At 45.0% G+C, this 144,179-nt stretch overlaps 2 protein-coding genes across 2 annotated transcripts in view; one reads left to right on the top strand and one right to left on the bottom strand.

Annotated features, from left to right (window-relative positions):
* Positions 1–45,242: 45,242 nt before the first annotated feature.
* ARHGAP20 (Rho GTPase activating protein 20) lies at positions 45,243–106,897 on the top strand (the record flags this gene model as incomplete). Its single annotated transcript, XM_084273291.1, has 15 exons — positions 45,243–45,341; positions 55,439–55,524; positions 74,868–75,038; positions 80,005–80,154; positions 82,052–82,093; positions 83,049–83,133; positions 86,010–86,087; positions 89,948–90,014; positions 91,974–92,156; positions 97,322–97,500; positions 100,868–101,029; positions 102,322–102,431; positions 103,416–103,605; positions 104,241–104,352; positions 105,792–106,897. 15 exons carry the CDS (start codon positions 45,243–45,245, stop codon positions 106,850–106,852), a joined length of 2,775 nt encoding a protein of 924 aa, XP_084129417.1. The 3' UTR covers positions 106,853–106,897.
* A 27,028-nt stretch (positions 106,898–133,925) lies between these two features.
* The window catches only part of FDX1 (ferredoxin 1), a 16,053-nt gene continuing 5,799 nt past the window's right edge, over positions 133,926–144,179 (bottom strand). Inside the window, exons 2-4 of the mRNA XM_084272186.1 lie at positions 143,462–143,586; positions 140,608–140,737; positions 133,926–136,412 (exon numbers count right to left, since the gene is read on the bottom strand). Coding sequence (XP_084128312.1) covers positions 136,298–136,412; positions 140,608–140,737; positions 143,462–143,586 — 370 coding nt within the window. The 3' untranslated portion in view covers positions 133,926–136,297. The remainder of the gene's footprint in view (positions 136,413–140,607; positions 140,738–143,461; positions 143,587–144,179) is intronic.

The following is a 144,179-nucleotide window of genomic DNA, read 5'->3' as shown; positions in this document are numbered from 1 at the left end:
GACATGCAGGCGAGCTTTCCAAGGAGCCCACTGCGTGAGTCTAAGAGTTTCTCATCCCCAATGTCCTGGAGATTTGGGGATTGGCTGATTTACAGCCACTGACTCCAGTTAATTCTCTTTCATGGGCTTTATTTCAGTAACACGGGTAGCACTGCATGCACTCCAGTCATAAATCCTCTGCTGGTAATTCAGTTATAAGTGAGGATGCTTTGTCAGCACCGTCTGCGCACCCTCTCCGGTGGGGCTGGTGGGGTCCCCACGCACACCTGCACCTCCAGCCCTCTCCACCGTTGTTCTTACACAAAAATGAGGGTCCTGGGCAGGCACCATGGCTCGTCAGAACAGGGGGGGACACTGCTGGACCCATGATTTAGCTATGTTTTCATGGAGAAATATTTAATTACAGTATCATTCTCACTTAGTGTGAGAAACAAATAAGGTTTTTTAAAGTTCTTTAGGTGGGAGCGATGCCTTGAGCACAGCCCTGCAGCTGCTCCCACTGGAGAGGGAGACAGCAATATTATTCCAAGGGGTCTGCCTGTGGTACACATTGGAGAAGGACGTTAAGTGAATTAAAAACTGTTCTGCCTTTAGGGAAAAGCTGTGTCACCTTGCTTATCATACAAACACCACTCATCTACACCCAGGTGCTCTTCTTACAGTGCCCTGTCAGAACAATCACTGTCTAAAGTAATGTCAAAGGAAATGACCATGGCCAAAAAAGGGATCCCAGGCAGAGAGCATATCCTGGAGATATGTCAAGGACTCCATGAGGTCTGCCCACCTTTCACGTTTAATTTCACATGAAAGATGCTCAGTTGTGACTGTGTTGGAGGGCAGCAGGATGCAGGGAAGCAGTGATGGATTCACTAGGTAACAGCGATGTAAAAAATGTCTAAGTAAGTCTAAGCAATGGGCACTCCTTCAGATGCCCAGTCTTTGACAAAGGTGTCTCATTAGCCAAGGGCTCAAAGGGTTGGGGTAGCGGTAGAGCATGGGATTCTTGAATTCACCTGGAGTGCAGCGTCCATCTTTGGAGCCCTCAACACAAGAAGATCATGGACCTGTTGGAGTGTGTCCAGAGGAGGGCCACAAAAATCAATTGAAGGGCTCGAGCACATCTTCTATGAAGACAGGCTGAGAGACTTGGGCTTGTTCAGCCTGGAGAAGAGAAGGCTTATAGCAGCCTTCCAGTACCTGAAAAAGTGCCTATGAGAAAGCTGGGGAAGAGCTGTTCATGAGGGTATGTAGCAATAGGATGAGGGGTAATGGTTTTAAACTAGAAAAGGGGAAATTTAGGTTGGATATCAGGAAAAAAGTCTTCAGTATGAGGGTGGTAGATCACTGGAACAGGTTACCCAGAGACACAGTGGAGGCCCCATCCCTGGAGATATTCAAGGTCAGGCTTGATGGGGCTTTGGGCAACCTGATCCAGAGAAGATGTCCACGCTTACTGCTGGGGTGTTGGACTAGATGACCTTTAAAGGTCCCTTCCAACCTTACACATTCTATGTTTCTATGAATGTATTTAACTCTGGCCATCCAAAATGTGCATTTCATGCTCTGCTGTGGTTGATGTGGTGCTGCAGGATCCCACACGTCCCACCTGCCTGAGGCAGAGAGCAGTTGGTTGCCCTCAAGAGGTGTTTTGTTCCCCCTGGCACTAGATGGTCATCCTGGAAATTTATCTTTAAATTAATCTTTTACCATTAATTAATTAAAGTTACCTTTACTTAAGAGGCAGGCAACCTTTGTACAGTTCACACTGGATGGGACAAATCTCTCCCTTGCTGTGTTTAGCTCAGGTAGGGACACTGCAAGCCTTAAAGAGTCACTACTTACAGTGACAAGACAACAACCACTGCAGAAGTTTTAAGCACAGTCACACAAAGGAATGAGCCATAAATAGAATGGCAGCTTTCCCATTTGTGGTTGGGGATAATCTTTCTTTTTGTCTTAAAAAAAACCCCAACAACCCAGGAAAGACCAACACACAACAAATTTCTTCTCTTTGATGAGATGTGAGATTACATTCCTTTTAACTTCAAACTTTATGATATGCTGTCACTGCAGAGGGGTGATGAATCTTCTGTGTACAAACTATTCCCAGCTGTCGATAAAACCGTGATCACTGCCGGCCCGCCCTGGCTAATGCTACACACAGGCTCTGCAGCCAGATGTAGAGGAAAGGAGCTGCTGCTTTTGTCCAACTCAGGAGGCCTGTTTTACTGATGGGATTTGTTGGGACACACGGAGAACAAACTGAATTTAACCTAATCTACCAGTTTTCTGGAACTGGGTTGAGGTTCACCTAATTTTTAAGCCTTAATGGTTCACACTTAATAGTAGCCCTGCTGAGAAGGACTTGGGGATTGTGGTGGATGAGAAGCTTGACATGAGCCAGCAGTGTGCTCTTGCAGCTCATAAGGCCAATGGGATCCTGGGCTCCATCAGAAGAGGGGTGGCCAGCAGGGACAGGGAGGTGATTGTCCCTCTCTACTCTGCCCTCGTGAGGCCCCATCTGGAGTCCTGAGTCCAGATCTGGGGCCCCCAATACAAGAAGGATGTGGAACTGTTGGAGAGGGTTCAGAGGAGGGCCACAAGGATGATTAGAGGGCTGGAGCACCTGCCCTACAAAGAGAGGCTGAGGGAACTGGGCTTGTTCAGCCTGGAGAAGAGAAGGCTGTGGGGGGACCTCATTGCAGCCTTCCAGTCCCTGAAGGGAGCTTATAAGCAGGAGGGGATTCAACATTTTAAAAGAGCAGATAATGGCAGGACAAGGGGGAATGGACTAAAGCTAAAGGAGGGAAGGTTTAGATTAGATATTAGGGGGAAGTTTTTTACAGAGAGAGTGGTGAGGTGCTGGAACAGGCTGCTCAGAGAAGTAGTAGATTCCCTGTCCCTGGAAGAGTTCAAGGCCAGGTTGGATGGGGCCCTGGGCAGCCTTGTGTAGATCCAGGCCTGGAGGTTGGTGTCCCTGCCTGTGGCAGGGGGGGTGGAGCTCTATGATCCTTGGGGTCCCTTCCAACCCAGACCATTCTATGATTCTATGATTCTATGATTCACATATTGCTTTGAACACCCTTCCTTCACTTTTTTCTTTGCATGAGTACAACCAAAATTGGAGTCCTCTTGCTCCTGGAGGGTGCTGTTCCCTGGGGTCACACAGGAGATGGGTTTTTGTAGTCCCTTGTTTGATGCAGCTTATGGAGAAGGAGGAGCTGGATGACCTTTTTCATGGAACTCTTCTATTACAGTGGCTTGTTGAAGGAGCTGTGATGGGTGAGACAGAGCAGTGACACCATGGAGGACAACAGGCAGTGCTGGATGGCTGGTTTTCCAGAGTTCAGTGTGGACAGAAACAGCTTAGACTGCCAATTCTCAGACAGAGAAGATACCATGATTGCTTTGGGTGGAAGAAGCTGAAAGGGCATCCACAGGGGACATGACAGTAAGTGCTGCTGCCTTGAAAGGCATTGGGGGCAGTTTGCACTAGATGGATGGGATAAGTTTCTAATGGCACAGGCAGAGAGCAGTGGAGGAGGCTGCCTGGAGACCCAACAGCATGTCCATTGCTGGAAAACTTTAATTAAACAGGCCATGGGAATATATTTGGAGCAGTGGTTGCTCTCCTAGGGCAGACAGACTAGCAGGGAGCAGAGACCATAGAAGCCCAGAAAAAAGACCATAGAAGCCCAGAAAAGTATATCTCTTTAAAACACAACATGTGGTCCAGAAAATGAAAATGTTTTTAGGGTAACTAATGCATCTTTCTTCTCCACTGAGGCCATTGGTGCTGTGGGCAGTAAGTATGTCTACCTAAATAAATATGTTTGATTTTATTAAGAACTGCAGAACTGGAAGGACAATGAGAGACCCAGGGAGCTCTAGTGTCTTCAGTTTAACTCTTCCCTTAAGTTGCACCAGAACATATTTATGCTGTTAGCAGGAAAAAAAAAAACCCCAAACAAAAAACCCAAACCAACAAAAAGCCAAATTGTTTGTTGCTCTTAGAGGTCCTCTGTGAACAGTGCCTCCAGGTTTCTTTTCCACACTTTTGTTGTGACAGCCTCCTCACTTTTAGTTCTGAAACTCTACTGGTCGCAGTGATTTTTCCAGGATGTCCAGGCTTTTCACAAATGCCTATATGCAGGTCACATGCATCTCGAAGACCTGAGGTTTGCCTCCCGAGGAGTAAGTGCTGGAGACATTTATTGTAAAGTAATAGAAGGCTGATATTCTGCAAAACAAATTAGGAGCTCAAGAAAGACTGATGCATAGTACTGCCATGAACTGATTCCTCCTCTCCATGGGAAACCAAAGCAGGCTGTCTCTTGACATTTCCACACTCATTTTTTAATAGTTTTGAACAGCAAGCATATTTGCAAAACACCTTTTGCTTGCAGTTCATAAACAGAAACAAAGGATGTGTGTGCTGTGAGTTCATTGTGTGTCCTGACCACCCTGTAGCAGACCTGACATCTCCATCGTCGGGTGCTGGAGATCTTTCACTTCTGAGTTTTGATAAATACTTTCTGACAGGGGAAATCTGAAGTTGGTGAGTGAGAAATGTGTCCCCTGGGTCTCTCCTGAGCAGCAGTGGCAGAATGGGGAGTCCAAAATGTATCTAGGAGCTTGCTGCCTGCTGAAATGTATTCAGAGCAATCCAGTATGAAAAAGATCTAAGACATGTCATGAGAAGGAGCTGTTCAGTTCTCACCGAGCTTTTGGCCAGGTCACTAATAACACAACAACCCTGTCATACTGTATATAACCTTATTGAGTCAGCCTGCCAAGGCATGTGTGCCACTCTTATCACCCCAGTCTTAAAGCGCTTTGGCTAAGAAGCTAATTGTGGTGGTGTCATCAGGAGAGCCTCTGAAGATGGTATTGGCTTTCTCAGTGGGGAAAGCCACTTCAGGGCAGAGAGCAAGCCAGGGTACAGAGTAGAATGGGAAATTAAAAACACAATATACAGCATTCAGTGGCTTGACCTGGTACACTGCGATTTTGTCACCGGCCTCAACTTGCAGAGCTGTTGACCTAGCAGATAGCAGCAGGCAGCAGTTTACCATCTGCCAGAGTCTGACCTCACTGGGGGGGGTAAATTTGGGGTTTACTGAAGCACACAGTGCAGGCTGAACTGGGTCTCTCTGTGCTTTTTGGCCCATGCTGCAGACGTGGCTCCAGAGTGTGCATGGGTCTGGGGCAAACCCTGCCATGGACCTGCATGTCCCGGGTAGGGGAGGACAGCCCTGCGTGGGCTCTGGGATGTGCTGGCTGACTGGTACCTTCCTGGAGGGGCAGTAAGGACACAGATGTCTCATCCCGCATGTCCCCAAAGGAACTGGCTCCTGTCTGCAGGCAGCACAGGCAGCTGAGTGTCTCCATGACTCATCCTGTCAAGCACCCAGATCTGAGGGAGCTCTCAGTGGGATTAATAGATGGGTTTATTTCAGGCTGTGCAGGTAACTCCTCTAAGAATTCCTCTTCTCTTCTTGTCACTTCTCAGAATGTTTATTTTTTCTCTCTCAGCAGTTCCCCAGACTTTATCTGCATGGTTTCTCTTGCTGACTCAGAGATGGATACGAAGACGAGCTACGAGACCGGCAGGAACTTTCATTTTGGTGCAGCTGAATTCATGTGAACGCTCTAACGAAGCTCTGCAGCGCTGGGCAGTGCAGTCACACTGCCCACAAGGTGGATACCACCTAACCCTTCAGCCACAGCTAGGCTCTGCCAGCACAGCCCTATCAGAAAGCCTTACTCCAGACTGACCGGGCTGAGACAGCAATGACAAGTCACACACACCCTGTGCAGGCACGGAGGCACTTTCACAAAGATAGATTATTTTTCCTTGGCAGAACAGGTAGCAAAGACAGGAGAGAGCATGGATCCACCTGTTGTAGGTCCAACAAGCACACTGCTAGCAGTGTGCTACCAGGGTGATTGTTACACTTGCCTGGCCAGAAAGTCATCCCCTTCTGAATGGATTTACTTACAGCACTACAAAATCACAGCTCTTCTACATGTACCATCCTGAGCTCACACAGCCCATGTGCAATGACAGAGTAAGGCCTGTGGGACTGTGATGGTACCCATTGCCTGGGGAGCAGCACCCAGCCCAGAGTGTTTTGGAAGATCTAGCATGGCACAGACACCCCTGTGAGAAGCAGAAGTTACTGGGAGGACCCTGTTCTCTGTGTAAAGGCACATGAAATGCCACACATGTGTGTATCTGATGGCAATACCATTGTTTACTGCAGTGAATATTGCATGCCTCACTGGCTCCTGTTACTGTTCCCTTAGAGGTTTAAGTTCCATTCATCAGTGTTTTAGGCCAGAAAAATGTTTGGTTTTCTATTGCTTTATCCAGTTTGTCTCTTTCTGTAAGCATCTGTTTCCCAAATGCACCCCTCTTGTTCTGCACTGGAACTGGCTCAAAACTAGGTAGGATGTTTGATAGATAGATTACATCCAGGACTCTAATTTCAGGAAAAAAAGTTGAATAGAAGTTTGGAGGCGTGGGCTGCCTCTAATAGAAACAGTGTTTAGAGGAGATAAGGCCAAATTCTGTCAGTGCCTGGATCTGGGATGGCTCTCTCTGGTGAAGCTGTGGGAGCTGTGCAAGGTGGGTTCACTTCCCCCTTGCACATGGATTTTGTAACTATAGCAGGATGATTTGCCTCAGTTTCCCCATCTTTACATCAGACGTTGCTGCATGGGTCTTAACCTCAGACAGTCATTGCCCATAGACTTTGTCCATCATTGCTGGCAAAGTTCTTGGAGTAGAAAGTGCTCTGGTCATGCATAGATGTATCCTGACAGAGACGATGTTTTAGGTGGAGCATAAACTGTACCACTCTTGGTACAACCCCTAGTGTACATTAAGTCCTCTTGCTTCCCCTTCCAGGCCTGCCAAGATTCAGTGCAATTCTTTATGGACTGCCAAAGAAACAAATTATTATGCACTACAAAATGAAACTGGCATTTTAAATCTAAAACACATGACATCAGCATTACGTGTGGAACCAGATACCATCAAATCACATGCCACCTCATAAATATTCAAGCTGGTGGGGCAAAAGAAATGAGAGGTGGTTTGCTGGCCAACAATGCTCCCTGGGGTCCACTGCTTTGTAAAAGACTTTTAAGAAGTATGAGGAGTGTATACAGTCCATGATGAATAACCCACGAGGAGCTGACCCTACAGGGCTTGCAGGTTTGCTTGGGTGGCTGTGAGAGGGAACTTTTTGGCATCAGAGCACTACTGTCCACCACAAGGACCACAGAAGGGGACAAAGGCCAAGAAGCCAGTAGCAGGAAGAAGAGTAATACAAAGTGCAAAGCCATTTGACTTGGAGTCCCCGAGGAGCGCACAGCACTCCTAACCTCCTGGTATAGGTGGAAGTGTTTGAAAGCACCTGTTTGCTACCCATTCCCTACAGCACCCTTCAAAGCATGGAGGGGCTGCTTGGCTTCTCCCAAAAAGGTACACCTGTGCTACCTGCTGGAGGAGGACGGGGCTTCACAATGGCCCCACCAAGGGCCCAGGAAGCTCATGCACAAGTTGAAAGTTGTAGTTTTGTTTCCTGGAATCAGTCTCCCCAGCAAAGAAACATCCAGATATATGAAAATGAACCTGAATAAATTTAACATTCGATTAAAATTAAGTTTACTGATTTTTTTATTTTTCTTTTTTGGTGGCATTAGAAAAAAAATTAATTTTCAGAGGAAGAACTCACCCAGACTCTAAAATCATATTAGAAATGTGATTCTCCCATTATGTCTCTGCACAACCTCTGTGAGAATCTCTATTTAAATCCCATTTGCATAATTCTAAGAATAGACTGTTCTGCTCTTAGTATCCATCCATCCTTAATTTCTTACGGGTTCACCAAATGTTTGCCCTTTCTTTATGAATGTAAAAAAGGATATGAATCCAGACAAGTCTTAGGGCGTAGCTTGGTGCAAGCTTATGGAAGATTTGGAAAGCGTATTTATAATAAGGGGCTTAAAAACTGGTGCAGGGTCCCTTCCAGCATTTCTGTAATAGCTCCCATGCTGGAAGCAATATGCTGCAGGAATAACTGTTTCCTGATTTTTTTTTGCTTTATTTATGAAGGACTGTGCCCCAGACTCAGAGAAGACAAATAGGAATAGCGTTCAGGAGACAAAGGATGAGCAAGGGTTTCCTTTACACCCTCAAGATCTCTATCAATACCCTGCCACAAGCTGTGGAAGGGAGTGACTCTCCTCCAGCCCTCCTAATCACCAAGGTGTAGACAGCATGTGTGTGCCTGCTAGAAGATGGAGAGCAAAACAGGGACCTCCCTGCAGTCACCTGGCAGAGCTGTGTCACAGCCACGGCACTCCTGCACCAGTTTTGGCTCTGAAGGGGAAGGCAGGAAAGCTTTGTGGGAGCTTTCCAATGAACAAAGCTCGGTAGCCTCTGCAGCCCAGCATCCTTGCAGCGGGTTGATGCTGTGTGTCTGACAGCTTGGATGTGGCAAAGGAAGTGGAGCTGGGCAAAAGCGTGGTTGGAGCTAAAATTTAATGCCAAAAAAAAGCTTGATTTCACCTTGAATGACCTGGCTGGGATTTTGCAGATCACTGTCTCTGTGTGGCTAGAGGACAAGGAGTGGTGGTACCTGATTCTGTAGGGGTGGGTGAGAGATCCCTGCATGAAGCCAGGCTCTGCTTGGGTAGGACATTTATGTGGGTTTGAGGAACATGCTCATCTGTAGAGTTAAACAAACAGCATACATAGCTGCATAATTTGGGGTCTTGAGTGGCCTGGTCTAGTGAGAGGTGTCCTTGCCCATGGCAGGGGGGTTGGAACTTGATGACCTTTAAGGTCCCCTCCAGCCCTAACTATTCTGTGATTCTGTGATCACTCGGCTGTAGGGGAAGCCAAGGTGGAGACAATCCTCCTGGTCTTGCCCACAAGGCAAGTTCCCTGGGGGCTAACCACTTCAAAGGGGTGTAGCACAAGGCAGAAGATGCCTCTGCTTGAAACACACAACAGGTGGCTGTGGTGGCCCAGAGGGGATGCTGCTGGCCCTGGGCTGGACTGTGCTGTGCATTTGCCATCTCCTGCACAGTCGCAGCCCAGAGAAAGGGAAGGGTTTTCATTTCACTTCTTATAAACAGCAAATTTCCAACTGTAACGATTATCTGGAAAACGTGACCCGTGAATGGTCAGCCACCAGAAGGTGGGAAACAAGAGCCCATTATTCATAACTTTTATGACAGTGAGAGCCAGCCCATGGCTGGGCGGCAGACCTGCGGTGTTTGGACAGCTGGGGCTGGGAGCGGGGCGCGGGGCATTTCACACCCCCAGGGCACCCAGCCACCCCTGGCCCCCGGGAGACTCCTGCCCCGCTGCAATAGCCACCTCTCCCTTTCTACAAGAGCACACTCATTCATAATTAATAAAAATAAGGTGATTAAGGTGCAGAGTAGAAAATGACGGAAAAGCAAGCTATGAACTCACTACTAGAAATCACAGCAAGGCAAGAAATTAAGCTCCTTTCATTTACATTTTCCCTTTCAATCTGCATTCAGCTGGCTTACGAGTGCAGGAACAGTCTCTGTCTTCTTCCCACCTCCTGATACCATTTTTTTTTTTAAATGAAAATGTTTTTCCCTCTGCTGCAACCGTACAACAAACCTCTGAAGAGGGAGAGTGATTGTAAATACAAAGAGGCAATAGATGGCTGCCAAGAGATAGAGGGCTGTGTGAATGCACAAACAGGAAGGCAGTTGGGGGGGGGCACAGAAAAAGCAAAAGCAAAGAATAACAGAGACTTCTGCCTTGTTTTCATTTAATACTGAGCTATGGTTTTATTTGTAGCAAGGGACAGTAAGTAATTTCCAGGCAGAGATACTGTAATTTTCAAATTGACAGTGCCCTTGCGAATACTCGGTCGTATTTCTAATAAATACATTTAGAACAAATAAAGAGAATGGAGGTGACTCTTTTACAAATACTGTTCCCACAGACCTCTCGCTTTTACCCTTTCCCCACCTAGAAAAGGACAGAGTTTGTGTCCTATTTTCTCCTCTCTGTTGGTGGAACAGACAGAAATTGGAAATTAAATTTTATCTAAAGAAAAATACTAAACGGAATAATGTGTAGTAAATTGCCATCACCTTTCACAAGCACAGAGAGGATTACAGAGGTTAATAAGGACATATTTTAGAATGCCTGCTTATCCTGAGCTCTACTTGCAGTCAGTTAGCCAGAGCAAATGTTGATTAATTTGAATGGGAAGAGCGTGGTCTGTTATGACCTCATAGGAGAAAAGTAAAACAACAATATACAAAACAATATTCTGTGCCACAATGGCTCTGCTTACCCTACTTCTTTATTATTCCCTCTCGCCAGCACTTTCCAGCAGTTATTTCTTAGGCCACATCTATAAACAAGCTTGCTTAACCACAGCTTAGACCAAGGCTTTGTCCTTTTTACTGCCCGTTCAGTTCACGTAGGCCATGACCATACAATTTATGGGGGATTTCCAAATCATCGCCTACTTGCTTGGGTACCAAAGCTAACGAGATTCAGATTTGCAGCCCTGGCTGTGCCACTGCTAGGTTGCTCTAGGTAAACATTAGGCACAGCTCAGCCCATCTGCCCAGGGGCAAGGAGGATGTTTAGTGAGAGGACCCAGCTCCAGAAGTGCTGTTCCTACTGGGGCAGCTTTGGGTGAAGGCTCCTGCAACATCTATAACGTTGCACAAATGTTGCTGGGGAAGAGAAAAACATGCATGAGTGATATCCACCCGTACCACCATGCCAACAAACCTGCTGGCAGCTCAAGCCAGTACCTGGCTAACCCAACCCTCAGCCAACCAAAAGGTGGGGTGAAGGACAGGGATGATGGCCTGGAAAACATTCCCATTCACAACAAGGGCAGTGAAGCTCATGCAGGACTCGGGAAACATCTCTGCATTACTGATGGTGCTAAGTGAGCACACAGCTGAAGGCTGGTGCCTGCACACTATCACTGGGGAAGCCGGTAATTCGTTACTCTGAGTATAAACATCATTATAAGGTAAAGGGACATCATCAGTCTGCCCTTCTATACACAGGGACATATGCACATGGTCTTTGTTCAGCAAAGCTGTTTATTTCCAGTGAGTTCTGAAACGGAGAGTGTCTCCCGAAATTCGAGCGCGGGGTGAGGCTGGGGCTTCACGCTATGGCTAATGATGAAAGGGACAGCCTGGTCCCTTGTCCCCATCCAGCCTGTTCCTTGCAGTGGGAGAGTGGAATGAGAAGGAGCGGAGGAGGAGGAAGAACTGTTAGGCTCATAACAACTGCCAGATTTTCTATTTAAGCATATCCACAGCTTGGTAACGCAGCATGGTGGGTGCTGGTAGAAATCAAGTCCACCTCTGTCTACAGCAAAATTTACTGCAATACTTGTAATATTTCCATTTGGCAGTGGTGACATCATACACACATAGTATGGAAAATGTGCTTTTTTTCCCCAGATCATTCCATTGCACATTGGTCCATGGAGTGCCTGACCAATTAATGCTGCTGGGAAAAGCCCACAAGTTTCTCTCAGTCCCTCCTACTTTTTTAAGCTGCTAGAAGGTTCTTAATTAAGAAACCACACAAATCTCTAGAAGCACAAATGTTGTTGAATTTTCACTGCTCCAAGGAACCCACCTACCTCCACTGAAGACTTAAATTGTTCAGATAACCTTTGAAATCTGTTTTTATTCATAAAATCATAGAATGGTCTCGGTTGTAAAGGACCTTTAAAGGTCATCAAGTCCAACTTCCTGGCAATGAGCAGGAACATCTTCAACTAGGTCAGGTTGGTCAGAGCCTTGCCCAGCATGACCTTGAATGTTTCCAGGGATGGAGCATCCTCAGCCTCTCTGGTCTGTTTTTCACACAAGGTTTTCTTGCAGAGGATGACACAAACACAGGGTGATCCCTTCCCTGCACATCCCTACCTGAAGTATGGGGGACATTTTGTTGTCAGATAGAACAATTTAAAAGCATCTTAGTTTGAGGTAAGGGATTCTAATTGGCTCTTGATCTTGGGGATGGGTCATGCTGGTTAGCCAGTTCCAGGAACTTGCCTCTGTTGTTCCTGGAGATTAATATACTAACAGGCACAATTCTTCTAAATTAAAGAATGTTTATTAGCTGGTTTTGCCTGTTTTCTTTTAATAAAAAGGGGTTTTAAAGTATAAGATATTGGTCTAGTGGTGCTTTGCTGCTGACTCTAGTGGGGAAAAAAAAGAGTACCTGGGGTTTGACAGCTTCAACAGGTGTTTTCCAGGTGTAAAGGCTTCTCAGGAGTTACAGTGGCAATCGCCTGACTTACAAGGTTTTTTCTCTTTCTTCAAATGACGAGGCTGCTTGTCATCTCCACACCTCAGTGTACCAGACACTGTCTGGATGGAAGTTTCACATTGGGATGGGTACAAGATAAACCTCAAAATGAACTTTAGCAATGTCTGATTCATCCCAAAACATCTCATCAGTGAAATGAATGATGAGGAACTTCTGGTACAAAAGAGCTCTCTGAGCAGTGGCACGTTGCCTAGAAAGAGCACAATTTCCAAAACAGTCATGGATCTTAAAACTCCAGAGTGCTGATGTTCCTCAGAGATGCTAAGCTAATTACAAATACGATAGTCCTTGCTTCTTCTCTTGATTTAGCTTCAACACTGACCTTCCCTTAAGAATAGGAGACCGTGTGTACTAAGGGTGAACATTTAATTCCACGTGCTCTGCTCAGGCAAGAGCCGTGATTTTGAAATCCTGTCATTTGGTTAACATTGCATTAAATGATGAGCTAATGTCTTTTGTTAAAGAGCAATTAATCACCAAGAAAAATTAACCAAAATGAATTAAAACTTTTATGCTAATTTTCAAATCCCAGTTGGGCTGTGCTATTAAAATATCAGCATGTTGCTTCAGAGCTGGACAAAGACACTTTGGGAATGGCATGAGATTTTTGGAGCTGGCTGCTTCATTTTAAAACTTCCAGATTCAATTTTCTGTAATTTTGGTAGCCAGAAAGCAGTCACACTTCAAATTGTGATCATTTGCTGAATCTGAAAGCACAACAAGCATCCCAGATACAAGCAATTCCCCAAAATTGACACTTTCCTTTTTTCTCAGAAAAGCCAGCAAAAATCAGCAAACCTTTTATTGAGTCACAGTCCTTAGCTCCAGAAATGAGTTCAAAGCATCATTATTTAGCTCTGTTTTGATAATAAATATCCAAATTTTGGCAATGGATCATTGTACCTTGTCAGCCCCATCATCCTGAGACCCGTGGTAGCTGAGCAAGTGGCAGTCCCTGACAGATGGTTTTCCCTCCTTGCAGCTGCCAAACTTGTGTCTACTAGTTGTTTCTGCAAAATTCATCCCCTCAAATTTCTAACCCATGTCTCATCCCAGCCTGCCAGAGGATTCCTCAGTTTTTATGGCTTTTGTTTTCTTCAGTAGCTTCCCAATACCTACATCAAGGTTCATGATGTGACTCTTCAGCCTTGCAGAAGAGACCTCCAAAAATATTCTGTGACTAATTATCTATGAAAAATAGGCCTTGGGCCTGAGACCCTATGGGGACAATTAAACACTTGGTTCCTAGGATTATTTAAACAAATCAATCCACAATCTTTAATTTAGGACTACCAAAGTGTCAGAGTATCTACTTTATACATTTGCTGATATGCAAAGCCATAACTTCCTTAGTGGACCAGACCACTTACACATCCCCCATTGGGCATGAACCTGTCAAACAGACTTTGGACCTAAAATATTTTGAGGGAGATGGGTATATTTGGTCAACTGCCAGAGATATGGAAGAGCAAACAATACAAAGGACTAGTCAAGATCAGATGGTAAACTCAGTAAATGCATAGCCATTTTCCCCACAATTGCATTCAGCGACTGCTTTTGGGTAAGTGGCACCTCCATGCTCAGCTGCCCAGCACATTGGCTGGATTGGGAAGGAGGGAATGTCCATGAGACCAGATGGGGCCATTGGAAAGAGACCAGTGTCTCTGTCTTGCCCAGTTTTGGCTGTTTGAAGAGGCTGCCTTTGCCTTGGGTCAGTACGGTGCTTAGGGAAGCACATACAGCCATATCAACATAGATGTGGATTTTATCTTGGTTTTATACTGGTTTGGGCTGCTGGGTGTTTGGGACTGCTGTAGAAGACAAGTGTAACAATCCATTTTTGTCCAAAGTGGCTCCCAGTCTCTTTACTTAGCTTGGCTGGCACACTGCACAAATCAGAGCTGAGTGGTCTCTGCTCAGGCTACCCGTGGACAGAGGTTAACTAAGTAGGATCATTTTCCTCATGTCCTATAACATTTATGACATTCCTATGACATCTGTGTGTCCTGTGTCATTTATGACACTTTCTTATGTCCCGTGACTCATTCCTTTTGCTCCTACATGAGGCTGCTTAGCCCTTGTGGTCTGCACTTCCCTCTGAATTACCAGTGTACATGCAAGCAGGGGGCTATCAGAAAAGACAGGTCACTGCAAAGCCGATGAATACGAGACGTGAGTCAGACCAACTGCTTTGATTTAGCCTGATTTATCATGGTGGCTGCCACTTTGGGGCTGACTTTAGATGTGACTGACATTGTACCTGCAAAAACTCTGCCTTAAAAATATTTTGCTAGGGTATCTCAGGTAATTGTCAGCATTTCTGTTACTGTTGTGTCCTGCAAGTGCCAGCTAGCCTGTGCAAACACAGTTCAGAGCAGGTAAGTAGGAAAAAGATAATTTGGGCTACTTTTGCCAAAGCTGAAATACATTATATCAGCTAACACAAAGCTATTGCTCTGCCTGGCCAGCTCCACATTGTGCTTCTCCTTACGAGGACACCTTGTGCTACAGAAACACAATCTTTCATGAGATGGGCATTTTGGCAGTTGACAAATCACTGATTAACATGAGCTACCTACACAATTGATCATAAGCCTCAAATGAGATGACTCAGGAAGTGATTCAGGTCAGAAGCTCTGGAGCTAAATGAAAGTTATCAGGGTTATGGGTGCTGATCTGCAGTGGAAGCTCTTCAGCACAGGAGTCTGGAGATGTGCTTGGTGTGTGAGATTCAAGCAGCACTTCTCAAATCAAAACATTTTCTAGGCAAACAAAACTGAAATTTCAAAGTGTGACAATGGTGGGGATCTGAAAGCGGTTATCACTGGTGTCCATGAACTGAGCTGCTGCTCTGATTTTCCTGGAGCAATGCTGATTGGTGTTGCATCAAGATCTGTCGCCCTGACCTTCGGTAATCTTCATCATCCTATTTTACAATCTCGGTTGGCATTTTTCAGCTCCATCAGCCCAATGAAACAACTGTAATCTGTGAATGGCTGATTGCAGGCGGCACACCCGAGGGGCACCGTGCCACGTGCTGCTGGTCTGCTCACACTCCTTCTGGGCAGGTCCTTCCTTTGCAAGTGTCCAAATTTAATAAGGGAACGCGGGAGAGTAGAATATTGGGTCTGATACATGGTAAACTGTCAGCCATCAAAAGCCATGGGGAGCTGAAAGCAGTTCAATAAGCAGATCTTACAACACATTGTGTCTGCATGGCTGGAAAGCGATTGTTATTTTCCATAACCACTTCCCTCCTGTGTTCCCAGCCTTCCAATATCTCGGTTGTTTAGGAATCATAACATGTGAGTTGCTTGGGTAACCAAAATCTGCCTGACCCCCTATATCCAGCTGCCTGGGAGACTCTGTGTTCCAGGATATGGATCAGTTTTGGAAAGAAACCTTGGCCAGAGGTGGCATGGCTTCCCAATCTCCGGCAAGGTGCTCCCAGTAATCTGCAGCTGCCCATGTCACTACATGAGGAGGAGACTCACACTGAGGTCTCTGGGCTGCAGCATTTAACATCTGCAGTCCTGCACACCCCAAAAAAGCATGCTGTTTGTTTCCAGATGGTCACAAGCCTACAGCAGGAACGTCTCATTCTCCTGGGTAGAACTGTCACCCATCAGCTGTGCATCCCATCAGCTCCATCCACTGTAATTTCCCCAGGGTGCCAGCTTTGGTCACAGTTTCTATTTACTCACAGTTTTTAATCCATTCCAGTTTTTTGAATGCACAAATGTGATTCTCACTCCGGACTCTGGATGCTGTGCTAAGGAGGCATGCTCAAGGTTGTGCTGAGATATTCCAGCACTCATTGATTGAAGGGATTGATACTCTTGACTGTATTTGGTATCATTTCACTGTTTACAATTACAGAAATCTCTGCTACAGGTACTGAGGGATGTGTCCTTGGAGACACTGAAGACTAAACCAGGTACTCCAACAAACTCTGTGCATTCACTCTCCGGAGGGGTGCAGGAGACAACCTGGTAGATTTCCTCCCACAAAGTCACTGTGCCCCCTCCCTGGAAGCATCACTACAGCTCAGAAGAACCTGCCTGAAAGGACCCGCACCGTGCCACTGCCTGGCCCTTCTGCTTGTGGTGGTTTCAGTGGATGTGGGGTTTTACCTGTCCTTTTTGAGAGCTCTTATGGACTCAGCCTGGACCTCCAGTTCTTCACCCTTCTCCATCGTGGGTCCTGACCTCCATGCTGACTTCCACATACTTACTGTTTTGTGTCAGCATAATTTGAGAGATGGAAACACAGACCCTGTGTCATTTGCACAAGATGCTGAAAAATCTCTCATGGGGTTAGGAACTGAGTGAAGAAAAATCCTCAAGTATGACCTAAAATATTGGACCCTTCTCCTCTCAGCTGCTGGTCAGTGCTCAGAAATGAGACTTCTGCAAACTCGGTAGGAAAAGACATTAACCACTGGCTTCACCGAAGATTCTACAAGCTTTAAGATTTGACTGGTACCACAGGCTTATCCAGCAAGACCAGTAATGACCAGCACTTCTGCACAGAACGGATCCTAAAGCACAGTTAGATGTATCACCTACACTCATTGCACAACCTTCTTAACTTATGCTGGATTTCTGAAGCGCAGCCGGAGTTGCAAAGAGAAAACCCGAGGCAGTCCCTGCCTAGGACAGTGACCCAGCAGCACCTCCACGTAACCCGGCTAACCCTGTATCCCCAGACACACCACACACCATGACAGACCCCTGTCAGATTATTCTGCCTCAAAACTATTGCTGCTTCATTACCAGCGGGTTGGATGCTCAAAGGAATTTGGCAGGCAGCAAGTAACTTTTTTCCCTGACAGATGCCGAACTAGTTGCACATGTCCTCTCCTCACAAAGCGTGGGCTGTCTTACAAATAGAAATGCAGGATAGATTAATTTTATCTCAGGAACTTTATTTATTTTTTAAAATCTCTGTAATCTTTCCTGCCATGAACTGCAAAACTATAAGGTACAACAAATGGAAAGCTTCATTTTGGGAGCAGAAGGCGTGAGCTGCTCCCCTGATGCTGAACTGGACCCCCATGGTTTTTAGGACCCTCTTCCCAATTGTTCTTTCAGGCGGGTTTTGAGACATAAGTTCTGACTTGCTGATTGCATGATGGAAAGTTTCAGCCTGTCCCCTGAAGATCCTGCACCATAAATCTTCTCCTCTCTCTGATTTTCAGAACTGATGTCATCCCAGTACCTCTTAATTAATCTGATCGCTCCTGCTGTGCCACTGCTTTCGCAGTTAGGCCTATAACTGCTATTAGGAGTGCGATGAATCATTTGTCTTTTCCTGGAAATGTACTTGAATCTTCTGCAGAACTGTTTCCAGTCCATCTTCTCCTTTCCTGTCCAAAAAACCTGCACATATCTCTGCTGTGCTGTGTGGCTGGAAAGTGTTAGAGTTCAGGACTGAGCTGCTCTGAGCATAAATTCTCAGAGTTGTTATAACAAGATGTTCTTTTGAAAAATAATAATTTCTTCCACTTCCTCCAAAAAGACATGCAGTGATAACAGGGAAAACGTGAGCTCCTCGCTCTGGGTGTTCTTCCTCAGCGAAGCAGGCTGAGGGCAGTAGGTATCGTGTGAGCGTGGCGCAGATGGTCCTGATCCAAAGCACTTGCAAGCCAACTGCCACGTCTCTCTGCTCACTAGCACACGGGCACATTTCCCAATGCAGGGCTGTACATACGCCTGGCCAGATGATCCAGCTGACCACACTGGTACTTCTCTGCTCTGCTTGCTCATCGCAACCACTAACTGCGCTGGCCTCGCCAACCTCCGGGGCCGTGTTCACAGCTCCTCCATCGCCCCAGCATTGCCTCCTGCTCAGGGATCTGTGAAACCACTGCCCAGCTCCTCACTGTTCCTGACTTCTGCCATGATCACAGAATCACAGAATCACAAGGTTGGAAAAGGCCTTTAAGATTATCGAGTCCAACCATTCCCATCCTATACTAAACCATATCCCTACGTACCTCATCTACCCTTTTTTTAAATGCATCCAGGGAAGGTGACTCAACCCACTCCCTGAGCAGCCTGTTCCAGGCCCTGACAAGTCTTTCAGTGAAGAATGTTTTCCTAACATCTAATCTGAACCTGCCTGCCCTGGGGCAGCTTTGTGCCATTTCCCCTTGTCCTATCTCCTGTCACCTGGCTGAAGAGACCATCGCCCACCTCTCTACAACCTCCCTTCAGGTAGTTGTAGGTGGTGATAAGGTCTCCCCTCAGCCTCCTCTTCTCCAGGCTAAACAGCCCCAGCTCCCACAACTGCTCCTCATAGGATTTGTCCTCCAGCCCCTTCACCAGCCTGGTTGCCCTTCTCTGGACTTACTTGAGGACCCCAGTGTCCTTCTCATGGTGAGGAGCCCAGAACTGCACACAGCACTCAAGGTGTGGCCTCACCAATGCCCAGTACAGGGGCACAATCACCTCCCTAGACCTACTGGCCACACTGTTTTTGATACAAGCCAAGATGCCATTGGTCTTCTTGGCCATCTGGGCACACTGCTGGCTCATATTCAGCTTGCAGTCAGCCAACACCCCCAGGTCATTCTCTTCCTGACAGCTCTCCAGCCAGTCTCCCCCAAGCCTGTAGCGCTGCAGGGGGTTGTTATGTCCCATGTGCAGCACTCTACACTTGGCCTTGTTAAACTTCATCCCATTGGTCTCAGACCATCAGTTCAGTCTGTTCAGATCCCTCTAAAGAGCCTCCCTACCCTCAAGCAGATAAACACTTCCTCATCAAATGAGTCCTTCTGGGACCAGGAAGGCTGGTGGTCATGGGGATGGTCCCTGCTGCGCCTGTTATCAACAGCAAGAGATATGTGATAACTCACCTAATTGTGTGCAGACTAGCCAGGGAAATACTCTCTCTTCTCACTACCCCTAAAAACACACACGTTGCTGGAAGCAGATAATAAATGAGCGTGTGTTTACCTAAAAGGGCCAGCTCTATGCCCTTATGAGATAGAGAACATGTTTCCAAGATTCAGTTTCCCTCCTTTCGTGGCTTCCTCCTGCTACGGGGCTGCCCTGTTTATCTCTTGTTCTTCTATCCTTTTAATTTACCTCCTCAGAAAAGTATCTGCAAGTAGTTAAACAGTGCTAATATATATCCATCATGGGATGCTATAAAGTTTTTAAATGGTGATTGGGTGTTTGGCAGGCAGAAGGCAAATTGCTCTGTCTTTCCATGATCTCACACATCACATAAGGGTGAACAAGGGATTTCCTAAACTGCAAAGTCCCAGTGCTGCTGTCGTTTGGCAAATGGAGCCATACGTCGAACAGCTCCTATTTTTATTGGAAATACTTCACTACAGTAAAAGGGGCTGAAAACCAGAACACCATCCAGTTTCTCAGCCCCAGAGGTGGTATTCTCCAGGTCAGGGTTGAGTGGCTCTGGAGGATGCTACGGTTGGGGAAGTTTGCACTGCTGTGCAAAATACAGGATTTAGTTAGGGTGTGATTAGCACCGAAATCTTACTCTTCCATTCTATTGACCTGCGTTCCACCCTGCAGGGACAGATGCCATCACTCTTAAGTGCCTTCATTCTGCTACTTTAAGAATAAAAACCACATTAATAATAGATAGAAATAAATAACCTCTCTGCATAGACCTGACAGACACCATCACACAGAGTCCTTGCTGTCATCTGTGCTACTGAGTATCACATGCACTGAAGCATCCCCAGGGCCAGTAAACAGGGAAATGTGATACTTGGTGATCTTTCACACGCTTTCTGGTTTCAGCTGCCTCCATGTAGAGCGATTTCTGTTCCTTTTTAACCTGCAGTGAAATACACTCGAGGCAGAGTGGCTGCATTTCAGCGGTTGGGGCTGGAAGAGCTTTATGTTGATGCAGAGTGCGTGTTTACATTAATAATAATGACACATAAGACTTGTTCCTACAGAGACTCACACCCAAATCAGTCCAAAGGGAATTGCCTCATCACACATGGCATTAAAACACGCATGTATCTGTGCAGGAGCAGGACCTTGGTTGGTAGCTGCATTGTCAGGATGCGCTGCAGTGTCAGGATGCGCTGCAGTCACAGCATGTGTTGCCGTCGCAGGCTTGATGGTGACGCCAAAACAGCACATCCCACCCCTCTGCCTGCCCTGTCAGAGTTCCTCCAATGTGGCTTTTCTGCACAGAGAGAAACCTGCTCCAAGAGCCTTGACATGGTTTTGTATCCAGCATTGTGTGAGTGACAGCCCGGCTGATCTCCCACAGGAGAGGTCTGCATCCCAGGGAACGTGGCTCCGCACTGACAACACCAAGTGAAAGCTTTCTACTCCTTCCCAAAAGCCTGGTTTCAGGACCACACAGTAGTCAATTTGCTCCAGCTTTATTATCCTCAGAGAGTTACACCTGCTTCATGAAATTCTGAGCTGGAGCTGTACAGAGTAGCAGCCCGGGCTGAGGAAGCTTCCTGAGAAACCTTTGCTTGCTGCAGCAGGGACAGGTTTAGAAGGGGGAATGTCAGATCAGATTCCTGAGGTTTGCCTAAAACTACTTTCTCAGAAAGAGAGGAAAAAAGAACTTGCTTTGTCTCTTTCTCTTTTTTTTTTGGTGTGCATGTAATCTGGTACATAATGTTCCAAGTTACCGGTGTCTCATGTTCAGTGTTGCTTCATTCACTCTAAATATCATCTCTTTCTTCAGTCTGGCTTGACATATTCCTCTCAGATTATCTCATTTTGATGTGCACAAACACATCTGTGGCTTTGCACAAAATTACAAAGGAAATATCATGAAAATGGGTTATTTGAGCCAAAGCAACCAGAAACTAAAGTTTTCTCTGTGGTGCCTAAAGACAGATTTTCCCACAAGTACCTCTGGCACTAGAAATCCAGTTTATTCAAGGTAAATATTAAAACGTGGGTCGTGATTCATCAAAAGACATTCTCAGCTTTCGATGCACAGCTGTTCCTGTATAGTGAAACACATCAGGATGTGCCAAAAACCTACTGGAAACATCCACAGTCTGGGGCCTGCAGCTTTTCTGCCCTTGCTACTTAGTCTGAAATTACAGAAACACCACTCACAGCTTTTAGCTGTGAAAATCGGTCTCTGCGTGGGTACCTTTAGCAGGTCTTGAAAGACTGGATGCACAGTTGCAGTGGACAGCAGCTATAGTAGGTAGCCCCACTCTATACAATCTGTAGTATCACCGGCACATACTGCCAAACCCCACGCTGCAGTGTTTCCAAGGAGATATTACATCACGTTAGTGTCTCGTAGGAGTTTGAAACCTGCTCCATCTGACATGTTATTTAACACTTCCATTAATAGAGCTTTGTGAAGCTACCGATTCCTGGTCAAACTTGTCTCAGGTCAGAGATCAAGTAACTGCCCTTGCATGTGGATGGGAGTTTTGGTGTTTAAATATTAAAGGATGTCAAAAAACATGGGAGAAATTGGAGAAAAGAGGTTCAGGATGCTCAGAGGTTAGAAAGGCAGCTTGAAGTGAGAGTCTTGAGCAAACTCCTTGGTTTGAGAGGGTGGTGTGAATGAGCGCAAGAGATGGTCAGAAAAATCAAGGAAACAAATTTGTTCTCCAAGAATTTGTGTCCATCAAAAATAGAAAAATTTTTGTGAATGCAGCACTTTGGTCATCATCTGTTTTGGAAGGAAAGTGGATAAAAAGTTGTCTTTTTATGTATGAAATTCATGGGGTTTTTTTCTTTCTCAACTGCAGCATCACATTGAATAGTGATGAGCCCAGAGACATGAGGGATGTGCCCAGGCCACGTTAGAGAAGCAGACTGCTCTCCTGAGCCCAGGGGAGAGAGAGCTGAGTGGAACAGCTGTGCCCACCTTCACACTGAGATGCTCGTTCATCCCCCTGCCTGTTATCCTTCAAAAAATGTGACTGTGTCAGTACCAGTTTCACTAGTAAGGCAGTAATGAAATCCTTACTCTGGCCTGGATCTTGACTCCAAGCCCCTGTAAAATACCTGTGAGCACTCAGAGCTCCTCTTATCTGATGATACATTACCTCCTCAGGGACCAGTCTGGCACAAGAAGAGGAAACCAGCTAAATCTGCATCCAGAGGCATTTAATTGTCTAAAACTTTCTAATTATAAGGATAATTAAAGATTTTGAAAATCTTTAATTAAAGGGCAGAGAAACACCCAGCAGGGACAGCCTGGATGCCTTACAGCCTGCTTTCACGCCTTCTGGTTCAGTCGGACGGCTGCAGCCGGCTCAGGCCTGGATACAGCACCCTGCCCCAGCAGCTGTGCTCTGTGAGGCTTTTTCTGACCAGGAACATGGGAGGTTCTCCAGGTGAAAGAACTTTAAACCAAATATATTCTTGCACTGTAAATGACGGAGCTGAATCTCTTCTCATCCGTGCCAGCACCACTCACCTGTCACCCCACTGACTTCAATTTTACTCTCACTTCACGCCAGAGAACAGGATTGGGTCATGGATGACAACTGCAGAATTTGGGCGCCTTTAGTGAAGCCTTTGGGCTGCATGCTTGTGTCTTCAGCTTTGTGAGAAGCTCCTATATGTGAATTACTACCACTCTTCAACAAGCAATGTAGGTCATACCTGATGAATTTGCTTACTGGATTAATGCACGAGGGGGAAAGAGCAGGCACGGCTCATCCAGCTGTCAGGGGCGCATTTAATACCACACTGTGCGGCAGATTGATTTGCAAGGTCAGAAAGCATGGCATAGAATAGGCAGAAAAATGCTGAAAGGGATTAAATAATGCCTTAAGGGCAGATAAAAGGCAATGTCATTAATGGGGAAAATTTTAAGCGAATTATCTTTATTGTTGGACCCCCTCCTTTTTTTGCTGCTAGTCCCTTTGAGGGAGGTACTGGGAAAATAGTGAAGGAGAATGGTCCAGCCTGGAAGGATGGCAAGGGGTGCAAATGCCAAACTGAGGTGCCTTCCAGCATATTCCTCTCTGTCCTAAGGAACTGGGCACCAGTTTACCTCAGAGGCTGATTTGACACAGAATGCCGACAAAGCTCATGAGTAGAGGTGTCTGCCTCTGCGGGACCCGGGGTCCTGCTTGCACATGGGGAGCCACAGAAGGACTGAGGTTTTTCCCTTCACTCTCACATCTTCTCCCTGGGCTCCCCTGCTGTTTGAAAAAGATATTAAAGCCCTCAGTTCCAACTGACCCAATAAATAATTCTTCCTTCTGATGATGCACAAAGGCCAGTCTTTGTCGCCTGTGTGGCCAGGCTGGGCAGGACTGAAGCGCAGAACAGTTTGGGAAGACCCTACAGAATGACCTGACACAGCTCCAACTCCCCTTCTTCGAAAGAGTCTGAAAAACTGGTTATCATCTGTCACCTCGCATGAAAAATTGGTTGTTGTCTGTCACCTCGAGCGTACCAGGGCTGTAGCCCTCTCTGAGTTCTGAGACCTTGCTGGCTTGAGAAAAACACATGGGCAAAGATGTGAAAATGCAGGTTTCCTGCAGTGTGGCCTTGTCTCCTCATTACCTGTCCTGACACTGCTTTCAGATCAACTTCTACATGAAAGAGGTCCAATGTGGCTGAGACAGCACTGCATTTGGAAACTTAGGGCCTTTTCTTTTTTTCACTGCTTCTTCCTGGCTTTTAGATTTAACACATTTTCTCTTTCCAGCTACATGCTAAGTACCATTGCACTGTAAGGAGAGAGAATAATTTAAAAAATAACTTAAACCAGCCAAGAGTTATAAAAATAACAAATCCTGTGGGTAGCATCCAAAAGAATTTCGATCATGCTGACTGATTAGAAGACTTGTTTAATTGTCTCTATGCAAATTTCGTGTCACCCTGACATTCAGAAAACTTGAGATTTTAAAATTAACAGGTTCACATCACTTTTATTTGTCTTCTGGCTGATTTTAGGGCCCCTACTCTGCAGGCTGCAATGTTTCAATGTAAGGAAATTCTTTTTCTGAAAAGCTGAGAAAAAGCAGCTTTTTTAACTCTTAAAAGCAAGCTGAGATTCGCTCCTGTTCACTGGCTTTCAAGAACTGTGGCACTAAAATACTGTGTCAGGCATGCCAGAAAGGCCATGGGGAACTGTAGGAGTATTTTGCTTTCAAAATAAAGAAAATACACAGATTCAAAAACTTCCTCCTTCAGCGTTAACGCATTTCCACCAGGAATTGGATTGGCTGGCTGCTGTTGGGCTCTCACTTGGCCAGTGGTACAAAGTGGTCAGAGGCTGCGTGGAAAAACAGGCCACACAACAGGAATTTTTAAGGTCAGCATCCTGCAGGATTTAAAATCCTGATTTCAGTCTCCTAAAATGACTGAAAGGGATCTCTTTGCCATTCCCTGATTCAGGCATGCCCATCGCCGCTTGTCACACACACTGGGAAAGTTCCCTGTTTCTTTACAATGGACTTTAGGTACTCAAAGGTTGCCACCTCCATCCTTGTCTATGTCTCCTGTGAACACGGAGACATGCTGATTCCTGGGGCAGGGACTGAAGCTCTGCATGGCTGTTGCCTTCAGGGAAAGGGATTTCAGGAACACTGATGCTGCAGCATACATTTCTGGAGATCAGATGTGCCCAGGGTCCGGCTAATTGCGACCAATACCCCAGGTATTAAGCAGCCGACCACTTTACCTCCCATTTTTTCCCCTGTAGCCAAAGAGATGTGAAGAGTGGTCTAGAGAAGCGGTGCCAGTACCAATTAAGTTGTCCTCAGCCAAACTTCCTTTAAAAGTTTATCATCCCCATTTCAGAGGGTTTACTCAAGGTAGGGTCCTGCTTGACGGAACAGGCAGTGCTTGGAAGGTCCAGAGCTGTGTAAAAGGGATGTAAGAGAGTGAGAGCTGCCCTGATATCAAACACAGCCATAACTGAGTTTTGCATATATCGGCATTGTTTAAAAACTGTGCTCAAGCCAGGTTTCCCTTGATTAAGAGCAGCCAGGTGGACACTGTAAATCAGTTGGAGAACCCTGGGCCAAACTCCATTCTTGGACTGATTCAAACAGCTCCGATGAATGTCACAAGTGGGACCCATGGAAACAGAGCCCACAGCAGAATTTGGCCTTTCATGTTTCTTTAGATTAAGAAATATGGACAGTAAAAGACCACTTCCCTTGTATCCTGGCTAGCAGGCTGTGTATCACAGCACTTGGATAGTGGGAAGCCCAGACAGATGGTTACATGAATCACAGTGAGGCAGGTCCGATTATCTCGATAATTTCCACACAATAAAGTGGAGGGACGGGGTGCCATATGGTGGAATATGGCTGAGGGACCCTCGGCAGCTGGGTGGGATGTGAGTGCTTTCCAAGACAAGTGGCAGAACACAACATCCGCTCTGGTGATGAGGGGGATGGAGAAGGAAGGGGAGGCTTTCTGGGACAGCCAGAGATGCTGAGTCGCTGCAGCAGCAGCATCCTGATGGGAGGAGAGAGAATAAAACCAGACAGCTTGGTCAGGTCTCCCAGTGCAAAAGTACCTCAGGCTGCAGGGAAACAGGGAGGGGGAAGGTAAATGTGTGAGGGTGAAGAAGGAAGGAGGAAAAAGGTTTTCCATGAAGGAGGAGGGAAGCGAGACACTTGTGTGGGGGTGTGTCTACAGAAAGTGCAAAGGGAACAGGAGAGCAGTGCTGCCGATGGAGAACAAGTCTGCTCTCTGTTTTGAAAAGGCTGCTGTTGTTTTGCTGGACCTCACAGTTATTTCTAACCCGGAATAGGAACAGCCTATGGTTTGCTGTTCTCCAGCAGACAGTGCCCAGGGCCAGTGACACACTAGGACAGCTGCTGCTGATCGCGTGGAGAGCATAAAAAAGATGCCACAGTGCTGCAGGACCCACCAGAAAGAGTTCTGCTTTCACATCAGACATGAATCCAGAGCACAGCCCTGATAAAAACATTACAGCAGTTACAAAATATTTTTAGCAGCAACTCCTTGGTTAGCCAAGGGAACAAGAGGCTGATCTCTAGGACTTGGGCACCCAAGAAGAGTGGCAGGGGTAGGCAATGTAGAGAGATGTGCAGTGTGCACCGCAGCCTGACCAGCATTTTCCAGAGAGGATGGTTTGGGGGGTTTTTTTGCAGGGGCTGGCAGGAAAATCTCACATGTTTAAAATGGGGAAGTGTTGTAGATGTTGCTTGGGTCTGGTCACAGAAATGAGGAACGAGTTTTCTTTTGTTTGGGTTCTGTGGTTTGCTTGCTGAAGTCTATGGCTGGCTATATATTTAGTAGACGTCAAGAATAAGGTTAGGTACATCAGCAAGTGAGTGGAAAAGTACTAGGAGAAAGCTTGTGAGAGCTGTCTGGGACCATCCTACGCAAGCCGGCTGGACCGCAGAGCGGGCACAAGGAAGCTCGTGCCCTGTGGCGCTGATCTGGCCGGGGACACGAACCCCGTGGGACACAGTGTGAGATTCTGGGTGACACTGCATTGGTGGCCCTGACGGTGACTGCTGGGACCCAACCCAGCCCGACAGGGCAAACTGGAAAGGCAGCACTGGAAACCACTTTAAGGCCAAGGCATCAGTAACTGGAGTTATAAAGAAATATCAGAGCAGGTAACTCTAGCTGGGATTGACCGGGATGAACAGTTTCAAACCAGGTGCCTAGTTTTAGACACTCGGGTGTAATCTACCAAGCAGGCAGCTGCTCTGATTTATGTTCATTAACTGATGTCCAGCAGCACAATTCCAGACTGAAACCATAATTTCCAGCTTTTTTATAACTGTAAATCTATAAAAGCTGCAGAGCAACACATTGCAGTTTCATTCTAAGAATAGGAGAGGACTGTACCTGATTGCTATAGTCATTACCCCATAAAAGAGCTGTTCGCCTTCTGCGTGCTGAGGGAATGGCAAATGTCTCTTTCTGCCATCAGAAGATCAGATGGATGGATTGCACAACAGAGGAACTGGGATCTTTGCATGGAGAAGTAACTGCATGCAGTAAGTGATGGCCTTTCAAATCAGCAGATGGCTTCATCAAGAAATATTGGGTACATTTGCAGGGACATAAAAGTGCCAGTGATTGTTTAACCTCTTACCAGAGGCAGTTAATAAGAGAAGCCCAAGGGAATGGAGGTGGTGAGCAGCAACCTCGTTATGACCCTGAGGTGTGGCTCATGTCACAGCACACAGCGTGAAAGGTAGGAATGATTAACCATGGTTGTCAAAAAAGCAGGATTTAGAGCGAGAAAAGTGAATTGGTATCAGATTTAGTGTCCGTGGCACTTCATGGAATGACTCTGGCAATTTGTTAGACAGATCAACATATGATTTCTTACTTAGAGAGAAAATTTTCATCTCTGCCTAATACGCCAACATGGGAATGGATTTTAGTGGAGCCAAGAAAAAGCACTGGGTTTGCCTCATCTGGCCTCCTTTGCAAATGTCTTCACTTTTGGTAGTTAATAGCTTCCACCTTCTCCATATAATTCAGAAACATACCCAGATAAACCCCAAATTCACAGGCTAAGCCACAAAATTCCATCCAAGCAGTGAGCCAGCATGTGGCAGAGCCAGGAACCAGTGGCCAGTCCTCTGCTGCTGACATCGCCATCAAGGACGCAGTGAGAGGTGGAGGTCTCCTCCCAGATCTCCTCTGAGCTTAGGCACAGGCATTTGAGGGATTCTGACACATTCCCAGTTGACGTGGTTTTCATGTAAACCAGCTGCCTGGACAGGCTGTGCAGAGCTGAGCTCTGGGCAGCAGAACCTACAGGATTCCTTGGAAAGCGATGCAGGCTTGCTGCTTCACTGGAGTTACTGCAACTGCACTACAACAGCATGCGTGCTGTGAGCAAACAGCAAGTACCCAGCTTCGAACCAGAGGTCACTGTCATTACTGCCACAGGTCCTCTCTGGCATGAATGATGCTGTAAATAACAACGCCCATTCAGCCTGCGAGTCCAGCTTGCAAAGCACAGCTTCTGGGGTTTGATTTTTAAGACACTCACCCTCACCCAGGGACTGTAGCAGCCAATTCCCAGGAGAACTCCTCTCCTGACTTGTGTGCTGGACTCATCTCAAACCTGTGGAGCATTGCAGACCCGTGTGGGTTGGTACAGATGACACCATTTGGATTTTAGGACTGCAGACACCTCCCCTCTCTGTGGGCTGTAGGAGGGCTGGGTGCACGCTCTCTTCCCATCTGGAAGCGCAGACCACCTGTTTGGCTCCTGCCTGTGGTGCAGTTGTGCTGGAGGAACATGCAAGGGCTTGCCAGGAGCGCGGGGTGGGAGCCTGCACACACAGACCGTGCTGCCCTCCTGCATGGCCAGAGCAGGCAGTGGGCAGGAAAGCAACTTAGCTGCTTGGGTGGGTGTCTGTGCACACGGATGGGTGTACATGCGAGGGACCGAGGAAGGTGCAGGGTCAGGAATGCATACAAGGAAACCCTCCAGGACATGTAGAAGAGTTTACAGCCCCTTGGATTTACCCTAAGGGAGACTGTTCTTTTATGTCACTGGCATGTATATGTTATATCTATCTTTTACAAAGACAGGCTGAGAGTTGGGCTTGTTCAGAGTGGGGAAGGCTCTGTGGAGATCTTACAGAGACCTTCAGTACCTGAAGGGGCCTACAGGAAAGCTGGGGAGGGACTGTTTGCATGTGTGACAGGACAAGGGGCCGTGGTTTTAAACTAGAGCAGGGTAGGTTTAGATTAGACATTAGGAAGAAGTTCTTTACTGTGAGGGTGGTAGATCACTGCGACAGGTTGCCCAGAGAGGTGATGGAGGCCCCACCCCTGGAAACATTCAGGCTGGATGAAGCGCTGAGCAATCTGGTCTAGTTAAAGGTGTCTCTGCTTACTGCAGGGGGTTGGACTAGATGACCTTTAAAGGTCCTTTCCAACCTAACGCATTCCATGACTGTATGAAAAGAAACATGTTGTTGCTGTTTTATGGCGATCATGGTAAAAAAAAAACGTTGATCAGCCACTGCAGTGATCCAGAAAGCCTGAGCTGGTACAGTGTCATACTGAGTTTTGACAGATGAAGAGAGGCAAGATGGGAAATGCATGAATGAACACACCGTGCGAAGGAGCACTCGCACCTAGAAAGGACATGGGAAGTGACCCCCTTTCCTCCACAGCACACACGTCGTTTGCAATCAGCTTGCCTGTGGATGACAACAACCACAAGCAACTGGAAAATATTTCTTCAGTTTTGCACACAAATATTGCCTATTTTCTTTCCTTCATTTAAATATTCCCAGGTCCTTTCATTCACAATTTTAACACATAGGAAATAAACCTTCCCCCAAAATTAGGCTCCACTGCCAAAGTCAGAATTATTTGCTTTTACATCAGAAGCCAAACAGTCAACAACAATCACCTTCTCCAAAAACAGTTTAAGCAGCGGAAAGCTCATGAAAAGGGGTTGGATTTACTTTTTCACTTGAGACACAGTCTCAAAAGCAAGTCTAGAACATCGGTTTTAAGGAAGTAAGTTTTAGTTGTTACTTTATGAGATTATTTCCCCCAACAGCCATCCCTGAGATGGGAAGGGGCTGACCCATGGCATCCTATGCCCAGGTTGTCCCTTCAGGTCTCACAGAATTTCTGGGAAAGGTGCAAAGTAGCAACTGAGACTCCCATCTATTGTAACACTTGTGAGATACTTTATCAGAACACCTGATGTCTCTTTTTTTCCTGAAGATTAGCCAAGGCAAGAAATCAGATTTTCACAACTTCTACTTGTGTAGCTGAATTTTATGAATTATTATTATGTATTTTAGAAAGTTTCTTACCTAAAGTGATCTTCAGAATCCAAAACATTTTAAACCTTGGCCTGCCTGGGCTACTATTATATAGTAATGGGCTTCATGAGTTAGATTTCCCTCGGATGTGATCCTGATTGTCCCCAGTTACTTCCCCTTCCCCTGGACATCACTCCATTTCCCCATGATACAGCTTCTGATTGTACCACCGTGAACTGAACTCATTTACCTGAATGTTACGGTTTCAGAACAGAAAACATGTTTGAGATAATTTAGTGGCTCAGCAGTTTTCCCCAGAGAAATGAATTAACTTAGGGACAGGATCTGAATTCCCCATCTCTGAGGTATTGAAAAGTCACAGCCCTCTCACAGGTGACTCGCTTCATGTCTCTGCAAAGCCCCAGGGCTCCCCAGCCCAGAATGTGGGATGGTGGCCGGTGTGAAACTCAGTCTCTCTGCCACTGCAACAAACTCAGTTGAAAACATTTCTGGGCCGAATTGGGAAAGGGGCTGAACTGCAGACAGCTGCTGTCCTCGCTGGCAGGATGACTGACGTAAAATACTGGGTTAGCATGGACTTGTCTCTAGTGAAGATCCCGCAGCGAGGAAAATAAACAAACTGTTCCTGCCCCACGTTTGGTGTGATTATTGCTGCGGTGCGGCTCTTGCCTCTCCTTGTCAAGCGGATGCCGCAAACTCTAAATCAAGTAACATTATCTCTGACATCTTGGCTATTATTATCCCAGATCAAAAGATTTATACGTTGCTCAACGTAAAGTAGTTACGGCTTCTCTCTGCTGAGGAAAGAGTCACAAATGGAACTTGATGTCATTAAAAAAATTTCTTTCTCCTTAAATCAAATGCTGTTCATTATGGTGATTTAATTCAACCTATCTCCTGTCCTTACCACCAGCTGCTCAGAGATGCCTACTCAGCTTTCAGCTAGTAAAATAAATCTCTCTGGCAAGTCCCACCGGTGTTTTCGTGTTATCAAGGCAAAAATAGAGACTCTATTTGAAGAAATTCAACTTCAGACAGATCAGAAATACGAGCCACCCCCTTCCAAACAACCGGTTCATTTTTGCATTGCGTACTGAGTACATCTTTCATCTCCACAATGAAACACGCTTGTAAGATTTCTAAGAATGAAATGTGTGTACATATTACACCACTCCAAGCTCTTAGATATAGTAAACTACAACGTATTTACTTGTCCCTGTCAGTTCTCTATTATGTATATGTGTTTATTTCCAAGTCTGCTCTCCTAACAGAGGTAAACTATGCAGAAGTAGCTGACTACTCTGAAAATTACAAAAAAATCCACAGAGGGAAAATTATTGAGTGGAGATAATATATTTAACCCCCAGAAACCTCCAAGAGTATGGGCTCTGCATTCTCAGAAATGCATATATATGCCTAAAAAAAGTCCACAGAGGTCTAAAGATTAATGCTGAAAAGAAAATCGACAAATTTGGAAGAGTCTTTTCTAATTTGTGAAGATCCAAATGTTTCCTGATTATCACCCTTTTCCTCCTTGTTGGGAATCTGTGATAATAATTTGTAAAAATAGCAGAGTTGAAAGAAAGCAATGAAGCAAATCTCTCCCAGATTTTCCTCCCCCCCCAGCCCCCAAGCACTGTGTTTTCAATTTGGCCCAGATTTGATTTACTGATTAAAAGGTACATCTCTCTGCTAAATTGTGGTAAGCCGTGGCATGGTGCTAAACCACATCTCTGTGTATAGAAAGCTCTTGAAACCATTACTGTGCTGGCATCGCTTCTGCATTTTACAAGTATTAGATCTGCAATGCAAGTTATGAGAGAAATCCTTTCTGGTTTGTGAAAGCAACAAACATCTGGGGGAAAAGACGACCTTCTTGCTGAGAATTGATGATAAAATAAACAAACAGCCTAAACTGCATGGAAAACATAACACAGCTCCCTTGCATATGTGCTCTGCATTATAGGACATGTGTGCATGCATAAAGAAATGATTGGTCAGGTATGAAACAAATGTGTGTCTGTCCCTTCCCTCCACATTAATATAACATTAAGAATGAAAATATAATCATGGAACATCAAGAGGGCAGCGGAATTATGTGCAATAAGTCACATGTGTTTCTAAATAAAAGATCTTGCCAGACAGTCTTGATTACATTTTATGATGGAGTTTCACCATTATTGGACAAAGGGAGTGACGTAAAGGATATTCTGGGATTTCAGTAAAGCAAATGATAGGGTATCTCACACCAAAGAATAATAATCAAAACTGGCCTGGAAATGAACATTGCCGTGTGGATTGAAAAGTGGCTGGGGAGCTGCAAACAAAGAGCCATGAAGGATAACAAAAAATCTAGTAGAGAAGCCCCATGAAGGACCAGAGAGACTGGCCTTTGGTTCATTCTTACAGAAAAGCTGGGTCTAACCGCCAAGCCCAGGGGTAGTCAACCTGCAGACTGGGGCAATGTATTGCTCAGAATGAAGTCTCTGTCCTCGAGCCTGCTTTCTGCTGCCAGCTATCCTCAAAGTCCCCCAGGCACAGGCAAGACGTGAGCACCACTGAGAACAAATGACTAATGCTAGCAGCTATTCAGAAACAGCAACAAGCATTAAATTGGGGTGAAACAAGGGAAAATACTTTTTTTTTTATGCTTGGGACAACATTCCTTGCTGTAGGTAGCTGTAGAAAGCAAAGAAGAAGAAAGGATTATGCGGAAAGAAAACTTGAGCTTTCAAATCAAGCAGAAGCAAAGTTCTCAGAGGTTTTTGGATACTGCTACCCCGTCATACCTCATGGAGGACAGTTAAGACACCAGTGACTTTATATCAGACTCAATCGTTCTACTGAGCAGCCCTTCAGTATTGTGAGATACAGGAGCTTTTACTCCAGTAACTCTTTGGTACTGCTCAGAAATGAACATTGCAACTTTACTGGTCAATATGAAACACGTGCATCGTGGCTGATATAATGTCTGGGACCTGTAAATTTGCAGTGCTTTATGCAGGGAGCTGAGTGGTGTTTGAGCCAAGAAAGCTGCTGGTTGGGATCATCACCACTTGACTACAGCAACAACTAGTAGACAAAATGATACCCACTCCACAACAATCAGTATATAGGCCAGAAAGAAAGTCAGATTTATAATGGAAATCCTTCCACATTGTCATTTAGGTATTAATTTAGCAGCAGGGTACTATTATTCCCTAATGCAGTATTTATTTTACTGCCATACTTTAAAGTATTCAGAGCCCTGAGTAAAAGAAGGAGGTTCCAGTAATCAGCTCACTCTGATTGCTGGCCTTTTGGTGCGACTCTCTGGAAGAGTAAGTCATTGCTATCCCCATTGCCATGCACATAATTCATCAGCTAATGCTCATATGCCAATTAAACATCAATCTATATACAGCAATTAAGCAATAAAGCAATGAAAGCCACAGGCTGCTAAGTCAAACTCACCTTTGTTCCCACAGTCTCTAAGCCACTGAGGTCAAAGAAACACCTTTTTGGGTTGGTTTAAGAAGAAGATGAAGACAGAGCTGGAAACACTTGTCCCCCTCTCTGAGTGCAGTTTGGTCTGTAATGAGCAGCAACTGCTCTGAAATGATGTGGCCACCCCAAATCAGAGGGGATGGACACAAAGGGAGACAGGGATTGGGTGTGCCAGTATGGGGGGCTGGGAGAGGCTGAGGGTGACACTCTCTTTTCATAGGGTTTAAAAGGTGAGGGGGAAAGGCCAGAGCTGCAATATTTCAGCATGTTTTGGTTATGCAGCAGATTAATGAGTCTGCAAGTGACCTTGAGCTGTTGGATGCTGCAAGGAGCTGGGCTTTCTGAGATGGGCTTTTAAGTTACAACTTAAAGAGTTGACATTAATCCTTCAGGTCAAGACTTAGGAGGCACAGGAGCAGCTCCTATGCCCTGCAAACTGCCATATCACCTAGCAAAGCACCCATCAAACTTCCCCACAAAGCCCTGCAAAGCTCAGCACAGCTTCACATCTGCGCTCTGGCCTCCTCCCGCTCACCCAGTGCTGGAAAGGGATCTAAAATGAAAGGCATCTTTCATGTGAGGTGAGCAGCCTTTCATGCTGCTGGAGTGGAGTGAGGGACCTGGCAGCAGATGGGAAGGAGCACGGCTGCTGTGTTTTGGGACCCACGCGGTGCAGCAGCCAGGGCTCTGGAATTTGCAGTGTAAACTATTCACAAGATGCAATGGGGGATTTTTATTATCCTGCCAATAGAAACTTTTGAACTAAAGAGAAGGGAAAGCTCTTGCACTGATGTAAATCAGAAGGTTTCCACTGATAACACTGGAGGAATGCAACCATACATCAAGCTCCGGTCTGGCGCCGGTTCCTTCCCAAAAACAGCGTTACTCTAGAGTCTTCATTAATATCAGATTATAAACCCCTGTAAAAAAACCTACAATTTATGAGCATCTTACATGTGAATACAGAGATGGAGGTTTCCTGGACCATTTCCAATGGGTTTGCATTCAGGTGGAGGAGAAAGAAAGGTAAGCTAGGAGAGGCTTGGGCTGCTGACGACTTTGTGTGTGAAATAACCTTCTTCTGGCAGCTCTTCACTTTTCCTCATCGATCCAGTGAGGTAACTGTAAAATTATGGCATCCAAATAACATTACAAATCATTAAAGAAAGCACAAGGCCAGGATGTATTGTAGAATAAATGGATAATGTGACATCAGTGTCAGCTCAACCTTTTGAAACCAGCAGAATTGTTCTGAGGACATAAAAATATGTGCCATTACATCATACTGCAAAGCATTAAAAATCCTGCAAAACCTCGACCGTGCATTCATACGCATTTTAATTTCAGCTCTTTGAAATGGATTTTTTGCTGCCTTGGTTACTGAAATTGGCCTGGTAAGCACATGACTTGGCCAAAACCTGTAATTCTCTCATTTTTGACAGGCATCTCAGGATCAACAGTTTCCACTGACCTGTAAGTCTCTAAGCCAACAGAAAACCTCTTCAGTGCAGAATTAAGCTGTGAACCTTGAACGGCAGCAGAATCAACATGATAGTCCTGTGATTGCTATTTCAAGTTTATTTTTAAAAAATGTAGTGCTCTTTCTAACACTACTTTTAGCCTGATTTTTTAATTTTATTTTTGTGATGAAGCACGCATCCCATTTTGACAACTGCAAAATGACATGAAGCTGGTAGGCTTGCATGTTGTCCTGAGAAGATGGTTTCAGGGCATCTGATAGTGATTATCTATGCCATGTGTTTTACTTCTCCTCAGGCCTGCCATTAGGTTATGCATTAGGTTATTTCCCCATCTACTCTGCCCTGGTCATGCCCCACCTGGAGTATTGTGTCCAGTTCTGGGCTCCCTGGTATAAAAAAGACAGGGATCTCCTGGAGAGAGTCCAGAGAAGGGCTACGGAGATGATTAAGGGCCTGGAGCATCTCCCCTATGAGGAAAGGCTGAGTGAGATGGGACTGTTCAGCCTGGAGAAGAGAAGACTGAGGGGGGACCTAATTAATGTTTATAAATATCATAAGTATGGGATGCAGGGGGAAATGGCCAGCCCCTTTTCAGTGGTCTGTGGGGACAGGACAAGGGGCAATGGATGCAAGTTGGAGCACAGGAAGTTCCGCACCAACACGCAGAAGAACTTTTTCCCAGTGAGGGTGACAGAGCCCTGGGACAGGCTGCCCAGGGAGGTGGTGGAGTCTCCATCTCTGGAGATATTCAAGACCCGTCTGGATGCCCGTCTGTGCAATATGAGCTGGGGAGCTGCTTTGGCAGGGGGGTTGGACCTGATGATCTCTCGAGGTCCCTTCCAACCCCTAAAATTCTGTGATTCTGTGACTAGCTTATATCCCAATTACATTCAAATAGTTGTTAGGCGTTCTTGTAGTCAGGTTGTGTGCAAAGTATTGCAATGTATGGTAATGCTACATTGCAGATGCTACGCTCAGCCACCTTTCCTTCACGGTAACCAGCCACCTGACCCCAGGCTGAGGATCCTCCAGAGAGAAAGCCTCCTCCTGTGAAACTAGATCGTCTTAAGTGCAACATTAAAAAGCATCTGGGAAAAAGAAGTCACGTTCCTTGAAGAAAAAAGCGTGGCTTTTGAACATGCTTCACATTAATTAGGGTTTTTTTTTCCACACTCTACCCTTGTAACAGTTATAATTAATGCGTACACAATATTTATATTGCTATTTTTAGGTTGAAGGAAGATCCAGTCATTCCTTTGCCAAGGTGATGCTGCTCCCTGCTTGCCAGGGGCTGAGGCAAAGCAGTCTGGAGGCATCCCGTCCCCGGTCACCAGCCCGCTCTGTGCCCATAGCGACCTCCATGACAGCAACCCAGCAAAGCCAGTGTTGCTGATAGCAGACACTCGGAGCTGTGCCCGAAATGCCTCCACCACCTCCTTGTCCCCTCTTACTGCATACAGCATTTCTTGACTCTGCAGCTCCAGGGCTGCCAGCTCCGTGCCTCCATGGACCCCCCATCTCCCTCCCACCCCTTCAGGCCCTCTCTTACTGCTCCTCTGCTCAAAATGAAGAGCATCCATGGCAAAGAACTTTTTCATTCTTTCAGGGTGCTTAAGGGATTTTTTTTTTCCAAAACAGGATAACCAATTTTATATTTTTCCCCTCCTTTGTGATCTAAAAATATAAATTTTAAGAAAGTTTAAAAAAATGGTTTCTGTTTGAAGGGTCTGGGAGTTATTACAGTTATGACCCCTCTCTGTTTTCCAAGCTTGAATCCTAAAATAATTAAAGTCCAAAATTACCCTGCTGCTTAGGTTTCCATCCAAACGATGCACTTCAGTAGTGATCACCTTTCTGTTAATTTAAAAGCAATCACCATTTAGCTTTGCTTGATAACCAGGGCCCATATCCTGCTGATTTAGGAGAAATGCTGGGTCATAGCTTTCATATTGAGAATTAAGTGTGATAAGAGTATCTGCTGGAATCTCATCTAAACTTACACTATCCAAATATTTTAATCACATTATGTATATTCTCTTGCTTCAACAAATATAATGACACTTAAGAAATGTGAGAGTAGTACTTTCATTCTCACTAAATGGCCTCTGCATCATGGAGAATAACAAATGTTTTTGTAAAATATTAAGGATGGACTCTCAGTCTCCCTGTATCCCTCCCCATGGCTACACCTTTCCTCAGTCAATAATAACGTCAAGAAACGTTTGTTTTGGAAGTGAGGTGTGAAAGGAAGAGAAACATGTGTGCATTGTCCTTACAAACAAAATGTATCCCCCTTTGGAAACAATGATTAAGAAAGGAAATGTACCAAATGGAAAGAATTCAGAGAACGAGATTGAGCAGAGGACCAGGAATCATCAACTACAAGGAAAAGCTGAAGGATTTGGAATTGTTTAGTCTAGAAAAGAGGATTGTGGGGACACAGTGTCCAAATATGTAAAAGGTATCTGTAAGGAGAAAAGAATAAACTCTTTTCTTATCCCATGGGCTTAGGATGAGTTGTCATAGGCTTAACTGGGGAAGAGGTGGTTTCAGTCAGGCATCAGGGAAAACATGCCCCAGTGTGGGGACAATGCAGAGACAGGCTCACAAGGGAGGCTGCACATCCCCAACACTGCTCCTTTCTAAGAACAAGCTGTCCATGAGGCCTTTAGGAAGGACCCTGGTAGAGCTGCCCAATGACGAGGTTAGGTGGTCTTCTGAGGTCCTTCCTAAATCTGCTTCTAATGGTTACCATGTTGGAGTCAGGAACAGCTTGGATACACTCCAAAAGCATCGCTGAGAACTTTATGATGCTGGAAGTAGTGCCGGAGAGGAGGATGGGCAGCAGTGGGAGCCTGGCAGGGGCCACGGGTACTCCTCTGCCCCACTCTGGCTGGCCACCCTTTTCCAGCAATTAAACCTTCTTGCAAAAAGCCAAATTCTATTTGGACATCAACAGCCCTCACTGTCCACATCAGCCAGAAGATCCATGAATTTCAGCCCTCATATAACAAACCATTTAATCTGTAAACCACTAGCGTTTGTGGTTAGGTTGAGACAGGCAGGAGAGCCAAGCTCGATGGAGTGCGGTGAAGTTTGGCCTCCCACCTTGGCTTACAGAAGCTGAAGATATGTACATCAGGTTATATTGAGTAATTCAACACTGTGTACAAGAAAAATAGAGACATTTCCTCTCGGAGGCCCAGTCAGCAGGAGGATGTCTAGCTCATTTTTTATTCATCTGAGTCAGTTTGAAAGCATCCCACTCTTGCAGTGAACAATTTTGCAGCGTGTTATGAAAGGACAACCAAAAATCTTGCCCATAATTTTTTAATGTCTGTCATTCACAGCTTGACAGTCCCACAGGTTGTAAGGAAAAAAAAGAGTTCTCTATGGTGAATGGAAAATAGTAAATCCAGGGAGGGATCAGAAGTGCAATACAATCCATCAGTGTGTTAAAAACACAAACTGACAAAAAAATATGGCCCTTCGGGTTCTTAAACACACTCGCAGTAAAAACTGTCTAGGTTGTGAATTACAGAGAGAGAAAGCGATGCCTGAAATGAATCCAGAGCAAGGATGATAACGTGATAACTTTTATGGATGAGTACACGTTACACTCGAAAGGGTCTCCTGTTCATGGGAGCTTCCTTCGTGTTTCCTAAAGAGCCAATGTCAACAGTCCGCTTTCTGCTTGCAATAAATTTAAGTCCCATCAGCCATAAAACAAAGATTCTCTATTCTTAATGCAACTCCAGTACCTTCCCATTCTCCTTACCATAAACGTTCCTCTTAGGAATGCATAATTCTCACTATGCACATATATGCCAACCTGACTCATGTTACCTAATTTATCATCCTGTGCCTCAACCCACTGAAATGGGAGTTCAGCTGTCTGCATGGCCAGTGCTTTGTGGAGCTCCAGGGAGTCTGTCAGCAACACCTGGCCACGACACAAAAACCAGTACAGGTTATTTATGATCTGTAGCTGATAACCATGCTTTTCAACCCTAAGTTTGGGACAAGCTTCTGAAAACACCCCCTCATCAAATTTTAGGTGACAGGATGTCTTTTCTGAAGAAAATGTTGATGAATAGAAACCAACCTTGGTGCTGAGCATGACTGGGAGTGCTGTGGACTATGGGTTTTCCAGGACTTAAGTAGTGTGATGTGTACAGTGAGATCCAAGAAAGCTCAGGCTTGTACTGAGGAGAGATGTGTCTTGCACATACCTGAACCCTTAAAAGGTGTTTCCTGAAGTCAGCCTCCCTTCTTTTAATGGCACCTTCATTTTGTAACCAGGATTATGCTGCAGATTCAGTTCTTTCTGCTTCCACCGCTACCCACCTAGCTGAGAGCAAAGTTAAACAGCTCCAGGAGCACGTGCTCAGATTTAGTTCAGAAACGTTGCTCACAAAGGGGAGATTAGGCCTTATCTTAAATGAAACGTTATCCTTTCATGTCTAATACTTAGCTCCTATGCAAGGTCTCTCATGGATGAATATCCAGCTGCTGACTTTTAACTTTGCCTTGTAATTTGCAATTGAAAGGCTGAACTCTGGACAGTGACCATAAAAAAAAGAAATCCTAAAAATCTTACAAGTGTACTAATACAAACAAAGGAAATAATGCATAAAAATCAGAAGTAAGATGCAGGAAGACCAGGGAAAATGTGAATGGAAGGAAAATCCACATATCAGTTGCTTATGGGCAGCATATGCGCATGGAGGTGCTTAAACCAGCCGTGTTTGCTCACAAGCATTGTGCTGGTGTAACTATACTGATTATAAAATCAAGCATAATTAAATCAGCAACGATTGCAGGCAGGAAGCATGCAGCCCTTCAAAGGCAGACTTCCCTTTGATGCGCTGGACTGAATTTCACACAGCATACATAATAAGGCTGAGGGGGATATTAAGAATTGCTCGGATCATTGGCAGGTTCCGCTGTAGGACTGGATCATGACAGTCTTTCCTCATACCTGGGCAGCAGGTGTGGCCATGGGAGCACAGCTCTAGCCAGCCATAGTGGTGATACCATGTGGAGAACCCGACGCTCAGACCCTCACAGTACTTGTGCTGTCCCCGTTTCTGCACTCCACGTTCACATGTGGCCACTCTGTACCTCTGGGATAGACAGAGTGGGTAGATCTTTGTTTAGCTGACAAGCTTTGGCCGAACAATCCGAGTGAGGCGTTTCTCAGCACTTACAGAGTCTCTGAGGCAGAGCGTCTGGCACAAAAGGCCCCACAAACTTCAGTGCATGGGAAGGGACAGAGTGGGGTATTCCTCTTAATGTGAACCTGTCACCACAAAGCATTAATGACTGCTGAATCCCAGCACATTCATGAATCCCACTTAGCAATTACTCACATATTGCTTAACAATTTTATTAGCAAGATGCTATCAAAGCAGTCCAAGGTTTGGCACCTGGGGTCTCTTCTGCCCAGAGCCTCTAGGACCACAGAGCCTAGAGAATGCTCTCAGCTTATCAAATCTTTTTGGCAAGGATCAGCGGCAAATGCTGTTGCCAATGAACAAAGAAGGGTTCACACTGTTAGGCTATGGCTGGACTCGATGACCTAAAGTGTATCTTCCTACCCAGGCAATTCTATGATTCTGTAGGGTGGATACCTGCTTCTAGACCTCCTGTGCCGAGTTTCAGCATCCATTCCATCTTGTTCTCCTCCAACCTTGCCTTTAAACTCAGGTTTCTCCATCTGAGTAGATCCCATCCGTCCAGGATACGGCCCTATGTTCAGCTGCTCACAATGCATGAGCAGCACGAGACTCTAGGTAGTAGGATATTAAAACAGAAAGTTGTTCCCTCTCCCTGAAAAACAATTACCTCCAGAGTTTCCAGGCTGGATCTACTGTGAGGTTGCAATTGCACGAGGGACTTGCAAGGTTCATAAAACTAGTGCTCAGGCTAATGTACCCTTTTGGGGCAAATTTAGTAAAATCACGTTTATTCGGTGCAAGTTGAGTACAACTCACTCATTTCTAGCCTCACATAGTTCCTTGGACATCATGATTTTCTTGGAAGGGAATGTCTGCTAGTGCTAATGTGTTCAGAAAGCTCATAAAACCTGGAGGTAGCTGCAGCCCGCATATCCAGCATTTGCTAACAGTTCACTGTGGGTTTCCCTAACGTGGCAGATTTACAGGGGTCATATTTCCATCTGGATGGGTTTGCCCATGAATAATTCTCCTCTGTCTTGTGCACAAATGTGATTTTCCTACAGCATCCATATATTTCTCTGTCCCAATCTCCCCTATGTCGCCCCAGTATTTTTCTTCACACAACACTGTGGTCAAGGCAACAGAAAGAAAATCTTCCTATGAACATGCATGTTATTTTCTGAGTCCTGTATGTCTTTTTCTTAGGGCAGGGCTCAAGCAGGGTTTCAGCTGGTGGTGATGATAGCGAGCACAGGTTAAGGATGGTTTGGTGCAATTACACACCTCAGCTTTTCATTGTTCGGCCCAACACAGGTCAGAAATACCCAGACTGATGTCAAAACCCAGGTAGCATTGGTGTAGGCAGAGGAAGCGAAGAGCCCCTCAGCAGGTGCCCATGGCTGATGCTGGAGCATGTGCTGTGGGGTGGCAGGGACTGGGGTGGTCTGGGCAGCAGCAGCCCCATTCCCACGTCCGACTCCGCACCAGCCAGGAGTTTCTATATCCATTGATTTTCCCATAGGGAATCTATTTACCAGGGCCTGCAGTGACAGGACAAGGGCTAATGGCTTTAAACTGAAGGAGGGGAGATTTAGATCAGATATTAGGAAGAAATTCTTCCCTGTGAGGGCAGTGAGGCCCTGGCACAGGTTGCCCAGGGAAGTTGTGGCTGCCCCCTCCTGGCAGTGTTCAAGGACAGGTTGGATGGGGCTTTGGGCAACCTGGTCTAGTGGAGGGTGTCCCTGCCCACGGCAGGGGGTGGAACTAAATGGGCTTTGGGGTCCCTTCCAAACCAAACCAGTCTGGTATTGTGATCCTCATCCCTGCAGAGATGGTAACAGTCAGGCAGAGGCAACACAGGCTGCAGGTACATCCTGTCCCCAGCCTTCATCACACCACCAATTTTCAAGGGTTTCTTAAAATCCTAAGTAAAATCAATAAACAAATTCCTAATCTGCCAGAAAGAAAATGTTGGTTAAGCTGTGAACAGTCCTTTGGGAAAACCTATTTTTCCTGTTTCCCATTTTTGGCAGTTCTTAGCAAGTTTGTTTATTTACTCTTACCCTTTTGAGATTAATCACCATATTGTGTGGGACCTGCTCACTGCCAGCTCCACCCCAGAGGTCTTCCCACAAGCAGGGCATTTCAGGCTGCCTGCACGTACGTTACTGTTCTACTCTGTGTGCTCCCCCCATGCCTCGTCGTTCACACCACGGAGAGGGGGAGTGAGGCTTGTAAAGCCCTGTTCCCTCTGAGTCACTTCTGCCAGCTCAGGTCTCCAGCACTCAACCCCCCATCAGCTTTTTCTACCCTGATGAAAAGTATGGGAAAGTCAGTGCCAGGCAAGTACTGCAACTAACAAAAAGCTGGTGGCTCTGTGTTCACATGTGCACACAAAAATATTTGTGCTGCAGGGAAGAAAGCTGCTTCTCCCATCTTGCTCACCAAACAACAGGATTTTAATACAGGTACCTCAGTGTGGACGTGAAAGACTCAATATTCAATGAAGACTGTAGGACATGTGCTCATGGTAGTAGATAAAAGAAAACCTTTCAGCATGTGCGAGCGTTTCAGAAAGCTTATGCAACATTTCCTTTGCAAAATAAACATACACTTCCAGCTCCATTTCCAAAATGGCACCAAGAATATCATCACTTTGCAAATGTTTCTGGGGTGGAGGTTGCCAAACTGCTAAATATACTCCGGGCTTTGAATAGACCACTTCCTTTCTACCCTCACAAATCTTTTCTTAGCCCTCTCACAGAAGCTCAGAGACCTTCCTGGGCATGGCATCCCACTGGGTTGGGTGCCGTGCTGTAGTCACTGGAGACTCACCTCCTAATTTTATAGATGTGGGTGCTGTGCCAGGGGAAGCTTAGGGCTCAGCTTTTTCTCCACTCGCTGCTAACACCTGCCTGCCCCCTCACTGGATCTGTGCGGCGGTGGAAGGAGGAGAAACAGTGACATGACCAAGGGGACAGGAGCAGAGGGACAGAGAACCTGTGAGAGCACCGATGGCTGCCTGCCGTCTGGCCTGAAACGTGGCTTGTGCCAAGGCCCCTGGGGGTAAAAAAGTTAGCTGACATCATGGCTTTTGGAGAGTCACACTTTAAAAATTCAGGGGTTTTTATCTGCTGGTTTGCTTTAGTGAATTAGTGTCTGTAAATTAGTGCAGATACCAAGATTGCATCATTTTTTACACTTCAACTGAAAGACCCTACAAATTCAGTGAAGAGGAAATGGTGCAACCTATGACACCTTAACATACATTATGCATATGAACCTCTGCCCTACCCACCCATTTCTCACTCAAGACTACTAGCAACAGCCTGGGGGCTTTCTGAGATTTCACACACAGGCGCAGTGTTATCCAACAGCTATCTCCTGGTGGCCTAACAGTCACGGTTGAAAAGTTAAAGAGGCAAACTTAAACAACTGCACTCAGGAAAACCCAGTGCTTCTGCATGAGGAGGCAGAAGCACTCATACTGTATCCCAGGCCTTAATATTTTATCTTTCCTTTACTTACACTTCCCTGATTGCACTGACTTGCAGAAATGAGGGGGCAAGGAGAGGGCAGATGCCTACATCAATTTCAACCAAGAGGCCACTGAAGCACTAGCACATGGACACATTGGGCCTGAATAACCTATCAAGGTAACCATATAGGTAACAAGGTTAACCTATCCATTTCAAGCCCCATAAGCATGAAACCAAGTATCATCATTTATTGCTTTTTCAGTCCCACGTGGCAAGAGCAGCTGCCACCAAGTTACGGAAACAGCACATACACTTCTGCATCCAGGAGCAGAAACAGCCTGGGTTCTCCAGATAAAGTGTAACCTTATAAAAGCTGGATCACTTCCCAATCCAGTTGATCACAGGGACAAAGAAACTCTTCTTCTGGCAGAAGCAAAGCGGTGGATATGAAAAACTGCACAGGAGATGGCAGGATCTCTTTTTCTGCCTTTTTTTGTTATCAACATGGGAGAAAACGCATGCAGAGCCTGTGAGAGCTGGAAAGGCTGGAGGTAAAAACACCCCTTGCGAAGTGCGGAGAGACCGCATTAGAAGGAACCTCCTGGGTGACAGGAGCAGCCCCTCTCTGTTGAAGGCACCGTATTTAACGAGGGCAGAGGATAACGTACAAACACAACAGCTGTATCGAACCACCCCGGGAGCTACGCCTTCTGCTCCCAGCTGGCAGGGCTCCTCCGCAACCCCCTCTTCTTGCGATCCGTACGATCAGTACGATCAGCACGCTCTCTTCCAGGCAATGTTTATTTATAGCTTATTTATACCCATTTGTTCTTGAGCCAACGCCATCCATTAGCCTAACGAGCGGTTCCTCCTCCTCCTCACCCCTCCCGGCTTTTCTGGAGCACAGCGGCATCCTCTCCGCGTTCCCGGGGCTGCCCCAGCGGGCTCGGAGCCGGCGCTGCCGTGGGCGCCCCTCATGCCAGGGACCCCGCTCCTGTAACTGCGCCCCGCGCCCAGCCCGCTGCCCGCCCCTCTGACGGGCACCGTGCCTCAGGAGGGCTCCGGAAGGGACCGCTCTGCTCTGCCCGGCTTTCTGCAGGGTGGAGGGCAATGCCGGGACAGCGCAACGCCCCACCGCAGCCCCGGACCCACGCACCGGCCCCCGGACCCCACCAGCTCCCGCGCCCACTCCCCACCCCGGAGCCCCTGTCCCTGTGGCGTGCGCAGGCGCAAGTTAAACGCTCGCGCCCCGACCCCCGCGCGACCGCAGACCCCCCCTAACACCCCCCCCGCCCCGACTCCCAGCGGCTGCGCATGCGCGTCACATTCCTCTCCCCTCCCGGCTGCAACAGAGCGGGGCGCGAACCTGTTTGTGGGCGCGGCATGTGATGGGCGCGTCCCGATGGGGCGTGGCCGCCTGGTGGGGGCGTGGTCGGGGGCGGGGCGCCGCGCGGGGCGCCCTGTCCATGGTGCGGGCGGCGGCGGCGCGGGTGTCCCCGCGGCGGGAGGGCGGAGGTGCGGGGCTGCATGGACGTGATGTCCCCGCAACAGGAGCACCTCGGCCCGAGCCGCTCGTCCTCGGTGAGCGGCGAGAGCAGGGTCTTCGCCGCCGCAGACAGCAAGAAGGTGAGGCCGCCCCCGGGAGACCCCGCGGGAAAGCTTGTCGTGTCCGTGTCGTTGTCCTTCCTCCCCCCCCCCCACCCCGGGTCCCCCGCCCCGGTCCCGGAGGCCTCTGTGGGTCCCCGCGGGTCAGCGCGGCCCCATCGAGCACTACGCGGGCCCATCGCCCCCGGTCCTGAGCCGCCGCCGCCAGGGCAGCGGGCTGGGCGGCACTCCGCCATCGGGAGCGAGCCCGGGGAGAGCCGTCGGGGAGCTGGGGATGTCCGCGGGAAGGGCTTGCTGCGCGGGCATCTCGAGCTGCGGCGGTGCCGGTGCGGCTCTGGGGGCTCTGCCGGGTGGGTAACCCCGGGGACCAAAGGGCGTTCCTCTACGGATGTCCCGGGGGCAAAGGCAGGCTCGGCTCGGATGTCCGGGGTAGGTAAGGAGCGCTGCCGCAGAGGTGTCCTGCGGGGCTGGGGAAGGGTCGGCTGGCGGGTGTTCGGTGGAGCCAAGGGGCTTTGCTGCAGGGATCTCCTGCTGAGCTGGCGGGGGGATTGCTGCATGGATGTGCTGTGCTGGGGAGACCTAAGGGGACGCTTTGCTGGCTGGGTATCTGGCGGTTTTGCTGGGTGGTACCAGAGAGAGCTGCGGGGAGCTTCGCAGAATGGTTATCCAGGGGAGCTCAGAGGGTTCTGCTGCATGTGTGCCTGAGGGAAGGGCTCGCTAGAGCCGAGGGGGTTTGCTGGCTGCTCTCACACGTGCTTTGTACAAGAGAAAGGTAGGAGCGGCTTCCCGAATAAAGTGCCTTACGCTCTCCGAGTGTATCACAATTGATAGCAGAAAAGCATCATTCCATCTTCAAAACTGGCTGTAAAACCTGCTTCATGTCTCGAGTTGCTTTTCAGCATCTGACATGATCAAGTGCAAAACGCTCACTTCTGCGTACAGCCAAGTACTTGTTTCAGCCTTCGATGCTGCCGTAACGAGCGAGCTGTAATAACCACATTCTTCCCACTGTGTAAAACAGGAACTCTTTTCTTTCTCCTTGCATTAGCAAGTGCTGTAGTGTTTTTCTTCCCAAAGTAGGCTGGGACCTTCCTGCCTTACCAATTTTGCCTCACAGTGACATTTAAATGTCTGCACTGCCTTGGCTTCAGAGGTGCACGATGTGACTGACAGCCGAATAGGCTGGCAGGATCAGAATGACTGGCCAGGCTGCAGCATCCTTTACTATATCTGTCCACCTGGTGACATGAATTTAAGATGCGCAGTAGTAGAGGCTGACCTTGCATCCAGTCCTGCTGCTGAGCAGTGGTTGGGGCTTTGCTGGCCACAGCACAGGGGTGTGGAGAGGAGTCCTGGTCCATGTCCTCCTGCCGAAGCGTCTCTTCAGGCTGGGGAGAAATGCTTTTCATTTCCATGGGATGTGTCCATGTCCTACCAAGGCACGCAGCACTCCAGCCTGTCCGCAGACCTGAGGGCTTCCTTTCATGGCAGTTGCTGCCAGTGGTGAAATGTTTTCCTGGAGAGTGTTGGCCAAGATTTCAACCACACATTGCTGCAGTTACTACCTGATTGGTTTCTGAAGAGAGACTGTGATACACCTACACAAAGCGGTGGAGTACCTTCTGCTGCCTAGCTGGGCAAAGTTGTGGAGTAGATACCCTCTCCAAGTACTGCCATCTAATTGGAGGTGGCTGAATGTGCAGCTTTCCTTTTTCTTCTATCTTTTATTTTATTTTTGATGGCAAGAGAGTGCCACGTACTTTCCTGGCAGAGCCCTGATGCCAGGCACCTGACTGAAATGAGAAGGGATGCTCGAGTGCTGTGAAGATGAGTGTTTTTTTCCTTCAAATTCTACTTCATGGTTCAGCATTCTGAGGACAAATATTAATGGCAGCGTTTGTGTTTCCTGTTCCTGCTCCAAAGAACCCGAAGAGTCGAAGGAAAGCAGACCTTGTTTTTGCCAGCGCTGACAAGGGAGCGGGGATATTACTTTTTACGGATCTTGGCAGCCCTTTTGGAATTCCTCAGCGTGGAGGCACATGCAGCAGGGGTACAAATGGAAATCCTCCTGCAGGGAAGCAGCTTGAGACCCCGGCTGGGCCATGCAGCATATGGCAGCTTTGCACGCCACGCACAGCCAACACAGGCAGCCACCAACATCCAGCCAATGCTCAGCTGCTTGGCCACAGTCGTGGTGCTCCCTGGAGGCTACCAGCACCCCATCCCTTTGTGCCTGTCTGGGGAAGAAGATTCCTTCTTCTATGCAAGTGCAGCAGTGGGCTAGTCCTAATTTTGCCTGAAGATGAATATCAGTGACACTTTGAATGTTGGGGTTTTTTTCCAATTGGGTCCTACAGACTCTACTTGTACCTCTGTTTTGTTTTCCACTTAGTGCCAAAGCATATTTATTTATTTATTACAATACAGAAAGTCTTTCTTACTACCAGGGAGATGACATTGCTTGTATTGGTTGCTACAGTTAAATGGAAAATGTGTTGGCAAGAAATCAGTTTTAATGCTGGTGACACAGCATGTCAAGTTAAACAGTGTTTTGCAAATATTTATTTAGCATCAATTATTTTACTTTTTGGCACAAATAATCCCTGAATATATGGGATGCTAAGTGACCACTGAACCTTTCTTCCTTTTTGTTACAGTGCCTATACCTTTCTCTAATTAAATTTATTTAGCTGAGATTTGCTACTCTGTTCTGTGGTTGTCTGAACTCTTACTACACCTTCCACTGGGCTGAAGGATCACATGCTTGATCACAACATAAGACAAAAGGGATGGAAATTGTTTAGGAGTTTCTTTCATGCATTTTGTGTGACCATTTAAACTATTTTTCTGGAAACCTTTCCTTTCATTTTCTTGATGTGCCAGGTGGCTTGAACTGCTAATGTACCTCACAGGCACTGAGAGGTTCTCTCTGTTAAATGCTTACAAGGAATTCGGGACACCCTCCTAAAAGGTGACATCAAAGTGCAGTGTTCTAGTTAATGCCTTTGGAAAATTCTGGACCAGATTCCCTCCTTTGCTGGACTTACTGGAGTCACTGGACTACATGTGGTTGACCTACAGAGAGGTTTTGTACCGACTGTTTAGTTTAGTAACCAATACCAGTAGATTGATGCAACTCTGAAGTGGATTGAAGTAACATGAGAAAGAGTGATTATACTGATAGAGCTTATTTCTACAAATTTATCAAAACAAACTATGCAGCAGAGACATCTTTTATGCCAGTGTAACTGTGTCAGCAGTAGCAGCTGTGGTCATTTAACCATATTTATAAGTTCCCGGAGTTTCACTTCTCTCTTCTCAGAGGGGTTAGATTCCAACCAACCCTGAATATTTTACACAAGACAATATTTGGAAACACAAGGAGCCACTCGTAGGATTTTTTTGCTGCCTCCTTGAAGATTTCAAGTAACTACTTGTAATGTTTTGGAAGCTCAGCAATTTCTGATATTTACTCATACAATCTGTGCAAAAGATTAACCACTCTGCACACTAAGCAAAATAACATTTATGGCTTGAGACTTGAAATATGGTATCCCATCACCATAAAAATGTGTTTCTTTGTGATTCTGGTCACAAATACACCAACAGTTTACTGTCAGGGAAAGGAGAACTGTAGTGTACCCCAGCAGTGTAATAAATTGATAAAATGGCAAAAGGTATTGCAAGAGTAAAGTGGTCGTATATAATTTCATCCTTTTACTTGTCTTGCTCTGCAAAGATGAGTCACGTATGTATTTGCCATTATATTTCAGGATACCTTGATCTCATGCTCTTTTATATATATATATATCTTTTTTAATGTAAAACTGCTTTAGCAGAGATTTCTTTTTCCTGCAAGTCTGTGTCCCATTTACTATCATCCTGGCTGCAGGATGGTTTGCTTCCCAAATCACACCTGATAATGCCGGGAATCTCGGCTGTCGGGTGGGCACTTCCTGTCATCCTGCAGACATACCCTGTAGTGATCTTATCTCTGATGAGGGCCAAAAAGGCCCCTATTTTAATGAAGTTATCCATGTAGTTGATCCTTAGGTTGACATCATCGTGGTAGGTCATGCTGGTTTATGATAACCTACAGTTGGGATGTGCCTCCTGGTGTTGCTTTAATTAGCATTAGCAATACTTCCTCTATCTGCCCATGAAAGAAATTTAAAATTATGCATATACTAATGTGTTCTAGACTTGGTAGTGGGTTTTTTTCTGGCCCTCATGATGGCAGAGGGAAGGAAAGGGACTTGGCAGGTCATGTGGGATCTAATACCCAAGAACCGTGCACACCAAATTATTGCCTGTTTACTTAATGCTGCTTGAAGTACCCATGCGGGGTGGGGGAAATCTCCTCCCTCTGTCATCTGTAACCTTCTCCTGAGAAAGCCTCCCGGGATCATGTCCATGTATTACCCTTCCTGCTTTGTGTCAGGCTTGAAAGGAAACCTCAGGCTTCATCAAAACCACCGCGACCAGAGTCACTGGTCTGAGCACTGGGCGCAGCACAGCAGACAGTATGACCGATAGCATTTTTAGTAATCTTTAGACTTTTGATAGATGGGTAAGATCTGAACACATCCATATCAGTGCTTCCAAAGATTCATACCCTTTGGGAGGAAGTGGTAGAACATCTTTTGCTTCTAGTTTCTTTCGTCTGCTTTTCTTTCTGTGCGAGACAGCCTTTAGTCTCCGCCTTCGCTCTGCTCTCCAGCAGCTGCTGCTCCAGAACGATGTGCTTTTGTTTCCGCTGCGCTGACAGCTCTTTCCTCTTGTGCCCCTGCAATTGCTTTCTCCCTGGCTACCCATCCAAAAATGACTTGCTTTTTAGGAAAGTCCTTGTAAGTAAAAGTATTCTGCCAGCATAAACAAAAGCACATAGTTTTGTCACCTGCTCTGCCTTGATGGTAAACGGGCTCTCCATGGGACCTAGGCATCTCTGCCGCCTGAGCCTGCAGTTCACATGCAGTCATCTTCTCACCCTGTTTATAAGGGCTCAGGAATGTTATAGGTCAGCAAAGGGCCATTTTTTGCTTCACCGAAGTACAAGAGATTCTTGTTATTTCTGGTATTTTTAGGCAGCCATACACCCTAAGTCTAACCTAAGGGTTATAGCATGTAGGAAAAAATTATTTATTGCCTCTCCTAAGTAGCTCAGTTGATACAGGGGAAAGAGTGATGCCCAATGGTTCTGGAAAATTAACTGCTCGGTGCTGAGGATTATTTTGGTGTTTTGATCGTTAGTTGAACTTTGCCTTAAAGATTTTGGTAAAGGTTTGTGTTCTGTGCTTAGGTCCATGTCTGGCTAAATGAGACATGTGCCACAGATAGGTTTTGTTGTACAGAGAAGAAGAGAGTTTGCATGGGTGAAATGCCGCATGGTTATTAACTTAGATACCTTTAAAAAGTAGGCTTTGTTAAAATCCAACTTCCTTTTATGAGAAAAATTAAGCAGTGAAAGGGAGACCTTAGCCACTTGAGTGCAATTCTCAGCTCAAGGTATTGGCACATTGGAGTGTTGTCCCTGTCACCCAGTTAAATGACCCAGGCAGATGTCCCAGCCTTGACCCACTTCTGGAGCCAGCCTGTAAATCAGGAGCCTGAAATCCTTTCATCTCTAGGGAGGCTTTTACAAGGGTGTCTGCATATTGCTGAAGAGGCATTTCTGCTGCGTTCACCTGTCAGTCAGGGCCTGAATACATTTCTCCCCTATTTCATATATGAATCTCTTAAATAGACATTGGGTAACATCATTTTCTCATTCTCGGCTCAATCCACTCTCTGAGAAGGCAGCTGCTCCCAATGTTACTGAACTCACAGATTTGCCTGTTCCCTATCCTTTGCTCAGATAGCAAGGAGAGGATTGAGCTGATTAACTCAATTTTCTTGGTCAACTTAATTTTCTTTTACAGTCACTGGAGGAAAACAGCATTTCTAGGCCAAGATGAACTGTACTCTAAATATGTCCTTTTTCTCTCTGTTGACTATAAAAGGAGCACAGAGGGAATAGCTCAGGTGTGCAGGTCTGGGGTTGGGTGAGAGGAAACCTCCGGCACATCTCCGACCATTGTGTTGGTGAGGCACAGTAACCTGGGCAGTGTGCTCGTGGGCAGTCACGGCACGCAGCCCTGGGTAGGCCTGGCTGCTCCCACCCGCTACACCTCTGCAGTAGATGCAGGGGCTGGGGGGGATATCTGCTTATTGCACAGAGTTTTACTCTCTGGACATGTGTAAAATACTATAAACACTGCCTATCTCTTACTTAAGTAATTTGTCATAGCAAAAGAAACAGTAAGTACCACAATTATTCTCAGGCGATCTTTATTCATTGTCTTTCTAAGCTTGATCTAGTTGTGATATACACAAAGTACAAGAGGGTGCTTCCTCTTCAGTTCCCATTATTTTGAGGACACCATGCAGATGCTGCTATATGTTGCCTTCTTCACAGACTGGGGATTAATACCCTAACTGGGCAATATATTAATTTACATAATATTAAATTTACATAATATTAGTATCTACTTTGACTGTGAGGTAAAATTAGTTGAATACTGGGAGTCGGGAGTAGACTTTTCCTCCAGCCAATGACTTGTGAGACACTTATGAAAGTTTTACTGTAATCCTGTAGTACATAGGGGTTCTGAAGCCTGAAGAGAGATGGCAGATTTTCAGGGATGGTTTGCAAGGTTAGTGTCTTCAGCACGGTGGGCTGAGGCCCTCGCAAACCACCTACCATCACAGTTTACAAAACAGCGTTTCAGACTGTAGGTCTGATTGTTATCCAGAGTAAATTCATTCTTTTGAAAGCTGTAGCCCTACCTCTGTTAATACCGGGTGAGAAACTCACCAAGTACCAAATCATATCACCAGTCCAGCCACAGAAGCAGCAAAACTTCATTTGTTTCTGTCAAAGAAGCAATCACGGCAACCTCCACCAGAAATGCAGAAAGTATGAAGTTAAACCTGAATTGGAGGGGGGGTGGGGGGGTGGGAACTCAATCTTTTGAATGCAAGGAAGGTAAAAATAACTCTAGCTGGTCCTGACTGTTACAAGATTATCATCTTTGCATCTGGCACCCTGTAAACATTCATTAGGGATACTGATTTTATGATACATTTCACATGGGTGTGACTCAGGCAGCAAGTATGAGGATTTCTCTCTGTGTTGACCTTTCTAATATTTACATGAAAATATGGGACACATGTTGAGAAACCCTCCTCTGTGTCCCACGCTTAGATAATTGGTCGTCACATCTCCTTTTGCTCCCAAACATCTGTTCTCACTACAGCTGTCCAGGATGTATCTCCTCTTCTCCACATTGCACATGTAAATGCAGTGAAACTCAGGAGTGGAGACGTCTGGGTCCAACTTAGCCAAAAACTAATTTGCTCTTGTCCTTCCCAAAGTAAATCGATTCAAGTTACCGTGATGGTCACTTATTTTCTCTTCCCAGGCTCTGTACATAGTGAAATAAAACCAGACCCCCCCCTTTCTGTTTGTAGTCAATGTCTCAGTGTAATGTTTTTATTTGTATACAGCTGACCCGACCCACTTCACTTTTGCTGTGAAAAATTTCCTTTTCCAAGTCTTGTTAGGGATCTTTTTATGCTTTAATGCTGGGTTTTGGGTGGGGTTTTTTGGTAAGATTTGCTGAATAGCTTAGGTCTGTATTAAGAGGCTGTCTGGAGAGGCTGTGCAGTCTCATCCTCAGAGATGACACAGACCTGGACCCGGGGTGGCCCGGAGCCACCTGCTCAAACAGGTCCTGCTCTCAGCAGGTCCAGAGACCTCCTGGTATCTTCTCCAACCTCGCTTATTCTGTGACTCTCTGCCAGTCATTTGAGCTCTTTTTAAACTTGCTGTAGTCCTAATCTTTACCTAGGTCCTCAGATAGTTAAGACTGGAATCTTCACTGCCACTTCACTAAACCAAGCACGAAAAATATTGCCATAATTGAGAAAGATTCTTCATTTTTTCAGTGGTTTCAATTTCAGACCGAGAAGCTTGAGGATTTAACATCTCTTTGAAACCATAACCAAACCTGCACTTGGTTAGCAGGAGCCGAGATGCTCTTGTTTTAACCACCCCCTGAAAGCCACCTGCCCAATAACCAGACTTGCAGTAAATTTCCAGTTGGGAGTTGTTGCTTTATATAAACTCCTACAAAAAATATAGGTTGGGGGAAATCTGTGGTTTGTCTCCTGTAGAATGTTAGACTTCATTGTTCCACAGATCTCTTTTTGCCTTCGTATTTGTAGATATGCTACTTTTTGAAATGCTAACATCTTATCAGATTTCCTAGCAGTAAGACAAACTAATTTCATTTTATCATCAACACAAATTTAGCGAAGTATTTTCTTTCTTATTTTGCTCAAAACTAGCAAAAAAGGGCATCTATGTTGTTAGTAGTCTATTAAGCTGTTATCCAGTTATTTTTTGATCAGATAGAAGACAGCTAAATGTTCCCAGGAGTAATTTATCAGTCTTGAGAAGGCTGGTTTTTGATGAAAGAAATAGGGAGGAGGGGATAATTTTTAAAGGTGACTTGAAATTACACAGCTGAATTTATAACAATTGCACAATAGCCGTAACTGAGTATCTGACAAAACAAACAAGCGTGCTCTACATAAATAAAGGGAGAATGACAAAAAAAAATGACGTGGTTACAAAAAAAAAAACCCCACTGCAATGAGGAAAAGAAACACGCTTGTCAAAAGCAAGCAAAGCCCCTCATGGTAGTGCTGTAGATTTTCCTTTCTCCCAGGGGAGCGTGCTGTGCACCTGCCCAAACAAAACGCGTGCCGCATCCAGCACTTCCACTGGCAGAAGAATCAGTTGTTCCCTAACATATCCATTCCTGGGAGTCAGGGGGTATTTTTAGTATAAAGGAAGAAAGTCGTGCTTTGCGATTAGCTGAGAACAGAGGCTCCACGCCTGTCAAAGATTCACCCCTTTGTGGGCTCTCAGCAGTCACCAGGCCTGGTGTAAGGGACCTCCCTGGCACTGGCCACTGTTCGCTTGGGGTCTCAGGAGTAGTCCAAGCCTGGCCCTTTTGTTCACCAGTGTATTCCGAGGCATCATTCTGAAAGAAAATACTTGAGCCAAACAAGGTAACAACCACCCTTCTGGTGGAGGGTCAGGGAGAGGAGAGGTCATGCACCTTGGCAGCAGGCTGCAGAACCGGTTCTAGCTCCAAAATTAGGGCTGGGACCCTTAGTCCTGTTTGGGGCTGCGGGAGAGGATATAGTGGGGAATATGTTAGTGTTCAGGGAAACGTGTGGTTTTGTCTCCTGTGGGTGCTTCAGGAAATGTCTGCCTCTGGGGAAAACAGCGCTGTTTATTTGTAGTATTCAAGTTCACTGAATCGATGCTCCCTGCATAGCCACTGACATTTTCAGCCCTTCCTTATGCTTTGTCTTTTCTTTTTTTCCCTCCCCACTGCTGCATTCTCTGTCTTTGGGTGTCTCCTTCTTCCCATTCTCTTCCTAGTTCTGTGTTAAGAACTGCCCTGCCTCTTGCTTTCCTATTGTGTCCCACACATCATCAGGAATGAAAAAAATGTCATTATTGTCTACTGAGAGACAAGATGTCTCCAGCTAGATGAGTAGGGCAGGAACATGACCTCCTCTCTAAAGAGTTGGGTAAGAAAAAATAAAATAAAGATAGCCCAGTGTGGCATGTACAGCTAGGTAGGTAGAATCCAAACCTCAGCATATGCTGAATGTCAGACCTGACAGAGAAATGCGTGAAGCATTTGATATTTGAACCACCATCTGGATATTTTGTAAATTAAAAGTACAATAGATTATCAAGGTACAAGAAGGGCTTGAGACCAAGCTCTAGGTGTTCATTTCATGCGTGCAGTGTACCTCAGGTATCTGTGTATAGTCACTAATTATCAGCTTTTCTCTGTCACTGGCTTTCTGGTCATGCTCCCGTTATTCTCCATATGTGATATTTTACAACCATTTTCTTCCTCCACGGTTGCTGATGGCAGTAACTCAGCCGTTTTCCCATGGTCTGAAATTGGAGTCCATAAAAAGTCTGGCTGCATGCAAGTTATTGTTCTGAACCTCACCTATGTTTTCATTTTGTTTCTCTTTCCAATCAGAAAATGAAGAGTTTGGCCCAAAGACGCCAGTCTGCACCGTCTCTGATCTTCGTCAAAGCACTTAATAGATCTCGGTCCGTCTCAAGGTGAGTCAGTGAGCTTTGCTGGCTGTGCTGTTTTGCAGTTTCTCAGCCCAGACCTTGAAATCCTTTCAAGTTATTGTCCACACCAGGTTGTCAAACACAATTCAAGCCGCTCCGTAGCTGCACAACTATAAAGCCTCCTGAAAGATGTGATAGACCCAGCCCAGACGCCGGCTGATCTCCTGGAGGGGGTTTCCCCGGTGCTGCCACACTAAGCTGTTTATGCCCAATTGGGCAAGCAGAGCTGCTCCACAATTTCCAACCGGGCATGCAACATTTGGGCTGTTCGGTTCTAATTAATTTGTGGCTGGCTATGATTGCCTGCTGGGGACACGGCATGAGCAGAAGACAAATGTTTCCTACTTTTTGCCTTCTATGCTTCCACAGCACCAGGCATGACTCCGGAGTCACTATTGTGGGATTGTACAGTTTAACTGAAGCTAAGTTTCTGTCATGGACTGCTGCGTGGTATGAGCTCTCCAGGGCTCTGGAAGCACCTGCAGGTTTAGGACAATGCTGTGAGCCAGCATCTGGTGGTCACAGCCTTCTCCTACCCAGCATTAGCACTTGTGGGTATGTGTGGGTGTGTTCAGCATTTTTTGTCTTCGTCTTCTGCCAGGATCGGCTGTTCTCCTCCCTCCCTAGCCCACCACAAAGCTAACACAGAAGTGGGTAGCTTCTGTGGAGCTAGTCCCCCGTCCAGGCCCAGCCCTGCCATGCCATTTGAACCACTCGCTCTGCATACATAACTTTTGTCTTCCTGCACTACAGTTCATTAGACTTTAAACTCGCAAAACATAAGTGTTTATCGAGAAGTGAACCATCTGGTAGGCTGTTAATGCTTCCAGCTGTGTAGAGCTCTTTACGAAGAAACATTATTGAGGGAAATTAAAGAATGGCTTTGTAAGGAATATTTTTCCCTACTCTGTGGTGTGTTAAGTAATCAGTATGTGAGCTTTGGAAAGGTTTTTGTGTTTGATCTAACTAATACCTGGTTTCATATTTGTCATCATGCAGAATTCCACAGTACTTTAGAAACCTGTGAAAGTATTCTGTGAAAACATCAGAGTTGCAAAATAGGAAAGGAAAATGAGTTGAAACTGCTTGCAGGTCTTTTTGCTGGCTATGACATAAAAGAGGAAACTAAGAAATGAATTCCTACAGGCGTTTGCACCTTTTTGTGTAGTCTAGTGGCCTGAGCCTAGGACTGAGAGCCAGCAACATGTGTTCTGGTTCTGTCTGTAAAATTTCTCCTGTGGCCTCTCTCTGACTTTGTTTCCAAGTCTTTAAAATAAGATGAATGCATATTTTATAATACCTTCATGAGAATACTGCAGTTGTTTAGATTATCTGTACTGATGTATTTAGTCTTCGTTTACTATGATTTCTTTGTTGTATTTGTTCATATGTGTGATATCACCTTTTGGGCAGAGATGACGTGTTCAAAACTCAGGTTGTGAAATTAGGGATGAACTATTACTGTGGGAAATAGCAATAACTGAAGTGTGCAGGGGACAAGAGGTGGGATCTCAGCCCCTGGACTTATGGGTTTCCTGCAGTTCATACACCTATGTCTCCATATTGTCTTCCCTTCAAGCTCTGTTAAGACTCACTCCTCGATACTAAGAGAATGATCTATATTTGATATTCCTATATATCTATATTCCACTCTTCTGTCATTTGCATGCTGGGGTTCAGACATGAACATTTTTCTTCAGTTGTGCTTGTTTCATTTGTTTGTTTATGGGCTGCTCTGTAAGCATCAGAAATCAGACATAGCTGGACTGCCACTGAGTGGGACACACTTTCACCTAAGAATTTCACTCTTTCTTGAATCTTGCTTGTGTAGCCCAGATCAGAATTATTTACAGATCTGGTGTGTGGAAGGATGGTTTTGTAAGGCTGATTGGCAGAAACTTTGTGGTGGAGATGAATGAAGAGAGGAAATGTTGCTTTGTTCTGCAGCAAGGGCGATGCTTTGCCTGCCCAACAGATCCTGCTGCTTTCACCGCTGACGGATGCTGCCCCAGTCACATCTGTCCTCTGCCTGCAGCATGTGGGAATTTAACTGTTCCTATTGCTTTGAGCTGAAGTCTGTGGCCATAGTGAGAGGTATTGGGCGAAGTCTGAGCTCCCCGTAGCTGGAGCAGGTGTTTTTGTAACTTCATTGTCAGTCAGAGGGTAACACTTTGGATGGTGTTTATTGTTGTTCACAAGAGCAGTAATTCTCACCTGTGCCTGACTTCCTTGTTCGGCTGTGCAAAACGCATTCCTCTTCATCACCGAACTGATGGATGAGTTTGAACTTTCCACTCGGTTTGTCGTCTAAATGCTTAGCTCTTGTGAAGTGCTTTCTCTTAAGGCAAGATGAAGAGCAACAAAATGTCTTCTCATGTTTTCTAATCTCCTCCAAATGTTTTATCTCAGACTTGACTCAGTTCTTAGTTCCCCTTCTTGTAGGCACAGCCAGCCTGCAAAATCCATTATTCTCCTCTGGCAATGAGCCTTAATACTGGGACTCCGTAACACTCACTTGTTAATGGTTGATTAATGATTTGTAGATAATAAAGCTCCTATCTGAAGTTAGCAAACATCTGTAAGGGATTTATATGAATCCTCTCACCTCAGCAGCTGGCTCACCTCAATATTTGTTGAAATTAATGAACAAGTGCAAAGTTTAAAAGGGTAGGAAATACTTAGAAGCACAAGTCAGTTTGTATTTTTATACCACTTTATATGTCAGGTGTCCTTGGTTTATATACAAGGCACTTTCACAGAATGTGGTGGCACCCGTTTTGGACAGACTTTCTTCGGGGCATTTAAAAGTTTATTGATGGTATTGATTCAAAGAAACCATTGTGACACCTGGAGATGGGCATTTAGCATTCAGAGGAGTAAGGGTTTTTAATGGTCACGTTGTTGTAGCTGTGACAGCACAAGGATGTAAGCGAGGCAAGATGATCCAGCTGGAAAAAGCAGATGCTTGTTTGTTCTGTTGTCATATTCTTCAGTCCTGAAAGAGAAGAGAATCTGAAAGATTATGTGCTTAAAATCTTGTCCTATTCTTTTCCCCACCTACATGCACCTACTGTGCAACCATGCTGTACTGTAACCTGTGCGTTGGTTGACTGTCACTGTGGGCAGCAGAGGAACATAGTAAATAGCACAGGTATTATAGTGGAATTTGGGTCCGTCCTTTGAAGAGGTGAAAATATGCAGAGTATTCACTGCCTCCTGGTTTTGCTTCTCTTCCTTTTTTTATGTACTGTTTCTTTTTCCTCAAAAAATAGCAATGAATAGTCATGTAAGGACTGTTTCACATCATCAGATGTCTTCTTTGGAAGCGCTTTGAGCAAAGTTATTGTAGAAATACATTGGAAAAGTAATCTTTTGATGTTTTTCTTGGCTTATACTCACGCAGGAAAAATAAGTTTGATTGTTAACTCCATTAACATGTATGAAATCAGCAAAGGATTTGGGTGAGTTATATTTGGCCCTAGACCTGTTCTGCAGTTGTAATTTCCCTCTTAGAATTTCATGGTGTCCTTTAATGAAAACTGCACAACTTACTCAATGATACACTTCGGTGCACCACAAACCGCGAGCTCGAAACACAAATGTCTGAGGCCTGGATTATCATCACGTCTTGTCATTTCAAAGGAATGGATGCAGAGTAGTAAAGATCTGCTTTGAGACAGATTTTCAGCCTTTGTTTCGCTGTCCCTCAAAACAATTTTCGCATATAACAAAGCTGAAACTACCAAGTTTCTGCTCTGCGTTGGCAGGCTTCTGCTCGCATCTTGGCTACTTCACAGGGACAGCCAAATTCTGTGTTGCAGTTGCTGGCAGCTTCTCCTTTCCTAATGCATGTCTCACCAGATCTTTGCAAGTGATATTTTTACATGCTGAAACTTATTAAAATAACTTCACAATTTCTGAGTCTTCTTGACCATTTATAGACACATGTCTCTACTCACCAAAGGTGTTAAAATATCAGTAAAGCAACTGTTCTTTATTACAGCATGAAGCATGTTTATGATGTTATTTTGGTGTAAGCTAGAAGCAGGAGTCTTTTTTTTTAAATTAAACATAACTTTTAAAAGGTTTTATGAAAAAATCTATAAAGAATGTAAACAGGAAGTTCCTAAAAGGTCACCCCCACCCAATATTATTATTTGGATTTTACAGTCAAAGAAATTAAAGGTAAAAACTGAGGATTTCAGAAATTTCCAAGGTGTTTTTTTTCCCCTTCTGTACATGGAAGCAGTGCGGTGCCATTCACGGAGAGGCTGCTCTTCTTTCTTCCAGCACACAGTAAGTGATTCTGGCATGTTATCTTCCAGGGCTCCAGTGCCAAATGCTAAATATCCCAGATAACGAAGATCATATGTGTAATCTAGTAATGCATTCCACTTGGCTCTAGTCAAATACAGAGTGTTCCCAAAGTCTTGGACATTGTGTTTTCAGGGTTTTAGTCAGAAGATGTGTGGATGATCCAAGCTATGTGACTAGATGAAGACAAAAATAGAGACTTTTAATAAATGTAAATTGCCAGAAGGCCTTAACTGTCTCTTTTTCACAGGGAAGATGAGTATTTGGTGTTTCAGGCACACCCAGTTGAGGGGAGGAAGAGAATAAAGTTCATCACGAGTAACTAACTTGTTAAGTAGGTATTTGGGTTGTAATCATTTTGCTCATTCTTCACTTGTTTCCATGGTAGCAGATAATTTCTCCTAGCAAAATAGTCTCCATGAGGCGTGTTTGGTTGGTGAGGCTCAGCACCTCAGTGTGCCATAGGGGCATCGAGAGGGAGTGTCTGCCACCCTGTCTGCCCATGGCCACTTCATTTACTGCCTGTCACAACAGGCCTTTGTGGCCAGGAACATGCCAGGCAGCCGCTGTCCCCTCGGCCATTGTGGTGGAGGCAAGTGCTGCTCTCACACTGCTCCCAGGCAGCACCACAGCATTTGTTGGGATACAGAGAGGGAACAGCATCCACTCATCTGAGGCCACCATGCTGCCAGGACACCTGTCACCATCAGTTACCACAGCTGAACCTGTGAGGTGGAGTAGCAGGACCCTTGGCTGTGGCCACCGTGGTTTGGCTGATAGATGGTGTTATTGCTGGCAGTGCATGGGGCACGGTGCCTGGTTGCTAAACCTGAGAGGCTTTGCAAGACAAAGGCCACTATATTGCATGTGTGCACATTTCTGTGTGTGCCTGCGTGTGTTACGCATATGATCAGTGTGAGGTTTTGCCCCCACAGCCCTTACATACTGCCAGCAATTAGTGGTGTGGGGACAGATGAGCTCAGACACAGGATGGGAGGGAGGTGGCATGGCCAGGTACTGTCCCAGTGCCCATTTTAAATGGAGAGTTGGGGGATTGTCCCTTGAAGGCAGAAAAATGGAGGTGAGGGGATAAAGGGGTGACAAGTCACTTTAAAACTGGCACCATGGGCAGTGGGGGAAGATTTCAGGAACAGTGTAACTGGCAGGAGTAGGGAAGTGAAAGTTCCGTTGTACTCAGCTCTGGTGAGGCTGCACCTTGAGTACTGTGTCCAGTTTGGGGGCCTTCACTACAGGAAGGACCTTGAGATACTGGAGCGCATCCAGAGGAGGGCATTGAAGCTGGTGAAGGGTTTGGAGCACAAGTCCTATGAGGAGCGGCTGAGGGAGCTGAGGCTTTTTAGTCTTGAGAAAAGGAGGCCTTATCCCTCTCTACAGCTACCTGCAAGGTGGTTGCAGAGATGTCGGGGCTGGTCTCTTCTCTCAGGTGACAAGTGATAGGATGAGAGGAAATGGCTTAAAATTGCACCAGGGGAGATTTAGGTTAAGTATCAGGAAGAATTTTTTACTGAAAGGGTTGTCAGGCAATGGATCAGGCTGCCCAGCGAAGCAGTGGAGTCACCATCCCTGGAGGTATTTAAATGGCATGTAGATTAAGTGCTTAAGGACATGATCTAGAGGTGGACTAGTCAGGGTTAGGCCATGGTTGGACTCAGTGATCTAAAGGGTCTCTTCCAACTCAGGTGATTTTATGATTTACAGCACCTGAGGCAGAAGTGGCTGCCAAATCCATGCCTGGTGGTTTCTCCCTTGTGTGTACCTCACCTGCCACCCCATGGCTTGTGAGAGGTCGACTGGGAGGGCAGGGGGGCAGGATAGCTAACATCAGCCATGCACATGCATGTGCACAACTGAAATAGCCTCTAAAGCCTCTCCTTGCACCCTCAGACACACAAATGGTGTGGGGTGAGGGCTCTTAAATGCCTTCATTCACCCATATGAACAGAGATGCTGTGGAAGTGAGCCATTTTGGGGAGCTCAAGGGCAGTTGCCGTTACCAGAGCAGTGAAAATCAAAGTGGCACCACCTCACAGGCAGCCCTGTGTCCTCCACTCTTCCTTTTACAGTCCTTTCCCTGAGAGACTTACAATACACTCAAGCATATAGAAAAGACATTTTATGAAAGAAAGGAATAAAAAGGGCAAACCCCCACAAAACAGTGTTTCCCAGTGTACGGGATTAAGTACAGCAGCTCTCATTTGATCTTGTAATATTTTCCATAAAGCCCCAGCTCCAGGAGTCATGTGGATATGAAAATCACAGTTTCACTGGAAATCATGCTTCCAGTCATCCAAATGGAGGGAAAACCCAGTTCTTAAAGACTCAGTCAACAAAGCATATGAAAAATCACAGAATCACAGAATTGTAGGGGTTGGAAGGGACCTCAAGAGATCATCGAGTCCAACCCCCCGCCAAAGCATGTTCCTTAGGACATATCACACAGGGAGGCGTCCAGACGGATCTTGAGTATCTCCAGAGATGGAGAGACCCCAACCCCCGCCCAGGCAGCCTGTTCCTGTGCTCTGTTACCCTCACTGTGAAAAAGTTCTTCTGCATATTGGTGTGGAAAAAAATTCTTTGCTTTTGGGTTTAATTTTTAGATGGAATTCAGCCTTGACACTTCTGATCAGGATTTTTCTGAGATTTTTCCACTTCGTGAGAAGTCTTGATGTTTTAACACTTTATGCCCAATCTGAATAGGCAGAGATCTCTGTATAAGAATTTCCCAGAGTTCTCCCCTCAGCATGTCATGTTTCTCTACGTGAAGTAAAGAAACTTGAATTTGTAGAAAAACAGTCATTTATTTTTTTTTAAACCCTGCTATTTTGTATCAAACTGCTCTTCCTTTCGAATGGAATTGCACATAATTAAAGAAGACTTGTGAAGATGTTGTAGAAGTTGTCGTTTTTATAGTATTTTTAATTCATGCTTGATTTAAGCTAATTGTGACACTGGAGTATTGTTGGAGTATTGTATTGTATTATAAGCCATGTGCTTGAATGTGAAAGTTATTTTTACGTAGTAATAGCTGGGGATAAAATTTTATTAACTGTTAACAAGGAACAAAGTGAACTTTCTGAGGCCTCAAATGGCCTTTTAACTCAGAGATTGGCATTCCTGTCCCCCCGCTGAGTTTTTTCTGTTTTGTTTTGTGTGTGAGCATGTGTGTGTATGTGTGCATATGTTTGTTTTTGATCAAACCCATCGGTTCTTCATTTATGACATACAAACTGGCTTCTAGTGATGTTTGTACATCTGGAGATCGAAATGAGCTGTGGCTCTCAGAGATATGCTGCCTTTTAATAAAAAGAAAAGGACTAGAGGTAACAAGAAGGAAGGCTTGGAGGCAGGGCTTTGGAGGGATTGGAGTTGAAACGAGAGATTGGTTTTATAATAAATGACTAATAGTTTAACACTAGCACTGTAAGCCGGTTCCCCTTTGGATAGAGTTGTGACAGTTTTAAGACAAGACAACGCGGGGCACTGCTCACTGGGACGAGTGTGGGGCTCTGCTTGTCGACATGTCTCACTGTCCACACGTGCTTTTGGCTGCAATCTGTTTGGGGGGCTTTTTGGATTAGGCCTTGAGGTCTGGCAAAATGCAGCTGTTGTCCAGCCATTGTGTATCCCCGAGTTTAGACAATAAAATCTCTGCCAAATGACAAGTCTGGCCAAGCGGTTTGGGCAGCGGCATACCTGAGGAAATCACAGACCGACTCGCTCAGGCTGCTTTGCGATCATTTGTCTTCTGCAAACAAGCAGAAAGCCTCTAATGATGTGCAGGCTGATGTGCAGCCTCTGGTGCTCTCGCCTCTGACAAGGGCCAGCATCAAATACGCATTGAACTCTCCTCCTGGCTGATAGGGCATCGCTTCTCCTGGCCCAATTCCTTTCTCATGGTGTACAAAACTGCCGGTGAGAAGCTTTTAATCACACCATGGGAGTAACAGTCTGTCTGTAGATCTCTTCTGTGCCCATGTCTTAAGTCTTTGAGTGCTAGGGGCCAGATTCAATAGAGGATAATAAGCCCCAAGGGCAAGGCACAGGAATAATTTAGGTACCTGAATCTGAAAACATGACTTAAAACCATCATCTCAGTGATAAAACATCATCTCCCATGTGCCTCTGTTCTTTAGGCACTCTCCTGAACAAGAGCTCCCCAAACATTCCAGTACAGCATGGCTGTTGGCAGCACTGGACAGGTCTGTGTCAAAGAACTAAACAACTAAACACGGCTTAGTGAGAGGCTCCTGAGAAGCTCCATCCATTAGTCCACAGACCCTACTTCACCTGCCCAGGCAAGAGCAAGGCCCTCAGAGAAGCAGTTGCTTTTAAACTTCTGGCCAAGTCCACTTTTCTGAAATATTTTAAAACAATTCTTTAGGGCAGTGGTTTCTGAACATGCAGTATCTGGACTGAAGCATGAAGAAGTCTGGCTCATCAGGTATTTTGACAGGAAGAGACCACGGTCTATGTTGCAGCCAAGAAGCGTGCCACCTAGCAAGCTTAGTAGTGTAAGCTATGCTAGGTGTTTCTAACCTTCTCTTTAGGCCAGTCCCCACAGGCCACCACTGTTCTTTGAGAAACTTCTGGCCTGGAAGTCAGTGTGTTTTTGATGGATCACCCAGGTTCAGTTCTTTGCCTCCTTAGGCGATTCATGTTCTGCCACCCAGAAGAGTGATGTAAAGCAGAGGCTATCTGGAGTGAGTGAAGACTTTCCTTCTCCCTCCCTCAGTTAAATGTGGGCCACTATGCAGAAGAACACACAATGTTCCTGGGACCAAAAGCCTTATGTTCACAGAAGCAAGGTTGGCTCTGTAGAGGAATGGTAAAAGCACTTACCAGGAAGGCATATTGCCAGGATTATTTTTTCATGTCACCCTCTGGCATGTCCATGTCCAGCCTGTCTGTCCCCTTGCTGAAAGTGGTTGTAAGGACTGAGATGAGCGTGCCTGTTTGGATCCATGTGCACTCTATAGGGAGCTTGAGCACTGAACACTGACTTCATTCAGTGGGAGTAGGTATCTAAGTACATCTAGGTGCATCCCAGGTCCTTGTAGCAGGATTACTTCAGAAAATGCAGAAAAGAATGGTAAAGACCTTTACCTGAATGAACAGGCAGAGCTGAGGTGTTTTAATCCACCTTTCTTCTCTCTCTTCCCTCTGCATTTTGTTCTGGTAGTAAAACTCCATCCAATATTTTGCAAAGTATCTCATTTCCCAGAGTCCCTCTGGAAACACATCTGATTACTGAGTCCCTCTGACTAACCAACCTTACTCATGCTCATTCCTCTCGGTTTTGCTGACCAAAAGCAGGACAGGTTTCCCAGTGGGTGCCATGTCATATGTGACATACGTTTCTACAAGGAGGTCACTAATCAGACATGAGCAAACTCTTCTGGTATACTGAAGGCTCAAATAAACCTGGGGAAAAAAGTCATCATGTAAAAGGCTCTTGTTTTTCCCCCTTCTTGAGGTGCCTTTCTTTGCAGGTAACTGGGCTGTGCTCACTTCTCCCTTACGTAAAGTATTTATCATCAGGTGTAGGGGTGTGGGTAATCCTCTGACAGCTTTATTTCTCCAGCTCAGATCACTGGTGGAACAGAGACCTCGGACTAACCTGCCTGAGCAGCTATGCAAAAACCTCACTGAATGTGTAGGCAGAGCAAACAGGTGCCTGTGGCTGCAACAGATTTGTCTGATGGCAGTTCATAAGGAATCTGGGTCATTACACTTGCAGAAGCTGGCAGAGGCAGGCATATCAAGTAATCTCTTCACTGTAATAGGATAATTCCCGTGCTGTAGTACTAGTATCAAAATATGGTTTAAAGCCCTTGAGGCAAACCAAAGACAGATTTGTTCCCGTTACAACTGGGACAGGTGCAGTGAAGTGACAATCCCATCTTCCATGCAGCAGCCATATCAGTTGTCTCTCACAGGGAAGCAGTCCTTAAAAACCTAAGCCAGTATGAAGGCTGGGCAGATCCTCCCTTCACACCTTCCATGGTACTTTGTGGAGTTTGGTTATAATCAAGTATTCCCCTGGAAAAGGGCACTCCCAGAGGAGCAGCTGGTGGATTTTGGGTTTGCTTTACCTGGCCACATATTTGAAGTCTTGCACTGTTTTGAATGCATTCGTTTTTCTTAAAACTCATTGCCAAGCTGCAGACTTCACCCAGGTGGCACGAGCCGAGGAGGGGAAGAGCCCACCTGAATCACTTCTTGAAGAATGGGAAAATCAGTGTCTGAAGGTGATGAGACTTTGAGACACTATGAGCAGCCCCCCATGTATTACCTGATAATAGAGTGAGGTCACTGGTGGGCAATAAACCCAGGCAGTCACCCAGAAAATGCAGTTACCCTGTTAAAAAGGCATAGTCCCACAAGTGGGCCTTATTCTTCCCCATCTCCAGCCTGTGTAACATGTAGCTGAGGACCATAGGGTAGGTGGATACACGCAGATTAACAACCATACATGATGGTCCAGCGGGGATTTCTAAAGATGCCCACACCAGTCTTTTCACCTCAGCTTGAAGTGACCTGTTTCTGCAGAGGTCTACAGCATGTCCTGGTTATTTTTGGTAGCCCAGAATTCCTGCGCTGAATCTTGTAATATAGTTTGCAAGAAGATCTTTGAAATCCCCTTTTGAAGGAAGGGTTAGTTTCACCATGAGGTAAATCACAATCAACAGAGTTTGCTTTTAAATGTCCCAGCTGTGATTAAGTGGGATTAAATGTCCCAATTGTGATTGCTGCTTCCCAAAAAACTTAAGGTAGAACAGAAACCCTATCCCTTCATCCTACTAAAATAATACTGGCTTCTCCAGGGACATGGGTGAAACAGAGATCCCAGTGTGCTTCCCTGTATGTATCCCCTTGGAATGGGTAGGAAAGAGCTGGGGTGGCAGTGGCAAAAGTGGCCTGTGCCTTCAGACTTCTTGTAGGCCACAAGAAGCTCTGAGAAGCCCAGACAACCATAGTGTAGAACTGCATTGATGGGCTGTTAAGTTTTGGGCTTTACTTTGCCCTCAGTTCATCCTGGTTCTTTCCAATTTTTTTCCTTCCAAAGGTCACTTTTTTCTGGTTTTTTTGGTCTGAATGATGAAATCTTTGTCTAGGTAAACAATGCCTGGAATGGCATTTCCCTCATGCAACTAGAATGGGAGAGTAACTCAAGGTGGTGCTTCTATGTTGCTCAGTAAACATGAGTGAGAACTGCAGTGGGGAACAGAGGATCAATTCTTCTCAAAGCCAAAAAAAGGTTTTACTGACTTCTACATGCAAGTATGTCCTCCCCCAAACTTTCTCGCTCAAGGGGACTTGGACCAAAACCCATTGGACTTCTTGAGAACTGGAGGACACCCACACTGCAAGAATTTTTCAATAGGATTTAAGTAACTTGCACTAAATTCTTTTCTGGTGAAAATAGGCAAAATATGACCGAAGCGTGTGGTGCTAATTTATACCAATGGGGAATTTTACCCTTGTGCTAAATTTTCAGAGTAAACACCTTGCAGCTGTTTGTTAAAATAAAACAAAAAACCTTGGAAGCCAACCAAACCACAAGCGTTTTTCCTGTCTCCATCCACCACTCCATAGTACATATTTGCTCTGCAGAGAATATTATCCTTTTGGCTATGTAGAAATTACTTAAGTGCAGCTTGTTTTCAGTGAAGTTGCCAAGCTTCCATCCTGAAATGTGTGAGGATTTTTTTTTTAATGATCCATTTTACCCTACAGGCTATGTGATATTTTACTGCAAGTCTTAATCGTTTACTGATTTTTGGAAGACTACAGAAAAATAATACAGTTGCATGCCTCAACACCTAAAACATTTGGGATAGATCATGTTAAATCATCATAATAATTTTTATTGCCTTCAATCAGATTTTGATATTAGGCAAAGATGAGTTCAGATACTTACAAAACAACTTTTAGAGTCTTTGTGTAATTTAAATTTGAGCTTTTTCTCAAGGTATTTTGAATTATAATGTGTACTCTGAGTTTTAGAACCAAGGATTTCCTAAATACGATGTAGCCCTGATTTCTACCCTAAAATGCCAAACTTGCTGCCAATCTCTGTTGATATTCATCTTACTTCCATCGTCCAGGCTTGTGTTTGCCCAGCCTGTGCTAGTGAGTGGGTTGCGATGGTGTTTTGATGCAAAGGCTGTGTGAACTTGTTGGGACTCGCTGGTTTATCTTGGGTGCAGTGTTTCGTGCTGGCAGGTTGCTGAGGTCCAGCCTCTTGGCATGGGTGGAGTGAGGATAACCCTCCCTGTGCTAGAGGCTGCGACCTGGGGCCGGCACATGGGAAAGTGCGGGGTTGTGAGAGGTGACTGCCTCGGATTTGTTCAATACCTGACTCATAAAAAAGTCACAACTAGTAAAGCACACTTATCAAGTAGGTGCAGGCATTTTAATACTTAGAAAGTAATTATTGGTCCTTGAAGGACCGAGCAGATCTCACTTGTTTCACTGTACAAGAGCTACTGTATGCAATGGTGATGGCCTAGGGGACTTTAACAGAGCAGTGCAGAAAATAGACTTGCTATTTCTGGAATGCTGCACTGTTTTCACAAAGTGCTGCTCGAACTGTATAAGATTTACCATAGATAACAGCAAGCAAACATGCACAGCATCCTCAGAAAGAAGCTCCCTTAGCATAGCAGGGATCAAGTTGACAGCAGATTTTCAGAAATGGGTTGGCAGCCCATGTGATTAAGAGAGTTTTATGCTTGTCTCTCCAAGTCCCTTCTATAAATAGGCAGTGTAAGATTAGAACAGCATACTAAATTTGTGTCGGCCCATATCTTACCTACTGCCTTCGTGGAAAACACTCCTACCCTCCAGGCTGATAGTTTTTGTGCTTACTTTCAACCTCTGGGTATAATTATCATTTACCAGAATAAAGTGCCACGTAAATTTAGATGCAAAGCCTATTCCAAATCATGAGGAGTCGACGTGGGATGAAATACCAAGGATCCTGAGCCTGTGGGTGACTCCCTGAGGGCACTGGTCATGGCTGGAAGGCAGTGTTGGTAGTGAGTGGTTGCCACCTTTACAAATGTGGAGAATTTAAAAAATACATTCTGTCTGTCTAAATAGGGCTCAGAGCCTGCAGATCGCTCTGTGTGGGTGAGCTTTGTCTGCGTGGAGCCTCGTTCATGGTGAGGAGAGCTGGGAGTGCTCGGCCCTGGGCCTGGCAGGCCTTTGCATGGATACTCTGAACAGGTAGTGGGGATAGGGCAGGAAGCTCTTTTCAAGCCATGTGCTTTAATGAGCTGTCAGTATGAGGGAAGCTAAATTCATCAGGAGCGTGAGCAGGACCTTGCCTGTTGTTTTGCTTTCGGTCCCAAGCATGGTCATTTGGTTCCAGTGCACAAAAAAGGTTCTTCCTTCGCTTCGTTGTTTGCGCTTTTCTCACACAGCCTGTAATGATCTGTTGTTATGGTATTGTCAGGTTTGCAAGGATATGGTACAACTCGTGTCCAAACTATCATTTAAGATAAAATTAGATGCATGTTGACATGTTAATATTGCACTTGAGTGCAGGATAAGCAGCCCTGCAAGGCAGATGGGTTCTCCCTGCTGTGTTACAGGTTTAGGGTTTTTTTCTCTACCTTATCTCAGGGGAGACAGGGCTGCACACCAAATTGGAGCTTTTTTCTTTTGGTTGGTTAAAGAATTGTTTTCGATACCTAATTAAGTTAATTATCTTGAATGCAAAATACCCTCTAGCTGCACGATATGGGTAATGGGTCTTTTGTGTTAAAGGATTTCCAGTAGTAAACCATCTTGGCTTTTAAGCTCCAGTTAGCAGGGCCTGCCTTGTTAGCAAAACTATGAGGCAAACATCTATTAAGCTGCTATTGAAGTTCCTTATCACAGGAAGTTTTAGGAGCTTAAGGGTCTGAGTAGGAGGCACAGGGAAAAAAAAAAAAAGCAACTAGCGTTAACTGATTTCCAATATAAGCTCTGTTAAAAAAAATGAAGGGACTTGACTTCTAGATCAGGCTTGCTTTTGGGGGTATCTCTGCTGGTCACAAATCACATGTTGTGCCTGGCTGATAATCCATTTTGGCAAAAATCCGTGATGTGGGCTGGTCTGTAGACATTTCTTACTGTGCAGATAGCTGCTGTTTTCACTAGCTTTGAAAGGGTGTGAATAGCTCCTGCTTCTCTCAGTGGGTTGCTCTAGCCCAGTGCTGTGTGACTCAGTGATGGTAAAGAAAATGCTTCACATAGATTGAAGTTAATGTGTTTTTTTTTTTAAATTTAGCTTTGTTTTTCCTAAAAGATAAATTACTGGTTCCTTAAAGCCACACAAAACTGGTCTTTGAGATATACAAAGTAAGTCTACGGTCCCTGGTCACCACAAGGAGGGTTGGCAGATGCTCTCCTTGGTGGCCCCTCTAGCCTGTGGCCAAAACAAGGTTAGGTTTATGCTGCAGGCTGCAAGATCTACATATGTAGGCACAAAACTGAAAAGAGCTTCTAGTCTTCACCTGGCCTTCAGCGCTGGCACAAGCATGCAGTATTTTTGTCTATGGTACCTACGTGTGAAATGAGCATAGGGTACGATGCTCACTGCGGGAGGAATTTGGAGGGGTATTATGTATGCATTGGGCAGACCATGTGCAGTCTCTCACGTGGCTGGGCTGACTCAGATTTCAGACTTTTGAATAGCTGCCATTTTGCTGTCCTGCTAATGAAAAGATGCATTTCTCGCCTACCTCTTGTGAAGGTCTTCAGAGGTTAAAGAGCAAAGTGACATTTCATTTCAGTAGGTAGCAGTTGTGTGGAGAATTGATGCTGCACTGTAAGAGGAAATCGACATCCACAGCTGCAGGAGGTTGTCATCAGCAGAGAGAAGTTCTAGCAGAGAACCATAACCGAAACAATGGAGTGAGATTGAGAATGGAGCGTGAGCAGTCTGTGATATGTCATATAGCTGATACCTGCAATAGCTCATTCCATCTTAGGTACTTTGGAACAGATTGTTTCTCTGAGGCATCTCATAGCTTAATCTAAATTATAGATACCCTGAAGTCATCAACTGAAATCAAGGGAAAGCTTCCCATTGGCACAAGTGATGTTTGGATCATGGACTTAGTAACCACTCACCATGGGCTGTTAAACTCTCCTCTGGAAAGAGTAATTTCTTTCATTGTTCTCACTACAAATAGAGAATAAAGCTGACATCTCCATACCACCAAGAATAAACACTCTGGGGGTCATGCCATTCAGGTATCAGTTTTACTGAGAAATCCCAAGGAAGCTCCACAGGGGGAAGAAGCATTTTTTGTGCTTTTGTGGTTTCTGGTAAATACAGGATTGATGGAGTGAGCGCTGATGTGTTTGCTTTTGCGCTGAATGCAATGGGGATGTATTTTTTCAGTGTTTGGCTATGTTGGATTTCAACTTCAGTTACTACACCTACAAAATTGAAGAGTTCTTTTAATTCATTGTGTCTTTTGAATAGGCACAAAATGCCTATTTTGATTAAATTGAAAAATAATAGGTGTAAAAATTTAAGTTCTTGAAATGCCAGTGGAAAAATCTTCAATTATCATTTTGCTGATCTCAGCCAGTACAGTGATTTTAGTCTTTCCCTGAATAACTCAAGAATATCTCTGTATATATCCTCAAATGACAGGATTTATTCCTCAGTTATAGCTACACATGTACATTTCAGACCCCCAAAATAGTGCTTTTGGGATGAAATGTCTTTTTGAGACTGGAGAGTTCCAATGGCAATGCCATCTAAATGTCTGTATCAGCCTTGCTTCTGCGCAAGTGGAATGTGGCTGATTGCTGACGCTGCAGGATTTCCCTGTCTTTCAGAGATCAGGTCACAGTTCCTTTTAAACAAACCACTTGTGCTTGGTGCTTGTTCCCTGCCAAACTGGAACGATGTTCCTTTCTGGGGTTTTTACATGCTTTAATCATAGAGTGACGTTTAGGGGTACACAGAGAAGGACCTGTATCACTTTAAGTTACACCAGAAATCACATTGAATTAAGTACTGATTTCTGCATAATTCCACTACCAGGAATTTTCAGAGGCAGTATTTGAGCACTTAACACTTTTTCAAAATTAGACCCATTTAATGGCCAGGAAAAAACAGCCAGCCGTTAAAAACTGAGCTCCCAAAATACCTTTCTTACATAAATCCCTATGCCTGAGGTTATAGCTGATCTGCATTTTCTTCAATGTAACAAAACTTGGGTTTCATTCATGTCTCGCAACAATGGAACATTAACTGAGAGGATCAAAAGACCTTTTTTTGTCGCTGCTGGTGAATTGCCTCCATGTTCCTGGGGCTTTCGAAGGTTCTGGTTGAATTAAGGGCTTTGATTTTTCTCTGCTTTGTTTCAAAGGAAAAAAATGCTTTCACTTTTTTTCTTGATCAGGCTTATCAGGTAAACTCTATTAAAGTATGCAAAAGCACTTGTTAGGAGTTCAGAAGGCAGCAAAGCTTGAAAGGCGTTGGGTCAAAAGGCAGGTTTTATTAAAATAACTGATTTATGCAATTGCATTTTCCTGTTCTAAAATCAAGTTTAATTTACTTGACCCCTGCTGGCATTAATAAACCTCCTGCACCTTCCTTTGCTTGACAAATATTTTGCTCAGTTTAATTTGGGAGGTTCCCAGGCTTACAAATCAGGATGTGGAAAATGTACAAACGGGAATTATCAAACAAAGTTGCCTGTATGGAGACACAGGAGCCTGACCCTACAGGAACATCAGTGGGGGCAGGCGCTTCAGTATGATTTTGTGAACGTTTGATTTGGTTAGAGCAGAGCAACTTGAAGGGGTTTTTTTCTAACTATTGTTGTTACTGGGTTCAAATATAAGTATTGCCTTGAGGTATAGGCCATGCATAGCTTTCATGCAGGTGGATTGGTCATCATTCCTGACTTCTGCTAAGTGTCTGTGCCAGGTGTTGCTGAGGAGTTGATGAAATTGAGTCCAGCTGATGAACGGGTGAACTGGTGAATTCCCAGTCCTACAGAAGTGGCAGGGTAGGAGACATGCTTGCTGTTCCCCTGACTCCTGCTGCTGGCTACATGACTTGTTGCACAGTTACATTGGACAGGAACTCCTCTCTCTGCTTTAACCTCCATCCTCCTGGACAGCCCTTCTGCTTAGGAATGATTGAGTCACTCCAGGTTTGCATTATTCATTCTGAAAGTCATTCCTCTTCTTTCTCTTTTCTGTGAAGAGGTAGGTAATGAAACACACAGTCTAAGACAAATTAAGTTTAGGAATTCTTTCAAAAACTCAGGCTTCCAGCCAGAAAGGGGTAACTAAGGCCAAGCAGGGTTCTCCCCAGCAAGTAGAGATCCTCAGCAGCTCCTTACTGATCAGTGAAAGTATGTCCTGCTAATGTAGGCCAATCTCAGAGCTTATCCTTTCTCTCCCAGCTGTCAGCATTTCCTAAATAATTTCCTGAGTAATCCAGCCATAGACATCAAGGAGAGGAAGTCTGGGAATCAGCCAGGTTCTGAGAGGTACAAGAAGGTTTATGACCTTTTTTGAAGGTTTTCTCTGCTCACTCTTGTTTTCTTTCATATCTCTACCATTTGCTTTGTGACTTTCACTGTATAAGGTCCATTACTTTTCCCAGCAAAGTCATTAGGTGTTTGTCATCCATTCCAGAGGGACAGGGAATAAACTGTAATCACAAAGCTGCTCACTTCTGCTTTTCCTCACCAAGCTGATCCTGCCAAGTGTTAGCTTAATTTTTCTTTTTATTAACAAGAAGAAAATAAGTAAATACATTTGAATAAATATTGAACTGATTATTCAACAAAAGGGAAATGGTTCATTCAGAGGCGTCTCTAGGGAAAGCAAATAATTGAAAAGTTGCATTTAAAAATGGTGAGTAAAGATGCTGATGGTTCCTGGTTTTAATCCAGAAATTCATTATTTAAGGTACACCAGCATGTAGGAGACCAAGGTTCAGTTCTCTCACCTGTCTGGGAGAATTTGAAGCCGTGTCTCTGGCTTTCCAAGGAAGAGCCTGACCTGAGACCAGCTTCTAGGGGAGGAGCATCCCCCCCTCAGACCCTCACATTCATTCAGTTCAGCTCTGTATAAGTAGTTCTTGGTTAGGGCAAGGCTCAGAAACTAGGGGTATCTGTCTAGGCGAGTGAGCTGACCATCATGCTTAGAGGAACTCTCATTCCTGTTTCATTGACTATTCAACTACTTTCTATACCATGGTTAGATCAGGGAGGCTTGAGGAACCATATCTCCACCATCCCCCTTGGACTGGAACCTACTCGATCCCTCCATAGAAAAGATCTGAGTTTTCCAGGAGGGAGCCTGATCTTTCCCCCATAGACCTGGACTGGGATTATCCGGGAGGCTGTATACACCACAGCCACAGACCAGCGTAGCCATGCTCCAGCCACCCAACCAAACCCTCCAACAGCAGCTTACTTTGATGTGGGTTGTGTGCTGGGAGACAGAAAGGCTGAGCAGGCTCTTCATATGGGGCATCTGGTACATGTCTGTCTCTAGCAAGGTTCAGTTGCACTTTCTGTTTGTCCTTGGTTCTGAATAATTTCTATAAATTGCTTTTAACCTTGAATCGGAGTCAAGGTGGGCGTGCAGTTATTACTTGATCATGTGTATGTCTCCACTCTTTATGGAGAGATTACAGAAGGTGCAGTATGTTCTCTAAGACCAGTGCAAATGGAGATAAATACAGATCAACAAAATAGAGAAGACTGTATTTAAATTATTGTTATTTTCTGAATGCTATCCATGTGCTTGGGCTGTAAAAGATGCAGTGAAGACAGTCCCTAACAGATACTGTGTCAGAATCAGACTGCCGAGTTATCTCCATTGTCCTCCTCACCTTTCCCAAAAATGTGGTCAAATAGATTGCCTTTTGGCAGTGGGCATGGGAGGTGTCTGCCGGTTCTCCCTCACAGGCATTCAGCTGATTTTCTTTCCTTTATTGCCTTTATTTCCTTTTGCAGGGAAGGCTGCTTCTCCCCCATCAGCCCAGAGGCATGTCCCCTTGTGCAGTCTTTCATGTGCCACAACCGAACGTTCATCCTGGACGGCCACGTGCAGCTGAAGACGGGTCTGCAAACCCAGGAGCGACACCTCTTCCTCTTCACAGACCTTCTGGTTGTTGCCAAGTCCAAGTGAGTATGGCACCTCAGGCACTGCTCCTACAGAGCAGCTCTTTTCTTGGTAGAACATAACATGGGTTTCCATAATGTTTTTTAATATCCAACCTTCCCAAATCATAAGGAGGCTTTTTGTTTGGTCAGTGGAAGTTAGGTGCCTGCTGCCTCCAGGCACCTTTGAAACACCCACAGCCACAGAGGAGGAATTCCAGGGCACAGCATTTTAAGGAAGTGTCTTATGTTCTTGAATATGTTGATTTGTGCTGAATCATCTTCCCTGCTTTGAGAACATGGTGTCACAGAAAAGGCTCATTGGTGCTCGACTGTCCCCATTGCACTGCCTTCAACTGACTGTTGTGTTTTAGACAGGTCATCTTCAGTCCTGTGGGGTATGTGTAACACCGGTGGCTGTGTCGCAGAGGGGTTAGAGGTCTCAGTGCTTACCTGGAAGCTTTGATACGCTCCAGTGATGAGCAGCTGTATAAAAACAAAGATTGCAGGTGGCATCGCAGCATCCGTCTCTGTAGGTTGTGCTGTGCCAGGAGGAGCGTGGGGAAGGGCAGGGGAAAGGGAAGCGATGCTGAGCAGTCTGGGTAATGTTCATGTGTAATCAGGCTTGCTGCTGAGCTCTGATTATTCACTCTACCATTCACAATTAATTCAGATTTACAAGCTGTATCTAGCATGCCAGCTTCATGCAGCATTTGTGGCTTAAGGCAATTTTAGAGGGTGCTTTCACTTGTTGTTATGGGTTGTGGGGAAATCATAATAAAAAGTCCTGATGCAGCTTCATTCTCCGTTAGGCAGTGTGTTTGTGGTTTCACAGGGTGGGTAATCTCAATGTGAATCCTGGGCTTTTGCAATGTGTCTTTTCGCTTAAGCAATTGGTTCAGAGGCTTCTGGGAAAAGCCAGAATAAATCTGTGTTTTCTGTAGAAATCTGAGCTGTGTCTGTTTGAATCACACATCGTAAATGTAACCCCCCCCAGCTGAACTCCTTCACTTGATGTGCTGTGACAACAGAGAGGATATTTTACCCAAACGATGTTCCACTACGGGTGGGTGGTGAGCATAAGGATATTTAGAGGAAATCTTGCTATTCTACCAGCAGTAGCAATAGTAGTATTGTTACTGTATTAATATATGTTTGTGTCAACTAATTTAAGCTTGCAAATATTAAGTATTTGCAACTTACCTTGGCTTCTTGGCTCCCTTTATAGCTGCCCACTGAAAACATGCTGATGGTGGGTGGGGGAGTCACACTACTGGGGCTCTCTCACTCTGTCCACTGGCTATTTGGTAGGCATAGTCTTACCAGCCTAGATCTAAGCTCTTGAATTGTAGAAAACTACAGAAAGATAGGTGAGATGAATCCTTCCCTCTCTGGTCAGCGTGCTGAGCAGAAGCAATGTCATAGCTGCAAGCTGAGCTGCACATCACTGCAGGTTTGGCTGGGTCCCAGTGGGACTATTTGCATAGGAGAACACTAACCACTCCAAAATCTGGTCCCTGGGGAATAATGACGCATTTTACAGCATTTGATTTAATGTAGTGAAGAGTCTGCAATGTTGGGAGAAGGTAGAAGAGAACAAATTGTTCTTCTGCATGTGAAGGGGGGGAGTCTTTACTGGAAATAGTAAAAATAGTGTTTTGAGCGCTATTACTTCATGTATTTTAAAGAACTAATTGGGATGTTCTTTCTACAGCTGCCTTGTCAGCAATTAAAGCATCAGAGCTGTCACTAATGAATACTACTTCAAAATCAGCATTTTTAAAGATATCTCATGCTGAAATACCACTGCTGTTTCCTAAGAGGGAAAACCCAAGTGGTGTGTATTGCTGTGATTGGTACTGACTCTCTAATAGTTGATGCAAAGTCAAGACAGACAGTGACCAGGGCAGAATCAACAGTACAACTGAATCTGATTTAACTTCAGAATTATTCCTTGTCAAGGGGGTAAAAATTTGTAAATAGTCTTTCATGTTAGGTAGTTTTTCAGCTCGGGGCGTACGAACACTGTAGGTACAGCTCCACGCTGTACAGGTGTCAGCTCAGCTGCAGGTAGCCAGTCACCATACAAAGGGAGCTCATGTATATTTAGACTTCTTATGATCAGCAAAAGGGTACAAGTTTTTCTTCTGAAGAGAGAGACAAGTATCTACTGTCTTCTGAGCTTGCTAGGAAACTCCTGTACAGAAATGAGCTCCTGCAAGGAATTGGCATTGCTCCCCTGGAAGTCTGTGGGGGTACGTCCTCTCCACAACTGGCCTGTGAATGATGTCAGAGAAGGTGCCTGTAGGACCATTTTCTGCTTGTTTCTAGCCATGTCATGTGTAAAATGTTACACTGTTTTTTCTATATCTTGATTCGCTTTCTTACAGGGACCGTGTGTTTAAATTTGGCAGGATAAATATTTCAAGGATCTGCTAGTTCAGTGATCCAGGTTTCTCACAGAAGTTTTTGTGGGAGAGGCAGAGATAAATGTCTTCCTCTTTCTCCTTTGTAATACACACGTACATACCTACAGAGGAATATTGAAGTTATTTTTGCAATGTGGATGGACAGAGAAATTAATGGTTGAGTACATACATGGAATTACAGTAGCAATCTCACAATAGATCCATTAATGCTTTTGTCAGTGGGTCCTATTAAGGAGATTAGCAAATCTAGTGAGAAGTTAATCTTCCATCTGTTACTGGCCACAAGGTATCCAGTTGCCACTTACAGAAAGCAAAAGGAGCTGAATTTACTCAGCAGAGGTGGCTCAACTTAGGGTGGTCCAATACATGCACCATTGATGTTCAGGATTTTTGTGTTGACTTCAGTGGACTCTGGATCTGTCTGATCTTTATGGTGTAACACTTGCAAGGGGACTTACTTCCTTAAAAACTGGATAAAATCTTCTCTACACTGTTACTCTTCCCATTTTTCACGTGTTCAGTCATGCTGCTTCCTTAGTCAGCGATGATGTATTTGTTTCTAGAGGTAGTGCTTTGGCACTTACAGAGAAGACCCACATTTCACAAACGCTGAGAACTCATGGATCACATAAAGGACATGGCAGATAGAGATAAAATTATACTTCAGGCTCTTCAGATGTTAATGGAGGCTACTGTTTCAGCGCCTCTGGAAACCAGGCCACTTGAATACTGATAATAGCTGAGAGCTGTGTCTAGGCATGGCAAATGGGGTAAGAATATACATCAAGCATGATTGGAGAATATCTTTGTGCTTCTGCCAACACCCTGCCGACACCCGCTACTGGCACTGTAGGGGTCTGGCTTTATGAACTGTAAATGTTAAAAAAGTGAAACAGCGTGAAGGGAGTTCAGTGTTCTGGGCAATGGGAAAAAGAAACTGAGGAGAAAGGAAGGGCCAGCACACTGATTTGGTGGAGTCAGACCAGGTGTCCGTTTATTAACATCCACAGTAGAATTCATAGCTGTATTCATTTGTAAATCTACGTTTTCATAGTTTGTTCTGTGGTCAGTCAGTCACAGTCATTTCTGTATTATTGACAGACCTTACTTGTTGCATCACAGGCTGATCTCTTGACTAGCATGTTGAAACGTTGAAACCTGTACTTTAAGTTTCTCTTTCATAGGATAACGAAATCTAATAGCATAAAGAGAGGTGAAATGTACAACTGAACAGGAAACACCATGGTATAGTTTTAAAAAAGACATGAATGTGACATGGTACTTTACAGTATTTATGGCTAATTGGAATGCACCTCTTTGCCAGGTGTGATACATGTTGATGGTCCTTCCTTGCCCACCGCTGTAAACACTGATGGGTTATTAGTGTTGCTCTGCCCTACTACACCAGCTAATACAATGTCAGCTGGAAACCTCAGACTACTCACGGTCTGAGTTCATCTCTGTCCTCTTTAAAGCTGCAAGGTTCAAGTCCTTTCATGTTTCAGTCTCTGTTAGTTTAGTCTGTCCTAAATCAAATACCTTGTAAATGAGACTAATCTCACAGAAGGCAATCCATGTGTATCAGAGCTCTAAGAAACTGCTTACCTAGCATATTTATTTATAGAGCACTAATCATCATGTTGCCTGGCACTGTCCCCAAACACATTTGCAAGATGGTGATGAGCTGACATGCTCTTGCTTGCAGTCCTTGGATTAGAAGGGGAAAATGTTTACAGGGAGGGGACACTTTTCCTCCAGCCAAATGGTAGTTTTCTACTTGTCCTTTCTTCAGGATTTCTCCATTGGCCTAGTTGTCACAACTTAAACTCACCATAGTTGTTGATCCTGGGTCTAAGCAATCCAACTGTACTGTAAATTCCTCAATGGCATGAAAGTCACTGAAGGGAGAATCCAACGCAAGTGGCAGCCTTTGTGTCATGCCAAGATCTGGAGTGGGGGTCTAGACATGGTCAGAACTTTTTCCCCAGGAAGAGGGATTCTGCCCCTCTGCTTTGGTGACACCCCACCTGCAGTACTGTGTCCAGACTGTTTGTAAGGGCATGGAGTGATAGGAGAAGGGACAATGGCTTTAAACTGAGAGAGGGCAGGTTTAGATTAGATGTTAGGAAGAAAGTCTTCCCTGTGAGGGTGGTGAGGCCCTGGCACTGTCTGCCCAGAGAAGCTGTGGCTGCCCCCTCCTTGGCAGTGTTCAAGGCCAGGCTGGATGGGGCTTTGGGCAGCCTGGGCTAGTGGAGGGTGTCCCTGCCCATGGCAGGGCAGTGGAATTAGATGATCTTTGAGGTCCCTTCCAACCCAAACCAGACTGTGATTTTATGTCCAGGGATCCCACATATATCTGTTGATGCTGTTTGATCAAAAATGGATATATTTTTATATGAAACCCAAATAAAACATTGGGTTTCTTAATTAAAGCAGAAGTACTTCTTCTGTCAGCTCCAATGCCTATTTCACATATGCCTGAAGGAAGAAGAATCTCTGAGATGTTTAACTTGCCTTGATAGGTTTTCATGTGTGTGACATACCTGTGATTCTGCCAGCAGGTCGCACTCTCATTTCAAACTAAAGTGCCAAGCACGTCTCTGTGAGATGTGGACAGCATTTTGTACAGAAGAGGTCTGTGAAGGAAGCACAGACCCAGAGAGATCCTTTGTTTTGGGCTGGCCCACCACAAACTGTGTGGCGAATTTCAGGTAAGAATTGAGATATGTTTTAGTTAACCAATTACTTAAATGTTTGTTAGACTGACAAGTAACAAGACTACCACAGATTCATTTCAGCACCAGTGAAGGTGTGAAGCAGGAACTTGCTGATTCTTAAACCGGTGACTTCCATTGCTGTGAGGAAGTCACCCTCCATGTCTCATCTTCTGTTTCTCTGAAAATGTGGCAGTGATACTTGCTTATCACTTAAACAATTCAGAAAATACATGATTTGGCAAAGCTCTCTCTCTGCTATGAACTTGCTCATTGGAAATTATCTTTTTTTGGCATACAAACTTGACAAACACCTTGGCTGATTAATAAGGTGAACTACAAACAGTAAGCAGCCAAGCTGATGAAAGGATCAAAGAGACCCTTGTAGGACACTTTTAAACAGAAGAGCTTGTATTGGAAGTAGCAGGAAACATACAGTGAAATACTGACCTTGTCCTATTTCTCTTTTTAATTTAATTGTGCCAAAGAAAATGTCAAAATTCCTCTTCAAGCAGAATCTCTGAATTTTAATAGAGAGAAAGATTGTTGGTCTGTCTTTGCAGCACTGACTGTAGGACACATAAGGGCTGTAGAGGTAATTTCAGTGATTAGGCTAATTTTAGTCTCAGCAGGAGGGCTCTGTCGTCACTTTGGATGAGGGAGGGCACCGTCCCCCTGAAATCCCAGCTGTTTAGCCACAGTAATTTGGCTGGGTCTTGGAAAATGCATTTCCCTCTTTACCAACAGAGAGCAAAAGCTGACGCACGCAGCTTAATTTGTATGTCACATTGTCTGTATCCAAAGAGAATGCTGTGCACAAACTGCTCTCTATTGAGCTGGTTGTGCTGTTTATGGGTTTTTTTCACTAATAGTCATGAAACAAAGCAGAAATTTTCTATTGGTTTTCAGTTGAACTCTTGCCAATAAACATGAGCTTTGATCTACAGACAGTACGTGGTCTTTTACAGCTATCAGAAAGTAGTTGGATAGGAAAGCAGTAACTTCAGTCAAAATGGGGTCAGAGATTTTATAGAGGTGAAATTATTTTATGTCTGGAGGTGCACAGAAGAACCTAAAACATCATGCATGAGTCTGTAGGTGCATATCCAACAGAATTGAAGCAGCCAAAGCCGAATCACATTTATGATGTTTCTAGTGTGCTTTCCCCTCACAGCATCATTCAGTAGGTTTGTAGTTTCCTAAATGCCTGCCCTGAAAATTTGAAGAACTTAAGTTGCAGAGGCAGCAGTGGGAATAGCAGTTACTCCATCTGGGGCATGATTTAAATCAAGAAAGTTGAAGCAAAATTAGGTTAGACTCCTTGCACTATCCTATTAATAGCTACATTTAACTGGACAGTTTTGTATCCTTGAAAGTGTATAAATGAGATAAAGATAAATGAGATTGGACTAAAATGTCCAAAGTTAAACCCTACCAAGTACAATGGGACCTTTTCTCATTCTGGCCTCTGTGTACTTTGTGATGTGATGATAAACCAAGCAATAAATCTGAAGAGAATTACAGTAGTGGAAGTGTAAAGAAGTCTACATACCTGAGGAAATACCTTTTAACTTTCAAATTAAGTTCTTGTTGCAGAGTGCCCTCCTCTTCTATTTGGACATTACTGTAAGAACACAACCCCCTTCCTATGGAATTTACTGGTAAAGCTTTAACTTCTGTGACAAAAAATGTAACTGGGGCTTTTGATCTCTGTGGCAGGCTTTTCAGTTGATTTTGCAGGGAAACAGATTTTTTTATTCAAATCTGGAAAAACCTTCTAGTTTTTGTAGGTATTAGAAACTGCAACCAAGAAGCAGCCCATTCCACGGTGGTTTGTACGAGGGCTGTTTGTAGTGATGGCTGATTTGTCTCTGTTTCTCTCTAATTCTTGCAGGTCTGCAGAGCAGAAGGAAACATGGCTGTCTTTTTTGCAAAGGTACTTTATTATACAGTCTTTGAAGGTACTGAAAAGAGTCCCAGTTCTCTAGATGAGTGATTCCCAGACTGTGGTACCTATGGCATCATGATAGATGAGCTCTTTCGAAGCGATGTTAAGAAAACCCCCACAATCTCATGTCTCCTCCCTGCAGAAGATGGCATGTGCCACTCATGCAGTGATCACTATGCAAGGAGAGAAATGTTTCCCTGTGCCTGAACATGGCTCAGCACAAAACGGGAGCGATTCCTATCACACATGGTCCCTTCCCTGTGCGATTGTAGGAGTCTCTGCCACTGGAGCCTAGGGATCTTTCCATGGTGATGGCATCTAAGCAAGCCCAGTTGAGGAACCTCTGCTCTAACCTATGTGCTGCTCATGGTGTTTTGGTCTTACAAAATGGACCCCAAGCTGGAGGGTATGGTGAGAGGGTTTGCATAAGTTGTTTGTCAGTGTTTGGACAGAAAACTACTAGGGGTGGTTTTGTTTTCTGGTCACCCAGTTCTGGTGGTTAAGTTTTCTATCTGAATCTTCAGAGCTCCTGGGGTGGTTTAAATCATCCTTGCTGGAGATAATCTCTAATTCATTCTTCTCCCATTCAGTCCTTTGAACTGGTCCATACAATGGGATGTAACAGATTCCAGAAGGAACCTGTGCAGACTGAAACATCACCATGATGGGTAGTTTTAGCTTGATTTTTAAAATGCACTTTCTCTGCTGCTTACACTGATTTCTACAGTGAACTTATTACAGTGGGACATTACTGGGGGCCATGGGCAGCATCCCGTCCAGATATCGCTGGATGCTCTCTTGTCCTCAGAGATCTTTCTACTGCAGTACATACGCAACCAATCTGCTTCTTATCCAGTTGCTGCTTGATTGCTATTTAAATCTCCATCTTGCTATTTATGTTTGCAGTATTAAAAATTTACTTGTTTTGTACTTGTTTTGTCAGTCGAATAAGAGAAGAGAAGGAGAAAGACTATCCTAAAAGCATTCCTCTGAAGATAATTGCAAAGGATGTTGGAACTTGTGCATATGTAAGTGCTTTTGAACTAAAGTGGAGGGGGGGCTAAATCTTCCATCACCTATGAATGCTACTCACCTGTATATTCTTTGAATATTGGGAGGGTTCCTTTAGGTTTCAACTTCCTTTAAGGATCCAGCCCCTTTAAATGATTCAGTGCATGCAGCCCTGAGATGTTAATTTCCTGTGTTTTATACATGAGTTCCTTCTTAAAGACAGAGCGTTTGGTAAGAAATCCTGGTTCTGGCACACAGACTAAAGGCTACACAGTGCAAAGCCCCAAGAAGCACCTCTAGCGGAACTTCTGCATAAGCATCCTCAGAAATGCCAGCACAATGTAGCCTCTTTTTTGCTTGTAAAACTGATCTAAACCCACAGCTGCCTTCATTCAGTGCTGCAAAGCTGCCATGGGTTTTATTGTTTGTAATGATCATAAGTCAGGAAAACTCTGTATATGAACACCCTGAAGTTGCTCTAAGTATGTTTTTCATCAACTGACTGATGTTGGTAAATTTGTCAAGGTAAAGTGGTAAAGAAAGGTCAACCACAGGGTGATTTGCACCTCTTTTACTAAGTAATTTTGAAATAAATTTAAATTAAATCCTTGTATGCAGCCAGTTCCCAAGGGATACCCTAGCATTCAGTGATAATCCATCCATTCTTCCTCTGCTTCTTATATGGTTGTCCTTTCTTTCTAACTGTGCTTTAAAAATGAGTATTTCCTGCTCAGACACTTAAAAGCATTTGCAAGGACATGACAGAAGCTGGATTTCAGCAGAGGTTCTATGGTCTTTCCCCAACAGTGAATGTCCACTTAGAGTTCTGTATTTGCATAGATATGAACATAAAGGAGTCTGGCTTTTTTTTTCCTTTTCTTTCCTTTCTTTTTTTTTTTTTTTTGTTTAAATCATTAATAAGATAAACATAATAATTAGAATTACTGAGTTGCTGAGACAAATGTTAATAACAATAAAAATTGTGATAGTTCAATGCAGGGCTGCAGGTCAAGGTGTGCTTATGTGTAATTGCCTATAAACCATCCATGCACTCAGGTGTTGCGCTCTTGTACCAAGGTTGGTTGGGTTTTTGTATTATTTTAATGTCTTTCCTCCTTAGCTCTAATTAATTTATGTGCCAGATATGGTTTCCTGATCCTGATAGTCCTAAAAAAGACACTCTAGCTGTTAACAATAATAAAACAGTGAAGATGCAGATGGAAACTTTTCAATGCAAATTTTTCTCATGGCACAGTGGTCCCTGTACTACAGCAGCTGGACGTGCCCAAGAATTATTTCATTTTTGGAGGGTAGGGAAGGCTGAACACAAGGCACAAAGCATTTTATTATATTCTAGCTAAGAGCAAAACTTATGCAAATGTGCTGACCTACTCCTGAGAGCCAGATGTCATTGCTTCAGGCAAATGTTAAATTTTTTATGGCATGAGCGTTCAGATATGTCCTGAAGCGGGATATACAGTATTCTCACTACTTTCCTTTAATTGCCATGGCAGCTTGTTACCGTCAGGGACTTACACAAATGTACAGCTCAGATCTTTTCTAAATGCAGTATGTCAGGGGGTTGTTTCACCTGAGCATCCTATAGCCAGTATAAAATTGATATGCTACACAGGGTAGCAAACTGTCTCAGGACCAGGAGTGAACATTTACATCCTGGCTCTACAACATTCCCTTCTCTGGGCCACTGGATACTCTGGGCAGTTTGTTGCAGCAGGCATGTGTTCCTTCTGCCAGGGCTTTAGGTTGGCCATGAACCAGCTGCAGTCCAAAAGCTGTGTAGTCTTGTTAGTGGAGCCAAACTAGCATGCCTCTAAAAATGGCTCCAGGAACTTGTGCATGACGTGCAGGAGCTGCTGTTGGCTTGGAAGTGAGGCCAAGGTAGGCGTGATGGTGCAAGCAAAAACTGTGCTGGGCACGCTCTCCCCACTTGATTTTGCCTCTGCAAGGTGATGGCAGCGGTGCTGTCACATCCCAGAGGCGCTGAGGGTGGAGTCATCAATCCCGCTGAGTTGGAAACGTGCTGCCCTGCGTAAGAGCAACCCACGGTGCAGAGGTACTGAGCATGGCCCAGCCACACGGGAAGAATACTGGGGCCAGGAAGCAGGTGCCAAGATCTTGCTCTGGGAAGAGAGCTTGTGGAAAGCGGCACTTCCTCCGACACAAAGCTGGTTGCCGTAGCTGTTTAGAAAGCGGCATTTCTACTGCTCAGTGCTTTTCCACACTGCTGCTCAGCAGATTCCAGAGGATACTGGAGAGGTAGCATTTTAACTGGATGAAAGATTACCAAGAGGAAGTGCTTCTGGTACCCAGCCAAATCTAGCTTGGAGAAATCTGTGTAGGATGTGGGAAAGGATATAGAGATGAACACCCTGTGTGCCGTATTTTCTTACCAGGGAGATCATCGTTAGTCAAGGGCAGACATGATCAACAATTGATGTGCAGACCTCTCATTTCACTGAAAAAACTCACTGAAATGTTTCCTTTTCTCTAAAGGAAACTTGATTAATCAAACCATCACATTGCCCTCATGCAGTGTCCAAAGCGCAGTTCGTGGCTGTGTCTTTTTTCATGCTTTAACGTGGAGGTCTTGTCCCTGGTAGTGGTGGCACTCTCCTTTCTGATGGGGCTGTGGGGAAACAGGGGGCAAATACAGAAATCTTTGTCACCCATGTGACAAAGAAGAGGAATCAAACCTCAGTCTCAGACAACTAGATTTCTATCTGTAGTATATCTTACTTATCAAGTAAAATTTTAACAGATACTCTCAAATTTTACTCATAATGAATTATGCAGAGCTTTTGTACTTCAGATACTCTTTGCAAATCCAAATTTTTAATGCCACTTTCCCCTTCTCCTTTTTTTCCGTTCACAGTCAAAAACCTTAAGTGTAACCAATGTTGATACAGCAAATGATGTCATTCTCATGGCCCTGCAGCAGCTGGGAGTTAATGTAAGTCCTTGCACCAGTTTTAATGAGTCTTTTTGTAGTCACTTTTAATAATCAAATCTTGTCTTGTTTCTAGGTTTTAGGCTATGAACATTAATTAAAGCCTTTATTATAGCTGTTCAGTATTGTTGAAATGACACAAAAGTGCCTTCTTAATATATAGACCTCCAGAGATCTTTTAAGTGCCTTAAAAGTTTTGAGTAAGTCTCCTGTCCCTGTAAGGGACCCATCATGTTTGAATTTGGTTCTAAATCTGTTTTGCTGATGCCTAAGAGGAGATACCTTGATGCAATAAGGGAGAGTTTGCTACAGGTCCTTTTGCATACTTCAACAAGGCAGGAAACCTACTGACCTGCTTGTTAGTTGGTTTCAGAATGTGCAAACATGCAGGATCAGCTGTGTCCCCAGATGACAAGTACAAGCACTGCTCTCAAGTGTCCATATCAGACACTGTAAATATCCATGGACCTTTAGTGTTATGTGAGATATGAATGGAACCAAGTGATTGCACAAAATCTGAATGCTCCCAGTTTAAGCAATGTCCTGAAAGTGTTTTGGAAAAAGGCTTTTTCAGACTGAGTATTGCTTCAGCTGGCTCCTTTGCTCTGAACTAGACAAGGTATTGTCTCTGGTATGGTAATGAATCAGTGCCAGGAACAAAAATTCTGGCTCTGTTCTGTTCTCTCACTGTTCCATAACGTGGCTCCAACCCACACTGATGTCATAGAAGCCCCTTGGTGACAGCTTTTTAACTGGTCTGCCTCTCTGCTCTTTGGGTAGCAAGACATTTTAAATGCCTTAGTCTTGATGTGTATGTTGATCTCATTGCACAGAATCTGGCAAGTCTTTCCTTACCACAGCCCTGACTGTGAAGAGTCAGATATGACCAAAATCCCACTTTTGTGCTTCCCTGGGGCTTCTGGAGATCCCCAGCAAAAGTTGGAGTGACCACAGAATTTGCCTTCCCTGGAATTCATTCCCCCTCATTTATATAGGCCTTTTCTGCAAGGGTGGCATTTCCCAGGTGCAGCAGTTTCTGTCTCACCATCTTGTTATGGCTCAGACATCCTGTTTACACCAGGGCCGGGGTTCTGGCCCAAGCTTGGGATGTAGCAGCCTGTCCAATTAAAGTAGCTCTGGAGTTGATGAAGGGACTGCAAGGTGAAAAGGGTGAGATGTGAGTTAAAATTACAATTTTAATTGCAGATTGTCCTCCCCCAGCCTGCACTAAAAAATTACAGAGACTGCGCCGTGTTACCACTGCAAGTCTTTTGTTGTTATTATGTGCTTCATTTTTACCCATTTTATGGGTGTCATTTGCACTTCCTTGTTGCCTGTACAGAAAAAAAACAGGGAAATGGTAATATTGGAGGAGAACACTTTGTCTGAGATGAGCAGGAGGAGGAGCTGGTTAGGTTTCAGCTTTGTGTTCTTTTGTATGTATCACAATCAGCCTTTTCCTCCTCTTTGTGTTTTCATTTTGAGTGGAAGAAGAATGAAAGCCATCCCAAAGATGTAAAATCTTGCCTGCAGAATTATTCACCCAAGTAATATACTGCAGGGGTTTTTTTGCTGCATCTTCATAGCATAAAGCCTTTTTCATTAGAGGTACATCATAAGATTAGCAATAAAATCAAACAAGCTAAATAAATCAAGCTGTAGCCTGTGTATCAATCAAACCCCCAGCCCCCTCGTAGGATGGCTCAGGCTGTGAGGAAGCTTTTCCTTATGTGCCGTCAGGAGGGTTTTTTATTTATGTGCAGAGAGAACCACTTGAAAGGAGCTCTACGACTTTTCAATGGCAATTATAAAAACTACATTTCACATGTTGTGTGATTAATGGGGCTATTCCTTTGGCTGAGTTCACTCTGGTTCAGCGCATCAGGGTTTTTCCCTCTGTGGTTTCTCTGGTAAAATGACAACTAGTTCGTGTAAAATGGCATTGATCATCTGTTCCAAATTACCAGCCCAGGCAGAAAGAAGGGCCTTGGGTTTCCCAGCTCCATAAGCACAGTTGCTGATTTTTCTGGGACAGTCACATTTATACTGACAAATGGCCTCGTAAAGCCTATAAAGGACATTTGCAATGGAGAGATGAGCGGGCTGCCGCCTGAAACCGCGCTTACTAGCTCTTCCCCTTCCTCTGCTTCCCCTTCCCAGCAACGAACCCTTTCATATATGTATTTAAAAGGAAAAGTAAATACCCTTTCTTGTGCTCCTCAGCTGTATTTATTTGCTTCTGGCCGCTTGCCCTGAGGCATCAGAGATGTCTCCAAAGCCTATTTATTTTCCCTCTGCCCCCTGCTAGCTAACTTAACAGCAGTGCTAATACGGGCCAGAAAGCTCTGTCAGTCAGCGAGCAAACTGTGAGGCTTTATTGAGTGTATCAGCATTACACCAGGTGTGGGCAGCAAGTAGAAGGAGTCTCGAGAGCTTTGGGGACACTAGGTGAAGGTCCAGACAATGCAGGATTGCAGGCAAAACTGTTTAAAATGAGGTAGGGTTTAAATCTTAGAACCAAATAAATACTGTCATGAGGTATTTATAACCTTATGCAACCAGAAAAGTTTTAGATTTTAATTATCCAGATTTAGCAGTGTCATTGAAAAGGGATTTAAGGCATAATGGACCACTTTTTATACACTTGTTGTTACCTTTTGTCCTGAGAATGGCTTAAATGCCTTCCTTAAGTCCTTAAATGTCATTCTTTTTATTTCTATTGTCTCACCATCAAATCCAAAATAATGTACTATTCTCCTCCTGCAGTTAAACTGCAACATTGACTTGCATATTTATGTTTAAGGCATTATTTAGAATTTGCTTTCAGATCAGCAGTTTTACACAGCCTTTCCCAAAGATGTTCACGTTCTCCAATCCTCTGGAAGTTGTCTCCTTTGATGTAAATTTATCCTTTCCACTGTAAATTTTAAAAGAAGGATCAACAGTCTTAAAGCATCATCCAGCACTCCCAAGCCCTTCCACACAAAAGGGCAGACAACAGCCCTGTGAGGAGATCTTGGGGCAGCATTTAATGCCAGGAGCCTCTTGGGTGCCGTCCTCATCCCGGCATGAGTGCAAGCTCAGGTCTCAAGCCATGGTGCTCCAGCACAGGGAATGGGATGCTCCATAGAGGAGTTGGGGAGATGGTGGAGGTCTCAGGTGTGAGGTTGGGGGTTCCTGTGTGCCAGAGCACATCCTAGAAGATGCGATTACCCTGGTACTCAGGAAGGAGCCGAAGGGTCACCTTAGCTCACATGAACTGCCCACGTGCTCCACAGCTGGCCTCCACTTCATGCTGCTTATCTGTAATCCCTCCTGGGGATCAGACCTGTCTCGTCTCCGAGCCAGGTGCTGCTCAGTGTCAGTGGGGAGAAGCAAGGCACAGAGGTCCTAGGGACCAGGAGCAGTACCCATGGCCAGGGGTTCCCTCTGCGCTGCCTCATTTCCAGCCCCTGGGGAGTGGGGAGGCACGCTAGTTGGGGACCAACTCAACCATGTAGCATGGGGGGCTGGCATGGCCAACATCTTGTTCTGGTCTCAGAAACAATCCTGAGTCCTGGTAGGCTGGGATATCTACCCTTCTGCTTCCAGGAGCAGTGAAGAACTGGGGCAAATACACCCCCTTCAGAAATTTTGAGCTCCACTGCCTCTCACTGCTCAGAGCTAGACCCTGGTCACACAAAACACATGGCACATGCCAGAGAAAATTCAGAAGTTTGCTGGTGGCAAATTTGAGAAATGCAAAAGTAAAGGGGTTTCCTTTGATCCCACTGGCAAGGTGCAAGTTCTCCTTGTGTTTAAGAAACTTAAAGCAAACCTATCCTTAATGGCTGGCAAACTTATTCTTAGTTTTGATTTTCAAGGGCTCTGAAAAAGACTACAAGCTGTGGGTGATTTCAGGAAGAGAAGATGCTCCTTACCCTCTTATTGGTAAGTTCTTGATATGGTTTTATTTTTCAACATTTACTCAGTTTTTAGTGCTGAAGGAGGCAAGAAATACAGAGAAGACCAACATCCAGTTTCCTCTTTCGTTTGGTTTTTCCCATTTTTTCTCTTACTTCCCTGTCACGCAAGTTTGCTGTTTTGGGCAGCTAGTCAGATGCTGATCCTTTGTTTTGAAGAGCAATTGTGTCTGCTTATGTCACTGAGAAGTTGAAAAAGTTCGTTTATTTCTGCCCCAATTTTGTTGCACCTGCCTCTGCCTTCCTATGGAGTCAGCCTCTCCACTCACTCACCTCTCTGCTCACTCACCTCCTCTCCTGGAGCTGGTCCAGCTTTATTTTTTTATGTATTTCTTCTACACTTCCATAGGACTTTTTATTCCCCTCTCCTTCTCAGCAAAAGTCAGCAGAGTTTTGAGGAATGTTCTGTTCTTCCACAACTCAGATTAACTAATTCAAGAGGTCCTTTCCTGTAGTTCTCCTACTAGCTGACAGCTCCCCCATGATTAGCAGCGAATTATTGCTTATTCGCTTTCTAAAATGCTTTTAGAAACATTTCCTCCCCAGGAATCCACCCAAAGCTCAGAAGTGATTGGATGGAGTGATTTGATTTTTGGGCCATGATTCACTGAGAACAATTCCCTTCCTGTTACGAGGAACCTTTCCCCATAGAAGCCCGACACTACTTGTGCTATATGAGTTCATAGATGATCAGAGCAAGAAAAATGGGTGGATTTTTCTATTTTCCTCCAGCAAATTTAACCCCAGTAAATCTTAGCATTCCTTCTTAAAGCAGCCTTAGCTACAAAAGCTTTGCTGTAGTCGGACAACATTAACATTTATAGATGTCAAACTTGTAGACAACGCAAACAGTTCTGTCTTTGGAACCTACCAGACTTTGTCTTCCTGACTTGTATGTGTAGCTTCCTCCCATAAAACCACAGCCAAGCTTTTAAAGACAGAACCAGAGAATTCAGAAATGGGAAAGTGCTTTCTAATTGCCTGACTTACTCTCACTGCAAATTCAAGTTGCAATCCTTGGAAAAGAAGACTCTGTCATAAAAGTGATGTTCTTGCTACTTATGTAAAGGTTTATTAGATAAAGCCAGCTTGTATAACAGGCAGACATCAGAAGCAGAGTTCGACTGTGCTTCAGCTTTGCACTACCTATCATCTCAAATAATATGCCTTCTCCTGTCAGTGTTCAAATCTAAGTGCAAGTTCACTAAAAGCTCTTAACATTGTACCCATATTTAATATATTTCAACTGCCATGTCTTTAGAAAAGACCCCCAAAAAAATCTTTCTGGTGGCGTTTTTGAAAGCTCCTCCAGAAATGAATCGCCTCTGTGTAGTCCCCAAAGATGCTGGTTAATGCCGAGTGTAGCTCATTTGCATTAGCCCTCTGATTAACGTTTCCTTCCTGCTTCAGCCTCAGACAGGAACCGTAATTGTGTCTCGTTTGACTGAGTTGATGGCTGTTGGACTTGCCATGGAGAGGGAGGGAAGATCACTTTCACACTGGATTCTTTGGGTTTGCATGATCAACAAAGGATTGACAGATGACTGATCCCTAAATCTTCTTTCTCTCCAAAATGATCTGAGAGACCAGTACCTAAATCTTCAGTGCCACAAGTAAAGCAGAAGAAAGAATAAACACTGAATTCAGTAACAGTCACTTGTTTTTTTTCCGATGGGCTTTTATGTGATACAGCTGTAGTAGCTCTGATTGTACTTTTACATCTGTTTAACTACACCAAACACAGTAACTCCCTATCTGCCAGCGTATGATTTATGCCCGTGTGGATATGCGGAAAAGCATCGATCCTGAGATTACTGAGAAAGTGCTGCAGGCCAGCAGGCAAAATCTGCTTTTCCTCCAAGGCAGATGGAGTTTTGCAAGTCTGCAGTCAATCCAACACAGATTATTATGATTTCTCTTTGAACAGGACACGAATATCCCTTTGGAATTAAAATGAGCCACATCCGCGACGCAATGCCCCATGGATCAAAGCACTGTGCCTGCCCCAGGCAGCTTCAGGGGTCCTTCTTGACGGAGCAGCTGCCCCAGGAGCTGCAGTGCCAGTTTGTGCTGAAGCCAAGCCGCCTGGCCGTGTGCCCGCAGCTGAACGGTACGTCGCCCTGCTCGCCCCGGCATCGCTCACCCACAGCCTGGCTACCTCCCTGGCTCTGCTATAGAGAGGAAACGTGCTGGGATCTTGGGGGGAGGAGGGGGTTGGCATGGAAGGCAAAGAGGAGCACACAGCTGTATCTTGCAGCTGCATGGGGGGGGGGGGGTTGCAGTGGAACTCTCCCTGATTTGAGTGTGCTGTTGTGTATGTGTCATCTTTGTGAGTTACACTTCAACAAGCTGCCTGTCAAATGACTGTTCTAAAACCAGCAAAAGAAAGACAAGATCTCTCCTCTGAATTTTTTGTAAGTCTATTAGCCCTTGCTGTGCTCTGCAGCAAGGCAGAGGGGGTTTATGGTTCAGGAGTCAAGGCTTGTCTTCAGCACAGAATTCCCAGGCTGTGTTTGGCAGCATTGTTTATCACAGCAGGTACATAGGACCACACGCCTGCCTCACTGGGACCCTCACGTAGCAAAGCCTAGGCATGTCCTTGAGTACCTAGATGAAGTGAGACAAAACAACTTCTTCGCTTCAGTTCTCTTTGAGTAGAACGAAGACAGGAATATTTTCTTCAGCCTTTGGCCTTGATGCTGCAAAATATGAGCACATGCTCTCTATTTTGTACCCTGCTGTCAGTGATACAATGGCTGCTCGCTGCTCATGAGTAAACAAACAAGGACATCTTTACAGGGTTGGGGCATTAGACTGAAAACTCCGTAGGGCAAGGATGCATCCCATGGTGTGTTTTTATTGTGCTTAACACACTGGCATACTGAGCTCAATTAGAAACTCTGCCTTACTTCACCATTAATGACCGTACAGTAACAAAAAGAACATGCACACTGTTATCCTGCCCACTCCCCAATAGCTAAGATCTCCCACAATATACAAATACAATCCATTGGTAATGTTTTTAGAAATCAAATATAGTGAGGCTCTACCAGTGTCTACTGCAAATTATTCCCAAAATTGATTACATTTTATATAAATGAATTTCCTTTCCACAGTCCTTCATCCCCCTACACCCCCCTTCCCCAGTAATTTGTATCACATATTACTTCATGGCATATTTTAAGAATGAGGCAATCTAGCAAAGGGGTGTAATTAGGTTTACAGGCCCCACTTGGCAGCTGACGTTGACTGGCAAGAGAAAATAGAAATGCAAATCAGGTCTGTAAAGTTCTAATGCAGATGTGTTGTCAGGGGTGCTGTGCAAGCCGCAGGAGGGGAGGCAAGGCTGCTTTTGGGGCAGCAGAAGCCTGGGGCAGCCTGGGAGTCATGCACAGGGGCTGAGTGCACTAAGTGGGAGAAAGAGGCTTTTAGTCTATTCACCTTTCCTGCTTTCATCAGGCAAAGCCTTTTAAGGTGATGTGTAGGTCTGGCTGCTTGCAAGCCAAGGTATCTTGCTGTTCATTGTGCTCTTCCTAACTCTTTCTCATCTATTTGGATTTTGGAAAATGGCAAAGGGTACCCATCCCATGTGCAAGCCAAGGCCATGGGCTCATCTTCAGGTCAGCAAGCCAAAATCTGTGGTGTTGTTAAGTAACCCCTGGGCAGACTACTGCACACAGGGCAGCTTTACAAGGAGTAGAGCCTGTAACCCCACATTCCACTGCCACGTGTGCTGTGCTTTCCTCCCTCCTATCACTTTCCTGCACCAGTGCCACTGTGCTGGACACGCTGTCCCTTCTGAAGGCAACAAGGGGTACCTGCCCAGCTGCACCAACATGCATGGTGGTTAGACAGCCTTGTAGGTGTTGATGGGCAGACATGACTGACAGCTGGCCATCATGTCAAACAAGTAGCTGTGGGGATACCAACTGTGGCAGTGGAGCTGCATCAGATGCTCTGGCAGGATGGTTAAAAAAAGTCCATGTGGAAGACCTGGAGCATTTCTGTTGCCTCTCCTCCAGCCTTTCAGCACGTAACAGGAGTGGTCACCTACCAGTTAAACACAGCTATTAAGTAATGCTCATGAGCACATGTCTTAAAAGTGTTGTAAATACTGATTTGCTTAAAGCTTAACTTGAAAGACCCAACTGCTGTAAGTGGCTAGTCTGTAATCCAGATTATTCTTTGTCTGTTAAAAGAGAAACTGAAATTTCAACAAGTTGGTCTTGATACAGAAGGGAGGTCTTTGAAAACTATTTGACAGTTAGGGGGTTGGTCAGAAAGGATGCTGCTGCTGAGGTTTTATTTCAAAGCTTCTAATTAGTTTACAAGAAGAGGAAAAGCCACTTGCATGGCTGGGACGCTACCTATGAATAGAAATTCCCTGCATGTAACATATGACCAGAATAGATGGCTGCTGTGAACTCTAAGCAAGATCTGCAACCAAAAGATACTGCTTTTTTTTCTGATTCTGACCTAGAATAATCCACCAGAGCAAAACCTGGATGGTTTTTGTGCTGTGGTTACACCCCAGCTGGCAACTAAGCACCATGCAGCCACCTGCTCAGTCCCCCCAGTTGGGATGGGGGGAGAATTGGAAGAGTAAAGTGAGAAAACTTGTGGGTTGATAAAGAGAAGGATTAGTAGGTAAAGCATAGGCTGCACATGCAAGTGAAGCAATCCAAGGGATTCATTCACCACTTCCCATGGGCAGGCAGGTGTTCAGCTGTCTCCAGGAAAGCAAGGCTCCATCACTTGTAACAGTGACTTGTGAAGACAAATGCCATAATTCTAAATGTTTATCCTCTCCCTTCTTCTTCCCCCAGCTTTATATGCTGAGCAAGACATCATATGGCATGGGACATCGTTTGGGCCAGTTGTGGTCAGCTGTCCCAGTTGTGTGTCCTTCCAACCCCTTGTGCAACCCCAGCCATCCTACTGGTTGGGTGATGTGAGAAGCAGAAGGGGCCTTGGCTTTGTGTAAGCACTGCTCAGCAATAACAAAAACATCTGTGTGTTATCAACACTGTTGTCAGCACAAATCCAAAACCTAGCCCCATACCAGCTACTAGAAAGAAAATAAATTCTATCTCAGCCAAAACCAGCACATTTTGTATGGAAGTACTTCTACCTAAACATGAGGAGGAGCTTCTTTACTGTGAGGGTGGCAAAGCACTGGAACAGGGTGCCCAGAGAGGTTGTGGAGTCTCGGTCTCTGGAGACATTCAAAACCCACCTGGACACTGTCTTGTGCAACCTGCTCTAGGTGATTCTGCACTGACAGGGGAGTTGGACTAGATGATCTCCAGAGGTCCCTTCCGACCCCTAACATTCCATGATTCTGTGATTCTGCAGAGCAATCACTGGCATCTGACTTGGCTGAGAAGAGGCTGAGCTTCTCCTAATATTGTAACTTTGCACAGGTTCAAGAAAATGAAGTATACATCTGTCTCTTCTCATCTGCTCTTAATCTTAAGACTTCTCAACCCCTTTAGAAAAGGGGATATGAAAAGGGTGATTTTTCTTGTTCAGTGAATGCTAGTTTTGTAAATGACATGGCTTTTCTTTGCCATACACCAGTTGCTGGTTTCTGCCCTGGTATGTTGAAGAACACTTCCCTTCCTGTCCCAGGAGAGAACTGCAGTTAATCACATTTAACTCACATTGTGAGTTTGGGCCATGACTTTTAAGAGTGGGGCAGTGAGAGACTAAGAAAAGTTCCTAATTTTAAGACCCATTTTTTCCACTTCTGCTATTCCTTGTTCTCCAAAATAGCATTTCTTAATTTTTACTTCCACTGAGATCTACAGGGTTACCAGAATAAAACACCACCATGGCTTTACCATTGTATGAATTGAGCTCCAAGTGAAGCAAACCATATTCATGTGCTAATATCCAGCTCTTCTGAAAGAAAAATTGCTGTTTTGAAAGTTAGAGGTTAGTTATGTTCTCCCAAAACATGATGTGTCAAGTAAAACCTTAGACACTGCCAAGCTTTTATTTTATGAAGCTCTGGACTGCTTAAAATGTATATCCTCTGTATTATTTTTTATTAAAAGAATTTTTCATCAGGCTTTACATTGATATGTTCACATTTTTAGTTAGACTGTAACTTTTCATCATGTAAGCCTCTAATGAAAAGACTTCCACCCATCCCCACAGGGAGCATGATCTAGAATGGAATGACGTATAACAAAAATCACTATTTGGGCTAAAAAACAAATGTAGTAAAGTATAAGAGAGAGGAAAAAAAAAAATCTGATATTATACCATAATCCTTACTTGGGCAAGCTTTGTTTCACCCTCTGCTCTCCACAACAGCAGAAAGCAAAATGTTTGACCGGGTGGAAGAACCAGTGGTAGGTGAGCTACTAAATCAGAGCTGATTGTCTTTGAAAACATCTAGAAAAGGAAAAATACACAAGTTTTTCCAGTTAGCACTCTCTTGATAAACAATCTCAACCCAGCCTTAACAGCAGCCCATGCTGTTAAGAAGAATTTACTCTGGCTAACATTCAGACAGGTCATACAAAAAAACCCCACCTTTTTGAATCCTAATACCAGTTTTCCCTTCTCTGTGCACCACAAATAAGGGCTTCAACTAGTCATATTTGGATATGTCATCAAATACATGAAAATACAGAGCCCACCAGTGTGTCAGCAGCATGCTGAAGTGCCATCTGGAAGGCATTGATTAAAGGGCAAGCACCATCCCCGGGCCGTGGTCAGCGAGGGCACTAGTAAGAGAAAAGGCTGGAAATTTTCCTGGTCTGAAAACGTGTCACCCCATTGACTGATCCTCTGGTGTTATTTGTGGGGAAAGCATGTGCTCTCCTGCATTGCCAGGGAAACTAGGGTGCCTCTGAACAGCAAGCCTAGGCGAGGGCAGTGGTGTTTGTGGTACTTTTGCTTCCAAAGAAGGTCTGTGGCTTTGCACCTGTGGATGGGAAATGAGTATTTAACACAGTCCAGTTCCGCAGTCATGGGGCTGAGGTTTGCTGTCCCACACTTAGTGGTGACTGCTGATGCTGTGGTCCAGCAGGGCAGTGCAGATCCTGCAGATCCTCTTAAGAGCATGGGTAAGGCAGCACATTCTCCTCTCACACACACACAAGCACAGGTATGTGCATGGTGGATTAGGCTGAGCTAGATGCCAAGGAGTTAGTTGAGTTCGTAAGATTTTTTCCTTTGAAACCATAGCAACCACTGCAAAACAAATACTGGAATTAGAATTGAAATGCATTTCTTCTAATAAACACCTTTCTCTTTTCCCAGACTTAAGCCAGAAGTCATTTAAAAGGAAAAGATCTATCATAAATTGGGCTTTTTGGCGTGGCCCAGGCACTCACTTGGACAATGCACCCCTCTCCTCAACATCTGCTGCTCCTGGGAAGCTCTTTGGCCTCTTGCTAACAGCCATCTGTGAAGATGACAACCTGCCCAAACCCCTCTTGGTGAGTCCTAAGCTCAGGGCTGGCTCCTACAGTGGTGGAATTTCTTGTGTAGTGGATGAGAACATGGGGACGGTTTGTAACGGGACACTGAAATTACCCAAGCAGAGAAACCTGAAGGAAACCTCATTTGTGGTTGTGGTTCCCAGCAAGAACTTTGGTTTTTAACATGTGCTGTGGTCAGGCCTGGTTAATACCAAACAGCTTGAGAGATGTATGTGATTGTTCCCCTGCTCTGGGCTATTTCTCCTTTATAGCCCATGCCATAGGGCTTATTCCCTAATCCTCACTTACACAGTGTAAATAAATGCCACATTCACACATACTTTTTAAACCACTCCCATCTGTATAAAATCCCCAGCTCCAGGAATGAAGCATCCTCTGTCCCAGGTCGCCAGCCCATGGCTGCTGCCTGCTACCTGCCCTTAAGAAGACAGCCTCAGAGCATGTCTCAGAGGCATGCCAGGTCAGGCAAGCACGAGGGGCCCTCGTTTCAACCACTGCAAAAGTGGCTGCAGGAACATCTCAGCATCTTTTTATCCTGTCTGGACAGAATGGGTGCACTCCACACCAGTCCAGGAACATGAAAAGGGTTGTCCTAGAGCCCATTCCTAGGCGTAATTAAGGAAGATGTGTGGTGGTTTTGGTCAGAACTGAGGACTGGCCTGTTGTTGATGAAGCAATTGAAATGTTTGCAGTGGGAGTGAGCCCTGCAGGATTGGGCCCCTCATCCTAACAGCCTGACTGTGGGCTGGAACAACTGGAATCAGTGGTGTTACACCGATTTGCAGGAAGAGATGGTTTGTCTCCTAAATATGTGCTTGAAGTGCTGCTTTATCACTGCCTGAAGACTGAAGCATACCTGGACTTTTCAGGTCTTTTAATGCTGTGGGTTTGATATTTTCTTTTGAGGAAATGTGCATTTTTATCATTTAAGTTATTTAAACAAGCTCTCCAGAGATGAGCTAAGAACCTGGTCTTTCATTCTTTCTGTTTGAGAGATGAGCCAATGTAGCATTTCAGAAATTTCTCCAAAGCATAAATATTAGTACATTTTTATCTGACAAAAAACAAAGTTACTAAGCATGGAAGCAGAGCTTGCTAGAATGTGTGCTTTGAATCTTAAGCACTGCGTTTATGCCACAAGATATAACGTACTTTTGATTTCATGCAGTGTCTCTGGAGAATGGAACACTGCATCTGGGGGTCTCTGTGGGATTCACCTGCAAGAGAAGGAAAATACCAAGGATGAATGCTGCAGGCATGTTTGATGTCTCTGCCTCAGAGCTTCAAACTTGCTTTCACAGCCGAAGGGCTCTATTTTAGCCATTGCCACACTGAATTGTCTTACACCATTAGCTTTGTTTATGCAATTTTCCTGGATTTACTATTTTAAGAAGGGATTCCCAGTATTATCTTGTGGATATTTTTTTCAAAAGACATTTTCAAGGCGCTTGCTTATTCATGCACTAAGATCCTGTGCTGTGGCAGTCAGCCTGCTTTGACAGCAGAGCTCTAAATCCCTGCAAAAAAAAAAAAGGGAAATGCTGAGATGAAGGTGCCTCTCCAAAGTGCCTGTGCTTACGTGGATGCTTGGCTTTCAACTTCTGCAAGAGCCAGAAAGAAACGTTAAAGGAGATTGTAGGTTTATTTGCATTGCTGTGTGTCAGGAAGACCTATCTACCTCACAGCCCAGACCAGGAAGGTCACCAAACCCCACTGGTTAGTCATTACTGTTACAGTGACTCAGTTTAATGAAGACAGACTCTCCTCCAGTGTCCCTTTTCTTAGATCCCTTTGAATAACTTAGTCCTCAGACCACCGTGCATGTGTACATAACCCTGCAGACTGTCTGCACCCGTCTGCCCCTCAGAAGAGCTTGGAGCAGGGCTGGGGTGACAAGCATGTCTGAGAGATCACCCACAGGAGACCATGGAGAATTAAGCAGCTGGAAAATATATATAGATGTTACCTCAGGAGAGGCCTCTGATTTCAGCATCTCCTTTTCTGCTTTGTGTCCAGTTCTGGGCTCCCTGGTATAAAAAAGACAGGGATCTCCTGGAAAGAGTCCAGGGGAGGGCTACGAAGATGATTAAGGGCCTGGAGCATCTCCCCTATGAGGAAAGGCTGAGTGAGCTGGGGCTGTTCAGCCTGGAGAAAAGAAGGCTAAGGGGGGACCTAATTAATGTTTATAGATATCTTAAGCATGGGATGCAGGGGGAAATGGCCAGCCTCTTTTCAGTGGTCTGTGGAGACAGGACAAGGGGCAGTGGCTGGAAGTTGGAGCCCAGGAAGTTCCGCACCAACATGCAGAAGAACTGTTTTACAGTGAGGGTGCCAGAGCCCTGGGACAGGCTGCCCAGGGGGATTTTGGGGTCTCCTTCTCTGGAGATATTCCAGACCCATCTGGACGCCTGTCTGTGCAATATGAGCTGGGGAGCTGCTTTGGCAGGGGGGTTGGACCCAATGATCTCTCAACGTCCTTTCCAACCCCTGTGATTCTATGCTTGTTTTCCTATGCTTGTTTCTTCTATTTAGCAGAAGAAATCAGGCCCTCCTGTTATTTTAAAAGCTAGGCAAGGATCTGCTTGTTCTCCCTTTTCCTTGTAAATAGCTCATGTAGTGAGCTGCCCACCTCTTTACTCCCTTGCAGCCTCACTGGCTTTGAAGGAGCCATAAGCCAAACTTTAGCCCTGTCTCGGTAACCTCCCAGGTGAGAGCACCTTGCCCCAGAGGTGGTCCTGCTGACAGCACTGAACTGCTTGTGGAGCACAATACTGCTCACAAGAAGCAAAAGGGGTACAAATCTGACTTCCATCTGCTGTAGAAGTGCTGGTAGATATTAACAGACAAAGCACTTTCCAGATTAGATGAAGATCTCATTTTTCTCAGACATCAGGCATGGAGCAAACGTCTCTGGTAGGTGATAATACTGAACACACTGATGAGTAGTGAGGGTTTCATATCTTCCTGCAGAGTGGTGTCTGGCTGAGCCCACTGTCCAGTGCAGAGCTTTGGATTAGTTACACCACTCTCCTTTTCCCATATCACAGTACTTATACATTTAAAAGTCTTGGCTAAAGCATGTGCAGTACCTGGAAGATCATGCAGGAGGTCAGTGCTCAGCAGCAGCAGCCGCAGCACAGGATTTCTGAGGGGATGCTTTCTAAAATCAGTGCCCCAGAGCACAGCTTTGCTGTGTGGTTTGGTGTGGCTTGGGGGGTGGGCCTTGGCTTGTGTTTGATTTGTGAGCTTTTTTAGGATTCAGAGGTTTTTCCAACTGCTGCAAAAGTGGCAAAGCCATGTTTTGATGGCACTAGACAATAAAATGTATTTCTGAGAAAGCCTCTCTGCTTTTTCCTTTGATTAGGACATGCTTTCCCTCCTTTACCAAGAGGGCCCTTCCACCGAGGGTATTTTCAGACGCTCTGGAAGTGCAAAAACCTGCAAAGAGCTCAAGGAGAAGCTTGATTCAGGTGCTGAAGTGGACCTAGCCTGCGAATCCATATTCGTGACGGCATCTTTGTTTAAGGTATGTGAAGAACATTCCTTTCCTCCTGTTTGGGTGAGAGCAGCACAGATCCTGGACACAAATAAGTAGGTCTTTTCCCAAGAGACAGGCCCAAAGTGGACTTAGTGGGATGAATTAAAAAGAATGGGCTGTCATATTAACATTTTGAGGATCTCCAAAGCAGGCTACCTCTGGATTAGGATGGGGAAGAGCCAGCTTGTTTTGCTGCTGACTTTCCTGAGGTCTTAGCTACAACGTGATCCTGCTACCCTCTTTATCTCTGCTCTAGGTCAATGAAATACCAGAAAGGCAGGCTTGCAGACCTGTTTCCTTACTTGTCAGAAAGACACTACACTACAGACACTAGCAAGTGCATAGTGTTGCCCCGAAACACTTGGATTCATTTTCCCATGCCTCATCTTTTCTTACAGACTTGTGCACTAAAAATAATGTTCCTTGTGCAAAAAGCATCTCAAGCCTTCAGCAGAATTTCAGCTACAAGGAGGATCAGCATATTTCTCTTCACATTTTAGTACAGCACATCTCCCTGTGCATAGTTTTTGCTTACAAGAAATTGTAATCTCTATTCTCAAGCAAGCACTGCTTTGGTGGAATGTTTTTATTGCAGGAAGCCCTTCTTGCTGTCATGTGACAGGTTTTCATGTGTGGGACTTACACGACTACTACTGGTGGATTTAGGACATGCATTTAGGGCAGGACAGCGGCACCATGCCCTTATTCAAGGGCATCATAGCTTCCCTCTCCCGAGCTTGTTTGGGAAGGTAGGATTTGGGCTTCACCCCTGGCTGCAAGAGTTTTCCCACCAGTGCTTGATCTATTAGGAAGCAGGAGCAGCAAGATTATCCGTGATTAGTGTAAGTAATCCATTGCCATGGGGAAGGAAGGGGTGCCTTGGAGTGCTTATGGTGTGGTGGTAGTGGAGCTTGTCAGCTAAGGAGAAGAAACAGGGACTACAGATGAAGTTAAGTGGTAAGTAAAGACAGACTTCTACAGCATCAAAATAACTGGTCCCACTGCAGATCTGTTCGTTCAGCAGATGAAGCATCCAAATAGCTCAATTTTGACAGGGAAGGGGGAGGAAAATGCAAGAAAATTCACTTTAAGCATAATCCAAAGTACTACTTTATCTGAGATTATTTTCTGCTGGTTTTGGTTGCTGTGTGGAACAGGATGGTTGTCAGCTAGAGCTGTCCCACTGGTACATCCTCTTGTATCTGCATATCTTACTCCTACTCCCTCCCACGCTCCAGAACAGCTGCTCACGTGTTTTGTTCTTCTTTTCTCTTGATAAGGATTTTCTTCGCAACATCCCAGGCAGCATTTTGTCATCCCAGCTCTGTGATAAGTGGGTCTCTGTGATGGATCAAGGAAACAACGAAGAGAAGATAAAAAGCATCCAAAGGTAGTTACATTCTCTGTATTCCTTTCCTATACATTTACATCCAAGAATGCAGAATCCCAAATATTCAATGCACAACTTGAGTTGTTATTCTTTAAAATAGACACTAAAAATATCTTTGTATATGACAGAGCATTCCAGCTTTTATATATATATACACATACACACACACACACACACACACACACACACACACACACGAGTGATTGTCCATATGGGACAATTTTCTGACTCCCTTTTGTCCTGCTTTTCTGCCTTTTGTGGATAACAATAAATAAATTAAACAGCCTTTAATGAAAAAAGAAAAAATTATAGTCTTTATAAACATGCTGTCCAAGACCTGGATTTCTGCCTGATACCAAACCCAAAATTGTCTGCAGGGAACTTCAGGGTCCTGGGTGAAAGGGTAGCTGAAATCAGTTCCTCATATATTCCCCCTCATTCATCTCAAATTTTAGTGACCATTTTGAAGCCCAGATGGAATTGTGAATGAAATACTGGAGCACAGTGACAAGGGAAGCCTCCACCCTTGCAGGTGATATAAACCAGAAAGTGGGCAAAGTTTATGTCACGGGAAACAGCTTCACACACTAGCTGTATGACCTCACGTGTGCTCACACACATCTGTACTTACAGCAACTTGATGCCACAGAGAGACAACTGAACTGTTTGGTTAAGTGAACAGTGGATTATAAGGCAATTCAGGAGAAATACAGTTTCATGTTATACATTGTACTTGGTTCATTAGTTTGACAGAGTGTAATTTTAATTATCTTTTAGGGTGTTTCCCTGTCCTCCCAGAAAACTGTTCAGAGATGTGTCACAGTGAGGGAAAGCAGCTGAGCACGAACACCACCTCTTTGACACACTCTGTGGTTTAGTCACTGGACCATGTTACTGTTTCTGTATTTTCATTATCTTGACTGGTGTCTGTCTATGGAATTTAAGAATTACATGTTTAAGAGTTACATTTGTATATGCTTTCAGGTTAATAGAGCAGCTCCCCAGAGCTAATGTTGTTCTCTTACGCTACATCTTTGGAGTACTGCATGGTATAGAAATGCGATCTGAAGAGAACCAGATGAATGCATTTAATCTGGCCATCTGCATTGCACCCAGCCTGCTCTGGCCTCCTGCCTCCTCCACTCCTGATATAGAAAGTGAATTTACAAAAAAGGTAAGAGACGCTGCAATGTAGTGAAAAAACAAGCCAACCTTCATCCTGTTCAACCAGGCTGCTGGTTACAGGCATAAAACCAGTCAGTACCTCTTCAGATCAGGATTTGTCCTCTTATCGGGGTTCCAGAAAGGTTCATCAATTCATTTTCATAATCTGCCTGAAGAATGAATCACAGAATGCATTAGGTTGGAAGGGATCTTTAAAGGCCATGTAGTCCAACATCTTTACCTAGATCAGATTGCTCAGAGCTTCATCCAACCTGACCTTGAATGTCTCCAGGGATGGGGCCTCTACCACCTCTCTGGGCAACCTGTGCCAGTGTCTCACCAAGCTCATGAAGCAATACCCAGAAGCAAAGTGCTTCTCTCATTGAAAAGCTCTCCAGTTTTGGTGGCCTTGGAACAGGCCAGAGTAAAAATGGAAAATCTGTCCACAAAGGTGTGTACTGGGACATTTGAGCTGGGCCTGGCTATTTTCCTCAGGCCCTGAAGACTGGAAGAGGAATTCTTGGCTGTTGGGGGCACATCATGTATAGGCAGTTTGCTCCTGATCCTCATCTGTATGGTAAGCTTGCTTTCTGTTGAATGGTGGAAGATCTGACAGGACATCTGTCTCCCATTTCTTTGTTGCAGATTTCTAGTCTGGTACAGTTCCTCACTGAGAACTGCTGCAGGATTTTTGGAGAGGAAATCACCTCCCTCTTTGGAGAAATACTGATGACATGCAAGAGAGAGAACAGCTCAGGTAATATAGATCATGTTTTGATCCTGTTAGATAGCAGGTGATAGTTGGTGATAATCACTGATTCAACTTGTCATAGACCTCACAAAATGCTCTCCCAAAGAATCTCTTGCTCCTTTTCCACTCATGAGTCACATTCTTTAAAAAAAGTGAGGGAAAACGAAGGAAAAGAAAGAAAAAAACCTGGGGAAGGTTTTATCTCAAGTCTAGAATTTTTGCCTCAGCCTATGTTTTCCCAGAATATCAGCAAATCAACAGTGGTTATGATACAGCTGTCACATCATTCTATTAGGGTTGAAAGGATCTATTCTTCATTATCAAAAGAGACATCTTCAGTGTTTCAAATGGACATGCAGATTTTGCTCCTAGCATGGAAAAATCATGGAACTGGGGGCTGAAAATACCTGACAGCCCAGCTGGCAGAGCATTCCAGAATATCATAAATGCTCCTTTTCTCTTCAGCCCTGTGACAGTGTTGATTCTGACTGGACTTTCAGGTCTCTCCTTAAAATATTTCTAAAGCAGCATTTCTGTAAGATCAGGTTTGGCACAGCTGGCCTGTACTGACAGTGGCAACTGCACTTGCTCTGGCACACCAGACAGACTCAGTGTGGCCCTCCCAACCTCCTCATGCTCAGCCTCCAGTGAAATCTGGTGAAAACCAGTGAAAATTTGGTCTGCCCCTTCCCCAGGACTGGAAGCACATGGTATCTGCTGTGCTAGGGTGTGCTTTGGACCCAGAGCTCAGCCCCAGGGTAGGTTATGGCAGCTGAGCAGGTTTTCAGGCCACGCTGAGGCGTGGTGACTGCCCATGCGTGAACTCTCTCTGCTGCAAATGTGAGATAAGCCAGCTTAGCGTAACCCAGAGCAAGAGGGACTTAGTGTAATGCCAATTACCGTGTGGAGGGAGCAAGGCCCAGGTGGGCACTGCTCAGTGCAAATGAGGCCACTGCTGAAACTGAGACTAGAACTTTCTTCACAGTGCTGCTCTTAAAAGTGTTGCAGCTTCTGGAAGACCATAAAAGCACGAAGTGTGCCTTGTTTTTCTTCATTTGTCTGAAAGGAGGAGAGAAAGGTTCAATGTTGCTTTCTATATTCAATAGTGAAAAACAAAATAATCAATAAATTACTGATTTACTGTACCGTACGTAAGTTGTTGTTTATATCTGGATTGCCCACTTAAAAAACCCAAGAAAACCAGCACAGCACCCCCTTAGACTTATTTATGCCATTCTCTTATGCTTCCTGAGTGAATTGCAACTTAGGATTCATTTCAGTTTTTCCATTTCATAATTAGACAGTATTTTTTTCTGAAATTATTGGCATTTCTGCTTGAAGGACCTTTAAAGGGGGAATGCTCTTGAAAGTAAAGGGTACAGCTTGTCAGTAGCCGATGGGTTACACTTAACACTGATGTGTTAACTCTTGGTTTGTCCTTGTAGATGCTGCCTCCCTCCATCTGAATGACTCTTCCTATGACAGCCTGGAAAATGAGGCGAACGATGAAGCTGACTCCTCTTCCAGTGACTGGATTAAGAACCGAGATCAGGATAACAGGAGCAGGGAGTCTGTCTTCACTCTGAGCGACGGCGATTCGGAGCAGACAGAGGTAGATGAAATCCAAAGTAAAACCAAATCGAAACAGTTGACGATTTCTGTTGACGTACACCGTAAGTTTTCGTCACAAGAAAACTCAGAGAACGAGTCTCTCTGCTCCAATGCACTGGGCTTCTCTTCAGCAGCTACCTCAGGTGCTCTCAAAACCCTGAGGAGACACAGGCGCTCCTCAGAACCAGCCATTGGCATCCTTGCCCCCAGCTTCACCTGCATTGGCAGTGGTCATGAGAAGGCAACACGCAAAGCCAGCTGTGATGTTGTCCTGTCTCACGAAGATGAAGACTATCTCCATCAGCTTCGGTCATTGCAGATGGAGGGGCAAAAGCTTATCAATCAGAGCTTGATTATAGGGATTAATGTTGGTAAAAGTGACAACACAAACCAAAACATTGAAAAGAAAGACTTGTCCCATTGCCTCCTGCCTCCAACGCCAGAGGGATTAAATATTTGCTCAGGATTTAGTTCTTCTAGCCTGTCTTCTCCTGGGACATCTCCATCTGTGTCATCAATGAGCTCTCTGGACAGCGCTTTCTCTCAGTTTTCAGACCAATCTGTGTTTACCCCAACTGAAACCTCCTCCCCTTTTGACAGCACTTTTCAGTCGCTAAAGAAACAGGAAGACACTGCTGCTGAAGCGGCTGATGACTATTTGGTTACACCCACCAAGGTGCCACCATCTCCACAACCCACCGATGCTCTGGCTGAGGGGGGGTTGGTGGAGCCCAACAGCAGGCCAGCACCCCTGAAACCTACTGATGGAGTCGACAGCTATTTGATTAAGCCTGACATTCAGCAGTTACCTCTGAAAGTCGCAGGAAGAGACAGACTTCATGATCCAAGATCAAAGAGGAGGTCTAGAAGAGGATTACAGCAATCCAAAGTTTGAAGAGACTGACCAAAGCTTTTTTGCTGCGGAATCGTAACACTTAAAATAAACACCATAAAGAAAATGCCTTTGGTGTTAATGTGTGTTCATTTTAAGTTGAATATCCAGGTTGTTCAAATTTAATTGAGCAGTCCCCAGGGTTCACAGGTTTTCTTTTTTTTTAGGAAACCGAGTGGTGTTCCCACATAAAGCTTTGCCAGAACATTGTAAAAATAATACAGATTGCTAACAAGCAATCAAACAGACATCTCCCAAAAATCTGGAAGGGTCCTGGGAGGTAACTACGGGGGAGGTGCCCTGTTCTCTGAGCCTGCCAGGGCAGCAGGGTGCCTGCTGGCCCCCTCCCCTTGTCCACTCATTTGTTGAGCCTTGCGGATGTGAGTCCCAGTCCTTTGTGGTTTTGGTGTAGTGTGCAAAGTCAGCTTAGATTCCATAACTGTGGTACTATACTACTGTTCTGAAACTGATAGGTATGACCTTCACTGTCCTCCTCCAAGGAGTAAGTGTATTGTTTCCCGTGTGTTTGTTGGTAAGGTGTGTTCGGTAGGTGTAGTTATTTCTTTCACGCTGCAAAAGAAAGAAGAAAATAAGCTCAAAAACATGTAAAGAGAAATGCTGAAGCTTGTAACTAACACCTCACAGCTCTGTGTCTCATTTGTTGTGCTCCGTTGGCCATTCAGTTCGTGTTTAAGTTGTGAATAGTTTCTTAACTTCGCTGTAAATGGCATTGTGTATTATTGCAAGCAGAACACATGTAATTTTATGATGCAGCATCTAAAACATCGTATAATATATTAAAAGTAATGCATTATCTAAATGCTTTGAGTTTGTATAATATATCCTGATAAATTTTGCTATTATATATGTTCTGAAAAAAATGTGTATTTTTGTACTTGCAAAAAAACTGCTGCTAATTTTACGAGTTCTGTTTTGTTGTTACAGCACTGGTACTGATGTGTATGCATTCAATGCTATATATTAAATATTATTTGTTACATCATAAATTCAATTTATATTCTTTGTAATCTTTTTTTTAGGTGTGTGTGTTCTACCAGCTATTGCTGAAGCAAATGTCCAAGGGATGCCACTGCAAATCGGGTGTGAGGAAAGGCTGCAGCATTTTTCCTCCTCTTTGGGTGGCATCAGTCTTACTGGATGTCATCATCCTGCTAATTTTGTAAATTTTAGCAATACTCAAACAAGAATTTTTGCCCTTTGCCCTTTTGCTCTTCATCTTAAGAAGAGATGTTTTCAGCTAACAGGATGCAGTTGGAGGTGCAGAGGCATCTTTAGGGGTAATTGATGTTAGAGTTGGAATCAAATTGCGTATTAGCAGGGTTATAGTGAAAGCAAGAAGGAACGGCAGAGCTAAATCATAGAGTCATAGAATGTGAAAAGTTGGAAGGGACCTTCAGATGTCATCTAGTCCAACCCTCCTGCAGTAAGCAGGGACATCTTCACTAGATCAGGTCACTCTGACCCTCATCCAGCCTGACCTTGAATATCTCCAGGGATGGGGCCTCCACTACATCTCTGGGCGACCTGTTCCAGTGATCTACCACCCTCATACTGAAGAACTTTTTCCTAATACCCAACCTAAACCTCCCCTTTTCTAGTTTAAAGACATTACCCCTTGTCCTACTGGTACATGGTCTCGTGAACAGTTCTTCCCCACCTTTCTTATAGGCACCTTTCAGGCACTGGAAGGCTGCTATAAGCCTTCTCTTCTCCAGGCTGAACAAGCCCAACTCTCTCAGCCTGTTTTCATAGGAGAGGTGCTCCAGCCCTTTGATCATTTTTGTGGCCCTCCTCTGGACACACTCCAACAGGTCCATGTCCTTCTTGTGTTGAGGGCTCCAAAGCTGGACACAGTACTCACCGGGGCAGAGCAGAGGGGCAGAATCCCCTCTCAATCTGCAGGCCACACTTTTTTGATGCAGCCCAGGGTGTGGTTTGCCTTCTGGAAGGAAGCATCTGGGCATCTTTGCACACATGCAGTGCTTCTGAATTGCATTGGTTCATCCGTTAGCTTTCCATTTTCTCCCATTCCAGTTAATACTGGCCAGTACTGGAGTTTCATATCCTATTCTGCTTTACTATGCTCTCATTGAGGTGCTTACGCTCCTAAGCCACTGCCCCCTTCGGAAACATGTAAAGACTGGCGAGTGCACTGAGCCATTTCCAAGTATTGCCAGAATAAAAGGTTTTTAGCTCTGTGCCAGGCAGAATGGATACACTCCAGCAGATCTGGAGTGGGGAGGGGGGTGATGTGTGTTCACTAAGTTAGAACTATCCTTACTTAGAAAGACAGAATTTATCTAGAAAGATCCTTGCTTGAAAATGCAGATTCAGAGGGTTATTATCTTGGGCTCTAATCCTGCAAATGCTCCAGCTGGAAGCAGAGATGCATTTGTGGGGACCCACGTAGTGCAACAAACCATCGCTCACTTAGAGCTACACCGGTACCTTTAACTGTGTGCAGCCTCAAAGATTTCACCACAATTTGTTCTTTCTCATATCTGGTTATTTTAATAAAAATGGTAATACACAGAACCTGGGCTGCAATAGTCACCTGCCAAAGGTAAAATCCTTTGTATGCATTTTGGAACCTGCCATCCAATAGCCCCTCATATGCACCTCCTTTAAAACAACAACAAAAAGATGCTATTTTAAAACAGAACAGCTAACGGGAAGCAGGGTGTTGCCATGCTGCCAGGGTTATATCAAGTAGCAAATGCTGATTCATTGCAACAATAATAAAGCTTTAGGAAAACCTCTGGTCCCTGCAGTATAAACGCTCTGCCCCACAAATGCTGTCTTCCAGCAAGCCATTTATCTCTGAAGTCAAAGCATATCCGAGAGTGCTTCGTTGTGAAACAAACTACGTGTCTTCTTTTGAGCTGTAGCTAATGCCAGAGCACTTTCAGCTTTACACATACGGTGATACAGTGAGCGAGCTGGATGCAGACCCAGGACACCTGAAATTGCACGCTGGTGGTGTGAGGCACACAGCCCATTGCTGCACAAGGCACGTGCTGTGACAGCCACAAAAAAGCACGCTAATAGAGAAGATATCACTGTCTGCAACACCTCACTAAAGGAATTAAATGCTTTTAAGATCCAAAATTAATTCTCCTGAACCTTTTTGGAGTGTCAGGTGTGATTCCAAAGGCTGCAGTGAGCAGCAGCGGTAGGTATGTTCTTGTTGGGAAGCCAAAATTCAATGTGCTGGGTGTCCTGCTCTCTTCTCCTGGGCACCCTGCAGGGTGGGATGGGATCTCAGGTCCAGGGAATATCAAAAAGAAGGGTTTGTAACTTTTCTTACGGCTCTGCTGATGGCCCACAAGAAGGTATTGGGCTAAAGGTGGCCCCAAGGGCTGAGACCCCCTCACCCTCTGCTCTGTCTCTAGTGTCCCTGGCGAGGTCCTGCCCAGGTTCCCAGCACTGTGGGACACCACATCTTCCTTGGCCACTGCCTCCTTGACTTTGGAGGAGAGGCACAAGTTTTAGAGACAAGTGGTAGGTGAGATGTTTCCAAAATGTTTTCTCCCTTCCTGGAGCAGCAAAGCTTCACAGAAAAATAATACAATTTAAAAAAAGACCAACTTAGGGAAGAAACAGTGGCAATGACTCCTCATTCACTGCTGTCAAGCAGACAAAATGAAGTACATTGACAAATGGCCTCTCTCACTTGGACTTTCTGTCCCACAGGGATTCATGATCACATCGTTAATAAGCATCCTGCCTCTGTTCCACAAGTAGTAACCATCATGTCTGTCAGGTGGTTTCAAATATAATGTAAATTTAGAGCAATTTGTTCTCAACCTGCATTGCAAGATTTTTCCTTTGTGTTTTTTTTTTTTTTTTCTTTAGCCCTGGTAAAGGTTTTATGTGCCTGAACTGTCATGTTTTCCACGTTGGGATTTGGTGGTTTTGGGGTTTTTTTTTAGTGGGCTTTTCCATTTCTCTCCATCAGTTTCAGAAATGTCATTGCTTCATCCCTGCAAGCTTTCTCCCTCCAGCACAGCCCAATTCAGGAATGCAGGAAGACATCTCCCATCTACTTTCTGCTTAATACAGTTTGTAGAGTTCAGACAAAATAGATCATATGTCCTGGGGCTGAAGCATGACCTTTAAACTGAAAGTGTCCCTCTACCCATGCCCCCAAACCACCAGGCTTCCACTAATACCTGCTAGTCCAAATCCTTTCTTGTTCTGAGGAAGTATGTGGCTCCAGGACCTGGTGGTCAACATCTCATTTCTGGCTCTGCTCCTGCTTTGCTGTATGACATTTAGCAAACCAATTTGCCTCCTCCACTCCCTGTTTGGCACCACCAGTCTTTAAATATCCTAGTTTGCAGGGCCAGGCTGGTGGTTGCTGGTGTTTGCACAGCACCCAGCACACGGTGGGGTGCTGCATGTCTGGGACTGGACAATGGTGGTGCTGCACAAGGAGCAGGGTGAATCCCACTGACAGTCCTCAGGTTATTACAACTGTGGTGACCTCTGCCTTAGATGGGGGCCTTGATAACCAAGTTGCTTAGTAGCATGGATCTGTGATCTGATTTACTAATGAATCCACAGCAATGCCCACACCCCTTCAACTAACCTTATTCATGGATGCAAAGTCCAGGAGGGTGGTGGTGAGAAGTTCTCTCCTGAAAAGAAAGAGAACTGCAGATCCTGACTTCCACACCTTCATACACGTGTAACTAGATGTGCTGGAGACTGGGAGGTCAGGAGGTGGCCAGTGCTTTGGGGAACGACACTCAGGTGCACTCACACACGTGTGCACATGGTGAGGCTCCAATGACCGAGGCACACAGATCTCCTTCATGTGCCTCACAGGCTGAACTGTGGATCAACATTTCCAAGACAACCTTGGTGAACTGGACCTCCCACTTCAACCATAAAAACACAAGGATGTGGGGATAATTAGTGGTGGAAGATACCTCAGGAGATCTCTGGCCCAGCCTCCCAACACAGGCTTGCACGCCTATGTGGCTCATGCCTGGAGGAGGGATAGCAAGACTCCAGCAATTCTTAGTCATTCATCATGGCTGGAGACATTTAGCAAAAGGTCACTGGCTCAGACAGCTAAATAAGATCTTTTGGAACAGATAGCAATAATGATTTTTTTAAAGAACCCACGAAATATCTAAGAAACCAGCAAAAGCTGTAGTCTGACACACAACCTTCATGTTATCCCAATAACCTGTTATGTTAGGAACAGAGATGATGATACATGTTTTCCCTCAGTGTTTAATCTTAGTGTCCCCATACCCAGGGTGCAAGGACCTGAATATTTATGAAGAAGTAGGCCCGGTGACACCACTGGACAGCCTCATCCACCCACAGCATTTTGGAGAGTCGTCTAGAGGAGGACCCAAGGCACTGGCCACACTAGGGGCTTTTCCCTTCCCTGGGGGCTGATGTGAGGAGAGGCCGAGCGAGCAGCCATGTTAAGCCTTGTCTTTGGCATTTGTCCAAGGCCTCTTCCCCTTGGAAGAGTCCTTCGCTCCTGCCAAGTGTAAAAGGCAGTGGAGCATGATGTCTGCCAGCTAAGCAGAGACCTACATAGACATCAGGGGAAGCAAGCCAGCTCTCATTCACAGAAACGCTCGCATGATTTCACTGACTCCCAAGACACGTCACCAATGCCTCTGTATTGAGGCCACCATCAAGTTAAACTAATTGACCCACTAGTGTCCAAGGGGGCGAATCTTCGGTTAAAGGTGTTGAATATTTCTGTTAGGACATGGTTGCCACACAGGGCCTAAAGGTTTTGGGCATCACTCATGGTTTATGAATATGTACAGTGCACTCTGTAGTGATATTTCCCTGATACTAGGTTTGCTCCAGGCCTTATTTTGTCTGGGTTTCGTAGTGGCTTCACTGCAAATGTCAACAGTTCCTGGAGGACAAGTACTCTGGTAGCTGCTGCCAGTTGCATTAAGTTAAATATTTCAGAATTTAGCTGTTCAGTGACCCTACATAGGAGAGGTGTTTTCAACACAGAAATTGTTTCTTTGCACTTGATTCTCTTGTCACAGACTATTTCTGTCAACCTGCTACAAAACTGCTCTAAGATGCAGCTGTAATTCCGATGTGACCATTGAAAGTAAGGCTATTCTTCTCCTCCTTTTCTTCCTCCTCATCCTCCTGGGTAGGGAGAGCTTCTGCAGGGTTTCTGCTGTCCCAGGGTCTGAGACGGGCAGGGGGTGGATGGTGGTCTGCCAGATGGGATAGGAAGATACAGGACCTGCTGACATGCACAGCTGGGGCTCCATGATCCCAGCAGAGACAGTTGCCCCAGTTTAGACAACAAACCCCCATGGTAAGGGCTGATGGAGAAGCAAGAGTAACCTGTGGAGGGCACCCACTGGTGATTAAAGCCTGACCGGGAACATGAGGACTCCCTCAGGGACTGGAGGGCATTGCCAGGTAGATGACTCCAGGCACCCCATTTGCACCAGGGGAGCTCCAGCCTGCTCCCTGGGATCATCAGAGGAAAGAGGGGTCAGCTTGTGGTCCTTGGGTGAACCCTGCCAAGGAGTCAGTGGGGCCATCCCCTCCCCAGGCTGATGGAGGTGAGCACCAGCAGGGGTATGGGGTCATGGGGAGCTGCAGGGGAAGAACATCAGGGGATGTTGTATGACTTCTCATGAGGTGTTTTAATGGGGCTGTGGGAATGCACAGGACTTTTTAGGGGAAGAATTCAAAAGGCAGGGATGGAGGTGGGGCGGGATCAAGGTGGACTGGGGAGGAACCAGCAGGAGAAAATAAAAGAAAAAGGACATAAAAGGCGCTGGCTGGTGCTGGGTAACCACTGGCTGGTCAGTGCACTTGTCTGGCCAAGCTCTGCACCACATCACCACTGCTGGCCCAACAGTCTTACTAGTTATTCTTACAGAACAACAGGAATAACTTTTTACTACTACTACTACTGACTGCTATCACCACCACTAACAATAATAATTATAATTACCCTTACATTCTTTGCATCTACCTTCTGTGTGGGCCCACCCTCTCTTCTGACCCTGTGTTAAGAGACCACCAGCAACCTCCAAGCCAGACCTGTGGGCAGCAGCTCGAGAGCCGAGTGCCGGCAACCGGAGCAGGACCAGAACCTGAGGCTGGAGGTGCCGGTACCTGGGGAAACTGGGGCCTGGGGGCAGCTCTGGGGCAGACTGAGTAGCTAAAGCCAGCTACCAGAGGAGACACGTTTTCCATGTCTGGGTCCATATTTGATTAGCTTACATTGACTGTGATCAGCCAGAGAGGAACAGCCTGCCACCCGTGCTGCTCACGTGTGTGCAAGCACTGTGTGTGTGTGTGTGTGTGTGTGTGTGTGTGTGTGCAGCTACCTTACAACATCATCAGCAAACTGTTTTGAACACAAAGGGTTTTTTTTAAATGCCAAGTGCCCTGTGGACACCTTGCACAAAAGATCTGGTATAAAATGTGCTGAAAAGACTTAAGGCAGAAGACAGATGTTTTCCTCAAATACAGATGGGGCCACCAAGGGCTCAGTCGCTGTTTGCTACTGGGAGTAGCTGATGTGGACCCCCGACCTTACAGCAGGCAACAGCAGTTTTGTTACTACAAGCAGCTTACTTAAAAGTGCTTTACCTGAACAAACCATTTTTGTCTGAAACACCACTGAAAGCACCAAGATCCTGTAGTAGAGCTGGTGGGGGGGGGGGGGGGGGGGGGGGAGGACAACACTGGCTTGGTGTTGGAGGTAGGAAGGAGGCAGAGCTGGACTCAGGTGCTGTATTGACACCTCTGCTTGGAAAAAGGGACATCTGACCCCACCATCCCATGTTCACAGTCACCATTGACTCAAAGAACCTTGAGGTGACCAGGTAGCCAAGGAAGTCCATGCCCCAAAGTAACTCTTTTGAGCAGGACTTGGTCTCCAGGGATGATTGGCATTGAGAGATGCTCTTCATTGCTCAGAACCATCTGAATACTCCCCTGGCACTGCTACCCCTCTGCTAAACATCCAAATACTTGCAGAAATCTACAGCATCTGAGCGATGTCATACTCTTCATGCAGAGATAGCAGAGAAGTCTGGAAGGTCAGCTTCAGCAGAGTGCCTGGGCTTGGGCTTAGCTTAAATGCATGAATAGCCCCAGAGCAGTCCAATAGGACTGTGTGTGTACTTAAATTCCTTACAGGGCTGAGGCCAAGTGCCTACTTTCTAAACAAATTAGAAACCATACCAGATGTTCCCACATAACTGGAAAGATTGATCCCTATCAAGTTTCCATTTGCACTTTTGATTTCTAGTGCAGAGCTCTATCTATTATTTTATGAATAAAGACTTCAAAATTATTTTTTCATTGTGTAAGAATTAAGAAACAGTTTTCAGTGCTTATGGGTCCTGTCTAGATTTTAAAAAAATTAAAAAATTGTCTAACACAATGTTTGGCAAAGCCAAAGTCTGAATTTTTTGCATTTTTTTTCCCTGGGATATGAGTTTATGGTATACTTGTCGGAGGAGTGTAAATTCAGCAGCACAGTAATGGGTTTATTATACAGAAACTGGAGGCTTCAACTTTGCCAAGAATTTTTACTGTGTAAATTCTTCACTTTTCTCACCTTCAAAAAGGCTGTAAAAGCCACAGCTCTGCAAATGGGTCTCTGTGAGCAAAACCCCAGCCCTACCTTGCGGCCAGGAGACCCACACGACGCGGGTGCAGAACAGGTCCCATTGTAAAATGGGTCATTAGTCCAGGCCCATCACTCCAAGGTGTTCACAGCCTTAATACAGTCCCTCTATGAATTTACTTAGCTTGCTGTTAGGGATGCAAAGGGTCTCCTCTCATGAAGGGATGAATGGTCTCAAATCTGATTTTCATCCACAGCTGGTGCGGACTCAGGCACTGAAACCTATTTATTTTTCAATAAATTTATTTTATGGAGGTGAAGGTGGGATCTGCTGCTGAGCTTCCAAACACAGGGGACAGCACCTCTCTGTTCTTCAAGTCTGGGTCCCCAAGTGGCATGTGAAATACCTCCTGAGGAGGGAAAGGACAGCCCTCCAGAGCAGGACAGGGACACCTGAAGACTGGATCTGCATCCGGAAGAAGCACTGATCTGCTTTTCCGTTCCTGAAGCATCCTAGGAGACCTTCCAGCACTTGTTAGCATAAAGAAACAGTTCAAAAGCACCTTCTTCTAAACTGTTTTCTGAGAAAAAGGACATAATGTCACTGCAGGTGACAACTCATCCAGGACAGAGCATCAGCCCAGGAGCCAGCACACAGGCAAGCTGCATCCATGACTCTGCCTGACCCTGCTGCAGAGGTCAGACCTCAGGTGCTCTATCCCATTTTGAAGGGCTTTCCTGTCCATACTTTAGATGTACAGTCCACAAAGACGTAAGTGGGAACTGGTCTATCCAGGACATGAGGGAAAATGGTCTACCCTACCCTGCTCTATCTTCACCACCTATATTTTAGACACCTGAATTCAGCAGATACATCCTCCCTCTGAGGAGCTTTAATGCCACTTTCCTCTCTCCATCCCTAGAGAGGGAACACAGGCACTAGCTGTGGGAGGCATCTCCCAAAATCATGAATAAAAAATTAGCCTCATCGATAGGAAGGACTAGATCCCACCCTTGGTCTCATAGTGTGTGGATGAAGAGAATGTCCATCATTGGAGTCATCAGCTAATACCGCTGTAAGTCACCAGCCCCTGATGCTTCTGGGATTTCCAGTTACAAAGTGACTCTGATATCATGCTTGTCACCTTCACTGGAAGACCTCACCATCCTCCTGTTGCAAGCACTCTGATGGTTTTGTTTCTGCCAGTCTCTCATCCTTTCAACACCTACCAGGAATAACTCAACCTGACAACGTGGCTGCATGTGCCAGACCCAGCAGTTCAGGGCTGGGTTCTAGCAGGTGAGTCCATGGACAACCATTTTACCATGGATTTCCAAACATCTGCAAAACAAAAAGAAAATGAAAAATGCCCCACATCCTACACAGATGTGCAGAGAAGGGACTTGGGGAATGGAGCACATTCCTGAATGGAGGTTTATTCCTGCGGTGGAGAAACCCATCTCCTGCCATATCCTGAGCACCATGTCCATGCTGGACCCCAGTCTGAGTGCTTTTCTGGCTGGTTGGAGGGCATTCAGGTGAACACCCAATGAACCCAAGATAACCCATTGGGTTTGAGGCGGGAGGCTGGATTACTGTGATTTATTTTCCTCTCAGCAAATGTGATTACAGCATAGGTCAGCCCAAATGTTACGGGTTCAGCCTGTTCCCTTGCCGATGCTTGTTTTCAGCTTTTTTTTGTTATGTGGGTGTAATTGATTACAAGGAACTGACAAAAACATGCACCTCAGATTTCTTTTTCTGTCAGCACAGCTATTTCCAAAAGGAAAAAAAAAAGAAGTACATAGAATGATTTTTCTAATCAGAAAAGCAATCAGCCCTTCTTACAAAGGTGACCTTATTATTTAGAAGAAATAAACAGACCAAACAACAGTAAAAAGCACCAGGAGAAGTTTTGTATTAAAAGCTTGGAAAATTTATTATTTTTAGTCATGTGTTCATTTCCCATGAGACTTAAACTAGAGATTTAGTGACGTATTGCCATGTGCCCAGCGTTTCAGCTGTTGGCTGGGGAATTTTCATGTCCGGCCCAGCTCTAACATCCCCTGTGGGAGCTGCCCTTGAGAGGCTCCTGGGTGGCCACGACACCTGGGTTATAAACACAGAGAAATACATCAGATATCGACAAAATCAATGCTTTTGATTAAATTTTCCGGAGCAGTAACTCTTTCCAGAGGTAGGAACATAAGGACAGGGCGGTCCCATGAAAACACTCAGTGATGGGACCATCTATGGAGGAAACCTTTGGCATCAGCAAGGCCTCCTTTCTCCCTTCTCAGTGGCAGCCAGTGGGGACATGGGATAAGGGGGCTAGCTGCATTGACTTTTGCCTCCTGTGTTCTGGGTTTGCATGGCAAGGTTTTGATAGCCAGGGGCAGGTGTGTGTGTGTGTGTGTGTGTGTGTGTGCACGCTGCAGGGGTGGCTGCTGTGAGAAGCTGCTAGAAGCTTTCCCCAGGTGCAACAGAGACAATACCAGCATGCTCCAAGATGGAGCCAAAATGGGCTGGCCAAGGCCAAGCCCATCAGAAATGGTGGTAGCACCTCTGGGATAACAGAGATAAGAAGGAAAAAAAAAAATCAAAAACGAGTGACAGCTTTTTGTGGCCAGAGAAAGGAGTGAGAAGATGTGAAAGAAACAACCCTGCAGACACCCAAGTCAGTGAAGAAGGAGGGAGAGGAGGTGCTCCAGGTGCCAGAGCAGAGATTCCCTTGCAGCCTGTGGAAATGACCATGGTAAAGCAGGTTGTCCCCCGGCAGCCCATGGACATGCACTGTAGAATAGAGATTCTACCTGCAGCCTGTGGAGGACCCCACCCTGGAGCAAGTGGAGGAACCCAAAGGAGTCTGTGACCCCATGGTAAGCTCGTGCTGGAGCAAGTTCCTGGCAGGACCTGTGGCCCCATGGAGAGACAGGGCCACCCCAGAGCAGGTTTGCTGGCAGGACTTGTGACCCCATGGGGAACCACACTGGAGCAGTGTGTTCCTGAACAGCTGTACTGTGTGAGAGTGACCCACGGTGGAGCAGTTCGTGAAGAACTGCAGTCCAGGAGAAGGCCCCATGCTGGAGCAGTTCATGGAGGGCTGTCTCCTATGCGAAGGAGCCCACGCTGGAGCAGGGGGAGAGTGTGAGGAGTCCTCCCTCTGAGAAAGAAGGAGTGGCAGAGACAACATGTGATGACCTGATCCCAACCCCCATTCCTTGTCCCCCTGTGCTGCTGGGGGGAGGAGAGAGAGAAATTGGGAAGGAAGTGGAGCCCAGGAAAAAGGTGGGGGGGGAGGCGCTTTAAGATTTGTTTCTATTTGTCATTCTGGTTTGATTGGTAATAAATTAGATTATTTTTCCTAAATTGAGTCTGTTCTTCCCATGATAGTAGACTGGTGAGGGATCTCTCCATGCCCTTATCTTGAGCCAGGAGATTTTCATTATATTTTCTCTCCCCTGGCCAGCTGAGGAGGGCAGGGATAGGGCTTTTGGGGGCACCTTCAGCCAGGGTCAACCCACCACAGTTTTGAAGGGAACATTGAGCCTTATATCAAATTCAGTCCAAAAGGCTGCAATTTTAATCCCTTATTTGTAGACTTACCATGTGCAATTGGTCTTGATCGGGGTCGGGGCATCCTGTGAACACCAATGTGTATATGCAAAGCTACATATCCATATGCCTATGTGTGTATTCATCTATGTGCACAGATGAGGGACATGCTGGGCATTGCTCATTGCTTTCTCTCCCATTCAAAGGTTTGCTCGTCCCATTAGCAAGGCCCTGAGGCTGCCGCCCTCCTCCAGCCCCCCCGACACGTGCACACACACTCACAATTAGCGAGCAGCACAACGAGCTGCGCGCTGCGGGTCGGTTGCCCAAATAGCTGCAGAAACACTGCTGGCTATGGAAAAGAGCATCAAAGAGAGCAGGCTGGGCTTGCAAAGAGGGAAGGGGGAAAAAAAAAGGACTGTATTCTTCAGATAATTTATTTGCAATGAATAATTCAGCTGGCTTTTGTTGTGAAGCTGAATTAAATACAGAGCATTAGGCACAGTGAGATCCCCAAATAAAGGGCACTATTCACTCCCAGCACAAAGGAATATTATTTACTATCATTAATTAACTTCCACACGGAGACACAGCCATTTCTTTAGGTTCTGAGAAAGAGTAAGAGGAGAATGTGAGTGCAGAGCTGCTATAATTTCCCTCTGCCTTTCTCTTTCCCCGCAGACACATGCTGGCTGCCGGCTGAGCTTGGCTCGCTGCGGCATTTTTGGCAACACCATCCCTATGCCTTGTTACAGCAGGGAGGGATGTACCGCTGAACCCACCGCCCTCGTGCTGGGCTGTGACAGGGAGGGGAGTCCTGCCCCACACTGCCACAACGCCAGGCTGGGACGGTGATGGCCATGGGGCAGTGCCCAGGCATCCCAGTACTGATACAAAAACTGGTAGGTGCCATAAACACACATTCCCTGAGTGGACGCAGCTTAGATTCAGATGGCTCTGAATTAAAGCCTAAGGAGGCAGGGAGGCCTTTGCCTTGGGAAATGGATTAAGGGCCCGGATGCTCCATCTACCTAGGCAGTGAGAAAAAAATCTTAGCATTTAATGAGCATATGTGCTAATTAGTTCTCTGAAGTCTCTAATTTGAAATACCAAGCTTTAGGATAACCAGAAATGCAAATCCTTTTCAATATCAGCAATTATTCCTGCTGCAGTAGTGGCTAGAAAGCAGCTCTTTGCAAGCAGAAAGGGAGACATGAGGCTCATGTTGGGTGGTTACAGAGCTTGTCTTCAGCGGTTATGCCATGCTCTTTGCAGGTGATGTTGTAGATCACAAACAAAAAGGGGTGGTGATATTTTGGACAAAATATTTTTCTTTTGGAAGACAGGGGTTGAAGTAAGTTGCAACATTTCATAACTACGTGTCAGTTTTGCTTATTTATTTCAGTTTTAAAAGTGCTGAAGGCCTGTTGCCTTTGTCCATGAAAGTCCATGTTTTCTTCTGACATTTTAGAAGAAAAATCAAAATTAAATTCTAGATCAGATCTTGCTTCAATCTATGACAAGTAAAGAAAAAAGTCTGGATCTTAATATTTCAGGTTGAATTCAATGTTCTGTTTGATTCCAGTTGATTTCGTTCCACTTTTGCTTGCTGAGAAACCTCCTCAGGCCTTGCAGCCCAAGTGACCTGCAGGGAGGAGGAGGCCATGGGGTGTCTAAGCAGGGAACTGTGCTGTCAGTGATCTCACAGTTCTACAACAGCCAGCCCAGCCTGAATCTCGAGAAGCACTCCTGGCAGCGGGCAGGACAGGGAGATGTAAAATGACATTTTTAATTGAAGAAATACCTGGCTAGCATGCAGTCAGAGGAAAGGGCCTAACTTTTTTCCCTGAGCCCATGATGGTTAGTTAGCTAGTCCTGCACCGTGATCCAGCTCTACATGTCCTACAGCTCTTCATGGCTGAACATCATCTTCCTGACACCTTGTTATTACTCCAGTGTCAGGTCATTTTGAATTTAGATTTTCCTGATGGGATTCACTTCAAGACTCAGATCCCTAATTTTGGGTCTCTACACGTGATAGCATGTGTGTCCATGTGGGGCAGGAGATCTCAGCCAGGGTGAGTCAAGAAGAGCCACTCTGCTACCAAGACCATCAACACTCTCCCTCTCACGTAGGTTACTGAGAACTTTTCATCACAACAGTGGCTCAGGCTTTGTTAATTATTTCTGTCTAGTCAAATGAACTCTTTCTCCTTAATTAGACCATTGAGGAAATGCTTCAACAATGACCATTATGCTGTGCCCTCAAGCAGCCAGTGACACCCCAAACAGCATCTAACAGGGCAAGAAGACCAAGCATCTCTCTGCATCACAGGAATTAGTTCAGATGAGGAGAGCAAAGCAAGCTGGGCTCAGGACACGGGGCACCTGTTCCAGCCACATGGCATGTCCCAGAGCCATAGGACCTCTCAGGAATGATGCCCATGGCCTGGATTCATGAGCTGGCCCAAGGCAAAGCTACCTTGCAGCTAAAGGAGCTGAATGACAAGGTCCCACCTGTGTTTTTCTCTCAAGCTGTATTTTCTTTAAAGCTTTGGCTGTGCCCAGACATTGGTGAAGGGGAAACCAGTGCTAACGTGGGTCAGAAATAAGGACATTGCCTTTTAATACTCCTTGAGACAATGCACTAGACTTTCTGTTTCAGAACTCGTTTGCTTAGATGTTGTTGAAGGGTGTCAGGAAAGATTTCAGCTGCGGGGTTTACTCAAGGGGTCCTGTTGGGGGAACAGGAAAGGGGAGGAGAGGGGAGGAAGAACTGGTTCCTGAGCTGACGTGGGGTGGCTGTGCCAGAGGAAGGAGCTGGCAGTGAGGGTGTGGCTGCTCACTCCTCTGCCTGCCAGTCGTTGTAACCACTCAAAGTCTTGTTTTCTGACAGAAGATAATTGTGGGGAGAGCGTGAAACACGCCTAAAACACGCCGGTAACTGACACATCAATCCAATTTATTTACATTTCTCAGATCCTTTCCTCCAGAAACACCCCCCCCGGCTTCAGGCTGCAGAGTGAGCCCAGTGGGGCTCTGGCTTTATCTCTCTTTGCTGTAGACCAACAAAAAAAATGATCTGCCATTCTTCAGGCCCATCCCTCATTAAACCAAGGGCCCATTTCATTCCTTTGGGATGGCTGCAGGACTCTCTGTAGCCTGAATGCTTCTGTGCTCATTGATGCCCGGGAAGGAACTCGGGTTCAAGGGCAGTGAGTGAGGGGAGTGGGTGCGCCTGTCCCAGCTCCACCGATTTTGTGGGTTTCAGGCTTTCTTAACCATTTTCAATTTAAACCCAGGCTGACAGCGATTGCCCGGTGTAGGACAGAGGTGATGTTCACCCATCTAATGGAGAGGTCATCCCTAACATGACTCATTATCTGTCTAGACTATACTTTCATGAAAGGGAAAAGACTTCACTGAAGATGCTTGCATGTAGGACAAGAAAATTAGGCAGAACAGACCAGAAAAGGATAGTAGAAGAGTCTGGTGCCTGGTACAAGATTGGGGGGTGGGGGAGTGTAATTGAAAGGATACAAATGCAGCTAGTACTTTCTTCTCCCTGCAGAACCAGGTCATTGGGCCTTACACATATGTGCCTAAATTTGGGCCACTAACTGAAGGAGAAGTGGATCACCCCTCTCCTAAAGCCTGGGAGAGATTAGAGCCAACTGAGAATTACTGTGAGCTGGGTTTCTCTTGCAACTGATGGATCTTTCAGAGGTGTCTCCTCTCTCTCCCAAGCCATTCTTCACAGTGAAATTAGTGCCTTCTACACAAAAAAGGAGCTTTCCACTGATTTAGTCCTACTATCTGACTGTCAGCTGGCTGGAGATACATCAGAAGGTACCTCCAAGCTCAACTAGGTGGTATCATAGAATCATAGAGTAGTTTAGGCTGGAAAGGACCAGTAAAGGTCATCTAGTCCAACTTCCTCTGCAATAAGCAGGGACATCTTCAACTAGATCCAGTTGCTCAGAGACCTGTCTAAACTGACCTCAAATGTTTCCAGGGATGGGGCATCTACAACATCCCTGGGCAATCAGGCCCCTTTGGCACTGCAGCCCACCCTTGGCAACAGGAGCCACCGCCAACCACGTAAACCCTGCTTTGAACTCCTGAGGTGGGTTCTGCATGCGTAGGTGCCCTTTGAACCCCTCCAGCTGCCTAGGGGAGCCCTCCTCTTAGTCTTGTAGAGGTAAGAGCAAGTTGTGGGTAGGTGGGGGGAATTTCTCAAGGAGAAACCAGAAAGGACAGGTTTTCTCATATTCGTCTGTTGTGGCCCTGTGCAAGAGCTCCATCATCCCACGGAGCTTCTGAGACAGGGAACAAGGCACAATTTTAAGAGTAATTGCCTGCAGGAGCTATTAATTCTATTTTTATCCTTCCCTGTAACAAAAGCTTTCCAGTAATGTCCTTACTGCTCATCAGCATTACCCACTAAACACATTTTAAATAACACAATTACTGTGCTACCCTTTTCACTCCCTGCTCACTGTTTGGCCCAAGAAATAAATGTCACGTTTCTGTTTCCAATTCTATCATGTCTATACGCTCTCCCAGCACCTTCCAAAGGTCATTTCCAGGGCTGAAAGAGAATGTCTTGTGAAGGAGACTGTCCTAACCTGAAAAACAAGAAAGCAGGGCACACATACCCGACCTTGCAAAGCAATTGAAAATGCACGTTGTACAAAGCAAGAGATTATGGGTCAGTTTGGGTAGAGCTTCAAATTCCATCTGAACAAGAAAGATTAAGCAGAGACAATGTATTAGAGCACCTGGTTGCATAGTGCCTGGTTAATCTGGGATTAGTAAATATTTTAAGCGTAGAGATCCATCAAATCTATGATGTAAACCACTCCCAGGCATAGTAAACCCCCAGGGAGCAGAAAAATGTGTTGTGACTAGGCTGGACCTGAGCTGACTGTCACCCCAGTATGTGAAATTACAGGGAAAGAAATCACAGACTCTCAGGGGTTGGAAGGGACCTACAGAGATGATTGAACCCAACGCCCCTGCCAAAGCAGGTTCCCTGGGACAGGTCACACAGATAGGTGTCCAGATGGGTCTTGAATATCTCCAGAGAAGGAGACTCCATAACCCCCTGGGCAGCCTGTCCCAGGGCTCTGTCAACCTCACTGTGAAAAAGTTCTTCCACATATTGGTGCAGAACTTCCTGTGCTCCAACTTGCAGCCATTGCCCCTTGCCCAGTCCCCACAGACCACTGAAAAGGGGCTGGCCATTCTCCCCTGCAACCCATACTTCAGATATTTATAAACATTAAAAGAGCCCCTCTTAGCCTTCTTTTCTCCAGGCTGAGCAGCCTCAGTTCACTCAGCTTTTCCTTGTAGGGGAGGTGAATCATAAAGGCTCCTCAGATCACCCCTCACCCTGCATTGTAGGTGCCGTGGTGGTCACAAGGCTGGCAGCAAGCCCACGCACCATCCCTGAGCTGCAGCCTCCCACCACAGCAGGGCAAGGCAGGGCAAGGCAGGGCAGAGCAGGCAGGCAGGGAGACAGGGCTTACACAGCCCTGGCAGCAGAGGTGCACAATGCCCAGCTCTCTACATGCAGACAACTAAAACAGCCTGAGATCCCCAAATGGAGAGGTAAAGAGCCAACTTGTCAGCGTTGGCAGGCAGATGTAGCTGCAGTAATGTGGCCACCGCTATGGGGTTTGCACCCTCTGAGGCCCAGCAGAGAAGTTCCTTGCCCATAATGGAGATGAATCATGAAAAAAAAATAATCCTTGGGTGCAGAGCTAGAGGAGATTAAAAATGTCTCTAATCCTCCCACTCTAATTTCCGTAATTTCCCAAGACAAATGATAGCATCTGAGCACTGCAATACTTCATGCAGGCTGACAGGAAAACAAAAAGACCCATCTTCCCACCCAAGACTGTAAGTTTTCTCCTCCTCCCAGGAGTATCTCAAAAAACATTGGATAATTTCAACCCAGATGAAAGATCGCACCTGGAAATAACATTTCTTGGAACTACCTTTTCACCCACAACCTCTCTAACCCTCCAGGCACCTCCCACCTGTTCCAATCTCATCACCTGAAACAAGATGCCTCTTGCCCACCAAACACCAAATGGAGAGAAATCTTGCCAAAGCACATACAGAACTGGCTGATACAACTCTATGATAGGTCCTCATGATAGAAGCACCAAAAAGCCATGGGTTTTAGTCATGCTGAACCAAAATGCTTTCTTGGAAATTATTCAGGTGAAAACTGAAGGACCATTTGTCATCAAAACCGACTGACTGGGAGACCTGAAGAAGACCCATAGGTAGCCAGTTACCCACATGTTTTCACAGCATTCTGACTCTTGGCTTCTGACATCATGGACTACATGAACATGGCTATTTCTTCAACGGGGTGGTCTGCTGGCAAATACTATGTGTCCTTCTCAGCCTTGACCTCTGAAAAGCTTTTTCAGATTTTTTTTTCTTTTGCTAGAACACAAGTTTTTCCTTCTAAAGCAACATGTTCTTGTGGTAACCACTCAGCTCATGTCAGGGCAGGACACTCTGGGCTCACAGACATCACACCAGAAGCTCTACACTACGAATAACCCTTGAACTAACCCTTCAACTAAATCCTTGCTTCTGGGAACTATGTTTAAAGAAAAAACCAAAACAAACTAGCAACAAAATCACTTTATAGCCCTAAATACTTCAAGTTTACCCACCAGTTGGTGACAAGTTCTGCATTAAACTTACTGGATACATTCAAAATTTTGTGCAATAAACTTAAGTAGATGCACAAAGTTAATGCTGTTGCCTAACCATGTACATGGGGCCTGGAGGAGGTGTTGTCTGAAGGTCTGTTCCAGCCCAAACCACCCTGTGACTATGTGACTCCCCAGCTGATTACCCTGTTTATAGGCCAGTGTCAATAATTTTGGAAAGCAGTGGAATACTAGAAAAGACTTTTTGGAGCCCGTGCCATGGAGGGACTTAAATCAGATGAGGTTTAACAATGCCAGGGAGATTAGCCATGTTTTGCTCAGGAAGTTGTTGGGCATCAGTCTACTCATGTGAGGTGGTTTCCCTCAGTCTGCAGATGACACTAAGCTGGGAGGAAGTGTTGATCTGCTTGAGGGTAGAATCATAGAATCATAGAATCATAGAATGGTCTGGGTTGGAAGGGACCCCAAGGATCATAGACCTCCAATCCCCCTGACACAGGCAGGGACACCAACCTCCAGGCCTGGATCTACACAAGGCTGCCCAGGGCCCCATCCAACCTGGCCTTGAACACCTCCGGGACGGGGCATCCACTACCTCTCTGGGCAGCCTGTTCCAGCACCTCACCACTCTTTCTGTAAAAAACTTCCCCCTAATATCTAATCTAAACCTTCCCTCCTTTAGCTTTAGTCCATTCCCCCTTGTCCTGCCATTATCTGCTCTTTTAAAAAGTCGATTCCCCTCCTGCCTATAAGCTCCCTCCACGTACTGGAAGGCTGCAATGAGGTCCCCCCGCAGCCCTCTCTTCTCCAGGCTGAACAAGCCCAGCTCCCTCAGCCTCTCTTTGTAGGGCAGGTGCTCCAGCCCTCTAATCATCCTTGTGGCTCCTCTGAACCCTCTCCAACAGTTCCACATCCTTCTTGTATTGAGGGCCCCAGATCTGGACACAGGACTCCAGATGGGGCCTCACAAGGGCAGAGTAGAGAGGGACAATCACCTCCCTGTCCCTGCTGGCCACTCCTCTCCTGATGGAGCCCAGGATACCATTGGCAGCCCAGGATACCATTGGGTAGGGAGGCTCTTCAAAGAGACCTGAACAGACTGGACCGATAGGCTGAGACCAATGGGATGAGCTTTAACAACACCAAGTGCAGAGTTGTGCACATGGGGCATAACAACCCCATGCAGCGCTACAGGCTTGGGGGAGACTGGCTGGAGAGCTGTCAGGCAGAAAAGGACCTGGGGGTGTTGGGTGACTGCAGGCTGAATATGAGCCAGCAGTGTGCCCGGGCGGCCAAGAAGGCCAATGGCATCTTGGCTTGTATCAAAAACAGCGTGGCCAGTAGGTCTGGGGAGGTAACTGCGCCCCTGTACTGGGCATTGGTGAGGCCACACCTCGAGTACTGTGTGCAGTTCTGGGCTCCTCACCATAAGAAGGACATTGAGGTCCTTGAGCAAGTGCAGAGAAGGGCAACCAGGCTGGTGAAGGGGCTGGTGGGCAAATCCTATGAGGAGCAGCTGAGGGAGCTGGGGCTGTTTAGCCTGGAGAAGAGGAGGCTGAGGGGAGACCTACTCACCACCTACAACTACCTGCAGGGAGGTTGTAGAGAGGTGGGCGATGGGCTCTTCAGCCAGGTGACAGGAGATAGGACAAGGGGAAATGGCACTAAGCTGCCCCAGGGCAGGTTCAGATTAGATGTTAGGAAAAAAAAATTACTGAAAGAGTTGTCAGGGCCTGGAACAGGCTGCCCAGGGAGGGGGTTGAGTCATCATCCCTGGATGTGTTTTAAAAAAGGGTAGATGAGGTACTTAGGGATATGGTTTAGCTTAGGACAGGAATGGTTGGACTTGATGATCTTAAAGGTCTTTTCCAACCTTGTGATTCTGTGAAAATTCTGTGATTCTGTGATTAAAGGCAATTTCAGTAATTATTGGATTTGGGAGACATTATGAACAAGCTTACCTGTTACATCATAACATACACAGAACAACAGAATAGGTTTTCTACACGTGACTTCTAAATGAGCAGCTCTCACTGTGTGAAGATCAGGGCAAGAAGAAAAACACTCGAATTTCACACAAGGGAAAAAAAAAAGGAATTGTTTTACTCAGCCATTTATTTCACATTTTCCATGAGAAAATGAAAGCTGTGACTGTGAAAACACTGCGGCCTGAAATTCAGTTTGGGAGTCACAAAGTTCCCAGCCAGGCCCTCGAGAAGTTATCAGCAGTGGGAATTTTTTTTCAGAAGCACTAATAATATCCAGCTATGAAATGAAAAGGAAGAGCACACTGACATTGCAGGTGGATTACCTGGCAGAAAACAGAGAACACGGTCTGGAGATTTCTGCTGCTTCACCTCTTCAGAAGTAATTAAGCCAATTTTTATCTTTTTTAAGGAGGTTGTAAAAGTTAACAGCAATAGGAGAGAAAGCCATGCCTGGCAGAGACAGCCTACAAAGGATGCAGCACCGGGTGAAGCTGTTCAGACATGAGGTTTCTAAGTAGTCACTAATTAAACTGTCCCTATGCTCAGCTACCCAGTGTATGTTCAGCACTTGGCAGGAGGAACTTTGGTGAAAGCCACACAGCAGAAACATGTGGTTTTCTGGTGTTGCAGAGCTCTGAGAACATCTGTGCACCACAAACTCATTTCAGCTGCTCCTCTGTGGTCCCATGCAGTGAGCTGTGGCTCAGCGTTGTACTGGGGTCAAGCCCGGGGTTGAAGAGGAGCCACAGCCAGTACCGAAGCACAAGGATGTTGCTCTGGGCCTCTTTCCATGGGCTCCTGGAGGGGCTTTTATATCCCACCAGCAGTTTATCCCATCATGATGCCAGGCATCCCGGCTACTCAGAAAATAAGAGAAAGCTGAAGAATTTCACTCTATTATCAAAAAGAACAGACTTTGCAATTGACACAAATATCAACTTGTGTGGTAAGAAGGAAATCTTTGCAGGGTACCTGATGTCTCTCTGACAAGGAAACACAATAAACAGGACAGAAACAGAGAAGAAAGAAACCAGCTAACCCAAATGTAATCCAGCCAACCCAAATGTACCCACTGAGCGAGTGGAAGTCATGGGATCTGAGTGAGGAGCTGCGGGCGACGGGGCAGGAGGGAAACAGTCAATAAATCAGGGGCTCTGCGGCAGGAGCAGCGTAGGAAGTAGAAAAGGAGGGTTGGGAACACACACCAGAGCGGCCTGGCTAGGTGGTTTATTTTTACCTCTAAATATTGTGCGTGCTCTGGAAGGAATATTACTGTTTTCACTTCTGAAATAGTACTGTGAGTTGTATCAAGTGTAATTTGTTTCAACATTTTTGCTAAAACAAAACATACCAGTCTGTTTATTTTGGAGAGCTGGGATCAAGTGGCAGGGATCGTCTAAAGACTCTTTTTCCTTCCCTCAGTAGGTTTGGGTCAAGTGTTTACAGATTCAAACCTGCTGTCAGAGAAGCATCCAGCCAGATTTGCTGCCAGGAATGAACTCCTTAAATACCTGGGGGTCTCCTTCCAGGCTTAAAGGTGACCACGAGTTGTGGGCAAAAGGACCTTCCTGTGAATTTCTGAACGTGCTCCAGATTTGAAGGAGCCAAAACCAAAAAAACACCCATCGTTCTGGTAAATAAACAGAAACCATGAGCTGCTGACTGCATCTGCACCGTGCAGCACGGCAACTGCCAGGGCAGTTGTACTCTCACGGGTCATACGGCTGCTCAGGCTCGCTCCAGGCTCAGAGCTGGGATTCATTTTTCACTCACAAGCAAAAAGATTTGGGGATTTTTGGCCAGAGAATAAGAATTTCTGTCACCTGCCCCTCAGAGGAAAGTTAATGTTACAAACTTCCCGGGATCCAGAGCCATTATGGAGGATCTTCGGCTGGAAGGAAGTAAAAATGAATAAAACGTATTATTTATGGTGAAGAGAGGGCTTTATGGTGAACCAGGAGCAGCCCAGTGCTGGGCAGTTGACAGTGTTGATTCACTGGTTATATAAGCAATGAAATACCATAGCAAACACCCTGTGGTTACGCTGTGCTTTTATTCCAAGAATTAATTCCTGTTGCCTGGTAATTGGTTTCCCCCTTCATTTCTGCGTGCTGCTATAAAGGTCTCTGATGTCTCATGCCTCCTTTAAGCACTTTTACCTCTGAAAATAAGCACTATAACAGGCAAGTCAGAAGCTAAACCTTTCCCATCCTTCTTATCCAGAGACAAATACTTAATAAAAAGCAAAAGTGGTAGAGAATAAGGACTAGCAACAAGGTTTTTAATTAAGGTCATTTTTAATCTGAGGCTCACATGCAATGCCCAAATATGGGTGTTTTAGTTGGAAATACAACATTTTCCATACACATCACTCAGCGGAGGGAAATCCCAGTCTCCTGAACTTCCCTGCCAGGACAGCATCCTCCTCAGGACAGCCTCTGAGTTGCTTCCCCAGGCCTCTGCCTCAGAGGTTGCTGTGCTGCCCTTTGCCTGAAGGACAGGCCCAGAAGGGCAGGAAACTTCAAGACAAGGGACATTGATTGTTTTTACTTCTCCAAGCCAGGACAGAATGTGTTGTTCCTAATTTTCTGATTAAAATTCAATGGCTGTGATAATCATAACAACTCAATTAGGCTGGAAGGGAAAAAAAAAAAAAGAGAGAAGTGCTGAAATTTGAGGCAGAGACCCCTCCTGCTCCATCCATCCCCTGCTGTGCTCCCTCCTGAGGCTCACTGGTCCCCTGGAACTGAACCACAGCCTGAATGAGCCTCCCTGTCACTCGGAGCTACCATATGCCTTGTCTCTGTGACACCATTTGTTTTCTTTTACAGCTATTTTCATCTGTTGTCAAACATTCCTCCAAGATGAGACCTTTTACCTTCATCCCCAGCCAAAACGCATCACTGGCTCCCTGGGTGGTACATGTCTGCCTCTCTCCTGGTTCCAAGAAGCTGCAGCTGCATCCCCGCGATCTTGCATCAGCTCTCCCTCTCTCTCTCTCCCCTCCAGCCAGAGTTTTCTAGGAAGGCAATGCCCTTCTTGCAAACCATTACCAGTAAAGCCTGTGAGCTCTCACCAGATCAAAGGCTGGTGTTGACTTACCTGTGCAAAGCAGGGCTGTTACTCGTGGAAGGGTAAGACAAGAATGAGCTGGTAACCCACCTCTGAGCCTGCTCAGGTGCACTAGGATGGAGTAGGAACACCCAACTTGTCCCACTATTTGTTTGATCCAAAACTGGATCCTAAAGGAAAGCCGTTTTTGATCAAACACAGCCTGAAGGAGAAATGCCATCTATGGCCTGGCATAACCTTCAGTGAGACAGGACAGGCTTCTCCAGATCCAGAGACTTCAGCTGCCAGTGGCAGTTTGCTGCCAGTGGGAAGAAAACGGACCCAGTGGGAGATGCAGCCCAGGTACGGGTGCTGCAGGTATCTCCAGACTTCTCCAGAGTATCTGGAAGCTATGAGTAACTCAGCACCAGTGTCTCATGTCATTGTCACTTCTCAGGTGTAACACATCCTCTGTCGCTTGCTGCAGCCCTGGAGAAACCAGGAGCACAAATATCCTGTCCTGTCACTGAATATTGTTAGGTTATGTGACTGACAGCTCCTGCCCATGAACATGAAGGAACAGAGGTACAGTGGCAGGCAAGGGAACCCCCACAACCTCTCCAGAGCCAGGTGAGCCCCTGACTGGGCAGCTCCCAAGGCTGTCACAGGAGCCACCAGCCACACAGAAGATAGAACAAGGGGAAATGGCACAAAGCTGTGCCAGGGCAGGTTTAGATTGGATATTAGAAAACAATGTTTTCCTGAAAGAGTTGTCAGGGCCTGGAACAAGCTGCCCAGGGAGGTGGTTGAGTCACCTTCCCTGGATGTGTTCAAAAAAAGGGTAGATGAGGTACTTAGGGATATGGTTTAGCTTAGGATGGGAATGGTTGGACTTGATGATCTTCAAAGGTCTCTTCCAACCTTGTGATTCTGTTCAGTCAGGGGGAGAGGGTGTCCCTCAGCCTGCAGGGACCCATAGGGCAGATGGCTGATGGCATGTTTTCTGTCTTCACTGATCAGCATGGCCCCTGTGTCTGCCTGTCTGTCTGTCTATGGGACTACATGCTCAGCCTCGCCCCTGGCTGGGTGCTGGTACCGGGGGCCGTGGCAGCCTGGCCCGACCCAGCACCAGCTCTTTCCCACCCTAGCGCCGAACAGACGCTCCTTTCACCGCTGTAGACATCCGCGCCGGCTCCACATGAGCCAGCTCCATCCGAACGCCGCAGCCGAGCCGGGCTCCCAGGCACGGCTGCTTGAACGTGCTGTTCCCATCCCTGGATTTTAATCCAAACTCACCGTGCGCTGCGGGGATTTACCAGCTGGGGTCAGCACCGGCTGAGAGAATTCCAGGCCCGTACCGTTTCCTAGCACAGACTAAAAACTCTTGAAAGAGCCAGAAAAGGGAAGGGGAAAGCTCCGCTGTACCCCAGTGGATACAAGGAAAGCTGTACCGAGTCTGTGCAAAACCTTTTTCATCCTTTCTCACCTCGAGCTAGAGATGCACCCGGCTGCCAGTTTGGGGAAGAAGATGCTATGCTGTGAAGGGGTTTGGAACAGGGAGGTTACTCTGGCCCGACTGAGGTAACAGGGCTCATGGAAGCTCGCAAGCAGTGTTAGTGCTCACAGTGACGTTGCTGCTGTGGGGCTGAGCTCAAAGGAGCTCCAGGAGTGTGGAGCAGGACCCCAGGGATACTTCTGTGAGCATGAGACCACAGCTTTAGGGGAAGCTTGTCCCAGTTGCAAATGCTAAATCACCGTTGGCCAGAAATTACTGTTTTAATTTGGACTGGTTCACATCAAAACCATCTTCTAACTACCAAAAAAAAGCCCCCAAAAACCCACAGTAAAAAAAAAAAAATAATAAAGTGGCCAGAAATCCAGAACATAAACCTGGTTTATGTATGGACTGCTTCTTGTTGCTCTCTTGGTAGTGACGCCGGGAGAAGGGCATAGAGGCACTACAGCCCACCCATCTCCAAAGCCCCATCCAGAGGCAACAAGCCCCCATCACGCAGGAGATCCCCTTTCTCCCTTCATGTCTTCTCAGGTATTTGAGGAGAAATGACTCTACAGCAGCTGCAACCTCTTCCCAACTGTTCTATTTGACACCTCAGTGACTCAGCTCCATCAACTTTCCTCATCCTTTAGAGATTTATTTTCCCCCACCCCCCCAAGGAACAAGGATTGCTTCTTTTTTTGTCTCCCTTAACTTTGTGTGCCACATTGACCTCTGTGAGGGCAAAGCAAAGCCAGGCCAGAGGGAACCCTTTCCATGCCAAAGCCTGCAAGGGAAGCACTGCCCCTTCCACTGCAGCATTATTTGGACCTGGCCTCTTCAATCTGCTTCCAAGTGGGCTGCCAATTAAACTTGGACACAGCTGCCTTAGCCAGAACTGATAAATGTCAGGTTTAGGAGTTTTTCCGTCCAAGAGGTAACAAGCAGCCTGGAGAAATTGCCTTTTCCCTTGCCTGGTGACAGCTCCCAGGCCAGCTGCTGGAAACCTCCCCTGGCAGGAGATGGAGCAGCTGGGAAGGTGGGCAGCTCCACCTTCCCCTTCAGGCATCACAGAAATGGGGACTGCAGGCTCCTCTAGTCAGCTCCTCTGCCCATAACAGAGGCCAGTAGCACCCCAAAGTGCCCTGGGACTCAAAGGGGCACAGGGGGACCCAGAGCACAAGTAAGCAGGCTCTCTAAGGCAGAAGGGACTACCAGGCCACACACCAGGCCTGGCTTCCCTCACAAAACCCACAAAGGGACTTCTCACCCCCAGGAAACAGAAGGCACTACCCCCCCACCCCCCTTGTGAAGTAAAGGTTGTTCCACCCACCAATATCAGCATGTGCCACACAACTAGAAGCAGAAGGAACAAAGGCAGTTCTGATTTTCTCTGTAATTGTGAGGGGAAAGGGCTCAAATCCCTGTTCTACCAGAGAAAGGAAATGCTTAATGCTTTTAGAAAGCAAATTACCTGTAAATCTTTATTTGAACAAGGAAAGAAATAGATATTTAACTAGTTTTGATGCTTTAATTGTGTGTCATTAGACAATAATTCATACTTACACTGGAATGTGAATCACAAACTGTTAAGTTCCATTGCACACCCAAAAATACATTCAATGGCTTGGAGAAAGAGGGAAGAAAAATCAGTACAAACAAGGTGTGTCAGAAAGTGGTATAAAATAAGATTTATTTGCAAATCATTTTGACAATAAAGAAACAAGTATCTCCAAGCTGTGCATTTTGGGGATTACATGTCAGGTCCTTTGCCTTCTGAGATCTCCATTTGCATGCACTACAGGATACCTCCAGAGTTTGAGATGAACTTTGAAATGTCCTTTTTTCCCCCCCTCACTGTGCTAAATAATTCCTTCCACAGGCAGGCTGAGGAACGTCAAAGTCTTTGTAATGAGAAGCTGTCGCAGGAAACGCACAAGGAGGCGATCGTGGCTTAGAAAGAATACTGTGTCATGAGAGCTGTTTCACTTTGTGTAACAGTGTTAAGCACTTCAAGAGTCCCACAAAGAGAAGTGCCTGGTATTGTATGTAAAAAACCACACCAAACCGAACAACAAAAAAACCAAGAAGATCCCAAAACCCAACAAGCACCAACATCTACCCCACACCTATACCAAAGCCTCGGATTTCCTTCTGATGCAAGAACACACAGTACGTCTGGTTATAACCCAGGTTCCCTCTCTTGGAAGCTAAAGAGTTTAATAACCACTATATACAAATGTGCTCAGGACAGAGGCAATACAAAGTGAGAACAGGTTTCTCCTAGTGCCTGACTGTGGGAGGGTAACTTCTGAACTACTAGAGTAGCAGCAGTTGAAGAGGAAGACAGCAGTATCTTCAGAACATTTATTGAATTTATTCCCACCCTCCTCCCCAACCGTGCTCTCTCAGTCTCTCAAAGAGCCAGGAAACGTCAACTCTGAGGTTGTATTTTGACTCAGATGAGAAGGAAGTGTATTCTGAAAACTCTCTACAACTATGTTCTTATCAGACCTTATTAAGGGTATCTTGTTTGAGGGGAAAGTCCAACGGCAACACCAGGAAACAAAGTAATAGCTACGCAGGAAATCAAGGAGTCTGAACTAGGTTTATTTTCAGTACAGTTCCAGAAAAAAGTTTCTTTTTATAACAAAAAGAGGGACTTTCTTTTTTTCCTCTTTGTGAAGCTCAAAATAATCACAATATTCAACACTGAAAAATATTTTTCCCCTCTCCCATAAATGTAACGATGCAAGAAAAGCTGTCTAGATGTCGTCACCAATTCAAATAAGGCATTAATGAATGCATCATTCAAATGTATGTAAACATGTTACATATATAAATATGCCGCAAATAACCCAATAAAGGTAACAACTACTGAATTAGTGACAATCATTTCATAAAAGTATTTAGGCAACAAAAACTGGAGAGGATAATAACGAGTCTGGGGCTCATTATTTTATTTTGGTCTACTTCAGAAACACTAGAACAAGACCAAACTGAAAGATTTTCATCAAGAGGCCACATGCCATCCCACCCCGGGGGTCCTCCTTCTTGAGGAGCCCAGTCCATCTATATGGAGTACACATACTTGGTCATTTCACACCAACCATTATGGAAAAGCTCCTGAAAGCAAGGCCCCAAATCCTGGAATCCCTGCAAGCCAAACATCCTAGCTGACATCAGACTGCCTCCTGAACAAGGTCAGAACAGAGACAGTAAGAGATAAAGATTTCAGAACAAGTGCTACATGGACAAGCATTGCCCTCTTCAATCCAAGTCAGCCATCTTCAGAGAATGCCAAGAGTTTAGGTTAGCCTCTGGCAGATGTGCTCCCCCGTTAGACAGCTGCAAGGCTTTACCCATCTAAACCACATGTAATCCCACATTTGCAGTGTAGTCAAACACAAATACAGCTGAGATTTATTGACTTCTGGTTTAGGCAACAGAGACGCACCGCAGCAATTAAGCTGCAGGTGCCAACATTCTGTATTGGCCCCTGGATTTCATGCTTTTAGCACTTTTTTTGCAAGCATCTTATTAAGATTCCAAAGTTTGCAGAGTCCCTACCCTGAAAACCCAGCGTTTGCTGAGGAAGTATCATGTTTACTGAGAACACGAATCACCTCTGAGCGTACCATCTCTAGTGACAACACTTCAAGGAGACCCCATGCAGCCTTACAAGTTTTGCCCTTGTATACCCAGGTCTGAAACCTAGAAATGCCTAGGGAATTTTGGGAGAAGGCTTGTAATTGTGATCCGGTTTTCAAAATTCATTAAAGGTTTTGGCAGAATAATGTTACATGAAATCTATAATGCACTTGCTATCACTTATCCAATGATCAGTTATAAGAAGTATTATTGCATTTTAAGCGTAAAAATATAGGAGGTTCTATAAAGAAAATTAAAATAGCATTAATCTAATATTGATAGTCATATAAAAGAACTCACAATTATGTAAGTTTCCATATTTAATTACACATTTAAAAATAAGTTATAAAAATAATTAAGCTTCTTTAAAACCCCTAAGATATTTTCTTTTAGGAGTTTTTACTCATATCTACTGATTGTCTAGCATCAGCAACAGCTTCTGGTACTCGAACAGTCATATTATCCATTGATTTCTTCAAGCAGATTTGGCAGCCTAAACGGGATCTGTAGGGAAATACAATGCTGTCATTAGTTCCAGCCAATCAAGTATCTACCAGCATTTACCCCTTTTTGCCTCCAAAGTTTACCCATCTCAAACACATTATGACCTAGAAACAGCTACTCTTGTGCATGGTCTTAACCAAGACCACTGGTGAACTGCATCCACCAATGCAAAGACAGAGGTGACAATAACCGCGAGTTACACAGAGCTTAGGACAGGGAAGTCGCACATCGAGTACCTCTTACTTGCTGAGGCAACTTAGAAGGTGGCTCTTGCATCTCCAGTGGTTCACTAATAATTCAGACAAGTGCACAGAATGACACTTGCTCTCCCAAGGGACATCTGACATCTCTGAAGAGAGGAAGGCAACGACTGAAAACCTCAGCAAAAGCAGAGCCTAACCCATCCAGGGCCCGAAGGCAGCCCCAATGCTTTCAAACTAAGGGACTCAGGATGGGTCATTAAGCCAGAGAAATAGTGGAGACACAGGAAGGAGCAGGATAAAATACTCGTGGCACCTGAGGAAGATGTAATCCTTCATTTTTCTACCTACCACTCAGCATAAAAAAGCCTCGTATGCAAGCTTTTAAAATCGAAAGATTTAAGACCACCACAGAATTCTGCAGACATCACAAGTCACTTTTATTACAGGGGAATCTTTTATTCAGTGCCCGTGCCTTGGTAGTTTAGTACAGAATACTTAAACACCAGCAAAGGTACGCAACGTCCTGCTGCGGCAGTTGAATAATTTAATCAGTGTATGAACGTAGGCAGATATTATAAAAATGCTACTACATTAGTACCTACACAGATCTCTCCCAAGCACTAGTACCTACACAGAGCTCTCCCAAGCATGCAGTGATCAACCATTATTAAAGCTCCTGATTCAGGGCTATATGCAAAAGTAACACTTATGTAAATGAGCGTATACATCAACCTCAAGTGATTGGAATGTATGTATAAATACATGTTACCAGAAGATTAATTCTCATGAATATGCATCTGTAAGAATAGCTTTAGAAATTAAATCTATTCAAGAGATGCAATATCTGACATTTATATGTAGCACTGCAAGGCTTAATTTGACTGAAGTGTCAGTTTTTCACTGGAGACCCATGCTAATTGCACACGTACTCTGTAGTGTGGCAATGGATTTACTTTCTGTGAAATGAAACTGCCCTTTTAGTCTGCTACATGGCAGTACAAAAACTAGGCAACACTAAATAATACTGCAAGAAACAAACTACCTTTCTAATTCCAATTCCTCCACAGCATTTACAATTTTATAGATACTTAACCAGATTCCCTTACACATCAAGGCTGCACAAGTTAGGATCAGAAAAAGACATCATCCAGTCAGTCCCTGCAAGAAAGCCATTCCATCTTTAACCATTTCTACAGTTTCTCTCATTCTACTATTTAGATAAACACAACAAACACACACAAAAAAACCCCTAGCACTCCCCCCAAAATACCCAGGAAGTCAGAGTGGCACAAGTATAAAGATAAGGTGAATCCCAATTTTGCAATATAATGGTATTTTCTACTTCTTCCTATCTAGTGTTAGACGTGTTTGATTTATCTATTTGAGGTTATTCTTACCCCGAACCTTAGGGTGACATTCCTGGAAAGACACAACCTAGCTGACAGACTATTTTATGCAGCTTTAAGTACTGCTCTACTCACCTCTCCACATGGATTAATCTGAACCTTTTAATGCCTAATTTAATTTCCCATTGCTCCATGACACAAGAGCCTTCTGCGTGCCATCACTGACAGTTTATTTTACCACACTGTAACACAACACTATACACAAACCTCACTCTCTACATCTTTTCCCAAGTCTTTCACAAATACACTTATTACATAAAACCTAGCACTGATCACCATCAGATCACATTGCTGATCACACACACAAGCCTTTGCTCTTTTCCCACTGCAACACAAAACTTCTCTAGACCCAAGTAAACTGTATGAACTGTAAGATCTTTCTTCATGCTCAGTGACTCATTTGAAGACCTCACATATCTGTTAATTCCCTCTATAAAAGCTCTGTTGAATTCTCTCTTTACCATTATTTAGTAGAAATTTTAAAACCACCAACAGCCCATTGACACATGATTAATGTGTCCAGTATGGCATCAGACTCGCTCTTCTCCAGTTCCAATGATCTCATTTTAAAAGGTGGGTTACTACCTCCCATTCCTTGATGGGGAAGCAGTTTTAAACCAACTCATCAAGCTTTACAGACAGAAGTTCAGAAATGTCACACTGAATTCCTACAGAACTCCTGGGTGAAGGCTACCTACTTATTATCATTTGTTACTTACTCACTGTAACACAACTTCTGTGGAAACATCAGTTTTAGATAGATACTTCAGGAAGCCTTCTGGAAAGAAACCTTCCAGTGTACGACATCCTATATAACATCTTCAGAGACAGCAACACAAAAGAAACTTTTATTTTATCTTTCTAAATTTTAAGTGCACGTTCTACATCAGTCATTGTCTCTTCATGCAGACAAGCTTCCTTGTGACAGGTTAGAAACGATTCTTTCTTTTTAGCAAGGTGTTTCTCAGAGTTTTTTCTCCTTCAGTATTCGTTTTAAAATGTTTCATTTGCCAGGGTACCTGTGTGTCCCCATCTTGCTACTTTTAATAATCTCAACTGTTCAACAGCTATTCAAAACAGTTTTGTTTTAACCTTTCTAATTAGGCCCTCATCTTAAAAAATGTATTGATTTTCATGACAGCTGAAATGTGAGATGTGCAAGTTATGTCTCTGCAACGAGTACCCTCTACAGGACAGGTATAAAGCCCTCCGACATCACTGGAAAAACTCTCAAAGAACTTCGACAACAGTTCCACTGAAGCACGAAGCAAAGAGCTTATGAAGCCCTGTATATCAGCCTGCTCTTCACATGGGTACATTCTGACACAGACTATGCACACCAGCAGGTAGTGTGGCCCACTAGGCATGGGTGGGTCTTTTTAGCCTGGAGGAGACTGAGGTGTGTAAAGGGTGAGTGTCAGGAGGATGGAGCCAGGCTCTTCTCAGTGATGTCCAGTGACAGAGGACAAGGGGCTAGGGGTGCAAGCTGGAACACAGGAGGTTCCATGTGAACATAAGGAAAAAAAGTTTCACTGTGAGGGTGACGGAGCACTGGGACAGGCTGCCCAGAGAGCTTGTGAAGTCTCCTTCATCTGGAGACATTCAAACCCTGCCTGGACATGTTCTTGTGTGACCTAATCTAGGTGATCTTGCTCTGGTGGGGAGGTTGGACTGGATGATCTTTCGAGGTCCCTTCCAACACCTAACATTCTATGATTCTGTGGGGGTCAGTGATGAGGATGAAACACCCTATTTACAAGGCTTGCAATGGAGGAGACAGAACACAGGGTTAGATTACCACTACTCCAATCCTATGCACTGAAATACCGACTAGCAGTTGGAGCACACTGGCATTAGTTTCAGACAAAAGTACTCTGTCTGGGTTGTGTGCTCCAACAGCACTGACACATGACCAAGCATGACAAGTGGGGACACTACCATGTGGGACACTTTATTCTATGGAAGACTCAGGGAGAGGATCTTATCAATGCACATAAATACCAAAGAGGTTGTAGAGTCTCCATTCTTGGAGATACTCAAAAGCTGTCTGGACATGGTCCTGGACATCGGCTTTAGGTGGCCTTGCTTGAGCAGGGGATTGGACCAAAAGACCTCAAGAGGTTCCCTCCAATTTCAACCCTTCTGTGATTCCATGAAAAGAAGATCTGACCAAAACTAAAATACTAATGTAAAAACATTCATAAAAACATTAACTAGCTACAGACTAATGCAGACAGAAAACAGAAGGGATAGGAAACAAGACAACTATTCACACACAACAGCAGTGACAAATTTTTGTTAAAAAAAAGTTTTGATCATGCTTCAGTATGACATCTGCCTGATGCAGATCAGGCACCTCTGAAGAGCAAGTACCAACAATTGCCACTCCTCAGTTCACAAAAACAGTACCAACACCCGTTTAGTAGAAGTTCAGATAAGCGATATTTAAACTTGGCAGTTTCATTTGTGTAGAAGAATCCAGCTACTCATTAAAAGCCAATTAAGGCATTCTAAGAACACTGGACTGCCCTATCTGCAAACCTTTCTTTCTGTTCCTTGATGTATAAAATTGTTATGTTGCCTTACGTTTCTGTGAGGCCATATGCCAGGTCCAACATGTCCATTTCTTCATCTGTAATTGCATCTAGTTTCTCAAATATGTGGTCTTCAAAGATTAAGTGACAAGTTGAACAGGCTAGCGTTCCTTCACACGCACCTAAAGAGAAACAGAAAATCCAAGTTGCAACTTACAGAAGAGTTTCAGAAGAAATCCTTCATATGTGTTTGTATCATCCAAATATCTTTGTTGATTAGTAAAATTAATGGTTTATATATTGTCATCCATATAGCTACTCTGCACTCAACTATCAGTAGCATTTCTATAGTCCCCGCAACATTAAGATTTACTTGAATGCTGTAGTTAAAATACTAATTCCTCTTCTACCATTTAATGAGAGAAGTTTTCTACTGTAAGAATGTCAAAGCAGACAATGCTGTCAGTCAACAGTATCGGATTTATTTCCATGGTTGATCTTTCTATCCCTCTCTTTCTCAAAACATTGAGAAAACCTTCTCAAAAGAAGTAAAACAAAAGACACCCGCTATACAAAAATTCTTCCAAAATACTGGAAGAAGGAATTTTATACTCAGTATTTATTCTCACTTCACAGAACACTAATTCACAGCAACAAAAGTAGTCAGGCTAGAGAAACATGGTCTCCTCTATGTTAAAGAAGTCTACAGGTATTACTAGGAAATCTAGCTCAAGCCAAGGTTCTAATAATTTGTTTGGGTTGAATTGAACAAATATCAACTACATTGACCTGCTAGAGCAATTAGGTCACCACAGGACAGTTAAAGTTTGAACACTTAAATTTGACTCTGTCACTGTATATGACTGGTTCTCCACTTTTGTGCAAAAGAAACATGCAGCTGGCACAGGAGAAAGCTGACCTCTTCATACTTGTGAGGAGATTGGCAGTGTGTCACGCAGACCTCCATCTCCAACTTAAACTGATAAGAGCAAAGCCAGGTAAGACATTAGCCAAGTTTCATTTATTTCCAGGTAAAGCAGAGCCAGAGTATTGTCACATCACCTTTGTACTCATATGGAAACAAAGGGAAGCAAGGCTGCATGTGTGTAACCTCAGCTATGAAAAGAAACAGCAAGGTTCACCAGACCTGAAGTCTCATACAGAAAGCACCAGACGGTTACATGCAGTAACACTACCAACAGCACATATTCTAAGTGAGCAAGACATTCTACTATAAGACTTGATTTTTATATCACATCTTCAATTACATGCAAACACACAGGAAAAAGTAGATTTAAATTACCAAATAATGTAAAATTTGATGCATTGCTTATGCATTTTAATGTTGGTGGGAAGAAAAAAAAAAAGCAACAATATAACAAACCCTGACCATTCTATTTGAAGTGGAAGGTCTCTTCTGCAACTCTAAAACGAGTAGTAGCAAAGAAATTGAGTGCAGCTGAACCATTCAACAGTTTTAAGGCTTTATCCAAAAACATTTCTCTTATTAATGCACATGGGATGCCCCCTAGTGACAGAAGAATATAGGCAAGATACACATTTTTTCCCTCTCATTTTTTCTAAACACAGAACATACATGTTTACATTAAATATACTGCAGTATTTTTTTGCCCTACTATGATGTTTCATCTGCAAATTACTACTGAAATGGGACAAGCATATATTATAAGACTGTAACAACAGTATCTCCAATTTTTGTTTGGCTTCTGTTGACAGCATTATCTTTTTCCCCCTACGTTCCCCCAATGCTTTAACATGGCTGATATTTACACAGACTGAGAATATTTGCTGTACAATACAAGCAGACCAGCCATAAGCCTACACAACATATTTAACAAGTGTTACATAAGTCTGCAATGCGTTGGGATAAGTAGCCTTGAGGCAATTCTTCTTCCCCAAATATATGCATCTGTAGATGCAAGAGCTCTCAACCATAATCCTGAGATCTAAAATCCTTAAAGATTTTACTACTAGGGGTAAAATGTATTTGCACTTAAATAAAATACAACTTGGATTTCTAACTCTGTTACCCTAGACAACTGTTTTTCTCCTCTAATTGCTCTATGACATGCACACAGCTATGTGAATTGCAGTGCCACTTCCTGGTTTAGCTTGTACTATTATCTTAAGCTTACGTTCATGTAAATACCTGTCCTATGGTATTTAACTGCATTACCAAATAGGACTGCTTTGTACAGGGAGAATACTACAGCTTCAATGGAACCAGCTATGGAAAGAGCAAAGCTTGAAGGAATACGGAAGCAGTTATCTTCCTCCTATTTTGATTTTAAATAGAACTTGTACCAAGTAAGAACTTCACTAGGCATTAGCATCCTTTACTCCAGTCCTTCAGTTAGAATTAAGCTACTTGGTCTTCCCTACTAACTGGCACGGACTTGGTTTCTTCTTTCACTTCACAGTCAGATGCTACAGCAATTTGTGCTACAAAAAGCCCGGTGATCAATTGAGACAGTATTAGAAGAGTAAGCAGATGCTGTTAGACATACATCAGTTCTGTGCTGCCTCCAGAGCCTCGCAGTCAAGAGCAGCCTGCAGGTGGCATCTGCCACATTCCATCCTGACACCACTGCCCACATTCCCCTTTTTTAACATCCAGGCCAGGCTCACACCAAACATTTCTTTAGAAAATGACCCAAAACATTCTGTGCACCTGGGAGGGGGTGGGGAATAGAAGGGAAGAAATCCAACTAAAGGTTTTATAACTTATATATAATTCCTATATATTTTTCTAACTATTCATTTACAGTTGAACTTGAGGAACTAAATCTTTTCTAATCTAAATGACTCCATAAATATGTATCAATAGAGCAGTAACAGAAAATAATTTCTAGACACTGAACAAAGTACTCAGTGAATCTACTTACCAAAACCATCTATGTCTAGATTATTATCAACAACAACATCCAGCAGCGAATCCCCAGGTTTTCCTTTGGCTGTTAGTTTGTCACCATCACGATTTATGAAATGAACAGTTATTTTATCTTCTGATCTGAAAAAGAAAGGTGTAATGTAATTAAAGAAAGAATTCTAGAGTATTTCTAGATCATAAAAATTGATTGAATACTACTAAACCAGTAATCACTATCAACTCTAAAGAACACAGAAAACTAAGTTACTTGTTTTAAAAGCTGTAACAGGTACAGGCATCTACTGCTGTACACTGAACAGAGCTGTGAAAAACGTTTGTGTTTTGTCATTAGAAGCTATACTGGACCCTGATGTTTTGCCCTTCATTGAAGTGAGTCACAGCTTTTATTTTAGGCACAACATTTGTATTTCATCAAATAAGAGAGGTTATTTTAAATGCTTCTCTTCACACTTTTCTGAGGACTCTTGCTTTGGATTCATAAAATTTTTTTATTGTTCTAATCTTAATCATTTAGGACAAACTTGAATTTTTCCTATTTCTGCTTAAGATTTCAAGGATTTTTGTTTCATTCCAAAACTTAATTTTCCTCCCAACAATGAAAATACTCCAAAAGCACTCTGCCCCCTTTTTTTTTTTTTTGAGTACAGATTCCCTTAGGATTTCACTTTGTAAATATTAATTCTATTGAAGCTCAAAGTTCAGACACTGGCTTC

The sequence above is a fragment of the Gallinula chloropus genome (assembly GCF_964237585.1).
Source record: "Gallinula chloropus genome assembly, chromosome: 1".
NCBI classification, from domain to species: domain Eukaryota; kingdom Metazoa; phylum Chordata; class Aves; order Gruiformes; family Rallidae; genus Gallinula; species Gallinula chloropus.
Note: the sequence above shows the minus strand (reverse complement) of the source record. Positions and strands in the feature narration are given on the sequence as shown.